The 108,842-nt window shown below is 45.5% G+C and overlaps 4 protein-coding genes, 1 non-coding gene and 1 pseudogene across 6 annotated transcripts; 2 read left to right on the top strand and 4 right to left on the bottom strand.

Moving 5' to 3' along the window:
- Positions 1 to 773: 773 nt before the first annotated feature.
- GATA1 (GATA binding protein 1) lies at positions 774 to 8,301 on the bottom strand. The gene is made up of 6 exons (XM_045538055.1): positions 8,212 to 8,301; positions 4,103 to 4,341; positions 3,210 to 3,587; positions 2,963 to 3,108; positions 1,903 to 2,028; positions 774 to 1,292 (listed from the first exon to the last, which is right to left on the bottom strand). The coding sequence occupies exons 2-6, from the start codon at positions 4,320 to 4,322 to the stop codon at positions 921 to 923; spliced, it is 1,242 nt and encodes a 413-aa protein (XP_045394011.1). The 5' UTR covers positions 4,323 to 4,341; positions 8,212 to 8,301; the 3' UTR covers positions 774 to 920.
- On the top strand, positions 6,898 to 51,707 carry BPIFA3 (BPI fold containing family A member 3). 2 transcript variants are annotated; one of them, XM_045538056.1, is made up of 8 exons: positions 6,898 to 6,970; positions 42,636 to 42,856; positions 47,273 to 47,423; positions 47,800 to 47,907; positions 48,918 to 49,064; positions 50,106 to 50,190; positions 50,620 to 50,739; positions 51,226 to 51,707. In XM_045538056.1, the coding sequence occupies exons 2-8, from the start codon at positions 42,733 to 42,735 to the stop codon at positions 51,289 to 51,291; spliced, it is 801 nt and encodes a 266-aa protein (XP_045394012.1). In that variant the 5' UTR covers positions 6,898 to 6,970; positions 42,636 to 42,732; the 3' UTR covers positions 51,292 to 51,707. The 2 variants fall into 2 exon arrangements, with proteins under 2 accessions (XP_045394012.1, XP_045394013.1); XM_045538057.1 differs by lacking the exon at positions 48,918 to 49,064.
- GLOD5 (glyoxalase domain containing 5) lies at positions 18,006 to 27,649 on the bottom strand. Its single transcript, XM_045538058.1, has 4 exons — positions 27,543 to 27,649; positions 23,731 to 23,868; positions 19,405 to 19,560; positions 18,006 to 18,346 (listed from the first exon to the last, which is right to left on the bottom strand). The coding sequence occupies exons 1-4, from the start codon at positions 27,603 to 27,605 to the stop codon at positions 18,221 to 18,223; spliced, it is 483 nt and encodes a 160-aa protein (XP_045394014.1). The 5' UTR covers positions 27,606 to 27,649; the 3' UTR covers positions 18,006 to 18,220.
- Positions 51,708 to 56,007: 4,300 nt separating the features above from the next.
- LOC123628256 lies at positions 56,008 to 59,508 on the top strand (annotated as a pseudogene).
- Positions 59,509 to 76,598: 17,090 nt separating this feature from the next.
- Positions 76,599 to 77,103, bottom strand: LOC123628363. The gene has a single exon (XM_045538054.1). It carries the CDS (start codon positions 77,046 to 77,048, stop codon positions 76,620 to 76,622), a length of 429 nt encoding a protein of 142 aa, XP_045394010.1. The 5' UTR covers positions 77,049 to 77,103; the 3' UTR covers positions 76,599 to 76,619.
- Positions 77,104 to 79,050: 1,947 nt separating this feature from the next.
- Positions 79,051 to 79,154, bottom strand: LOC123629006. The gene has a single exon (XR_006731877.1). It is a non-coding gene; the product is annotated as a small nucleolar RNA U13 (small nucleolar RNA).
- Positions 79,155 to 108,842: the final 29,688 nt, after the last annotated feature.

The raw sequence follows: 108,842 nt of genomic DNA, 5'->3' as shown, positions 1-108,842 counted from the left end.
CGTGGCGTCAGCCTAGCTCACAGCAACCTCAAACTCCTGGGCTTAAGCGATCCTTCTGCTTCAGCCTCCTGAGTAGCTGGGACTACAGGCATGTGCCACCATGCCCGGCTAATTTTTTTATATATATATATTTTTAGTTGTCCAGATAATTTCTTTCTATTTTTTCTTTTTTTTTAGTAGAGACAGGGTCTCGCTCTTGCTCAGGGTGGTCTCGAACTCCTGACCTCAAGCAATCCACCCACCTCAGCCTCCCAGAGTGCTAGGATTACAGGCATGAGCCACCACACCTGGCCCACACAGTCACACTGTTAACGCCTCCACACACCATCATACACAGTTCTTGTTCAACATTTCAAAAATATTTATTGGTCGGATCCTGTGCCTAGTGTATATTGCTGTCACACTGTCTCAAAGATCCCCAGAGTTGTGCCCAGTTGCATGACCACAACCCCACATGCTTCCATGTCACCTGCTCTGGCACATGTACTTCTAGGGTTCTCATACTTCCACCCAGCATCACCCCATAGTCAGCAGGCCTCATGCTGTCTCTTCCCATGACATATGGAACCACCCAGATGCTGTCACAAGAAATTTCAATATACTGTTGCAATTGTACATCATAACTCTCAATCATGAAGTATCATTCATGCCACCTCACCAGCCTCTCATGGTCGTACGTTGCAGCCATATTCTGTCATCAAAGAACCACAGATACTGCTACACTCCACCAAACTCTGCCATTTAGTCAGTCACACACAGACTCACACCTTCACTTTCAGGGCTTTGGTGGTTTTATTTTACAAAAGCTTTGAAGGTCCAGGCCAGGGGGTGTCTGGGGCCCAATGGGTTGGGTTGTCCAGACTGCTGGCTACAAGAAGAGGGGGACACCACCCCTGCCCTTGAGGCTGCACTCTGTGCCCTCATGAGCTGAGTGGAGCCACCACAGTGGTGCTGGTGGTGGGAGGCACAGAGCCTGTGGGGAAGGAACCTGTGGGTGAGCCCAGCAGCGGTCCAGGGAAAGGCATGAGGTGGCTGACAGGCCCTGACAGCACCACGGGGCCCAGGCCTTGGTAGAGATGGGCAGTGCCTGGGGGGCCCAGTGTCAAGCCTGAGGCCATCTCCCCACAATTCCCACTACCGCTGCCCCCAGCCACCACCATGAAGCCACTAGCTGGTCCTTCAGCTGCTCCTGTACCTCCCAGACTCGACCCCCGTTTCTTTTTTCCTTTTCCAGATGCTTTGCGGTTTCGAGTCTGAATACCATCCTTCCGCATGGTCAGTGGTCGGTTCACCTGCCAAAGGGGAGGCCATGGGTGTTTCCCAATTGCAGACCTTGACCTCCCTGTGTCTTGACCAGGGACACCCTTTCCACCCCACTTCTTTAAGAACACATAATTGGCTCAAGGACTACAGGAGTATGCCACGGTGAGGCATAGATGTTGTCCTAAGGAACCCGGAGGCTGTGAGGCCCTGAGCTTGGGAGAGCCTCCAAGGCTGATGGGAGCTGCCCAAGGTCTAGGTCAGGGGAATGGGAGTTAGCTGGTGACTGGAGGTGGGAAGGAGGGGAGGAGGAAGAAGATAGTGGGCGGAGGAGGGAGAAGGGAGCAGGGGGAGGGATAAGAACGAAAGAGTGGAAGGGAAAAAGGAGGAGGGGAGGGGAATGTGAAAGGAATGGAGAAGGGAAGACGGAGGAGAATAACAGGAGAAGAGAGAAAGTAGAGGAGGGAAGAGGAAGAAGGGGAGGCAAAGAGGCAGGAAGGAAGAGAGGGAAGGGGGAGGAAGGAGGAAGAGAAGGAAGGGAAAAGGGGGTAAGCTCAGGGTGTAACAGGAACAGAGCGGGGAGGGAGGCACGGTATGAGGACAGGGAAAGCAGAGGGGTGGCTCCGAGAGACAGGGCGTCACCTGGTGTAGCTTGTAGTAGAGGCCGCAGGCATTGCACACAGGGTCGCCACTGGCATTTCTCCGCCACAGTGTCGTGGTGGTTGTCTGGCAGTTGGTGCACTGAGTACCTGCCCGTTTGCTGACAATCTGTGGGGCAAGAGGATGTGAGATGAGTGCTCTGGGGGGTGGAAGTGGGGATTAGGGGCTCACAGGGCCTGCCAGGAGGACCCAAGAGGTGAGGTTCAGGTTGAAGGTAGGGGTTTCTATACAGGGCTAGGACAGGGGCACTTACACAGTGATGCTGGGGATAGTTTTTTGTTTGATTGTTCTTTTTTTTTTTTTTTCTTGAGAGATGAGAGGTCTTTCTCTGTCAACCAGGCTGGAGTGCATTAGTGCAGGGGTGTGATCATAACTCACTGCAACCTCAAACTCCTGGGCTCAAGTGATCCTCCCCACCCCACCCCCAGCCTTCTGAGTGGCTCATACTACAGACATGAGCTACCCCATCCATGATAGGGTTTTTGTTTTATATTCTACAGGGGACTACAACAGTGGTTCTCAACTTTGGCCAGATATCAGAATCGTTGGCAGCGTGGCAGTCCGATTAAGTCAGCACATTTGGGGGAAGGGACCCAGGATGATTCCAATGTGAAACCAAGGATGAAACACTGCTGTGTAGGGTGAGGACAAAGGTTGGTATGGTTTGAGGACAAGGGTTCCTGTTTGAAGCCTATAAGGGTAGGTTGAGGATAGGAGTTCCTGTACAGAGCTGGGTCCCTATATAGGACAGGGGCAGAAGTTCCTATATGGGGAAAGAGTAGGAGTTCCTTTACAGTGTCAGGCAGGGGTTCCTATGCAGGGTGAGTGTGGGGATGTCTATACAGGATGAGAAGAATTTCCTGTATAGGATGAAGGCAAGGGTTTCTATACAGTGTGAGGACAGGGGCTCCTATACAGGGAGGCAGGCAGTAGTTTCCTGTAAGTATGAGGACAAGGGTTCTGTGTGATGTGAGGATAGGCATTCCTGTACAGGGTGAGAACAGTAGATCCTGGATAAGGTGAGGCAGGCCCGTGGTCTTACCAGGCGCTTCTTGGGCCGGATGAGGGGCCTGTTCTGCCCATTCATCTTATGGTAGAGGCCACAGGCATTGCACAGGTAGTGGCCGGTCCTGTCCCTCCGCCACAGTGGAGTGGCTGTTGCTCCACAGTTCACACACTCCCTGGCCTCTGGTGGGATGAACAGAGGGGAAGAGGGGGCCAGGCTAAGCTCAACTTTTCCTTGGGTTGTGCCCAACCTCAACCTCCCTGTCCCTTTTTGAAACTCTCACCACAGGGGGGCAGGGGCAGTGTTCCACGAAGCTTGGGAGAGGAATAGGCTGCTGAATTGAGAGGGCTCCCAGTGGAAGAAAAGAAGGTACTGGAAAAATCAGGGCCCCCATAAGCACTGCTGGGAACGGGGAGTGATGGAGGCAGTGCAGGCCCCAGGGTCAAGAGGTCTGGACTCAGCCGCTCTGTCTTCAAGGTCTCCAGGAAGCTGGTGCTGCCTTTCCCATCCAGATCTTCCGGGGCCTGGGGAGGGGAGTCCTCGCGGGTGGGGCACACAGTTGAGGTAGGATAGAGCCCTGTCTTGCCGTAGGCCCAGCCAGCATATGGTGAGCCCCCTGGGATCCCCTCCATACAGTTGAGCAATGGGTACACCTGAAAGACTGTTAGGGGGCAGGTAGGGGAAGGAAGGAGGAAAGAAGAGAGATTAGCCTAGGGTCATCCTGCTTTCAGGGTGCAATGGTGCCTAATGGCCCCAACATGATGGCCAAGTTTCCAACTTTTCCATAGGTTATCATGACAGCTGCTGGCCACTGGGTGACTCCTGGATCCTGAGCCCCACTGGTCACTATGGCATCTGCAATAACCTCCAACCATTTCTAAGTGGGCTTTGAGGATGACTGTTGGGATTTGGAGCCCCACGGATCACTAGGGCAACTAGGGCAACCGCCACATACTTCCTATATTGCTTTTCAATATGGCTACTCGAATATGGCAGGTTGAGGAGCATTGGAATTCCCAGGTCTGCACTTAACTCGGGAAAGTGGTCAGCACATCCATATGAAAAGCTGACCATTTCCAAGAGGACCGCCTAGTGGGATTCTGACCTACCTAAGGATCTCCATGGCAACCCCAAAAGCATCCAGCCAGTGCCAAGACAGCCACCCAGTGGAGTTACCTGGGGAGTGTCTGTAGGTTTCAGCGTCCCTGTAGTAGGCCAGTGCAGCAGCTGTAGCAGTGGCTGTGCTCGGAGCGGTGGAAGAGGCTGCTGCATCCAAGCCCTCTGACCCAGAGGGGAAGAAGACCCCTGACTCTGGTGTCGAGGACACCAGGGCAGGATCCACAAACTGGGGCAGGGGCTCTGAGGTCCCCAGGGCCCCCAGGCCAGGGAACTCCATGGGGCCTCTGGGGTTTAGCCTGTGAGGACAGGAGGGGTCCTCAGCCACAGAGGCCCTCCTCCCCCCACCTCTTTTCACCTGCGCCTCTTCCTTCCTTCCCTCCTCTCCCCCTGTATCCCTCCAGTCTCCAGATTCCTCCTTTCCACCTCCCTATCCCTCCTCACCTTCTTACCTCCTGCTCTTCCTCCCTCTCCTCCCTTCTCTTTCCCGCATCTCCTCCTTGTCTTCCGCTCCATTCTCTCACTTCCCATCCTCCCGTCCTTTCATGTCTTCCCCATTTGGTTCCTCTTGCCCCATCTGTCTTTCCTCCCCTTCCTCTCCTCCCTCTTCATCTACTCTCTACTGCTCCCCTCTCTTCTTCCTCCTCTTCCCCTTCTCCTCCTCCCATCTCTTCTGTTCACTCCTTCTCTCACTCAACTCTTTTCTCCACCTCCTCGTCCCCCTCTTCCTTCTCTTTCCACTCCCACCTCATTCTCCTCTCCCTCCTCCTTTTCTCCCCCTCCCCTTTTCCCCTCTTCTGTGTTCCCCCTTCTCTCCCTCCTTCTCTTCGTCCTCCTTCTCCCCCTGCTCTTTCATCCACTTTATCTCCGTCTTCTGCTTTCTGCGTCTACTCCTGCACTCCTCTTTCCTCCTCATTCTCTCCTCCCCTCGTGCCCCTTCGCTTCTCTTTCTTCTCCTCCTCTCCTTTTTCTTTGTTTTCCTCCTATCCCTCCTCCTCCTCCAACCTCCTCCTGTCCATCTTCTGCAGCCCCTCCTGTGCCTCTTCCCTTTCTGCTCATCCCTTTCTCCCTTCCCTGGTGTCCTTCTCCCCTGCTTCCCCTTCCTCTCCTTATTCTCTCACTGACCCCATCCTCCCTCCTCCCTCCTAGAGGAGTCTAGTTGGGAGCAGGATGGGATGCAGAACCAGAGTCCCTTGAACCCCTTGATCCCTTCCACCAGGACCTTGGGGTTCACCCTCCTGTGTTCCCCAACTTCATCCCTATCGGTTGCATCTTGCCCTCCGACTTTCTCAGAAACCCCATGGTTTCCGGCTTGACTCCCTCCTCCCCCACCTCCGTTAGGTCTGCAAGCAGAGGGCCCCCTCAGTTCCTCCCTGCTCCATGGGGGGGTCACTGGCCCTTACTGCTTATCTCTACCATCCCCGCCCAACTTTTGAAATCACCCCAAGGCCACTGGCTTCCTCTGAGGAGGGTGACAGGTGGGAGGTGTTCCCTCTACCCATACCCTCTGCCCTGGGGAGGCCTGCAATAGTTCTGCTTTCAGGCCCCTTCAATTCCACCCATTCCCAGGCCTCAGTTTCCCCATCTGCTATATTGGAGGTGGTGATAGGGATGGCCCTTTGCTTCTGTCTTGCCTTGCATGTGTGTCTGTCTCTCTACCACTCTGTCTCCCCTGGTCTCTTTTCCCCTGACTCTATCTCTCCCCTATCTTTCTATGTGTCTTTGATATGTCTTGCCCTCTCTGTGCTTTTGTGGATGTCTCATGTTTTTCCCCTCTTCTTCTGTCTTTTCATCTTTATTTCTCTGTTTTTTCATCTCTGTTTTGCTCTCTCTTAGCTCTCTCTGTATCTTTCTGTTACTCTTGCTTTCCCAGTGGAGACTCACGTCTCTCTGAACATCTTTGCATCTCTTCAACTCTCTTTCTGCTTGTTTGTCTCTTCCCTCCATTCCCCTCTCTTCAGGCCCATCTGACCTTATTTCCATGCCCCTCATACTAGTCCCATGTCCTGACCATACTCTGCTGCACACAGCCCAGGACAAGGAGTTGGCAGCCCTGCCCCGGCCCTGACTGCCCAGCGTCCCTGTCTGGAGGTTGCAGTGATGGAGACGGAGTAGAAGGCCACCTTCAAACTGCCCCACACCCCTGCCTACATGATCCATTGTGTAGACAGGCTGAGGGGTGGGCCCAGGCTTGGGGTCGTGCTCGGGGAGAGGCGGGCACGTGTGCCCACCACCAACACCTCCTCAGCCCCAGGTTCCTGCTGTCTCTGCTTGGACAGAATACAGAATGTCTTGCTTGCCCATCATGGCCTCCATCTCATCCTCCACCTCTTTCCTTTCTGTCTCTAATTCTTTTTTAGTCTCTGTCTCTCCACATGTCTGTCTGTTGATCTCTCTCCCCCTGAACCCCATGTGCTGTTTCTGTCTTACCCTCCTTTTCTGCTCCCAGGCCTTCCTCTTGCTCTCCCTTTCCCACTCTTTCTATCTCTTATGCCTTCTTTGAGTCTCTGGTTTTCTCTCTTCATGTCTCGTTTGTCTCTTGCTCTTTTTCTCCATCTCTTTTTCTCCCCAACTCTCTGTTTCTCCCTCCCTTCTCTGTCTCACTGTGTGTCTCTTGCTCTCTTTCAATCACAAGGATCCCCTCCTCCTCACCTTAACCCCCATAATCTCCCTCCAGCCCCACTGCCCTCCACCCCTGCACCTCACACCTTGGCAGATCCAGGGCTGCCCACCCCTCCCGTGGCAGAGGCCCCCCCACCCCCAGTTATCACTCTCCGGACAGAGATAAAGTTTATCTCGAGGCTGGGGGATATGAAAGCTCCTTATCAGCTGCCCCACAAGAGTAAGTGCTGCCCCAACGGCAGTGGCAGGCAGCAGGCCGGCACCCGGCACCCTCCACTCTCCCTCGGCCCCAGCCCCTCACCCCAGGTAACATCCCTATCCCAACCCTCAAGGGAGGGTCTAATGGGGCTGTCTAGGGTACAGATATGGGGCTTGGGGACATAGAGGTAGAGTTTGAGGGTCAGTTATGAGGTTGAGGGGTCAGAGGTTTGGGGTGTAGCTGTGGAGTTTGGGGGAAGCAGAGACAAGCTTGGAAGTTCAGAGGCACATATTGGGCTTAGGAGTAGGTTGGGAAAACAGAGACAAGGTTGGGCAATCAGAAGTGAAGTTTGAGAGTAGGAGATCAAGTTGAGAAGTTAGAGATGTAGTTTGGGAACCAGAGATGGATTCTGAGGGTCACAGAAAAGTCTGGGGAATCGAAGGGTTTTGCTGGAGCAGACATGGAGTTTAGGAGTCAAAGATCAGTTTGGGTAGGCAGAAATGTGGCTGAGGATTAGAGATGGGTTGCGGGAGCATAGGAGGAGTTTGTGGAGCCAAGATAGAATTACGGTAGAGAAAGCTTTGGGGCCAGAGGGATTTGGGGAGACAGAGACATGTTTTGGGGGGGATAGGGTTTAGGGAAGGCAGACATGAGGGTTCACACTGCAGAATAGATTTTGGGGAGTAGACTTGGTATTTGGAGTGACAAAGACATTTTGGTGAGCAAGCAGAGAGTTGGGAGAGAGAAATGGTTTTGGGAGATCAGAGAGAAGTCACAGGGAACAAATACGGGGTTTGAGAGGCACAGATGGGGGTAACAGGATGGAGGTAGGGTTTGGTGTTAGAGACAGGTTTGGAGGGTCAGAGAGGGTTTGGGACAGAGACAAGAGTGTTGTAGAGCAGATAAGGGGTTTGGGAGCACAAATAGCCTTAGGGAGCAAAAGTGAGGTTTTGGGGAGAATCAGGAAGACAGACATGTTTGGGTGAATAGAAATCAGATTTGGGGAAAAGAAGGGATTTGGGGAGATGAAGACATGTTTGGGGGCAGAGTTAGTGTTTGGGGGAGACAGAACTGGGGGCTATGGGGAACGAAGTTAAAGGATCAGGGAATAGATATCTTGGAAGGAGTGCAGAGAGAGGTGGGTTTGGGTGGTAGATTTGGGGTGGAGGTGGGGGTTGACAAGGCAGAGGTGAGTCTGAGGAGCTGTGAAGGGGTTTAGGGGTGGCCGACACTTTGGGGATCAGCAGTAGGTTGGAGAACCTGGAGCAGCCTAGGGGAGTAGCTATGAGGTAGGGGCAACAGGCTCGAGGTTCGCCTTACTGGGGGCTCTTTGGGGGCTGAGACTAACCTGGGCTGGTTGGTGCGGAGGGTTCAGCCGCCTTGGGGATGTGGTGAGCTCAGTGTGATCCCAGGGGGTGTCCTGGCTGGCCTTGGCCTTTGAGGCTCTCTTCCTCCCTCCCTCTCTCCCTCCCCTCTCCCTCCACCCTCCTCCCCAGGGAGTGGCTGGTGCCCTGGTGGGTGGGGCAGTCCAGGGATGGGGTGGGCCCCTGTTCATGGGGCACCTCTTGGGCACTGGGGGCCCTCCTCCACCCCACCTGCCCACCCCATGGATTCTTGGACCCTGCTCGACTTGGGCTTCTGTGGACTTCAGCATCTAGCCAAGCGAAATGGGCTGAAACCAAGATAAATGAAAATAGCAGATATGGTTTCATCACTCCACTGGGCTTTTCAATGAGTGAAGCCCCTACTGTGTGCTGGGCCAGGTGTGGACTGGGCCCTTATGTAGTGAGTTGTCCTGGGTGCAAGGAGAGGAGGGATGTGGCTGTACCCATTTTGCAGGTGAGAAGAATGATGAGGCTCAGAGAGGTTTGGTGGGATCTGAACCAGAGCCTGTGGGATACCTTGACACTCCAAGCCCAGCCTGGGGGCCAGGCCAGTGCTGGCGAGAGGCAGGGGCACACTTACTCAGCATCCCACTGGGGCTTACGCCAGCTCCGGCCTGCCCTGGGGCAGCAGATAAGTCTTATCAGATGGAGGCGACTGTGGCTGTTGGCGCTGCTGCAGTAACAGGCTGTCTTGGGCTGGGGGGGGGGGCAGGGGGGGTGCACCCAGGGACAGTGGCCTCAACTTCTTGTCCGCCATGCTGCCTTGGAGGCGGGAATCTGAGATGGGACCTTGGATTGGTTCCTTTGTGGGTCTTGGAGAAGTGGGAAGGGCAGGGAAGGGAAGGGAGAGAGGGGGAGAGACAGAGAGGCAGAGACAGAAACAGAGACAGAAAGATAGACAGAGAGAGGTGGAAATAGACACAGAGTAACAGAGGTAAACAAAGAAAGCAGCAGAGAGGCGGAAGGAGGCAGAGAGAGAGCAAGACACCCAGAGAAAGCCAGCGACTACAAAAGACAGTTACGTAGAGAGAGGCAAAGAGAGAACGAGAGAACATAGAGATGGACACAATGTTACAGATAAGAACTGAAAGGGACAGAGCCAAGGACACAGGGGGAGAAACTGAGAAGCAAGACAAAGACGATGCTGTAGAGAGGGAGCGGAGACAGAGTCTCAGAGGAAGTCCCTGAGACCCCAGTTGGCAGACTGGGGTAAGCCCTGGGCAGGTGGTGCTGGGGCATGTGGGACAGGGGCATGTGGATTGATGTAGCCTGTAGCTCTACCCACAGACCACTGAGAGGGACCCCCAGGGGTCGCTGGGCCTCTGCACCCCAGTCCCCACACTCCTGAACTCCCCCCACCCCCGAACATTAATGACAACAACCTCAGTGTCTCACACTGACATAGACCTGTGCCTAACCTGTTCTAAATACTTTTTCTGCATGAAAGCATCTGACACACACAGTAGGTGTCCAACTGGGGTCCCCACAGGGCAGAGAATAAGACTCCCCAGTCATCATGGCCCCGGAACTCCATGGGACAGGGAGTTCTCCTGACTGCCCATTCCACAGATGGGGAGACTGAGACGTACAGGGGGCAGAGGGCAAGGATGGAGCCCTGGTCAGTGGGGTCTGCTCACCCACGGGCCCACCCCAGAGGGAGTTTACCATTCTTACCTCTCTGAGCCTCGGTGTCCTCATATGCAAAATGGGAGGTTTGGGGAGGAAAGAGAGCAAGCCCACGACTTTCCATTTATTGAGCGCCTGTTGTGTGCCACACCCGTGCTGAGCCCTCAACAGTTAGAACAACTGCACAGACACCTCTGACTTAAGTGGCAGTAGTTTCAGGACATGGACCTTGGAGCCAGCCCACCCTCATTCACAGACTGCCCTAACCACCAGCTAGTCAGGTTGGGGGACCTTGAGCGAGTTACTCTCCCCTCTGGACCTCAGCTCCTCATCTGTAAAAATGGGGTAATAATAGTAAGTACTCCTTAGGGTGACTGGGATACTAAAGAATTTTAACCCATGTTATGTGATTTTTAACTCACTTGAATCTGAAATCTCAACGAATATTAAGTATTCTTATTTAATTATTGAGTACCTACTGTATACAAGGGATAGTACTCAGCCCTTTCTAGCTAACCCTTCTACTACTTCTAGTGCTAATGCTAATAATATGCTGATGCCAAGAGTAATACCAATATTAATTCTAATATTGATAATAGCACTAATACTAATTTATTGTATTTCTTTAAATTTATGATAAACACATACTAATGGTACATATTTATGGGGTGCAACATGATATTTTGTTATATGTATACATTGTATAATGATCAAGTCAGGGTAATTAGCATATCTATCACCTTAAACATTTACCATTTCTTTGTGAGAACATCCAAAACCCTCTCTTCTAGCTATTTTGAAACACACAATACATTTTTGTTAACTCTAGTCATCCCATTATGCAAGAGAACACCAGAACTTATTCCTCCTATCTAGCTATAGCTTTGTACCCATTGACCAGCTTCTCCCCATTCTCCCCATTCTCTGGTGACCACTCTTCCAGTCTCTACTTCCATGAGAACATACTTATTTGAATAGTAATAGTAATACTAATCTAATGCTGATGCTAATTGTAATCTAACACTAACACTATTACTATGACTAATACTAATTCTAAAACTATTCATTCTAATTCTAACAACTACAATAAAGATAATATTAATAACACTAATACTAATTCTTTTTTTTTTTTTTTTTTGAGACAGAGTCTCACTCTGTTGCCTGGGCTAGCGTGAGTACCGTGGCGTCAGCCTAGCTCACAGTAACCTCAAACTCCTGGGCTTAAGCGATCCTACTGCCTCAGCCTCCAAAGTAACTGGGACTACAGGCATGCGCCACCATGCCCAGCTAATTTTTTCTATATATATTTTTGGTTTTCCAGATAATTTATTTCTATTTTTAGTAGAGATGGGGTCTCAGTCTTGCTCAGCCTGGGTCTCGAACTCCTGAGCTCAAATGATCCACCTGTCTCAGCCTCCCAGAGTGCTAGGATTATAGCTGTGAGCCACCACGCCCAGCCTACTAATTCTGATACTAATACTTTTACTAGCATTAATATACTGACAATAACAACAGCAGCAGCATTATTTGTCAAATGACCCCAGGGGCTGTGCTAAGTGCACTCCACGCATCATTTATCCTATTCTCACGAGGTCCTTGTGGCGTACATGTGTATAATTGCTCCCATCTTCCAGATTGGGAGTAGGTGCAGAGAAATGAAGATGTTCGTCCAAGGCCCCGGGTTCTTGACTCAACTCTAACACTGATTTGCTACGTGATTCCTGGGCAAGCCACCCTCTGAGCCTCAGTTTCTTCACCCTAAAATGGGTATAATCATAGACCCCTCCCCACATCAAAATGTAACCACTCAGCACGTGGCCTGCCTGGCACACCATAAATGGCATGCTCTGCAATTGGTAACTCTCATCATTGTTATTATTATTAGAAACAGCAGTTGCAATGTTGGGGGCGAGGTAGGGAAGGGCAGGCTGGAGGCATGTCTAAGACAAGGGTTTGGCTGCTGGACTCATACCTCATTTCTTCATTCCTGAGGGGACAAAGGGCTCAGGAAGGGAAGTCAAGGGTGGGGAATGGGGTGCCTCAGAGCCCTGCCTCCACCAAGAGCTAGAAACCCTGAGGCTCTGAGGCCAGGCCTCACCCCATTCCCTCCCCCATCCTTGTGGAGGGGACACAGACCCAGAAGTTTGCGGTGACAGTTCAGCGAGCAGGGAGGCAGCTGGGAGTGAGCAGATAAGGGAATCACCGGGGGCCAGGCCAGGCTTTGGGGGAGACGAAGCTGGGGGTGGAGGTGGGGGTGGGGTGTCTGGGCTGGCACATCCTCTCTGTCAGGCCTCTATTTGAGACTCAGCTTCAATGTCCTCTCTTCCTGGAAGCCTTCCCTGACTGGCTTCCTGCCTCCTGGCATCTCTGGGATTCTAGCGTCCCTGCTTGGTCCAACCCATAACATTTGGATTGTTTGTGCCTCTTTTGGACTGTGGAGTCCACCGGGGTGCGGATGGAGCCTGACTCACCTCAGTGTTGATAGCACCAAAACATCAACCAAAGCCTGGCTAGGGAGTCAAATGTTTGTCCTCAGAACCAAACTGTTGGTTGTTTTTTTGTTTGTTTGTTTGTTTTGTTTTGTTTAGAGACAAGGTCTCTGCTGCCCAGCCTAGGATGCAGTGGTGTCATCATAGCTCACTGCAGCTTCAAACTCCTGGCTCAAGTGATCCTGTTGCCTCAGCCTCCTGAGGAATAGCTAGGACTACAGGCACATGCCACTATGCCCGGCTAATTTTTTTTAAAAAGTTTTTGTAGAGACAGGGCCTCACTTTGTTGCCCAGGCTGGGGTCAGGCGATCCTCCCGCCTCTGAGACACTGTGCTCAGCTGTTTTTTTGTTGTTTTTTTTTTAACAGAAAGTATAAAGGATGCTATAACAAGCACCTGGTTTTGTCAAACATTAATATTTTGTCTTATTTACTTTAGGTCATTTTTTAAAAAGAAATACGATATTGCAGATGCAGCTGAAGTCTTGCGCTGATTCCATTTCCCTTCCCTCATCTACTGCCTTGAGCTTGGTGTTTATCTTCCTCATGAGTAATTTCACTCCATCACTCCATATGTAGGTACCCATAAACACCATATGTTACTGGGGGTTTTTGGCCTGTGTTTGCACTTCTTGTAAGTGGCATCACAGTATGTGCTGCTTTTGCTTAGCATAATGTCTGTAACATTCTTCCGGGTTGTTCTGTGTATCAATTGTTTATTCTTTTGTTTTCTTTTTATTGAGATGTAATTCACATACCATAAAAATTACTCTTTTAAAATGTACAATTCACTGGTTGCTATATTAACAAGGTTGTGCAACTATCCACTATCTACTTCCAGAATATTTTCATCACCCCACCCAGAAGAAAGCCTAAACCCATTAACATTCACTCCCATTCCATATCCTCCTCCCCCTAGGCTCTGGCAACCTCTAATCTACTCTCTGTTTCTATGGATTTGCCTGTTCTGAGCATTTCCTATAAACACAATCATACAATATGTGGTCTTTTGTAACTGCCTTCTTTCACTTCACAAAAAGTTTTTAAGGTTCATTCATGCTGTAGCATGTATCAGTACTTCATTCATTTTCATGGCTGAATAATATTCCGCTGTATGAAAATACCATATTATACTATGCATTCATCCATCTGTGGGCATTTTTAGCTATTATGAATAATGCTGCTATGAGTGTTCATGTAAAAGCTTTTATGTGAACATATGTTTTCAGTTCTCTTGGATATATAACTAGGAAGGGAATTGTGGGGTCATATGATAATTCCAAGTTTAACTTTTTGAGGACTGCAAAAGTGTTCTCCACAGTAGCTGTATGAAGGTTCCAATTTAGCCACATTCTCTCCAACACTTGTTACTGTCCCTCTTTTTGATTATAGCCATCCTAATGGGTATGAAGTGGTATCTCATTGTGGTTTTGATTTGCATTTCCCTATGACTAGCACTGATGTTGGGCATCTTTTCATATGCTTTTTGGCCATTTATCTTCTTTGGAGAAATGTCTATTCAAATCCTTTGCCTATTTTGAATTGGGTTATTTGTCTTGTTGAGTAGTAAGAGTTCTTCATATATTTTAGATACTAGACTTTTTATAGATATGTGATTTGAAATATTTTATTCTATTCTGTAGGTTGTCTTTTCAGTTTCTTAAGAGTGTCCTTTGAAGCACAAAAGCTCTTAGTTTTGATGAAGTCCAGTTTATCTATTTTTTCCTTAGCTGCTTACACTTTAGATGTCATTTATCTAAGAAATTGTTGCCTAATCCAAGGTCATGAAGACTTATGCCTGTGTTTTCTTCTAAAAGTTTTAACGTTTTAGCTCTTACATTTAGATCTTTGATTAATTTTGAGTTAATTCTTATATATAGTGTGAGGTAGGGGTCTGACTTCATTCTTTTGCATGTGGATATCCAGCTGTCCCAGCACCATTTGTTGAAAAGACTATTCTTTCCCTATTGAATGGTCTTGGCACACTTGTCAAAAATCAATTGTCTATAATGTATGAGTATTTCTGGACTCTGAATTCTATTTCTTTTTTTTTTTTTTTTTTTTTTGAGACAGAGTCTCGCTCTGTTGCCCGGGCTAGAGTGAGTGCCGTGGCGTCAGCCTAGCTCACAGCAACCTCAAACTCCTGGGCTCAAGCAATCCTTCTGCCTCAGCCTCCCAAGTAGCTGGGACTACAGGCATGTGCCACCATGCCCGGCTAATTTTTTCTATATATATTTTTAGTTGGCCAGATAATTTCTTTCTGTTTTTAGTAGAGATGGGGTCTCGCTCTTGCTCAGGCTGGTCTCGAACTCCTGACCTCAAGCGATCCACCCACCTCAGCCTCCCAGAGTGCTAGGATTACAGGCTTAAGCCACCACGCCCAGCTCAATTCTATTTCATTGATCCATATATCTATTTTTATGCCAGTACCACACAGTCTTGATTACTGTAGCTATGTAGTAAGTTTTTAAATTGTGAGGTGTGAGTCCTCCAAGTCTGTTTTTCTTTTTTAAGATTTTTGTAGCTGTTTTGGGTCCCTAGCACTTCCATGTGAATTTTAGGATCAGCTTGTTAATTTCTTTAAAGAGGCAAGCTGGGATTCTGATAGGGATTGCATTAAATCTGTAGATCAATTTGGGGAATATTGTCATCTTAACACTACAATGTTACATCCAGGCACAGTGGCTCGCCTGTAATCCTAGCACCCTGGAAGGCCAAGGTGGGAGGATCGCTTGAGCCTAGGAGTTTGAGGTTACAGTGAGCTATGATGATACCACTGCACTCTAGCTGGGGTGACAGAGTGAGAATCTGTCTCAAAACAAAAACAAATACAATAAACCACTATAAAGTCTTCCAATCTATGAACATAATATATATTTACATTTATTAAGGTCCTCTTTAAATTCTTTCAGTGACATTTTATAATTTTCAGTGTATAATATTATCCTTCCTTTGTTCATTTTATGGCTATGTATTTTATTCATTTTGATGCTGTAGTAAATGGAATAATTTTCTTAATTTCATTTTTGGATTGTTAATTGTTAGTGTACATGATGAAGTTTTATATGATCTTGTATCATACAAAATCTGGTGTCCTGCAACCTTGTCGAGATTAAGAATAGGAGTGTATATATTATAGTGCTTTAATTAATGGTTTTTCTATGGATTCCTTAAGATTTTCTATGTGTAAGATCATGTCGTCTGTAAACAGAGATAGTTTTACTTCTTCCTTTCCAATATGGATACCTTTTATTTCTTTTTCTTGCCTAATTGTCCTGGCTAGAACCTCCAGTACAATGTTGAACAGAATTGGCGAGACGGGACATCTTTGTGTTGTTCCTTTCAGACTTTCACCATTAAGTACGATGTGAGCTGTGGGTTTTTCATAGATGCCCTTTATCAGGCTGAGGAAGTTCTTTTCTATTTCTAGTTTCTTGAGTGTTTTTATCATGAAGGAATGTTGAATTTTGTCAAATGCTTTTTCTGCATCTACTAAGAATATCATGCAGTGTTTGTCCTTTATTGTACTAACATGATATATCACATCAATTGATTTTTGTGTGTTGAACAAACCTTGCATTTCTAGGATAAATCCCACTTGGTCATGGTGTGTAATCCTTTTCATATTTTGCTGGATTCTATTTCCTTGTATTTTGTTGAGGTTTTTTGCAACTATATTTATAAGAGATGTTGGTCTATAGTCTTATTTTCTTGTGATGTCTTTGTCTAGTTTTGTTATCAGAATAATGATAGCTTCATAAGTTCATTCCCTTTTATTGCTGAATAATATTCCATCGAATGGATATACCACATTGAGTTAACATTCATCTGGTGATGGACATTTTGGTTGTTTCTAATTTTTTTCCCCATTACAACAAATCTGCAATTTACAAACTCATATTGCACGCACATGTGAAGGAATTTCTTCAGAGGGCAGGAGTTATTAGTCCATCTACCCATTCATTCATTCATCCACCTATCTATCCATCTTCCCCTCCACCTACCCATTCATTCATTCACCTATCTGCTATTCCTCCCTCCCTCCGTCTGGCCTTCCCTCCCATCCTTCCTCCCTGCCTCCCTTCCTTCCATCCATAAATCATCTATCTCTATGCATATAATATGTAGAGTTATGCCTAGGGTCCATGGCAAGCTATCTTTTAAAATTAGGCAGAAAACCTGCTACAGCTTTTGGCAAAGCCTTTTACGTGCTGAAATCCACATCCTCACACTTCTTCTGTTCCCAGTATTTTTTGGGGATTTGCTCACAGGGTCTGACTGACTCTTTAGAGACCAGACTCCACAAGAGTAGGGGCTCCTTTACTTCAAGAGACTCTCATACATGCTCTTTCGTCCATCACTCATTCACTCAGAAATTTGTTCACTTCTCTTTCCTTCTTGCCTGACTCATTTGCTTGTGCCTTGTCTTGTTTCAAAACTCTAAATGTCCTTAGGCCTTTTCTCTAGCTGAAATTTTCTCTCTTAGTGAACTCATCCAGTCTTTATCTTCAAAACATCTCCAGAATCTAACCACTTTTTAAAATCACCTCCCCTGCCCCCACAGCCATGGTGCCTGGACCACTGACTGCAGTGGCCTCCTCCTCACAGGTCACCTGCTTCTGCCAAAGGGAGCCTATTAAATCCTGAGTCAGATCACGTCCCTCAGCTCACACCCTCCTATGGCTCCCCCTCACTCAGAGTAAAAGCCAAAGCCCTCAGCCTGGCCCACGAGGCCCCACCCAATCTGCACCCTTCACTTCCTCACTGGCCTCCTTGCTGTTCCTCACACACAACAGGCACATTTACGCCTCAGGGCCTTTGTACCTACTCATCTCTGCCTGGTGTGCTATTCCCCCAGCTAGCTCTGTGGCTCACTCCCTCACCTCTTCAGGTCTGGGCACTTTCTCAGACCATCTTATCAGACATCAGAAACTGCCCCAGCAATTTTTATCTGCATTCCCTCTTTTCCATGCTTGCTTTTTCTACAAAGCACTTCTCAGCCTCTAACATAGTTAATATTTTACTTACTTAATTTTATTGATTTTCAGTTTTCCACTAGAATGGTGGCTCCACAAATAGAGATGTGCTTATCTCTTTTGTTCAATGCTATCTCTCCAGTGCCAGGAACAGGGGCCTAGCTCATAGTAGGTGCTCAACATACATTTTCTAGCTGATCGAATGAGTGAATGGTGTGGTGGTGGTGGAAGGTGACAGAAACAGAGGAAACTTGACTTTGTTCTACCTACTCTTTCAGGAGCTGAGCCTCACTTGGGATGAGTCTAGACCTACTAGATCCAAAGGGAAAAAGTGCTAAATACCCTGGAAGTGAGACCAGAGAAGGCTCTCCAGGAGGAGGTAGTATCATCTGGGGCTGGTCCTGGAAGGTACAATGGGAGTCATAGAGATGCTGGGGTTCAATGAGGCCCATGGATGGAGGAAATAGCAGATAGAAGCTGGAGGAGTGAGGCAGGTTAGAAAAGGATGAAGAAGGATTGAGTTCACTGACAAGGAGAACCTTGAATCCCGAGGGGATGACACTGGATTTGGTCCTCACAGATGTCATACCCTGGCCATGGACCTCTAAACAGCTCAGAGAACTCACACCCATACATAGCACCAAGACAATAATAATGAAGCGCTCACATTCATTGAGGGGCTATTCATTTATTGGGGCAGCTGGGATAGAAGGCATGCAGACATATAGCTGTGGTCTCAAACCTGTCTTGGGTCCCCCCAGTAGGATGTGTGAAGTTCCTAAATCCTTAGTGTTCAGAGGTCTCTGGGCATGGGCAAGGGTTTGCAGGAAGGAAGGGAGAGGGCAACATCTTGGGGAACAGAATGGAGCAGGGCCAGCCTCGATCATGATGATATGTAGTTGGATACCTCAATCAGATTTCTGTCAGGGTCCCGGAAGTAGATGGACATAATAGGCCCTTTTGCCCCCGTTCTGGGGACTGGACCCTCCTCAATGGGGACATCACAAGCCTGAAGTGGGAGGAAAAGACAAAAGTCATTTGTCATAGTTCATGTGTGACACCGAAATTTAATTCCTTATAGTGGCCTAGAAGACCCTGTATCTTTCTGACCTCATCTCCTACCATCCTCTGCTCTTTCACTCTCTTTCAGCCACTTATCACCTGTGTGGCCTTGGGCAGAGTACCTAACTGCCCCATACCTCGGTTTCCTCATCTGTAAAATGGGGAGGATAATAATACCTAGTATTATTTATTAAATAGTAAGTGGCAGAGCCAGAATTTGAACCCAGGCAGTCTGGGCCAAAGTCCATACTCTTAATCCCTATACTTTACTCATTTTTTTTTTGTCAGAACTAGTCTTTTTCACTGTCATTTCCCAAAGAAAGAAACCAGGTTATTTGGATAAAATATATTTAAGATCTCTATCTGTGTTCTACAAAAGGGGAATCAATGCTCCCTTTAAGTGAGATCATTTTAAGTAATAAGAGCAAATCAGAAATTATTCCCTCTTCAATCCTTTTTCAATCCTTCTGATTAGACCAAGAAGAAAGTCTATGGTGGATGCCAAAACAAGTCTTTTTTGTTTTTGAGACATTGTCTCACTCTGTCACCCTGGCTAGAATGCAGTGGCATCATCATAGCTCACTGCAACCTCAAACTCCTGGGCTCAAGTAATCCTCCTCCCTCAGCCTCCCGAGTAGCTGGGACTACAGGCATGTACCACCACGCCTCGCTAATTTTTCTATTTTTAATAGAGATGGGGTCTCTCTCTTGCTCAGGCTGGTCTCGAACTCCTGACCTCAAGTGATCCTCCCACCTTGGCCTCCCAGAGTGCTAGGATTACAGGTGTGAGCCACCATGCCTGGCTGGTTTTTATAGTATAAACACGTTTGTTTACATGAAAAAATGATACCAATCAAAATAATGAGTAAATAATTGGGAATAGGCATTATCTGGATGTGATGAAACCTGTAATGTCTGAAGTTTGAGGAAGACCTCCCTGGATAGTGCTTCTGCTTTCACTGCATCTGCAGCAGCTTTCACAAAAAGAACAGAAGTCCCACTTACCTTAAGGTGCTGGATCATTTGCTCCAAAGGCACCTCTGTGATCAGACATATATCCAGGGAGCCAGGAACTGCATGAGCGGCTTTGGGTTCAAATTCCTTTCCCACCTCATGGAGGTTAAATTTCTGGTCTCCAAAACACAGTGCTTTTCGGTCTTCCTAGAAATAAACCTCCAAAGGAATGTGAGCTAAAGTCTCCCTACCTATCGCAACAAGGTTTTTAAAAAAGTAGAACAGGGCCACTAAACAACAGCCCTTTACCCCACCTAAGTCTCATTCAGTAGAGGCAACCACTTTTAACGTATGTGTGTATCTTTCTCCTCAAAATTATTTTTGTATCTCCAAATAATATGTTTATACCACCCCTGGAAGAGGAAGCAATTTACCCACCAAATACACATTTCTCCCTTTTTTCTTTTAAACACAACCCAAATTTCAATGGGGTCAACTGTGTGCCCAGCTTTATTTCTTTTTAATTTTTTTTTTTTTGAGACAGAGTCTCACTTTGTTGCCCTGGCTAGAGTGAGTGCCGTGACGTCAGCCTAGCTCACAGCAACCTCAAACTCCTGGGCTCAAGCAATCCTACTGCCTCAGCCTCCCGAGTAGCTGGGACTACAGGCATGTGCCACCATGCCCGGCTAATTTTTTTTCTATATATACTTTTAGTTGTCCAGATAATTTATTTCTATTTTTTTTTTAGTAGAGACGGGGTCTCACTCAGGCTGGTCTTGAACTCCTGACCTCGAGCGATCCACCCACCTCGGCCTCCCAGAGTGCTAGGATTACAGGCATGAGCCACTGCGCCCAGCCTAGCTTTAAAAACCTACATTTCCCAACATCCCTTGTTGGGTGGCCATGTAAGGGAGGCCGCGTTAGCTGGACTGGACAATGAGATGCAGGCAGAGGTGTGGGTGGGGCTTTGGGGACTCTCCCTGCCCCCTGAGTGGGCACTTTTTGCCCATTCACTTCCTCCTTCTTCCCAGCCATGCCCATACCCTGACTGCCTACCTCTGGACTGGGTGTTCAGTGAAAGAGAAAGAACACTTTGTCTTATTTAACCCACTGTACGTTGAGTTTTCTCCTATGTGCCTCCAAACACAACCCCTAACTAATGCACCACTATTTCTTGATTTAACAACTTTAGATATTTTCAGTCATCTCCCTGTTATAATAAATGAGAATTTAGCTCATCTATATTACTTCCTCTTCCAATAGAATTCTATCATCATTTTTAGTTTTTCTTTTGCCTCCTGTACAATTTTTTTTTTTTGAGACAGAGTATCTCTCTGTCACCCCGGGTAGAGTGCAGTGGCATCATCATAGCCCACAGCATCTCAAATTCGTGGGCTCAAGTGATCCTCCTGCCTCAGCCTCCCAAGTAGCTGGGACTACAGGCACTCGCCACCACACCCAGTTAATTTTTCTATTTTTGGTTGAGACAGGGTCTTGCTATTGCTCAGGCTGATCTTAAACTCCTGACCTCAGGCAATCCTCCCTCCTCGGCCTCACAGAGTGCTAGGATTACAGGCGTGAGCCACTGTGCCCAGCCCTTGTGCAATTTTTAAGTAACCCATTTGCCTGTTTGTTTTTTGATAGATCAACTACAAATTGTTATCTCACGGCCCTGCCATCCTCTTCCTGGAGCCTCCCTCTCCTGGACCTGTCAATGTTCGCCATTTCTTTTGTACTTGTTCTATCTCTTTCTTTTATATTGCCATGGTTGATACCACATCCATTCAATCAGAAAAATGACTTTATTTCACTTTACTCTTGAATGATAGTATGGCTTAGTATACTATTCTAGGTTGCTGGTTATCTTCTCGTAGCTTCATTGTCTTCCCTGAATCTGATGTTGCTGATAAAAAGTCTGATGTTAATCTGCTCTTCATTCTTTTGTCAATGATGCAGCCACCTTCCACTCCTGCAGCTTTAAGGATTTTTCTTGATCATACATTTTCTGAAATTTTGCTCCAGTGTGTCTAGGTGTGGGAAGTTGAGGCATTACATACCTCATTATTGTCATTGGCCCATGCAAGGCCTGTCATTGTCTTTTTTGTTTGTTTTGAGACAGAGTCTCACTCTGTTGCCCAGGCTAGAGTGAGTGCCGTGGCGTCAGCCTAGCTCACAGCAACCTCAAACTCCTGGGCTTAAGCGATCCTCCTGCCTCAGCCTCCCGAGTAGCTGGGACTACAGGCATGCGCCACCATGCCCGGCTAATTTTTTTCTCTATATATTTTTTTAGTTGGCCAGATAATTTCTTTCTATTTTTTTTTTTTTTAGTGGAGACAGGGTCTCACTCTTGCTGGTCTCGAACTCCTGACCTCGAGCGATCCACCCGCCTCGGCCTCCCAGAGTGCTAGGATTACAGGCGTGAACCACCGCGCCGGCCTGTCATTGTCTTTTTTATGTGTCTGTTCATTTCCTCTGCATTCTCATGTCTACCTTAGGCAACAATTACAATGTGGTTTTTTTTTATTTTTTTATTTTTACCTCTGTAAGGACTCAATGGTTTCCCAATCACAATGTGTTTTATGTGCATCCTTTGGCTTTCATAAATTATTGTAGATAGTGTGCTATTGTTTTATGTGAGTGTATTATTAATGGTACTATGCTGTAGTCCTGATTCTGTTTCTTCATTTTTCACTCAGCATGATTTTTTAAAGACCTGTCCACGTTGCTGTGTATACATCTAGTCTGATGTTGCACAATACTAATTTTCTGCATAGTATTCCATGTTAGTTTTAGAATTTTTACACTGTTTGCCATTCCACAGGCCCTTTCTCCCATCCAAGTACTAACCAGGCCCCACCCTGCTTAGCTTCCAAGATCAGATGAGATCGTGCATGTTCAGGGTGGTATGACTATAGACTATAGGCCCTTTCTATTTAAGTTATGTGTGTTTGTGTGTGTGTGTGTGTCTACACTTAATTTTTAAAGAGCAGTTTTAGGTTCACAACAAAATTAGCAAAAGGTACAGAGATTTCCCATATACCTCCTGTCCCCACACATGTACAACCTCCTCCACTTTCAACATCCCTCACTAGAGTGTACACTTATTACAATTGATGAGCCTACATTGACACATCATTATCACCCAAAATCCATAGTTTACCTTAGGATTCACTCTTGGTGTTGTACACTCTATGGGATTTGGACAAATGTATAATGACATATCCCCACCATTATAGTATCACATAGAGTAGTTTCGCTGCCTTGAAACTTCTGTGCTCCACCTATTGATCACTTCCTCCCCTAAACCCCTGGCAAACACTGATCTTTTTACTGCCTCCATAGTTTTGCCTTTTCCAGAATGTCACATAGTTGGAATCATACAGTATGTAGCCTTTTCAGATTGGCTGCTTTCACTTAGTACTATGCATTTATGTTTTCTCCATGTCTTTTCATAGCTTGATAGCTCATTTGTTTTTATCACCAAATAATATTCCATTGTATGGTTGTCCCACAGTTTATCTGTTCACCTACTGAAGGATATCTTGGCAAGACACATATTTTTTGTTTTCTCTTTAGTTAACACTTTTGAAGTTGTACCAGATTCTCAAGGATAGTATTCATTCTCTGGAAACCTCCTTTTTCCCTTAGATCTGTCTTTCCTGGGACCTTTCTTTCTCCTATTCCAAACTGGACTGATTATCCTCTAGGTACCTTTCTGGGGTTTTCCTCTTGGGATCCACTTTATCCTGACTTCCATGTCTTCCTTATTCTCTGATTAATCACTCATTTTGATGTAGAATACCCTCAAGTAATTTTTGAAGCAAGTGGGCAAATTTTCTGAGACTTTTTATGTCTGAGAATGCTTTATTCTACACTTACCTTTGATTGATAGTTTGGTTAGACATAGAATTCTATATTGAAAAATTTCCCCTCAGAATTTTGGAGGTTTTCTTCTATTGTCTTTTGGCCTCTGGTGTGACTCTTGGGAAATCTGATATTTGCATGGTTTTTTTTTCCTTTGTAGGTGAACTACTTTTTAATCTCTATGAAAGCTCTTAGGATCTAGTTTTTCAGTTTGACATCCTATAATTTCATAAGGATATATCTAAGTGTCAATGTGCTGGATACTCAGTTAACCCTTTCCATATAAAGACTGCAAAGTTCTCTTGCATTATTTCTATGGTAATTTTCTCCCTTCCTTTTTCTCCATTCTGTCTCTGCAAGTCCCACTATTCAGAGTTTGGAATCTCCTTCATTGATCCTTTCATCTTTTCTTTCAGATTTCCTGTGTTTTTGTTTTTGGAGTTAAATTATATTTTAAAGTGTTATATTCAAGTTTTAGGCCACCTGCAATTTGGCATTTGGGGAAGTGGTTACCTTGAAAGTTGTGACCTCCATGCCCAGGATCTTGGAATAAAACATGGTGGTGTCTTTAATGCTCTTTACTGTCATCACGATGTGGTCAAGTCTATGGATGAGACAGCGGGGAGGTGTCTGACTGCTGTACCTCCATGACTTAAAAAAAAAAAAAAAGGTTAGAACAGACCACATTGCCACTGGTCACTCATATGTTTCCTTCTCCTCCCCCATCCTGCCCTCCCCAATTACTATACTTCCTCCTCACCCTCATTTCAAGGGCAGATCCTGAGAGAAACTTTGGTAGAGCTTTATTGCCTATGCGTGGATTCACAAGAGTCCACATGTCTGCCATGACCACTCTCTACTGTTCTCTTGTTCCCTTTCTCCTTCCAGAGGGATGGGGTGAAGATTAGGGGAATGGAGACCAAGACCAAACCCTCCCTTGTTTTCCCCAGACTGGAATTCATCTCTTTTCCAAGAAATGAAAAGACTCAGAGGAGGCCCAACCCTTTGAGTACAAGCCCTGCAGCTTTGGACACAGAGGACAGGACAAGAAGGGAGCATCTCAGATGAAATAAATGTTTCTGGGCCTGTGTGTTTACAAATCCATCTTGACACTCAGTGGGAGGATGCAATTCCCCGGCTCTTCCACCCTCCTCGCCCGCCAGCACACTTCCCACCAGATCTTTCTTCCCACCAGATCTTTGACTTGCGTTCTGTAGTAATTTGTACATTAAATTACATCTGCTACAGGATTATAAGGTGCTGTGGTCTGGCACTATAGGTAATAAAGTATAGTGGTTAAAAGAATAGATTCTAGAGCCAGATTGACATTTAATTAATATCTCTGTGCCTTGGTTTCCCCTTCTGTAAAATGGGCATGATTTTATACATATCTTATAGGACTGTTGTGAAGAGTTAAAAACACAGTTGTATTTTATGTCTTAGAACATATCGAGTGCTATAAAAGGGATGATGCCACTGCTGATGCTGTAGTCATCTTGTCAAAATTCACACTCCTTATCATGACCCCCAATCTCTACAGCCTCATCCATTTGCTCTTGAACTCCAAGATACACTGTCCTTTTGCCTGTTCTTCATAGGGCCATCCCTGTACCTTTAGTGTCAGGGCCTTTGCAGATGCTAATACCTGTCTCCCTGACTAGAATGTAAGATTCATAAGAGTAGGGACTTCTCTCTGTTTTGTTCCCCACTGTTTCCCAAACAACTAGTTCAATAATATCTGTTCAATAAATGAATATCTACTACAACAGTTAGGTACAGCGCTTGGCACAAAGTCTGACTGATGTTCTATTTGATTTGATTTGCTTCAATTCGATTGGATTCCATTCCATTCTATTCTACCTTATGCTATTTTATTCTTTTCTATTCCACCACATTTAATTCCATTCAAACTAGTACATGTTGAACAATTGATTCCACTGAGCCCCAGCTAAAAAATACTGTGCAGTTCTATTTTCATGAGTGGAAGAGGCATTAACAAAGTTGCTGACTTCTGCTGTCCTCATGGATACACAGGATCCACATGGACACAGAAGCAGTAAAATGAGAAAATGGCTGACATTTGGGCTCCATTAAAAATAAAGTCGTATGTTAAAAAAGTCTTATTAGCTTTCTAATGTCTGTAGAATCTGTAATAGCATTCTTGGTATCAATAAATTATTTTTTCTCTTAATTTCTTGAGAGAAAACAGACATTGCTAATATTTTATGAATCTGTTCAAAGAACTAGCTTTTGACATTGTTGACTTTCTCTAGTGTATGTTTGCTTTCTAGTTCACTGGTTTCTGCTCTTATAATTTCCTTCCTTCTATTTACTTAGGGTTCAATTTGCTGTTCTTTTTCCAGCTTCCTGATAGGGAAGCTTAGGTCATTGATTTTCAACTTTTGTGATGTATGCATTTAGAGCTATAGATTTCCTCTAAGCACTGCTTTGGCCACATCCCCCCAATTTTTATAGTCTATTGGAAATAAATTCAACCTATTCCTCCTATTATCCAGTGCCCTTCCAGCTAAAATTCATTTTCTAGATCTTGCTTTGCTGACTCAGAGCTCCATCCTTGCAAATTCAAGGATGAGCAGGGATGGGTCTGTTAAGGAACAGGAAGAAGACCAGTCCAAGATTGAGTGAGGGAAGAGAGGGAGGGGAAGGCAGGGGCCAGATCCTGCAGGGCCTTGGAGGTGAGGTTAAGGAGCCTGCTTTATGGCCGGGCGCGGTGGCTCACGCCTGTAATCCTAGCACTCTGGGAGACCGAGGCGGGTGGATCGCTCGAGGTCAGGAGTTCGAGACCAGCCTGAGCAAGAGCGAGACCCTGTCTCTACTAAAAATAGAAAGAAATTATTTGGCCAACTAAAATATATATAGAAAAAAAATCAGCCGGTTATGGTGGCACATGCCTGTAGTCCCAGCTACTCGGGAGGCTAAGGCAGTAGGATTGCTTAAGCCCAGGAGTTTGAGGTTGCTGTGAGCTAGGCTGATGCCACAGCACTCACTCTAGCCAGGGCAACAAAGCGACACTCTGTCTCAAAAAAAAAAAAGGAGCCTGCTTTATAAAACAATGATCAAGACACAGTAATTGGCCAGGCGCGATGGCTCACGCCTGTAGTCTTAGCACTCTGGGAGGCCGAGGTGAGAGGATCACTCGAGGTCAGGAGTTCGAGACCAGCCTGAGCAAGAGTGAGACCTCCGTCTGTAATAAAGATAGAAAGAAATTAGCCAGACAACTAAAAATATATAGAAAAAATTAGCCGGGCATGGTGGCGCATGCTTGTAGTCCCAGCTCCTCGGGAGGCTGAGGCAGGAGGATCGCTTAAGCCCAGGAGTTTGAGGTTGCTGTGAGCTAGGCTGATGCCACGGCACTCTAGCCTGGGCAACAGAGCGAGACTCTGTCTCAAAAAAAAGAAAAAAAAAGACACAGTAATCATGTAAGGCTTACTGTGCGTCAAGCCCTGTTTTAAGTACTATACAAAATATAATCCATTTTGGCCAGGCATGATGGCTCACACCTCTAATTCCAGTAATTTGGGAGGCTGAAGTGAGGGGGTATCACTTGAGGCCAGGATTTCAAGACCAGCCTGGGCAACATAGCCAGACCCTGTGTCTACAAAAAAATTAAAAAAATTAGCTCATGGCGTGCACCTGTAGCCCCGGCTACTTGGGAGGCTGAGGTGGGAGCATCACTTGAGCCTAGTAGTTCAAGGTTGCAGTGAGCTATGATTGCACCACTACACTCCAGCCTGGGCAACAGAGCAAGACCCTATCCATTTTATTTCTCGCAGCAGCCCTATAAAATCAATATATTCAGAGTGCCCCAGAACATGACGTCTCTCTCCTTAGGGAAATATTCTTTTTTCCTACAGAGTCTTCTTCAATGTTCCCTTCAGGCTGCCGGGGGCCCCTGAATTCTGGCAAACCTCAAGGTCAACGCTGTGTTTCCTGGCCCTTCCCCACAAGGCCCTATCATGACAGCCTTGGGGACACCGTCTGTGAGCCACTGATGTATCTGTCCACCTGTCCCTGGCTGAACTGGCTTCCCCTGAGCCACCCAGAGGGAGTAGCCAACCCTCGGCCCAGGCTCACCCCTACAGACATGTTGGCTGGGCCCTCCATGGGTTAGAGCAGGCCCTTTCCGTGTGCCTCTGCTGCCCTCTGCTTGTCTTTGAAAGAGGAAGAGAGAGGAAGACAAGGAAATGGAGGTCAGCGCACCAGGGGAGCCCACAGAGAAGGGAAACAGGTTACCAGGCTCTGGTGGGAGGATTCCCAGTCTTGGTGCCAACACCAGTGCTCCAAGCCCCCAGGGGTTACTTCACCTGTTTCTCCGAAGTCCTGCCCCACATCCTGACTAGCAGCCTGGAGGACAGAAGGCACAGCATGGCAGGGAAGGTGTCCTTGTCCTGGGGCCTCCAGACAAGCCTCTGGCTCAGTGCCCGGATATCAAGGGGCAGGAATGGGAGGGCACGAGCTAAGGACTGTGGGTGATGACAGAGGTAGGTGATGCAAGTACAAGGACTCTGACGTGAAACTCAAGGTCTTGAAAGTAAAAGTTTGGGGTGGATGTGTGTGAGGCGGTTACTTCTTCATCTTTTTTTTTTTTTCCGAGACAGAGTCTTGCTCTGTTGCCCTGGCTAGAGTGCAGTGGCATCATCATAGCTCACTGCAACCTTAGACTCCTGGGCTCAACTCCTGCCTCAGCCTTCTGAGTAGCTAGGACTATAGCCATGCACCACCACACCTGGCTAAGTTTTCTATTAATATTTTTTGTAGAGATGGAGTCTTGCTCTTGTTCAGGCTGGTCTCTAACTCCTGAGCTCAAGTGATCCTCCCACCCATATGCCAGCTCCAATCACGAGTCTCTCTTCATGTCTGCCTGGTATTTGAATCCTCTGGCTTCAATACCTACTCTAGGCTGAATTTTTGACTTGGTGACCCGGGCACCCTCTTCTCTGGCTTACTGTTTGCCAGTCAGCGGGCAGGTTCCCTGATTTCACCTGCAGACACAGCTCTGAAGAAGTGAGAGTTTTGTTGCCTGCCCCAGGCCCACAGCTCTTCTATTCCGTCACTAGATTAGATTTTCAGGGGTTTGTGGGGGCAATCAGGAAGTGCATTCTAGAGCCAAGTGGCTGGGCCACTTAGGGGCCAGGTTCTTTTGCTTCTTAAATTTAGCTGGATTGTGGAAACAAAGTTATCTGGACAATTGTATAATTGTGGCTCGTTTTCAGAATGTAAACATACACATATTTGCTTGAACAATATAAGTCTCCTTAGAACTTCAAAGGTATGTGTGCAAATTGATTTATGTGTATGTGCACAATTTTTGATGTTATTATTCTTTAATAAGTAATGATTCCAAAGGATAAACAATTACTTGATGCTCTGGTTGTTGGTGTGGAGTTTGGAAAGGAATAGATTCTATAACTTGTGCTCCAACTGTTGGACTAATATGTCCAGTTAACTCACTGAAATGGGTAGGGGCAGGGTTGCTTGAAGATCAACCCCAGGCCTGCAGTGGTGGAGGGGCACCCAGGGATGCGGTTCTTTATCTTTAAGCTAAACTTAAACCCTATGACCATGCCTGCTTGCTCAGCCCAGATCTTGCTGTGGATAATCAATAAAAGAAACCATGGCACTCAGGGTCTTTCTGTGGCAAAATTTCCCAGAATGCCTTGCTTCACTTTTTTCCTGGTCTTTTCCTGCATGTCCCATTTTGGGCTGGCCTGCCTTCGGCCTCTGCCCTTTCCTTGTGCTTTCTGCCCAGGTCTTGCCCATAGACTGGATGATGGCACTCAGGAGCTGATCTCTTGGCATCTGTAACACGACACATCTGAGGAGTGGTAGAGAGCTGGTGAGGGCCCTGAGAACCAGAGAACAGGGAAGGGCACCAAGGGGGCCGACAGAAAGGGAGGCTGGGATCCTTTGAAGTCATGTTTCATTTTCTTCCCCATTTTTTCCCATGTATAGGTAAAAATCATGCTATGCAGCATAATTCTTTTGTCAGATGGAATCAGGATAAATGGATTTAATTTCTATTTTTGGATGCTGCCCTGCCTTTGTATTCCTTTTATCTGAACCCCTTGATGATCTTGGATAGTTTGGCAGAGCTGCATATCAGAGCAAAGTGAGGAACAGATAAATAAATCACAAATAATAGGATTCTAACCTGAAGGAAACAGGTAGCTAGTTTTCAGCTCTAAGTAGAGAGGAGGGCTGCAGCAAAATATGAACATTTTGTGTCCCAAATGTGAGGAGTTGTTTCCATCCCAGGCTTTCTCCTCAAGGCCCTGTCAGTAATGCATGAAAGGACCACAGAGCGGACCAGCTTGGGACTGATGAGTCTTTCTTGAGTTGATGCAAAAGCAAAAAAATCATGTAAAAAAATAAAAGGTTTGAACAACACATCAGTACGTGGACTATACAGGTCATCCTCTCCCCTACTCCCCCAAAATCACCCCTGGGGTCAGTTTCTGGTGTTTCTTTCGACTTTCCTCTGTGTTTATGTAGAGAGAGAGAGTGTGTGTGTGTGTGTGTGTGTATACACACACACACACACACACACACGTGCAGTAGGTCACCATAACCGACCCCCACTTATTTTTCCCTGCCTACAGCTGTCCTGCAGAGGGCACCCCCTACCCCCACAGGTACATGCAGGTCCCACCCATTCTATATCACGTCCAGCAGGTGCTCTGGACGCCACAGCACTCTAGCCGGGGCAACAGAGTGAGACTGTGTCTCAAAAAAAAAAAAAAGGCAACGTATCTCTCATGTCTCGTGTTACATGGTAAGAGAGGAAAGGAAACAAAGATATTTGCTACATATAACACACACAAATAAATGTATTCACAATAAAATAACACAGACCCCCTCATTCATTTCACTCTGCAACAGTCATTGGCTATAAATGGACATTTACAAGATTTTCCCGGTTGTTTGCTCCTGCCAGCCTTGTGCACACAGCTCTGTGCACACGTATGAGTGTGGAGTTAGAAGTGGAATTGCTGAGTGTATTAGTCAGGGTTCTCCAGAGAAACAGAACCAATATATGATTTATTATAAGGAATTGGCTCATGCAATTATGGAGACTGAGAGTCCCATGATCTGCCATCTGCAAGCTGGACACCTAGGAGAGCCAGTGGTATAGTTCTGAGAACAAAAGGGCTGATAGTGTAAATCCCAGTTGAGGACAGAGGACTGATGTCTCAGCTCAAGCAGTCAGGCAGAGAGCAAATTCCACCTTCCTCCATCTTTCTGTTCTATTCAGACCCTCAATGGATTGGGTGATGCCCACTGACACTGGGGAGAGCAATCTGCCTTACTCAGGCCACCGCTGTCAAATGCTAACCTCATCTGGAAACATCCTCACAGATACACCCAGAAATAATCTTTAATCAGGGCAACCTGTGTCCCAGTCCAGTGGACACATAAAATTAACCATCACAAGTCCACCCCTTATCAAGCTGGCACTCATACACGTATCATTAAACCATATTTAATCTCCAAATGAAGACAATAAAAAGGTCATAATTCCACCTAACTATCCTGTGTACAACTCAGCATGCACTAACCCGTTCCCCAGAAGAGGAGGTAAAGTCCTTGAGTGATGTTTGCTTTTCTCCTGATATCCTGTAACTCGAATACTATGATGTAAAATTAACAATACTTAAATACTATGATATGAAGTCAATATAGGCTGGGTGCAGTGGCTTATGCTTGTAATCCCAACACTTTGGGAGGCTGAGGCAGGAGGATAGCTTGAGGCCAGGAGTTCGAGACCAGCCTGAGCAAGAGTGAGAACCCATCTCTACCAAAAATAGAAAATATTAGTAGGGCATGGTGGCTGTAGTCCCAGCTACTCGGGAGGCTGAGGCAGGAGGATCGCTTGAGCCTAGGAGTTTGAGGTTGCCGTGAGCTATGACGACGCCACAACACTCTAGCCTGGGTGACAGAGTGAGACTCTGTCTCAAAAAAAAAAAAAAAAAAAAGGCAACGTATCTCCTGTTACATGGTAAGAGAGGAAAGGAAACAAAGATATTTGCTACATATAACACACACAAATAAATGTATTCACAACAAAATAAGGAGGGAATACTCATGATAATGATGGTTCTTGTTTCTGTAACTGGTCACGTGGTCATAGCTGGAATTTACAACTACCTTCTGTCACTACCCATTCTGTCTGTACTCCCTTTGCCTTCAGCAAGCACCTCAGCTGCTCATGGTTTTCTGCCTACTGGGGTGATCCAAACCTTTATTCCCGAAGAGTCTGGGCCATTCATAGTCCTGTCTGGATTGGGTTGCTGTAATTTCCCATTGACCTTAATCACAGGGCATGGGAATACTAAGAGAGACCCCAAGGGATCTCCTGTGTTCCAGACATACTCTTCCTTACCTCCGTCATGGAGTAGCTGTACAGTTTCCCCTAGGTAGTCAGGATGAATCATTGTAGCCAACATTGTAACTCCCGTTGTGGCCTATTGATTCAGAGGCACGAGCAAACCAAAGCGGCTGGGTGGGAGTCTAAACTTCTAGTTCAGTGGAATCATTGTTGTGGCTCCTGGTGGCAGCACTCCTCCCTCTAGAACTAACCCCTCTAGGCCAGCAGAGTATAAAGTAGCAGGGGCCGGGCGCGGTGGCTCACGCCTGTAATCCCAGCTCTGGGAGGCCGAGGCGGGTGGATTGCTCAAGGTCAGGAGTTCGAGACCAGCCTGAGCAAGAGTGAGACCCCGTCTCTACTAAAGATAGAAAGAAATTATCTGGCCAACTAAAAAAATATATATATACAAAAAATTAGCCGGGCATGGTGGCTCATGCCTGTAGTCCCAGCTACTCGGGAGGCTGAGGCAGTAGGATCGCTTAAGCCCAGGAGTCTGAGGTTGCTGTGAGCCAGGCTGATGCCACGGCACTCACTCTAGCCCGGGCAACAGAGCGAGACTCTGTCTCAAAAAAAAAAATAAATAAAAAAATAAAGTAGCAGGAACAGGAAGCAAACATTTTGCTAATGGGTCACTAGGGGTAATGGAGAGAGGTATCACTCCCATTTCCACCTCAGGAATCCTGGCTATGGGAGAAAGGGCATCATATGTTAGATGCTGATTCAGAGCATATACGGCTTTCTGGAGAACCTTGCTCTAACCCTATCACCTAGCTAGCATTTTAATGGGCTTCCAAAATGCCATTCCACCATTCTATCAAGCCGGCTGTTTCGGGATGGTGAGACCAGTGAATTCCATGAGCATGGGCCCCATTGCTGCAGTTAACTTGCTCTGAAGTGAGTTCCTTGACCATAAGCAATGCTGCATGGACTACCATGACGGTGGATAAGGCATTCTGTTAGTCCATGGATGGTAGATTTGGCAGCAGCTTTGTGTGCAGAGAAGGCAAACCCATATCCAGAGTGTCTATTCCAGTAAGAACAAAACACTGTCCCTTCCATGATGGAAGGGGTCCAATATAATCAACCTGCCACCAGGTAGCTGAACCCCCAGGGAGTGGTGCCATATCGGAGACTCAGTGTTGGTCTCTGCTGCTGGCAGGCTGGGCATTCATTGGTGGCTGTAGCCAGGTCAGCCTTGGTGAGTAGAAGTTCATGTTGCTAAGCTCAAGCATGACCTCCAGCCCTGCCACCAGGGCCACTTCGTTCATGAGCCCATTGGGCGATGACAGGGGTGTCTGGGGAAAGAGACTGACTGGTCTCCAAGAATAGGCCATCCTACCCACTTGATTATGAAAACCCTCCCCTGCTGAGTTCACCCTTTGGTGAGCATTCACATGGGACACAAATACATTCATGTTTTTTTGACCATTCAGAAGTCTGTCCATATACCTCTTCCCCATATGTCTTTTCTTTTTTTCTTTCTTTTTTTTTCTTTTTTTGAGACACGGTTTCACTCTGTTCCCCGGGCTACAGTGCCATGGCATCAGCCTAACTCACAGCAACCTCAAACTCCTGGGCTCAAGCAATCCTTCTGCCTCAGCCTCCCAAGTAGCTGGGACTACAGGCATGTGCCACCATGCCTGGCTAATATTTCTATATATACTTTTAGCTGTCCATATAATTTCTTTCTATTTTTAGTAGAGACGGGGTCTCGCTCTTGCTCAGGCTGGTCTCGAACTCCTGAGCTCAAACAATCCACCGGCCTCGGCCTCCCAGAGTGCTAGGATTACAGGCGTGAGCCACCATGCCCGGCCCCCATATGTCTTTTCAAAGCATGTTCCTACCCAGTCCCTGACCATCCAATGAAGCCACTGGCTACAGCCTACGAGCTGGCATAGAATTACACATCTGACCATCTCTCCGTCTGAGCAAAATGCATGCACAGCCAGACACACTGCTTGAAGTTCTGCCCACTGGGAAGATTTCCCTTCAACATTGTCCTTCAGGGATGTCCCAGAAAGGGGCTGTAGTGCTGTAGCTGTCCACTTCCAGGCAGTGCCTGCATATAGCACAGAACCATCTGTGAACCAGGCCCGAGTCTTCTCTTCCTCTGTCAACTGATCATAGCAAACTTCTTACGAGGCTGCAGGCGCAGGCTGGGAGGGAGGAGGCAGTATAGCAGGAATGGGCACCATGGGCATTTGGGCCACTTCTTCATGTAACTTGTGTCTTCAGGGCCTGCTCAGGCCTGATCACATACTTACTACTTCCTTTTGATGACTGAATGCTGCTGTACATGCCCAACTTTATGGCTTGGTGGGTCAGATGACACCCAGTTCATGATGGGCAGCTCAGGTCACACGGTAACTTTGTGGCCCGTGGTCAAGCTACTAAGGCCCAATACAGGCCAGGAGCTGTCTCTCAAAAGGAGAGTAGTTATGTGCAGAGCATGGCAGGGCTTTGCTCCAAAATCCTAAGGGCCTGCTCTGTGATTGACCTATGAGGGCCTGGTAGAGGCTCCAAACAGCAACCCTGTCTGCCACTGACACTTCAGGCACCCTCGGATCTTCTGAATCAGATGGCCCAAGTGGCAGAGCAGCGTGCACAGCAGCCTACACCTGTCACAGAGCCTTCTGTTCTGGGCCCCACTCAAAACTAGCAGCTTTTCAGGTAATTCAGTAAATGGGTCAGAGTATGGTATGAAAAGAGCCTTTGGCAGTTAGGCATTCCTCCCCCTTCAAGGAATAGAAACCTCTGCTATGACACTTTCAAGTGAGAGGGGTTGGCTGGGCGCGGTGGCTCACGCCTACAATCCTAGCACTCTGGGAGGCCGAGGCTGGCGGATCGTTTGAGCTCAGGAGTTTGAGACCAGCCTGAGCAAGAGTGAGACCCCCTCTCTACTAAAAATAGAAAAATTAGCTGGACAACTAAAAATATATAGAAAAAATTAGCTGGGCATGGTGGCACATGCCTGTAGTCCCAGCTACTCAGTAGGCTGAGGCAGGAGGATTGCTTGAGCCCAGGAGTTTGAGGTTGCTGTGAGCTAGGCTGATGCCATGGCACTCTAGCCAGGGTGACAGAGCAGGACTCTGCCTTAAAAAAAAAAAAAAAAAAAAACAAGTGAGAGGGGTTTATTTCTTCCCATTACCAGAAAATTTGAGGTTGGCAGTCTAAGGCTCAATGATGTTGTGAGCAGGGTCGAAGTTTCCTTCCCTCTTTCATTTCAACCATCTGTAAGCATGCTGACTTTTGTCTTCATGCTTATTGCCAGATAGCTCCAAGATGGCTGCTGCACTTCCAGACCTCACATCTTTATCCAATGCAGGAAGAAGGGATCAGGATGAAGTCTTTCTCCAAATAAGACATTGTCTTTTGTTGGGGGTGGGGGATGGACAGCTCTGCCTATAGAAAAGTGCATCAAATGCTACCCTCTCCTCCAGATCAATCACTGTCCAAAGGAAATGAAATTGCTGCAACTGGTTAAGAGCAATCATATTGCCTCCCCTTGGTCTGGGGGAGGAATTTGTCCTCCATAAGAACAGGGCTCAGGCTGGATGTGGTGGCTCATGCCGGTAATCCTAGCACTCTGGGAGGCTGAGGCGGGAAGATCGTATGAGGTTAGGAGTTTGAGACCAGCTTGAGCAAGAGCGAGACCCCCCTCTCTACTAAAAATAGAAAAAAATAGCTGGATGTGGTGGTGCACACCTGCAGTCCCAGCTACTCGGGAGGCTGAGGCAGAAGGATCGCTTGAGCCCAGGAGTTTGAGGTTGCTGTGAGCCATGAGGACATCACTGTACTCTATCCAGAGTGAGACTCTGTCTTAAAAAAAAAAAAAAGGAACAGGGGCTCTCTACCCTGCATCTGAAGAGAGTGTGGATGGGGTAGTGGAAAGGAAGGGAGTGGGGATGAAGGTGTAGGGGAAGCAGTGGAAAGTATCTGTCATAGAACTGCACACTCAGAGGCAAGGTAAGCCGAGTTCTAGCCCTAGTTGTGCATTGAAGATTCTGGGTGTCTTGAGTTCTGTTCCTTGCCCTCTCTGGGCCTTGGTTTCCTCTTCTGTACTGGGAAGAGTCGAGCTCAGTGGTCTCAAAGGACACTCCATGCTTTGGTAGCCCTGTGGCTTTGACTTGGCCCTGGGGGCTAGGGCTGTGGAATCTACTACACGGCAGAGAAGGCCCACTGTGTCTTGAATGGGGAAGGTCCAGAGGCTACTTGGCTTGTGTTTCCTACCACCTAGTGGGGGCAAGGATTTAACCTCCTTCTGGGATCAAGGTCATTTGGTTGTCCTTTTAAGAGGTCACTCTGTGTATGAGGGACACCTGGGGCAGAGCAGGGCCCATTTTGGGGCCTCATGATGAGCGCCAGTTTCCAGCCTCAGCCCTGCTGCTGCTGTCGTGCTGAGTGACCTTGAATAGGTCCCAGGCCCCTTTTGTGTCTCAGTTTCCCCATTTGCTCAGGGGGTTAGACAAGGTGGTCTCTGCTGGACTTTATGGCCCTAAACTGCTGAGGCTGAGTGGCTTCAAGGAAGACAGAAGAGAAAGGTGAAGTCTGATTCCTGGTACCGTGGGAGGCCCTTGGAGTCAGGTGACGGAGTGGAGAGGGGGTCGGGGAGTCAGGAGCTTCCAGAGAAAGACACAGCGAGCTCCAAGCCAATCGCAGCTGAGGCCTTGAGGCTGCCGCCACTCAGAGCCCCTGCCCTTGCCTTGGATCTTCTGGTGGCCTTCCGGGCTTCCTCTGTCCTCTGTCTCACTGCCACCTACAAGTGCAGCTCAGAGTCAACCGCACTCTTCCAGTCTTGGGGCCACAGGCTTTGTTTCTGCCCCTTCTCTCCAAGAAAAACCAAAACTTTTGTGGATGGCTATCTTCTTGTATCCCTTCCTCCCTCTCTTCCTTCCTTCCCTTTTTAGTATTTACTGAGCACTTACTGTGTGCCCAGCTTGGTGCCGGGTGCTGGGCTGAGGGTGTAACAGGGAACACAGCAGAGCGAGTCTGCAATTAAACAAGCATTAAGCTTCCTCCTCAGGAGTGTCAGCACAGAGGAAGCAGAGGGCCTTGGGGACACAGCTGAGGACCAGCTGACAGAGCCAAATGTGGGTATGTTAGCTTCCTGGGGCTGTTGTCACAAATTACCCCAAACTGGGTGGCTCAAGCATAAGAAATGCATTCAATCACAGTTCCGGAAGCCAGAAGTCCAAAATCAAGGTGTCAGCAGGGCCGCACTCCCTCCAGAGGCTCCAGGGGAGAATCCCTTCCTTGCCTCTTCCGGCCACTGGTGGCTGCTGGCTTTCCTTGGCTTGTGGCCACATCACTCCAGCCTCTGCATCCCCGGTCACATCGCCTCCTCCTCTGTGTGTGTGTGTTCTCCTCTTCCGTCTATCTCAAATCTCCCCTGCCTCCCTCTTATAAGGTCACTGTGAACACAGTTGAGGCCCCTCTGAATGATCTCCCCATCTCCAGATCCTTAACTTAATCCCATCTGCAAAGTCCTTTTATGTCATGTAAGGTCACATCCACAGGTTCCAGGGATTAGGATGGACATGTCTTGGAATGCCTTTATTCAGATTACCACAGTGAGAGGTGCCAGAAAGATGTCCTTGGGGAGGTGACATTTGAGTTAAAACCTGAAAGATAAGGAGTTAGCCAGGGAGAAGAAACAAAGACAGAATGTTCCAGCTGAAGGAACAAATGTGTCAAGTTCTTGGACAGGAGGAAAAACAAGGGTAGTTTGGGTAAGCTGAGTGGTCCAGGACAGCTGGACCTTAGGGTACTGGGCAGGTGGCTGGGTGCTGGGCCTTCTCCTCCCAGCCCCTCTCAGGACCCCAGGCCTGCTGAGGTTCCAGCTGAAGCCTGCTCACTCCGCCAGCGCCACCCTGGCCTTTAGAGGCCCTGGCTAGCCCAGCCTGGCGGAGTGAAGATAAAAAAAAGGCATTACACCTTGTGTGCCTATACTGAACATCACATGTATCTTATAAATATATGCAGCTATTCTATGCCCATAATAATTAAAAAATAAAAAGTTTAGAAAAAGGCAGCCTGACAATGTGTTGGGTGCTTTGCAGGCTATGGGGCTCAAAAGTCGTGCCTAATGGCCAAGCTGAGTGCTGGCCTGTGCCAGGAGATGCAGCCCTGTACCAGGCCCGGAGACCTTGGCGGCCAGCAACCCCACCCCTCTCCGCACTCCCCCTTCTGCCCACCAGGAAGGAAAGCGGCCTCTGCCACCTGCTGGCTGTGTGGCCTCGGGAAAGTTGCTCAGCCTCTCTGGAGAGCCCTGTGTCCTCTGCACAAGGTAGTAGATGCTTTGCAAATGTTAGTCATTGTGAGCACCCAGAAATCCCGCCAGCCTCAGGATAGAGACAGGACAGAGGCTGGAGGAATCTGGGGCTTCCAGGCCAGCGCAGAGCCAGCCCGAAGCCCACGTCTTCTTTTGAGAGCTCATCTATTCTCTCGGTCAAGCTGGCTCAAGTTGGTTTGTTGCTTGCAGACAAAAACATCTTATCTGATGTTTCTCATAATCTTTTTTTGAAAAATTAAGGTGTTATGAAATATTTAAACATGGACGATGTTGTGATAAAAAATTGAGGTAAGATTCAGCAGTTTCTGACATTTTGCATCTGTGGTAGGTATTAAGAGAACAACGCTCCCACCCCAAAACCTGGGGACACATTATGTTAGAGGGCACCAGGGAGCTAAGGTTGCAGATGGAGTTAAGGTTGCTAATCTGTTGATTTTAAGATAGTGGGGAGGTGCGGTGGCTCACACCTGTAGTCCCAGCACTTTGGGAGGCTGAGGCAGGAGGATCACTTGAGGCCAAGAGTTTGAGACCAGACTGGGCAACATAGTGAGACCCCATCTCTACAAAAAATAAAAAATTAGACAGACATGGTGGCACGATGCACCTGTAGTCCCAGCTACTCGGGAGGCTGAGGCAGGAGGATAGCTTGAGCCCAGGAGTTGGAGGTTGCAGGGAGCTATGATGGCACCCCTGCACTCCAGCTTGGGTGGCAGAGCAAGACCCCATCTCTTTAAAAAAGAAAAAAGGACAGAGAGATTATCCTGGATTATCCTGTGGACCTGATGTCATCACAGGGGTCCTTAAAAATAGAGAAGGGGGAAGAAGTGATGCCTTTTGAGAAGAACACAACAGCAGTCGCTGGCTTTGAATATGGAGGAAGAAGGCCACTCGCCAAGGGATGCGGGGCCTCCTGAAGCTGGAAAAGGCAGGAAAACAGATTGTTCCCTGGAGCCTGTGAAAGGCAACACAGCCATGCTGCCACCTTGATGTTAGCCATGTGAGACCCATGTCAGACTTCTGACCTCCAGAACTATTAATATACGATAACAAATTCATACTGTTTTGAGCCACAAAGTCTGTGCTGATTTGTTACAGCGTCAATAGGAAACTAATACAGCATCTATTTTGCTTCTGTTAATTCAGCTGAGGGAAAACAACACCTTTTACTCTAACATGTCTTAGTATGAGCCCATTTGTAGGGACTTCTTTTGTTTCTTTCGGTTTCCATCCCTTCATCCAGCTGTCTCGCCTTCTACCCGTGTACATGTAGAGCATGGTGATAATGAGGGCTATTTCTTGGTAGTGGGTTTAGAGTTTTGTTTTTTTTGAAGTTTTTATCTTTGTGCTTTTTTGTGTTTAGGTTTTTTTTTTTTAATTTTTTATAAACAGTAGGCATTACTATTTTTTTTTTAACCAAAACAATACGGTCATGATTATGTATTTTCATTGCCAAGGCCTGTCCTGATGCCCATGGCCACCATTTCTTGAGCAGCCTGTCCATCTCTGGTGCGATCTCCCCAGAGCAAACCACCACAGTGCAGCCTACTGCCGTGTCCTCCTCTCCCATCTTAGATGAATAGACAAGGAGATAAAATTCACCTCTGGCTATTAGGGACTGAATTTCATCCCCTTCCAGTTCATGTATTAAAGCCCCCAGTCCCTCAGAATGTGACCGTATTTGGACGTAGGGCCTTTAAAGAGGTGATTATGTTAAACGAGGCTGGTAGTCTGTCTGGTGTCCTTATAAGCAGAAGAGATTAGGACACAGACGTGCACACACATGGCAGAAAGACCGTGTGAAGACATGGGGAAATGGTGGCCATCTGCAAACCAAGGAGAGAGGTCCCAGGAGAAACTAACCATCATGGCTTCCAGCCTCCAGAATTGTGAGAAAATAAACTTCTGTTGTGTAAGCCACCCAGTCTAGGCTATTCTGTTATCGCAGCCCTAGTGAACTGGTGCACTGGCATTATCACCTACTTTGCTCCAAACGACTTCGTGTGATGATAATTTTAAAATGCATTATGTTCTGAGAGAGCAGATTTAGTTCCTCAAAGATACTTAATTTTCACTGTCTTGTGAAAACTCCTGACGAACCTATGACCCTGTGACAAGTCGGAATGGTGCTTCTGACTCCCCACAGGACAGAAGGAGCACTGAGGCCCTTGGGGGACACATGACTCGGTCAAAGCCACATAGCCAGAATGTGGGTCTTCAGATCCAGCCCTGAGCATGGCATAGAAATACTGAGATCAGGAAGATGTAGGAAGGGGGCCAGGAATTCCATCTTCCCATCTGGGACATAGTCTATCAAATCACAGTCTTCTTCTGGAAGAATCACATTTGTGTTTGGTCCTGATCTGATAATGGCCCCATCCTATCATTCAGAGAGGCTTTTAAGAGTTAACAAAAAGCATCGAAAACATTTGTTTAAAAGTTGCTAATGTTCACTCTGGGAGGCCGAAGTGGGTGGATCGCTCGAGGTCAGGAGTTCGAGACCAGCCTGAGCAAGAGCAAGACCCTGTCTCTACTAAAAATAGAAACAAATTATCTGGCCAACTAAAAATATATATAGAAAAAATTAGCCGGGCATGGTGGCACATGCCTGTAGTCCCAGCTACTGGGGAGGCTGAGGCAGTAGGATCACTTAAGTCCGGGAGTTTGAGGTTGCTGTGAGCTAGGCTGACGCCACGGCACTCACTCTAGCTGGGCAACAGAGCGAGACTCTGTCTCAAAAAAAAAAAAAGTTGCTAATGTTAATTTTATAGATACAAAACCACACTGAACACTTCCTGTCTCTCCCCTTTAACTGAAGGTTAATGGGTGTTTTATTTAGGACTAACAGCTCCCCTGCGCCGTACTAAGCTGTCCAAAGAGTCAAGGACAACAGATTTGTTCCTCCCAAAGGTGCCCACTCTTCTCCAATTTTCTAACAAAATTCCAGTTGGTTACACAAGACCAGGAAGGCTAGAAAAACACATTTCAAACATCCCCAAAGGGAGCATGAAGTCTGAGAAAGGACGTCACATGGGAATAGCCAACACCCTGAACCAAGGCCTTTCAGTACAATCTCTTACAAAACCAGAGTGAATTGCCCAAGAATGGTCCAAAGGTTTCTGTGAAATTTGCAAAGGATGTTCCCATCCCCCATCAGAGTGGGACCCTGCACATCCCCTGCAACACGGGGGGAGAGCACAGGGATGGTGGCAAATGCCTTTGTCTTGGCTCACAGCAGCAGGACCGTGGGGCCCAGGCCCCAGAGGCCTGTGTGCCTACAGTGGAGTGGGCAAGGGAGAGTGGTAGGAGGCGATGTCCGAGAGGGTGAGGGGGACCTGCGGGGCCTGGGAGGCATCTCGCAGGGTGTGGTTTTTGCTTTGTGTGTGGGCTTTTGAGCAGAGGAGTAGCCTGGTCTGACTTATGTCTTGGGCTGCTATGTGGAAGAGATTGCAGGTGGGCAGAGTCAGAAGTGGGAAACTGACGAAGACCCCTTTGTGATAATTCAGGCCAAGCTGATGGTGGCTGAGGGGGAGTCGTAAGACGTGGTTACATTCTGGAAGTGGGAGTTATGCGAGATGAGAGAAGTCAAGAACAACTCCAAGGGCTGGGGCTGGAACATCTGGATGGATGTGATGCCATTCCCCGAGATAGTGAGGACAGGGGGTTTGAAGTGAATTTTCTCTGACCCCCAACCCCAGGGTACAAGATAAACCTGATGCTTCAGCTTCAAGCCTCTCTGTTCCCCTCCTGTGAATCTTATCTAGAAAGATAAGATCTGTCCATCCATCCATCCAATCATTCATTCAATCATTTGTATCATTTAACAAACTGATATCTACCGTGTGGCAAACATGACAGGCATTGTAGACATGAGGATGCATTAGACTCACATCCTGCACTCAAGAAACTCATACTTTGAAAAAAAATAATAAAAAAATAAAGAGGCCCAGCGCGGTGGCTCACACTTGTAATCCTAGCACTCTGGGAGGCCAAGGCGGGTGGATTGTTTGAGCTCAGGAGTTCGAGACCACCTTGAGCAAGAGCGAGACCCCGTCTCTACTAAAAATAGAAATTATATGGACAACTAAAAATATATACAGAAAATATTAGCTGGGCATGGTGGCGCATGCCTATAGTCCCAGCTACTCGGGAGGCTGAGACAGGAGGATTGCTTGAGCCCAGGAGTTTGAAGTTGCTGATGCCATGGCACTTAGCCCGGGCAACAGAGTAAGACTCTGTCTCAAAAAAAAAAAAAAAAAGAAAAGAAAGAAAAATAAATAAATAAATGAAAGAAACATACTTTGGTGAGGATTCAGAGATCAGCCATCCTCACACATCTATTCAGTCATTTAGTCACTCAACAAACATTCATTAGTACTTAATTTCTGGCAAGCAAGCATCGTGGTAGGAATAGAGGTGGTTGATTTTGCCCTTAAGAAAGTCCTAGGCCAATAGGAGAGCCTGTGGTTAGCCATCCTCACTCATTTGTTCATTCATTGGTTCACTGAAGAGTCATCAATACCAGCCTGTGCCAGGGTCTGTGAGAGGACACCTGTTGGATGATCCAATAATGGGCTCTGGTGAGCATCTCCAAGCAACAAAGCCTCCCTCAGGAAGCCTGGCCTCCTCCCACGACCCCCAGGTCCCATCTACCGCTCTCATCATATGAGCAAGTTGCCAAAGTTCATTGCACCACCTCCCCACAGCGTGCTGGGGACTAACTCTGGTTTTATCTTCCTGCAGAAAACCATGAGCCCATCTATCCAGGTGGCCACCCTCACAGTCATCTGCCTAGGCCCCGTCTGATCCTTCTTGACACCTGCAGGTCCCAGACCCCAAGATGCACCCACTCCGAACGCTCCTCATCCTCCTCGGATTGCTGGCCTTGCCCTCAACACTGAACAAGCAGCCACAGGCTGTCCTGGCCAAGGCCCGCAAAGACAGCAAACCTACCCTTGCAAAAGGTAAGCTAAGCCCCCAGCCCGGCCTGCTGTGCACAGGATAGGTGGGAAGGCATTGTCTGGCCCCTCCCCCGACCTGCTGGGTGACTGTCATTTAGCCTCTTTCTTCCTTTTCTTCTTAGACCTTAAGTACAGAAAATTGAGGTTGAGTTGATTGTATGCCAATTATATTAGATCATCATTAGATGGCCCATCTTTTGTTTGATTTTATGTTATTTTCCCCCTTTGTCTCTTATCTTCATTCCCACGTCCCTGCTGCCTTGGCAGGCACTGCGGTGTGTTTAATGTATGTATTTAAATATGCCTATATCCTTGCACATGTGGTGTTTTGATTTACATGATTGTATTGCCATATATATCTGATTCTGTTTTTCACTATTTTCACTCGACACTGTGCTGTTGACATCCACGTTGTTTTAGCCAGTACAGAGAGGTCCATACATTCACCCATCTCAGTTTATTTGACTGCACCCCTAGGGATAGACACTCAGGTTGTCTTTAAGTCCTCAGTATTATAAACTACGCTGAGATGAACATCCTTGTATGTGTCCCTGTCAGAACCTGTGGGAGAATGTCTCTGGGATATACCCAGAAGGAGGATGTAAACTCAGCTAGGGCAGATATAAACTCAATTTCACTAAAACTGCTAGAATCCTCCCTAGAATGGCTGTGCCAGGCTATACTTGCTCCAGTAATGAATGAGTCTCTCCATGGTTCCCAATACTGGAAAGTATTCATCTGTATCAGTCTGGTAGGGCTGTCATAACATGATACCACAGATTGGGTGGCTTAAGCAACAGACATTTATTTCTCACAGTTGTGGAGGCTGGAAGTCCAAGATGAAGGTGCCAGTAGGGTTGGTTTCTGGTGAGGCCTCTCTTGCTGGCTTGCGGATGGCCACCTTCTCAATATATCCTCACATGGACTTTTCTCTGTGCATCCAGAGAAAGAGATCTCTGCCATCTTTTCTTCTTATAAGGACATCAGTCCTATCAGTTTAGGGCCCCATCCTTATGACCTCATTCAACCTTCATTACCTCCTAAAGGCCCTATCTCCAAATACAGTCACATTGAGGGAGGGGAGGACACAACTCCATCTATTAATACAACACCATCTTTAAGATTTTTTATCAGTTTGATGTGTAGTTGAGTGATATCTAATTGTTTTAGCTTGATTTTATCTGATTAGCAGGAGGGTTGAACATCTCACCATAATTTTATTAACCATTTTGACTTCCTTGAATTCCCTGGTCTTTTGTCCATTTTTCTATTGGCTTTCCTTTTTTTTCTTTTTAATCCTCTTTGGTTTGAGGAGCCATTGATTTATTTTTGACATTAGTCCCTTGTCATATTTAAGCATTGCTAGTCATTGCTAATGTCATCTATTAACTTTGTACATTCTTCATTGAACAGGAATATTTTCAAACCCATCAATATTTTATCTTATGTTTGTGTTTGGAGAGTCTTAAGACCTCGCCCCTACCCCAAATATATTCTACTTTGTTTTTTCTTTCTAATAGTTTTATAGTTTTACCTTTCACATTTGGGATTTTAACCCATCTGGAGGCTATCTTTATGTATGTCTATGTATGTAACACAGAGATTCAGCTTCACTTTTCTGCATATAATGAGTCAGTTTTTTCAACCCATCTACTAAATAATCAAATTCCTAAACATGAGGATTCACTTCTAAGCTTTTTGTGCTGTCTCTATATATCTGTTTGTACATCAATAACATGATATTTTAAATGCTACGTCTTTGTAGAATGCTCTTTTATCTTACAGACCTTTAATCTTCCAAATGAATTTAGAGTGTGCTGAGTTCCTTAAAAAAATTATCTGGAAAGTTGATCGGGGTTCCATTGAATTTGTCTGTTAATTTAGAGGGAGTTGATATTTTTGCAGTGTTAGACCACCCAATCATAAACGTAGTATAACTTTCAATTTATTCAGATTTTACTATGTATCCCATAATAGAATTTTAAAGTCCTATCAATGTCCTGAGCATAATGTGTTACATTGATTTCTAGAGAATCTATAGTTTTTGTTGCCACAGTAAATGCTACATAATTTTCTATTATATTTTCTTTAAAAAAATTTTTTTTTAGCATATGCCACACTTGGGAATCTATTATATTTTCTATTTGGTATTGCTGGTACAAGATGAGAGGAAAGCTATTAACTATTGAAAATTAATCTGATATTCAGACGTCTTTCTGACATCTTATAGTTCTAATAGTTTGTTTTATTTGTTCTGTAGGATTTTCCATGTAGAGGATTATATCATGTGTAAATAATAACAATTTTATTTTTTCTCTTCTGAGCCTTATATTTCCTGTGCCTTTTTCTTATATTGTATTGTAGCCAGGGCCTTCTATAGGGAAGGAATGTATCTAGAATTCTCCACTAAGTATCTTTTCTGTAGGTTTTTGGATTATAGCTTTTATTGGATTAAGGCAATTCCTTATGTTCCTAGTTTCATGAATTTTTCTTAACCATAAGTCAGTATTGGCCTTTAACAAACGTTTTTCTGCATCTAAAAGTTAATCAATTTTTTCCTCTAATCTATTAAATGATAAATTGTAATAGTGGATTTTCTGCTGTTGAATCATCCTGGCACTTCTCAAATAAACATATTTTATAACATACTATTAGATTTTATCTGCTAATAATTTATTTAGAATTTTTAAACCTTTTTTTTTTTTTTTTTTGAGACAGAGTCTCACTCTGTTGCCCTGGGTAGAGTGCCATTGCATCAGCCTAGCTCACAGCAACCTCAAACTCCTGGGCTCAAGTGATCCTCCTGCCTCAGCCTCCCGAGTAGCTGGGATTACAGGCATGCGCTACCATGCCCGGCTAATTTTTCTATATATATATTTTAGCTGTCCATATAATTTCTTTCTATTTTTAGTAGAGACGGAGTCTCACTCTTGCTCAGGCTGGTCTTGAACTCCTGAGCTCAAACAATCCACCCGCCTCAGCCTCCCAGAGTATATTTAGGATTTTTTATACTTAAAGCAAATATGGTTAACTTTCTTTTCTTGTACTGTCCTTGAGGCTAAGGCAAGTTATACTAGCCTCATAGAATGAATTTGATATCTTTCTCTTTTTCTACTTTTGTTCACAGTTTTCTTTTTATAAGAGTTTGATAAAACTCTCCATAAAACTGTCTAGGTCAGAAGCTTTTGGGGAATGAGATCTTCAATCACTGTTTCTATTTAAGAAATTTCTTAGAATTTTTAAATTTCTTTGATTATGGATGTTTTCCATTTTCTCTCATCAAAACTCAGCATTTTATGGTTTGCCATAAATGTATGCATTTTGTTTAGGTTATCAAACATATCAGTGTGTAGTTGTGGGCCAAGGTAACCTCATCTGTACAATGTGTGCAGTTACACTGTTAGTTCATGAAGCCGCTTTTGAGATTTAACTGAAGGAAAGTATGTGCAAAGTCCTTCTTCAAGGATGAATACATTTATTGCTATGACTGGTAGCAGCTGCTCTAGAATAACCCAGAGTTCTCAGCATGGGACCTGATCTCAGGGCAGGTCAAGTCAGTGAAATTGTAGTATCAGTTAGAGTTCTTTAGCTGCAGGTAACAGAAAGCCCAGCTCAACCTGACTTACACAATAAAGAAGTTATCATTTCACATAACTGAAAGTCATAGGTAGGACAAACTCCAGGTTTGGCCATTGGAGCTACAGGTTGTCTTGCTCCTTTCTGATAGGGGAAAGAGAAAGAAACCTTCCCCTCGAATGCGGAACATAAGATCTGTTTAGTCTGATAGGACCACATTGCCAACTTTGAACCTGAAAGAGTCACTGAGGGTAAGCCACACAATGATGGTTCAGATAATCAACAGCCTCATCTGGACCAGGAATTGGAGAGAGTACCTGAATCAAATCAGGGATCGGATGGGAAAGACAGGATGGATGAATGGATGGATGGGTGGGTGGGTGGGTGGATGGATAGACAGATGGGAAGGTGAGTAGATGGGTGGGTAGATGAATGGGAGGATGGAAGGGAGGATGGATGGATGGATAATTTACATTTATTCTCTCCATATTTACCTGCCTATATTTCCCTTCAACCAGCATTTACTCTGACCTACATCCTGTATGTAGCTTTGTGCTCCAGACTCAGAGATACGGTGTTAAGTGGACTTCCAACCAGAATATCCCCCTTTGAGCAGCTATTGCCTGCCAGACCCTCTGCAGGTGTTTTTCTTTATTTCTTACATCAATCTTGCAAAGCACAATTTCACAGACGAAGAATGTGGATCTGCAGGGGAAGCGGTCACATGCACCCATCACTCAGCAAGAAGAGGGTGCATCAGCCTGAAACCCAGGTCTCCTAACTCCAATCTCCAACCTTTTCCCTGAGACTGTGCAATGTCACTGATCCTTTACCCATTTCCAGTTATTGTCCAGGGCCTCATAAAGTACAACATAGAAAGTCGAATCCAGAGCATCCACCTTTTGGACAGTCTAAATGCCCCAGAGGAGGTGGCCCCGGGGATCCTGGGCTGGCTATTCGGTGGCAGGAACCTCCCGCAGCAGCAATATATCAGGTGAGACCCCAAACCTCATCCCTGGCCTTGAGGCTCGTTATAGAGCTCTGGGTCAGAGGGCAGAGCTGGGAGGATAGAGGTGTGAGGCCTGTGAAGAGGGAAGGAAGGAAGATTGAAAGAAGAGAAGGCAGAAGGCCCAGTACAAGGGTGAGTGAGGGCCCAGTTGTACGAATCATAATTGTGTGCAACTGTTAGGGACACTCTGGGATGGCTGCCAGCCCAGGGCTCCTGCACCTGGCTCTTGCCCTCAGAGCATCTGAAAAAGGATCTCACTCCATATCCCATTGCCAGGATCTCTTTATAGACTGGCCAGTCTTGTTTCTCAGCATGAGGCCTCACCGCACCCATTTGGGGCCTCTGCTCTTTCCTTGTACAGCATCAACATCACCCACAGTCACCTGGACTATGGTGGGATCCAGATGTCTTTCCATAACGAGCAGTTCTCTGCAAACATCTCACTTGAATTCGACATTGACTTGAGACCGTGAGTTACAGAGACGCAGCATCTAAGAGGTGCTGGTCCTCCTCGCCTGGAACCTGGGAGCTGGGGGGAAGCTTGGCAGCCTGGGAAGCCCCGATCTTTCTGATCCCAATCTGAATTCAAATCCTTGCTTCCCAACTCACTCTCTGCATGACCTGGGGCAAGTCATTTCACCTCTCTGAGCCTTGTTTTCTTCAGCTGAAACGTGGATGACAATCCCTAGTCAGTGGAAGCAAGCCATTCGCTCATTTAAACCTATGTGCGTTCACTACATCAGGCTTGATTAAAGAAAGGGAGAACCACTGCAACCTTCTCATCAGCCTCTGCTCTCTAGCCTCTCATTCAAATTATCTTTTCAAATCCACCGTCCCTAAGGAAAGGGAGGCTGCAGCTCAATGGGAAAGTTGTTTTTTTTTTTTTTTTTTTTGAGACAGAGTTTCACTCTATCATCCTGGCTAGAGTGCCGTGGCATCATCATAGCTCACTGCAACCTCCAACTCCTGGGCTCAAACCATCCTCCTGCCTCAGCCTCTGGAGTAGCTGGGACTACAGGTGCTTGCCACCACGTCCGGCTAATTTTTCTATTTTTAGTAGAGATGGGGTCTCGCTGTTGCTCAGGCTGGTCTTGAACTCCTGAACTGAAGCGATCCTCCCACCTCGGCCGCCCAGAGTGCTAGAACTACAGGCGTGAGCCACTGTGCCCAGCTAAACCAAGATTTTTGAAATACAGATTGACTCTCAACGTTTGCATTTCCAAAGGCCCCTAATCTGGTCTATTTAAGGGATTTTCAAAAGTCACCCTAACTAATTAGCAGTTTTCTCCTTAACCACTGACTTGAGGATTTCACTGGGCCTGGTTTGAGGAAAGGACTCCGAGTACCAGGGGAAGCCCTGACGGTGGGCAGTGCCCGTCTTTGCCCACACGGAGAGCCGCTCCTTGCGTTGGCTGCTTCCACCTCCTTCTGCTCTCTCTGTCTCATGCCCTTCCCCCGGCTCCTCTCTCTCATCTGCAGGGCCTTCAGTAACATCATACAGATACGTATACACATGAACCTCATCGTGGTGTTCTGGCTGGAGACAGACGAGTTTGGCCAAAGAGATCTGGTGATAGACAAATGCCACACAGAGCCCAGCAGTGTCCTCGTGACCATCCCCCCTGAGTAAGACCTTGGCTGCCTCGTCCCCCCCCCAGGGCTGGGGCCCTTTCCTGACAGGCCCTACCTGCAGCCTCACTTCTCCACCACTTCCTAGATGAGTCCCAAACAGATCTCATCCTTCCCCCAGGATCTGCTCCTTCTCCTGTGTCCCCATCCACAGATGGCCCTGCCACCTTCCCAGAAGCCACACTCTTCCTTCTCACTTCCCACAGCCTGTCTTCACCGGTTTCCATCAATGACCTCCTAGTCACCCTTGGTTTCTCCCTTTCTCTCATCCCCACGGCCACTGCTTCAGTTCCTAATCCACTACCTAGACCATTACAGATGCCTCCTCTCAGCTTTCCCTGGCTCAGACCTCACCTCCTGCCCTCTATCCCCAACCCTGCAGCAGGAATAACTTTCTAACACAGAAATCTGGCCATGCCCAAGCCCCTGTTCCAAAGTCTCCAGTGGTTCCCAACACCCTCTGGATGAAGAGCAAACTCTCGAATGTCACTCCAGGCCCTGCTTGTCCTCCCTCCTGCCCAGCTCTGCAGCCTTCTGCCCTCCAGCCTCTCAGAAGGACCCACCCCTCCATGGCACGCCATACATTTGCACATCACTGCGCCTTTGCACATGCTTATCCCCTTGCCTGAAATCTTCCTCCTGCCTTCTCTGAAGTTCCAACTCCTCATCACTCATTCATATGTTTCCCAAGAATCAACTGTGTGCCAGGCACCATATCTGCTGCTAGGGATACAGTGGTGAACAAGACAAAAACTTGAGCTTTCATAAAGCGCCATAGACTGGCTGACCAAGTCTGTCAACCTTGACAGTGAGTCCCTTGAGGGCAAAATTTCTGCCTGATTTATCTCTGTATTTCCAGAATGCTCAAAGCAATTAAGACCTCAATGGATGTCTGTTCATTTATTCATCATATATATCTCTTGTATAGGGCTGGGTGAGTATTCAAAGACTGTGTAAGGTGCACTGAGCATATGCCCTCTGGCATTAAGAGTGCCTGGATTTATCCATTTTGTTCTGTACGTCCACCTCTCTGCCTAGGGCCTTTCCACCAAAGATGAACCACATGCTCTTCAACTTAAAAGAGAACCTGGGAGAAAATTTCCCACACCTGGTAGAAGGTCAGGTAAGTTTGAGAAAAATGTTTGCGCCTTGGGCATCCTTGAGTCTGAGGTTTGAGGCACATATATTGGCAATTTAGCAAAGGATTTCAAACCTTGGGCTTTAGAACCTAAAAAAATCTCAATTAAAAATTTTAGTTTTGCCATCGGTTTTGCCAGTGTATCCCTTGGGCAAGAGACTTAGCCTCTCTGAGCCTCAATGTCAACATCTGTAGCCTGGGAACCATGACAGTTCCCATCTCACTGCGTTGTCACGAGGATTCAGGGAAGTGCTACGCATGGCATTTAGCAGGGAGTTGGTAAACTCAATACAAGGGAGCTCCGGCCATGATTCCTGTGGGAAATCCAGTGGAGTAGAAGCTTCCAGGCACAGGCACTCCAGTTTTTCTTTCCCAGCCCCTGGCCTAACCCTTTTCTCTGTGCTGGTGGCTCAGGTATGTCCTCTGATCTATGAAATCCTCGGGCGGTTGGATGTGAAACTGTTGAAAAGCCTCATGGATGAGTGTCTGGTCCATCCATGGAGGACTCTTCAGCATTGGAAAGTGGCTAAAAAGGTACCTCCACCCCTGGAGCTCCCCGGGAGGCCTGCTGGGGGGGTGTCTGCACGTGCTGTGGAGAATGCTTTAGAGATGACTTTATAATGATGACCATTACTATCTCCCAGGAGATCTGGGACAGCAGAGGGGGCCCCTACCAAGCAGGCTGTGCCTGCCAAGTCACCCAAATCTTCAGGTTACCAGAGATTCTAGCTTTTTCTAAGATCTCCACCAATCCAGTAGGGAGCATGACCCTACCCCTGACCCGAGACCATCCCCACTCCATTAGCAGATAAAGTGTTACAGTCCCTGCCCTCTTGGAGCTCACAGTCTGGTGAATGGAAGACGTCAAGAAGTGAATAATTAAATACAAAGATCTTTCATGTGAAGGCTCCCAGCACTAGCCCTTGGTGGGCATGGATGGATAAGAGTTACCCTTCAGTGTGGACCTGGGGTTGGAAGGGGGGACACATTGGTGACTGATGCTGTCTCTTCTCCTTACAGAATAGGTTGCTGCCCATGAACTCAGCCAACCACGAATCTAGCCAACCCTTCACTTGCCAGGCTTGAGGGTCCTCTAGCTGCCTACTGTTGATCAAAGGGAGATTCTGTATCTTGGGACCTTGAGCCTCCTTCAGATTGGGGCTTCTGCTGCCCTGAAAACCTTTTTCCCAGGCCCTGTGGACATGCTGTACTCACCCACAATAAAGTCTAGCTCTGAAAGGTGTAGAAGTGCCCCCTGCCTGGGCCCTGAGTTTTAGGTCCAGAAGTCAGACCCGATGAAGTGTCCGTCCTGAGAACAAACATCGCTAGGTTTGTTCATCAGCCCAGAAATACCAGACAAAACACTCTTGGCCTGTGTTTTGCAGGCGAAAGCCCAGCCATGGCTTTGCTCTCAAGGCAGGGAGGGGCCTGTTGAGGAAGCCCCTTGCCTCCACTGTAGGAAGTGAAGGGCACCACCTACAGTTTCTGAGAAACATTTGGAGACAGCAGTGACATCCCCAGTGTGGGAACACAGTCTTCAAATGATAGCAGTGTGTCCTTCCACTTGTTTCCTGATGCCCCGGGCTCCTCCCCTGTCAGGGCACAGATCATTCAGCCCCCACAGCCTCAAGGAAAGGCATTTGCAGTGGAAGCAGAAAAAGGCTTTTGAGTTTCAAAATCTTGAGTTTTTGACAAAACTGTAGTGACAGGGAACAAATGGGTGGTTGCCAGTGGGTGGGGGAGGGTATGACTATAAAAGGGCCCGCATGAGGGTGCTTCACGGGAGGGTGGGGCTATTCTGTATCCTGATTCTTATGGCGGCTATGAAAAACTGTACGTGTTAAATTCATAGAACCAAAAGAAAAAATCAATTTACTGTATTTTTTTTTTCTGTTTTTAAAGTCGGGATTTTTGAATTTTAAAACTCAGGGCACAGGAAACTTTGAGAATAGCACATATGTAATGAGGCTTCCTGTCCTCAAGGTTAGAAAATTCCCCATGTTGGGTTGGTGGAATGTGAGAGTCCAAGAAAAATTGAAGAGAGCATAGTTCTGGTGGGTTCTGAGAGTGTCTCAGGCCCTGGCCATCCCCAAGACAAAACTAGGCATGTGAGGGGCAGCAAAAGTTGCCCCAAGCAGGTGTGTGGGTTTCAAGAAGAGAGGGCAAGGGCCGGGCGCAGTGGCTCACGCCTGTAATCCTAGCACTCTGGGAGGCCGAGGTGGGAGGATCACTTGAGCTCGGGAGTTTAAGGCCAGCCTGAGCCAAGAGCGAGACCGCATCTCTACTAAAAATAGAAAAATTAGCCAGGCATGGTGGTGGGCACCTGTAGTCTCAGCTACTTGGGGGGCTGAGGCAGGAGGATGGCTTGAGCCCAGGAGTTTGAGGTTGCAGTGAGCTATGATGATGACACTGCACTCTAGCCCGAGCGACAGAGTGAAACCCTGTCTCAAAAATAAATAAATAAATAAATAATAAATAAATAAAAAGAACAGAGGTTGTCTGTGCCCATGTTCTCTCCCAAAGCTGAGATAGATGACAAGACCCCAGGGAGAGAGGGTTAATGGGAGGGTCTAGGTGGGTCCAGGCAGACGGGCTTGGGCAGCCCCCCTGCACAGTCTTGTCTGAGGCCCCGGGAATTCATGAACAGCAGAACAATTCTGTGTATCTAACGAGAGAATTAAAAGTAAATGCTAAAGCCAAGTGGCCTTTCAGACAGGAGGGAAGTACAGTGTTTTGACAATCTGGGAGCCAGATGGCATGTGGACGTCTCTGTATTGCCAGTCAAAAACAGGGACAGAAAATTAACTGTGGGAGGTGGCATGTGCCTGTAGTGCCAGCTACTTGGGAGGCTGAGGCAGGAGGATAACATGAGCCCAGGAGTTTGAGTCTGCAGTGACCTCTGATTGTGCCACTGCATTCCAGCCTGGGTGACAGAGCAAGAGCCTGTCTTAAAACAAACAAACAAAACACAGGCTGGGCACGGTGGCTCACACCTGTAATCCTGGCACTCTGGGAGACCGAGGCAGAAGGATTGCTTGAGGCCAGGAGTTTGAGACCAGCCTGAACAAGAGGAAGACCTTCTTTCTACCAAAAATAAAAAAAACTAACAAGGCATGGTGGCATGCACCTGTAGTCCCAGCTACTTAGGAGATTGAGGCAGGAGGATCACTTGAGCCCAGGAACCTGAGGTTGCAGTGAGCTATGACAATGCCACTGCACACTAGCCTGGGCGACAAAGCAAGACTCTGCTTCAAAACAAACAAGACAGGTCGGGCGTGGTGGCTCACGCCTGTAATCCTAACACTCTGGGAGGCTGAGGCGGGCGGATCGCTCGAGGTCAGGAGTTCGAGACCAGCCTGAGCAAGAGCGAAACCCCCGTCTCTACTAAAAATAGAAACAAATTAGCTGGCCAACTGAAATATATATAGAAAAAATTAGCCGGGCATGGTGGCGCATGCCTGTAGTCCCAGCTACTTGGGAGGCTGAGGCAGAAGGATCGCTTAAGCCCGGGAGTTTGAGGTTGCTGTGAGCTAGGCTGACGCCACAGCACTCACTCTAGGCAGGGCAACAAAGTGACACTCTGTGTCAAAAAAAAACAACAAAACAAACAAGACAAAACCCCCAAAACCCCAAAACAGGGACAGGGCAGCCTCCTTGGCACAAATGAAGCCCCTGGAACAGAATTGAAACCCCAAGGGGCAATGGGGAAAGTCCCTGTTACTGAGCAAAATGGCATTAGAAAATGGTAATTAAGTTATAATAAATCAGAAAGACAGATGTGTGGACACCTGAGTTTATGAACTGAGATTCCCAAACATCATCTCCCCATGGACCTGTGAGGTAGATATTATCCTCCTCATTTTACAGATGCAGAAACTGAAGTTCAGGGGACATGGAGTGACTTGCCCAGGGCCACAGGATTTGAACCAGGGCACTCTGAGCCCAAATCCACCTGCTTTCTACCATAACACAGATGCAGCATCCTGGCTTCAAAGAACAGGATGTAAGCTTTGCATTAACTGCCTGCACAAACTTGACTCAATTTCATGCCTTATCTGCCTCAGTTTTTCCACAAGGATAGTAGCAACCTGACCCAACCCACAAGAGTTATACAGAGATAACAAAAAAATGGGACCACTTTGGAAATGACTGTTACATACAAGATGTGGGAAGAGTCCAGTGAATGCCTTGAATGGATAATTGAGTTCAAAGCCACTCCCCCAGCCCCCTGGACTCTCATGGGCAGTGGAGCAGGCCCAGGGAAGATCTGGTGTGAGAGGATGGCGGCGTGGCTCACTGATTACCAGGGAGTCAGACAGACACAGGGGCTGGGGGTGAATTGACTCCAACACTCACTCACTGTGTATTCCTGGGAAGTGGTCACCCTTCCCGATCCTCAGTCTCGGGATCTGGCATAGGAGGGACAACAATACCAAACACTACTGATGAACATGAAGTTCAAATATGGAGAACACCTGGCATGTGGCAGGTGCTTAATAAAGGTGCGTTTCTTCCTCCTCTCTCTACTGTTGTTCAAAAGGTATTAGGTTTTGTAGGACAAGAGCTACTCTCACTGCTCCAAGACCTTGGCCTTTCTGTGCCACGGTTTTTTCACCTGTTCAAAGGCCCAAGTGGTGGAGCCAAATGCCTTATTGCTTCATTTGGGGAAGGGGAGAAGGAAGGGTGACGGTGGAGACCAGGATGCCACAGGATCTGTCAGACCTGGGAACTTGGAAAGACTTTTCTAGGGTATAAAAGTGGGAAGCACAAGAGCCAGAAATTTACAGCTGTGGGAGCACACAGTGGCCAGCAAGCGTGGTCTGGCGTCATCATCTCTCTGCACAGGGACCAACAGAAAGGACCGCTATGTGGCTGTCTCGTCCAAGGTGTAGGTACTAGTTCTGGCTTTGGACAACTTTACTGGCTGCCAAATAGACCTGTGGGAGGATTAGTGGTATCCAGGAGGCATCTGGTTCAAAAGGCAGCCAAACCTCAGGGGTTGCCCCAGAATTTTATCCAGGGCAGCTTGAGGGAGAAGAGAAAGGTGTAGAAAAGATAGAGTGTATATTCATGTATTGGGTGAAGGGAGGGTTTGGAGACCAGCCTCCAATCACAGATCTGCCACTGATTTGTTGTGTGACCTTGGGAAAGTCACTATCCCTCTCTGGTCCCCTGATTTTCTGTGTGCAATGAGCACTACGGATGGCCCCAGGATTTCCCCAACCAACACAGATCTGCCTGAGATGGTGGCTGAGGCCTTGAGACCTGATACTGTGTGACTTGCAAGGGCGTCCACAAACCATCATGGCCTGAACCCAGGTCAAAGGACTTAACTGAGGTGGTGGCCAAGAAGTTCAGTTTCTCAGCCACTTGCACGTTTAGGCCTTTTCATTTGCTTTGTCTGAAGATCCAAGCCATCGGGTGCAAGCCCTGCTGGAGAGTAAATCTGATGGTCATTTAACAGAGGCCTGCTCTGGCTTCTGATCCTCTCTGCACTGTGCACATGTGACCTTGGGGGAAGTTACCTACACTCACTGGCTCTCCGTTTCCCCACTTGCATGGTGCAGGTCATAAGTGGCCATGTCTTAGGGTCCTGGTGAAGATGGAATCAGTTGCCCAGTGTAAAGCAGGGACCCCATTGCCTGGCGCAGGTTCATTCCTTAGCAGCATCAGCTGTTACTTGTCACCCCGGTGTTCTGGGGAGCATACAAATGAGAACCCCATCCCCCGGGGGCTCAGGGGAAGGTGATAGATAAATTCCTGTCTGATATCTGTGCCATCTGTCCACAAATACCAAGAGAGATGTTTCAAATTGGGGGCTTCGTTGTCTTCTAATGAGCTGTTGGCCCAGACTATGGGCCAGCTTGGAGGCCTGCCCTTGCCCCTGAATCAGGCTGTGCCCTTGACTGTGACTCTAGTCCTGCCCTCGAGTCCTACAGATCTCGCTGGAAACTGGACAAATGGTAAGTGAGTATGTAATAATCTCGTGTGTGTGTGTGTGTGTGTGTGTGTGTGTGTGTCCTGTGTCCAACTGTCCAGTGCGAGGAGGGACAGGCATGATTGGGGAGAGGGTCTGAGGATCTAGAATTGTCATATGTAACCCGCAGAGACCCTTACACCTATTTCCAGCCCTCAGCAATGGCCTGCTCTTTGCGGGGGGTGGGGGGTGTCTGTTGGGCATTCTGGAAAGCCTGCTCTTGGACATCCCGAAGGCTGGAGGAGGTACTTCTGGTGGCCTGCTTGGAGGTCTACTTAGAAAAGTGACTTCAGTGATCCCTGGCCTGAACAACATCATTTAGTTACCCTAAAATAGGGCCTTGGTCCCCACCAGGGAATCCCAGTTAAAGATCTGCCAGCCAGAGGCAGCAGCCCTGAAGGAGGGAGAGGGATGGCCTGAAGGTGGAGTCAGGATTCAGTCCTGAGACCCATCTCCAGCCTGGCAGGGGACACCAGCTCTCTCGTACCAGTAAGTGCCCCAGTTCTGAGTACGTCCTGGGGCCCCAGCATCATCTGTAATCCTCACCACAGACCTCTGAGGTCAATTTATTTATTTATTTATTTTGAGACAGAGTCTCACTCGGTTGCCTGGGCTAGAGTGCCATGGCATCAGCCTAGCTCACAGCAACCTCAAACTCCTGGGCTCACGCTATTCTCTTGCCTCAGCCTCCTGAGTAGCTGAGACTACAGGCATGCACCACCATGCCCAGTGAGTTTTTCCTATATACATTTTTAGTTGTCCGGCTAATTTCTTTCTATTTTTTTAGTAGAGACAGGGGTCTCGGTCTTGCTCAGGCTGGTCTTGAACTCCTGAGCTCAAACGATCTGGCCGCCTCAGTCTCCCAGAGAGGTCAATTTAATAATCCCCAGTTTACAAACGGGAAAACCAAAGCACAGAGAAGCACCTGTGTTCATGTAGCCAGAGTGATGCAGAGTGAGAAATCCAACTTGAACTCACCTAAGTCCAAAGCCAAGGCTTTTCCAACTACAGCACTGCCATTTTTTTCTCCCTATCTATGGGATTCCTCAGAACACAGATGGCCTTTGATGTGAGCAAGACAGAATAAGCTGCCCTCCTCAATTATACCATTGATGTCATTAATAACAATGTGATGTCCATGGGAAGATCTAGCATGGGGTTTCCCATGAGACACCTGAGAGCTCTCCAAGCAAGAAGCAATAATGGAAAGCTTGACGCCCATGAGCTGACAGAGCCTGGGTCCCTGAGAGGGCTGGAGCAAAGCCATTTCCAAGATTCCTCCCCACTCAGGTGGTTGCTCCCTGACTTGGAGACAGACAGACACAATTCCTGAGTTTGGTTTCCAAATGTACCATGCACTTGCTGGATGACCTGGGCCAAGACACTGTCTCTCTGTGATGGTTTTTCCATGTGTAAAATGGAGATTATAGTCCCCACAGAGAAAGACTACTGGGAGGACTAGAAAAGGTGTAAATCCCTTGGCACCGTGGCTGGCTCAGAGAAGACGCTTCCACCCTTTCTGTGTTCTCCCTGACTTCATGCTCCTTCATTCCCATGATAAACATTGGTGATTGACCTGCCGTTGAATCTCATGGCAGGAAGTGTGATTCTTACCCAAAAATATTTGTGCAGGACTTTCTCCAGTTGCCCGAACATCATCCATTCATCCACCCTTTCTTCCATCTAACCACTCACTCTTCCATCCATCCACTCACATATCCATTTACCCACCTCCCATCAATCCACAAAGTCAACCAATATAGAGTAGCCACTTTCTCTGTAAGGCTGCGAGCTGACATATAGGATGCAAATATAATCCAGATGTGGGCTCTGTCCTGGAATACCTCGCAGAATGGAAATGAGGAAAGGGCCATGTGTGTGTCAGATCTGGTCCAGGGCAGAGGTTGGGAGAGACTGGAGTGTGACTCAGAACCCACGTGGCTTTGGCTGCAAGACTCCCCTCCTGTCTTTGTCATCTCAGGTGAGGGGCTCTAGCTCTGGGATGGGTAAGGTTGGGTTAAAGATGGTTTCTGGGTTTGGGGCTAGAGGAGTTAATGTTTCTCCCTCAGTGTTGCTCCCTGTACAGTATAAAGGTCACTGTTCCTCAGCTGCTGGAATGAAGCCTTGTGCAGAGCCCTGAAGGCCATCGTCTCTATGTCACCATCCCTCTTGGCATGAACATCCACGTGAATACATGCGTGGGTCTTGAGGGGGGATGGGAGGATGGCTCACCAAGGGACACCCTGATGACCATGGCAGCCAAACCGGGGGTATTGGAGTCTAACAGATATGAGCCTCCAACTTCAGCTCATTTGCTGCCATGCTAAGTGACCTTGGGTCAGTTGGAGAACTCACTTGACCTCTATGAGTTACACAGTGATGCCGGGCCACACTTCATAATCACATGCTCAGTCACAGAAATTGCTGAAGAATGTCAGTCTCCCCGCAGGTATGTGAGCTCCAAGAGGACAAGGACGGTGCCTGGCCTCTCTCCATGGGGTCCCCAAATCCCACAGCACCTGGCACTTAGTTCACAATGATTTCAGTGGCTTTATTTGTTGAATGAATGACAGAAAAGCCCATCATCTGGGCAGCCATGCACAAGCTCCCTCCTGGACCATTGCACCTCTGCTGCCTTCTCAGCCTCCCTGTTGTAATTCCTGCCTGCTGGAGTTGCCGTTCTCATTTGTGAAAGAGCTCAACAGAGGTGGCTCCTTTATTCCTTGTGTACCCCCCATGTCCTAAGCACCATCTCGGGACTCTCGTACTTTGTGTCATTTACTCCCCAGCTTCCCTGGTCTATGATGAGGAAGCTGGGGCTCAGAGAGATGAGGACGAGGATGAGGGCCATGGTATTATAATACTATGGTTTGTGAACACTGGCTCAAGCTTGGTTCCCTTTAATCCTTACTACGGCTCTGAGATCTGCACTACGCTTCTTTTATGGACCTGGGAACTGAGTCTTCAAGAGGCAGAGCCAAGAGTTGAACCCTGGTCTGTGCGACCCTAAAGTACATGCTCTTTTTTTTCTTCATTTGCAATCTTTTCCTTTTATTTATTTCCAATGACTTATTACAAAGGACCTCCAGTATAATGTTGAATAGAAGTGGTGAGAGCAGGCATCTTCACTTTGTTCCTGATCTTAAATGGAAAATGTTCACTCTTTTGCCATTATATTAGCTGTAGCTTTTGAATTTTTTTTTATTTTTTTATTTCAGCATATTACTGGGGTACAAATGTTTAGGTTATGTATATTGCCTTTGCTCCACCCAAATCAGTGCTACAAGCATATCCATCTCCCAGACAGTGCGCACCACACCCATTAGGCATGAAGATACCCATCCCCTCCTCCCCCCTCCCCCCTGCCCAATGCCCGATGAATGTTACTTCCATATGTGCACATAAGTGTTGATCAATTAGTACCGATTTGATGGTGAGTACATGTGGTGCTTGTTTTTCCATTCTTGTTTCACTTAGTAGTTCTTAACTACACGTGATTCTACAGCAAGCTGGCTCCAAATCCAGCAACCACCCCCTGAGCAGGGTGTGTTTTTTCCTCTAAATCTGTTCCCCGTTGTCATGCATCAAGCTCTGAAACTCTACACCCTCCACTGTCATTTCACTGGACTCTGTGACCTTGAGAACCATAGCCTGCGAAGAGGCATTTCCTGTTAATGGGAATATAGCTCAATTTTTAAATGAGGCTCTAAGCTGCCAATATTGCTGTTAGGACTTTTACTTAAGTTGAGAAAATATTCACCAATCATACCTGGGCTGTACAGCTGGGTGAGGTCAGGGGGCAGGCAGGGCCATGGGGCACCAAGAGAGGTACAAGGGTCTGGGGTAGGGGCAGGCCACATGGAGAAGGGATCCAGGACTTGCCTGAGAGCCATCGCTCCTGTAGGGCATGAAGAATGTGGGAGCTGGTGCCAACCCCCTAGCTGGCATGTGGGAAACACTTGCCCAGATTTCTCCCTGACTTGTAGGTTTTCACAGAGCCCAGTTGGCAGGTAAAGGTGAAGAAAGAGGTGGAGATGGAGTCAGAGGTGGTGGCCCTAGCATGTCTCAAACTCAAATGCCTGGAGGGCCTGGCCTTCTTATGAATGAAACCGACCTGGCAGTGGGCATAGATAGCATTAGGGACCCCATGACCTACCCAAGAGGGGAGTCATACCCACTTCAGTCTACTGTTGCTGCACAGATGGTCAGATCTACCAATGTCTCAACAAAAGCCAGATACTGCAATTTAGTAGGGAATCTTTTACTTTTTAAAGGTTGGCCACTAATTAAATATTTTTTAAAAAAATCTCTTGTTGCCAATAGACAAGTGGGCAAAAGATTTGAACAGTCACATTACAGAAGAGGCTCTCCAAATGTCCAATAAATATGCAAAAGATGTTCAACCTCATTACTCATCAGAGAAAGGAAAAATAAAATCATAAGAGGAACATTGCATCATATCAGACTGGTAAGTTTTTAAAAAGTGATTGTTTATACACCGTTGATGGGAGTGTGAAAGCATGCGACCACTTTGGAAAACCATTTGGAATTATTTAAGAAAGTTTAAAGATATGCATCCCCGGTGACCCAGAAATTCCACTCTAGAGATAAACAAATTGTATAATATATACCCAGTGGAATACTCCATAGCCATGAGAATGCATAGATCACAGCTACACACAAAAACATAGATGCATCTCACTGAAGTAATGTTGAGTAAAAAGAGCAAGACACAAAAAATACATCACATATGAGTTCACTTATATACTGTTGAAAACAGGTAAAACTAAACCCTGTTGTTCAGGTTCACAGATGTAGGTGGCAAAGAAAAAGGAAATCATGACCAAATAAGTCAGGAAGGTGGTTTTCTCTGGGGGCAGAGAGGACGATGTGCTCCGAGAAGGGGCCCACTCAGGGTTCTGCTGTCCTGTTGATGCCGCAGTCTTTCAGGGACCAGCAAACTACATCCAGGGGGCCAAATCTAGCCTGCTGCCTATTTATGTATGGATGTGATACTAAGATTGGATTTTACTTTTTTAAATGATTAAAAAAGAATAAAAATAGAATGTTCTGTGACATGTGAAAATGATATGAAATTCAAATTTCAGTGTCCATAAATAAAGTTTTATTGGAACACAGTCACCCTCATTCATCTACCTATTGTCTATGGCTACTTTCTGCACAATGACAGAGTTGACTAGTTGTGATAGAGACAATATGGTGGCTTGCAAAGCCTAAAATATTTACTATTTGGCCCTTTGCAGACATCCCCCTGTTCTATTTCTTGACCTGGCAGGCAGTTTTGTTGGTGTTCACTTTATACTGTAGTGCATCAATTCTATGAGACACACTTTTCTGTGTATGGTGGCTGGGTCCAAGCTAGGATTGCAGGTGTCCTGTATTGACTTTGTCAGGATGCCTCCAAAATTCTGTGTTTATCTTTTTTCAATAAATCACAAAAATTCGGCAGTTGGAGCTATTTTCCAGCCACAGTAATTGGCTCTTAAATCACTTAAATGGCAACACTACTGAAAATCCTACCTCCCCAAATAAAGATCTGGACAATTCCTTATGGTTTCTCCCACAGATTTGGCTAAGGGAAGACCAAAAGGGGTGACCGAGGAATAAAATTACTTATTTTTCATATTGAAGAAAGGAAAAGACTGTTTGTGGCCCAAGTCCCAATTTGTGAACAAGTAACCACTGTTAATAAGAGATAGCTCTGGGTCCGTGCTCTGAAAATCAGCCAATAAGTGATAGCCAATAAGTGACCACACTTCTGAGAGTTAGCAAATTAATGACAGCTCCAAGCGTCCAAAAGTCAATAGACAAATGGGCAAAAGATTTAAATACACACATTAGAGAAGAGGATGCCCAAATGTCCAATAAACGTGAAAGATGTTCGACCTCAGTATTCATGGGGAAAAGCGAATTAAAATCACAATAAGGACCATCACAATAATGGTTAATTTTATGTAGCAACTTGACTGGGCTAAAGGATACCTAGACAGCAGGTAAAGCATTGTTTCAAGGAGGGTCTGTGAGGGGGGTTTCTGGAAGAGATTATTAGCATTTGAATCAGTAGACTGAGTAAAGAAGATCCTCCCTCACCAATGTGGGCAGGTATCATCCTGTCCACTAGGGGCCCCTTCAAATAGAACAAAAAGGCTAAGGAGGCCGGGCACGGTGGCTCACACCTGTAATCCTAGCACTCTGGGAGGCCAAGGTGGGTGGATTGCTCGAGGTCAGGAGTTCAAGACCAGCCTCAGCAAGAGCGAGACCCCTGTCTCTACTAAAAATAGAAACAAATTAGCTGGCCAACTAAAATATATATATAGAAAAAATTAGCCGGGCATGGTGGTGCATGCCTGTAGTCCCAGCTACCCGGGAGGCTGAGGCAGTAGGATTGCTTAAGCCCAGGAGTTTGAGGTTGCTGTGAGCTAGGCTGACGCCACGGCACTCACTCTAGCCTGGGCAACACAGTGAGACTCTGTCTCAAAAAAAAAAAAAAAAAGGTTAAGGAAGGGCAAATTTTTTCCTCTCTTCTGGAGCTGAGACATCCATCTTCTCCTGCTCCTGATTCTTGGGCCTTGGGACTCAGGGACCTACACCAACCCCCACCCAGTTCTCAGGCCTTTGGCCTCTGAGAGTTACACCATTGGCTTCCCTGGTTCTTAGGACTTCAGACTGGGACTGAATTACACCACCAGCTTTCCTGCCTGGTTCTCCAGCTTGCAGAAGGCAGATCGTGGGACTTTTCATCCTCCACAATCGGTTGAGCCACTTTCCCTAATAAATCTCCTTTTACCTATTTAAATCTCTATCTATCTATCTTGCTGCTTCTGTTTCTCTGGAGAACCCCGATTAATACAATCACATAACATCAGATTGGTATTTTTTTTAAAATGTAATTCTTTATACACTGCTGACGGGAATGTAAAATGATGCAACCACTTTGGAAAACCATTAGGAATTATTTAGGAAAGTTTAAAGATAGTCATCTTCTGTGACCCAGAAATTCTAGCCCTCCATGCACACTAAGAGAAAGGATAGCAAATCATGGAATATACTCACTTATCACTGGATGTTACATGCCCAGTCCTGAAACTCAGCCAATCAACAGTGCCCACCCCCTAAAACTCAGCCAATCAGTGATCAAATCTTCCCTCTGAAAAGTAAGCCAGGCCCGCCCATGGCTCATGCCTGTAATCCTAGCACTGTGGGAGGCCGAGGTGGGAGAATCGCTTGAGCTCAGGAGTCAGAGACCAGCAGCAGCAAGAGCAAGACCTCGTCTCTACTAAAAATAGAAAAAATTAGCCAGGTGTGGTGGTGCGTGCCTGTAGTCCCAGCTACTCGGGAGGCTGAGGCAGGAAGATAGCTTGGGCCCAAGAGTTTGAGGTTGCTATGAGCTAGGCTGACACCAGGGCACTCTAACAAAAAACCAAAACAACAGCAACATAACATGACCCCGGTCTCTAAAAAAAAAAAAAGAATTAGCTGTGAGTGGCGGGGCTGCAGTCCCAGCTACTGGGGAGGCTGAGGCAGGAGGATTGCTTGAGCCCAGGAGTTTGAGGTTGCTGTGAACTATGATCGCGCCACTGCACTCTAGACTCGGCAACAGAGAGCCAGAGAGCGGGCAACAGAGCCATACTGTCTCCAAAAACAATAATAAAAAAAAAAGGCCAGCCAATCAGTGAGAGCCCCGCCCTTCCTGAAAGCAGCCAATGAACGAGCACTCCTTCCAGACCCTACCATTTGAAAGTTGCCCAGAGCACTTGAGCACGCTGCAAGTCTCGCCAGCGCTCGCTCGATACTCCCGCTTCTTAACGTCCGCCAATCCCTGAAGGCCAGGTTTCCCAACACCTTACTAAAGCTCTGGCTTTGTTCTGGAAGATCGTGTCTTACAGGTACAGCTCTCTCTCACAGGTAAATGTGAAGTTCCCCTTATTTACATTGGATGTCCAGTATAATTTATTGCAAGTTCGTGAGCTCTCACTATTTGATTATGCATTCCGACATGAAACAGATGCACTGTGAGATCATAAAATTCAATCTTTTCAAGTCTTGTAGTGGTTGCTAAGTATCTGTTTTTTATTTGTGTATATTTAGCTCCCCAAATGCTAACACGTAGGTATAAATTTTGTGATAAACTTTCTGAACAGTAGACGTTTATTAAGTGAGGAAAAAGTCCTTCTGAAGCTCTTTGAGCACTACCCAATGGTTCATTCAATATCAAAAATGGTAGAAAGTCAGATATAAACCAACGTAGTATATAGCTAAACATGAGACATGATTTCCTCAACTCGCACCAAAGAAACTGATAAAATAATAAATTTTTGGCTAAGGTATTCAGATGAAGATGAATTAAACACAGCAAAAGTTGTTATGGCTTTCCACCTCATATTATCATTAATCATTGTCTCAAATGACTGTTTGAACTTACTGCTACCAGAAGTATTTTCTGATTCCAAAACTGCAAGCTAATTTTCAAGTGCCAGGATGAAATCTACTGCAATAATAAAAAATGTGATAGCTCTTTGTAATATAGATATTATCAAAGATCTAATAAATATCTCACTTTTTTCTTTTCTTTTTTTAAAATTTTTAATTTTTTTTTGAGACAGAGTCTCACTGTTGCCCAGGATAGAGTGCCGTGGCGTCAGCCCAGCTCACAGCAACCTCAAACTCCTGGGCTCAAGCAATCCTCCTGCCTCAGCCTCCCAAGTAGCTGGGAGTACAGGCATGTGCCACCATGCCCGGCTAATTTTTTCTATTTTTAGTTGTTTGGCTAATTTCTTTCTATTCTTAGTAGAGGCGGGGTCTCGCTCGTGCTCAGGCTGGGCTCGAACTCCTGAGCTCAAGCAATCCTCCCCCCTCGCCCTCCCAGAGGGCTAGGATAAAAGGCATGAGCCACTGCGCCTGGCCACTTTTTTTCTTGAGACAGGGTCTCCCTCTGTCGCCCTGGCTAGAGTGCAGTGGCATCATCATAGCTCACTGCAACTTCCAACTCCTGGGCTCAAGGGATCCTCCCGCCTTAGCCGCCCAAGTAGCTGGGACTAGGGGCGCGAGCCACCAAGCCCAGTGCTTCTGAACTCAAGCAATCCGCCTGCTTCGGCCTCCCAAAGTGCTACGATTACAGGGGTAAGCCACCGCGCCGGGCCTAAATGCCTCACTTTTTAAAGATATAACAATAGATGCAAATAATTGTAATGCAGAGGAAAGATTTCCTTTTGCTTGTGCAATATTTTTCTCATGAAAAGGGCTTTCTTATTAGGCTATTTTGAGTAAAATCCCTTCCAGTTGAGACTTCAGAAACACTAGAAAATTTTTGCAGAGACTTGCTTATTGAGAATCTTATTCTTATTAGGAGCTAATGAACTTTTTGTGCTAGAGACTTTGAATTTTATTGTTGTTTTCCAAGAACTGGCATTTGGTTCCACTGATTTTCTCTATTGTTTTCCTGTTTTCAATTTCATTGATTTGTGCTCTTATCTTTATTTTTCCTCCCTTCCGGTGTGATTTTTCTACTTTCCCAAGTTGGAAATTCAGATAATTGATTTGAGATCTTTCTTCTTTTCTCACGTAAGCATTTTAATACTATAAATTTTTCTCTCATCACTACTTTAGGTTCGCCCCATAAATTTTGATTTGTTGTGTTTTCATTTTTATTCAGTTCATAATAGTTTGTAGTTTCCCTTGTGATTTCCTCTTTGGCTCATGGGTTAATTAGAATTGTGTTGTTTAATTTCCAAATATTTGGGGATTTTTCAGATATACTTCTGTTATTAATTTATGGTTTAATTCCATAACATAACAGAGAACATATTTCTGTGATTTTCAATTCTTTTCAAGTTGTCAAGGTATGTTTCATGGCTTAGAGTATGGTCTATTTTGGTGAATGTTTCATGTGCACTTACAAAAAATTTGTATTCTGCTCCTGTTGGTTGGGGTACTTACTCTTCCTGAGTCCGTTAATTTGTGTCACCCAAGTTTGGGGAGTTTTGGGCCATTACTTCCTTCAATTTTTATTCCATACCAATTTCTTTCTTTTTATTTTTTTTTTAAGACAGAGTCTCACTCTGTTGCCCAGGCTAGAGTGCCGTGGCATCAGCCCAGCTCACAGCAACCTCAAACTCCTGGGCTCAAGCAATCCTCCTGCCTCAGCCTCCCGAGTAGCTGGGACCACAGGCATGCGCCACCATGCCCAGCTAATTTTTTCTATATATTTTTAGTTGTCCATATAATTTCTTTATATTTTTTAATAGAGAGGGGGTCTCGCTCTTGCTCAGGCTGGTCTCGAACTCCTGAGCTCAAACGATCCGCCAGCCTCGGCCTCCCAGAGTGCTAGGATTACAGGCGTGAGCCACCGCGCCTGGCCTTCCATACCAATTTCATTCTCCTTCTGAGACTCTAATGGCATGAATATTAGACCTTTTGATATTTTCCTACAAGTCCCTGAGGTTCTGCTCATATTTTTCTCTTTATTCTTCAAATTAGGTAATTTTTATTAATCTATCTTCAAGTTCACTGATCCCTTCCTCTGACATTGTCTATCCATTTTGCTATATTGATCCCATCCAGATAAATTTTTAATTTCAAATGTTATATTTTTCCATTCTACAATTTCTAATTTTTTCTTTTTCATAGTTTTTATATTTTCTATAGAGTACTTAAAACTCTATGGGTTTTTATATATTTCTCTGCTGAGAAGGTCTGTCTTACCATGCATTTTGAGCATGTTTGTTTAGCTTTACTTCATGGAATATGGTTGGCATAGCTTTTTAAAAAGTCTTTGAAAATTCTAACATTTGAGTCATTTCATGTTTTGGTATCTGTTGTCTCTTCTCTTGAAAATTGGTTGTGTTTCCTTGGTTCTTTGAATGTATGATAACTTTAGATTAGATCTTGGACAATTTGAATATATGTTGTTTAGACTGTGAGAGACTTAAGTCCTCTGAAAATAATGATTTATTTGTTTTACAAGCAATCATCTTGTATAGGTTCCAACTACAAGTGTTGTCTCACCTTCTGTGGACAGTAGTTCCCATGTCAGTTCTATTTTCAAAGCTGATGTTATGCTTTTTTGCGTCTGCCGATGCGTGCACGGCTCAGGATTGTGTGAGACTTGTATCAGTTCACATGTGGAATTAGGATATCCCTTTCGCCAGCTCTCTCTTCTGTGGAATTCCCTTCCCCATTCTCCAGCCTTCATGGGACTGTTTTCCTGGTTCTCTGGCCAGAATGATGTCATTTCATGATTTAGCTACCCACACTGCTGCCGTACCGTTTTGAACTGGGGCCACTACTGGGGCAAGGCCAGGAAAGAAAAAAAATAAATAAAATCCCTAAAGGTCCCACCCCACACTTCTCATAATTGTAGGAGCCCCTTTTCCAAGTTTCTCTGGCCAGAAGTTTCTACCAAAGTTTTTGCCTCCCACACTGCTGTTGTGTGGCATCACAGCTATGGCCCATCCTTGTCTAAGCTGTGAGAGAAAAGCGAAAACAAAACAGAGAGATTCACCCCCATGCAGGTTTCGTCCTCAAGTTTTAATACCTCTTCCCTACCCACTTGCTTTTGTTACATTTTCAGATTCCTCAGGTAGTTACTTTTCTAAAAAAAATCAATTGTTTATTTCAGAACAGCTTTAGATCAACAGAAAAGTTGCAGAGATAGTATAGAGAGTTCCCAGAAGTAGTTGCTTTTATAATTTTCTTTTTTTTTTTTTTTTGAGACAGAGTCTTGCTCTGTTGCCCGAGCTAGAGTGCCGTGGTGTCAGCCCAGCTCACAGCAACCTCAAACTCCTGGGCTCAAGCAATCCTACTGCCTCAGCCTCCCGAGTAGCTGGGATTACGGGCATGCACCACCATGCCTAGCTAATTTTTTCTATATATTTTTAGTTGTCCGGTTAATTTCTTTCTATTTTTAGTAGAGACGGGGTCTGGCTCTTGCTCAGGCTGGGCTTGAACTCCTGACCTCGAGCAATCCTCCCACTTCGGCCTCCCAGAGTGCTAGGATTACAGGCGTGAGCCACCGTGCCGGCCAGTTGCTTTTATAATTTTTGTCCAGAGTTTTTAGTTGTAATAAAGAGAACAGATAGACTCAAGTGGGATTATTCCACCCTGTCTGGCACTTGGAGATATTTAGGTATTTGGCAGTTTGGTATTTGGGGCAGAGCATGGTATGAATTCTTTACAGTTTGGGGTCTTGTGCTCTTTGGAGTGAGTTCTCTGAGCTGATTTGGGAAAGATGCTGGTGTATGTTTCATATTGCCATGTCTCTGCTGTGTTGGGTGTTGTGGTTCTAGGTGGGAGATCCTTATGCTATTTGAAGACCATTCTCAGAAAATGTGGTCTCTAAGTTCTTTGGGGGGGTTGTATCTGAATTAGAACTTCTTTTAGATATTTGGGCACCTGTGACAAAGAGTTTGAGAACCCTGAACTACGTGTGTGTTTATGTGTCTGTCCGGCGGGTGGCTTTCTGTGTCCCATAACATGAGGTCTTTGGGATGTTTGGGGTGTATTTCCAGGTGAGACGTCTCTGCTCTTTTTGGGGGTCTCAGTCCCAGGGTGTGATGTTTCTGACTTATTAAAGCTGTTTCCGGTGACTGGAGTCTCTGTGTAAAAGGAATGAGATCTCTAAGGTGTTTGTTGTTTGTGTACTTGATTGTGAGGTCCCTGAGATGTTTTGGTGTTTGGATCTTAGGATGTAAATTCCCAGAACTCTTTTGGCATCTGTCTTGCAAGGTGTGAGGCCCCTGAACCATTTCGGGTATGTTTGTAGGCATGATGTCTCTATTCTTTTTGAAAGGTCTCAATTCCAGGGCTGATGTCTCTGATAATTAGGGGCTGTGTCCAGGCTGTGAGTTTTCTGGCCTGTTTGTCAGTGTGTGTCATAGGATTTGAGGTCTCTGGACTATTTGGGGGTCTGTGTATCAGGGTGTGAAGTCCTTGGGATATTTGTGGGTCTATGTGCCACAGTGTAAGGTTTCTGAGCTCTTTGAGAATCAGTTTCTGGGGTGTGATGTCTCTGAACCGTGGAAGTCTGTGACCAGGATATGAAGTCTCTGAGATGTCTTGTGGTTTCTGTCCCAGGGAATGAGATCACTGAAGTGTCTGGAGTCTGTTTCCCAGGGCTGGAATCTCTGACGTTTTGGGGAGTGTGTGTACCAGGCTGTGAGGCCACAGAACACTCACCAGCTCTGTGCCTCATGGTGCGTAGTGTCTGAACTCTTTTGGGATGCATGTCCGTGGTATGATCTCTGGAATTTTTTGCATTCTTTTCCAAGAGTTTGAGGTCTTTGAACCATTTTTGTCCCAGAGTGTGAGGTCTCTGTTCAGTTTGGGGGTCTGTGTCCAGTGTGAGGTTTCTGAGGTGTTTGGATGGGGAGGTGTCTCTGAGGCAAGGTGTGTTTTGTGAATTACTATGTCCCTGGGTGCAAGAAGTCAGAACACCCCTGGGGTCTGTGTTCCACAGTGTAATGTCTCCGAGGTGGTTCTGCGTCTGTCCTAACACGTGAAGTCTCTGAGTTTCTCTGTGTTATGTTTGTTCCTGGTGTGATGATTATTGTTTTTGAATCTGTGTGCAGGGAGTGAGGTCTCTTAGCTGTCTGGGAATCTGAGCTGTCTGAGGGTATGAATTGTCTGAGTTTTCTCAGGTTCTGTGTTCCATGCCGTGAAATTCTTGCGCCATTTGAGGTATGTTCCAAGGTGTGAGGTCTTATATTTTTTATGGTTTCTCATATTTTTGGCATGCTGCCTCTGACCTATTAGTGGTCTTTTCCTCGGGCGTCAAGTCTCAGAGTTTGGTTGAGTTTGTGTCTCAAATTGGGGTTTTCTTTTGCTAATTGGTTTCTCTGAAGTTTTTGAGCCATTTAAGAACCTGTTAGGAGGTTTCTGAATGGTTTGTGATATGTGTCCAAGGTGTGAAGGTGTCTGAACTCTTTGGGTAACTGGTGACTGTGTCCAGGCTGTGAGGACTCTTTCTGGGGTCTGTACCCCATAATGTGATAGCTCCTAGGTTTTTGAGCATCCAAACCTCAGCACATAAATTCTCTGAGCTCATGGGCATCTGTGTTCATGACATGAGGTCTCTGAATTGTTTTACGGCCTGTGTTCAAGGATGTAAGTTCTCTGAGCTGTTCTGGGGCCTGGGTAACAGGATATGAGCTTTCTGAGATTTGGAAATCTATGTCCAGGGCGTGAAGTCTCTGAGCTCTTTTGGGTTCTGTGTCGTAGGATGGGAATTCTAAGCCGTTTGGGATATGTTTCCAGATGTGAGGTCTTTGACAACTGTTCTGTTTCCAAAGGCCTCTGAGCTATTTAGTCATCCAGGTGACAGCATGTGAGATTGCTGTATGTTTATAGATTTGAGTTCCAGAGCGTGAGGTCTCTGAGCTGTTTGGGGTCTTGTCCCCAGAATGTCATGCTACTCAGCTGTTTTGGTTGGCTGAATCTCAGGACACAAGATTGCTGACAGCTGGCATCCCAGCTATTTGGGAGGCTAAAGTAGGAGGATCTTTTGAGTCCAGTTCAAGACCAGCCTGGGAGCCGGGCACCGTGGCTCACACCTGTAATCCTAGCACTCTGGGAGGCCAAGGCGGGAGGATTGCTCGAGGTCAGGAGTTCGAGACCAGCCTGAGCAAAAGCGAGACCCCATCTCTACTAAAAATAGAAAGAAATTACCTGGCCAACTAAAAATATATATAGAAAAAATTAGCCGGGCATGGTGGCACATGCCTGTAGTCCCAGCTACTTGGGAGGCTGAGGCAGAAGGATTGCTTAAGCCCAGGAGTTTGAGGTTGCTGTGAGCCAGGCTGACGCCACGGCACTCTAGCCTGGGCAGAGCAAGACTCTGTCTCAAAAAAAAATAAATAAATAAATAAAAATTAAAAAAAAGACCAGCCTGGGCAACATAGTGAGGAGACCTTGTCTCCAGAAAAATAATAATAACTGAGGTACTTGCTGCCTGTGCCCTAGGGGGAATTGTTGGGGTGTGCATACCAGGGTAAGAGTTGTCTGAGCTGCTTGGGGTGTGTCAGGGTCTGAAGTTCTCTGAGGTAATAGGGGTTTGTGTGAAGGATATAAGATCTCTGGATTTTGGGGTTCCTCTGTCCTCATGACGTATGTGAGGCTGGGTTGGGGCAGGGGGAGAGGTCTGTGTACAAATTTTAAGGCCTCAGTATTGTTTTGTGCTGTGTACAAAGTGTGAGATCTCTGAGCTCTTTGGGACAGTGTGTGTCAGGGTGGAAATTCCCTGCCGTGTTGCTGGGTCAGTGTCCCAGCTACGATGGCTGTGTCCAGTGCAGGAGGCCTCAAAATTGTTTTATGTTCTGTCCCAGAGTGTGAGGCCTTTGTGGTTTTGGAGTCTGGTACCACGGAATGATACTGATGAGGTGTTTGTGTTTCTTTTTGTCTCAGTGCAAGTTTTCTGGGCTGCTAGGATGTCTTTGCCCTCAACATGTGAGGTTTTGGAACTCTTTTGGGATATGGTTCCAGGCTTGAAGGTTTCTGAACTTTGTAGGAGTCTCTGTCAAGGGTGTGAGATGTCACAGCTATTGTGGGTCTAAGTGCCATCACATGAGATCTTTGAGCTGTTTGGCATATGTTCCCATATATGAGATCTCTGACGTTTATGTGGGTCTCAGTCACAGGCCTGAGGTCTTTGATTTATTTCAGGGTGTATTTCCAGAGTCTGAGGTCTCTGAGGTATTTTCATGAGTGGTATGCCATGGTGTGACACCTCTGAAGTGTTTCAGGGTCTGTGTCCTGACTTATGAGGTCTCTGAGCTGTTTGGGGTCTGTGTCCAGGATGTGAGTCCCCAGAGATGTTTTAGACTTTGTGCTCCAGGGTATGAGTTGTCCAAGCTCTTTGGATTCTGAGTTCCACAAGGTGATATCTTGAACCATTTGGGATGTGAAATCTCTTTTCCTTTCAGAGGTGTCAGACCCAGATTGTGATGTCTCTGTCCTAGTAGGGATTACTTTTTGATGGTGATGTCCCTGCCTTATTTGGGGTTTGTTTCCAGAGTTACTTGTAATATGTCACAAGGTATGAGTCTTTGTTTTCCTGGTGGATCTGTATCCTCAAGTGTGTGATCTCTGAAATGTTCTAGAGATCTGTGTTTAGAGGTGTGTGTCTCTGAGTCTATGAGGTGTTGGGTACCTGTGTCCGGAGAATGAGCTCTGTGAGTGGTTTTGGATTTTCAGTCTTAGTGTGCAAGCTGTCTGAGCTCATGTGGATTCTGAGTTCCATGATGTGGAGTTTTTGAATAATTCTGGTTCTGCTTCCAGGCATGAGTTTTCTGATCTTTTTAGTGGTCTCAGTTCCAGAAAGTGAGGTACCTCTATTAGGGGTCTGTTTCCAGGCATTGAGGTCAAGGAGCTGTATCAGTGTCTTTTTCCCAAGGTGTGAGGTGTCTGCGTTTTTGAGTGTCTGCATTCCTGAGTATGGAGTCTCATAGGCTATGTGGGTTTTGTTTCTAGTGTCTGAAGTCTTTGATCTATTTATGGGTCTTTGTGCCAGCTTGTGAGGTGCCTGAAATGTTTTGAGGTCTGTATGTGGTCTCCATGTTGTTGTGAACACTGTCACAGGTTTTCGGGTGTCTGAGATGTTTGGAGACCTTTGTTAGCAGAGTGCTAAGTCTCTGAGCTGTTCTGGAATCTTTCTTCTAGGATGTAAGGTCTCTGAGTTTTTGAATGGCTGTGTTCTTGAGGGTGTTGTAGAAGTGTTTATGATTTGTGTCAAAAAGTTTGGGCTCTCTGTTTGGGTGCAAGTTCTCAACACTTCGCAGGGCTGGTTCTCACGTTATGAGGTCTTTGAGCATTTTTTCCCCACTTGCTTTTCCTCCATTAACAGCGTGTCCTTTAGGTGGTACTTCTAGCCAGTACAGGTGCATCACCTTCATTCTGTTTGTGTCCAGGCCTCTGAATTGTTTCGTGGTCTCTGTCAAGAACATGTGGTCTTTGCCCAGATTATTTATCTATATCCCAGGTGGCAAGGTTTCTGAGCTGTTTTGGAGTCTGTGTCCAGGGTGTGAGGTATGTGAGCTGTTTGGGATTTATGTCCCAGTGTGGAAGGTCCCTGAGGTGTTTTGGCCTCTGTCCCAGAGTATGAAAGATCTCTGAGATGTCAGTAGGAGTTTGTGACCAGAAGATGAGGTCTGTGAGATGACTGGGAATCTATGTTCCATTATGTGAGTTCTCTGAGCTTTCTGCCAGTCTTCATTTAGCCAGAGTGAGAGGTCTCTAGGCTTTTTTTTTTTTGGTCTGTGTTCACAATGTGAGCTCCCTGAACTGTTTTGGACTCTGTGTCCCATGGTGTGATATCTCTGAGCTCTTTTTTGCTGTGCCCAATGATGTGAAGTCCCTGAGCCATCTGGAGTATGTTCCCAGTGATGAGGTCTCACTCTGTTTCACAGCCAACCGGTACTCTATGGTTTACCTTTATTCATTTGCCCTTTCCCCCCCTAGTTGTTTGTTCCTCCCATTCTCGTGCCCGCAAACCTGTGCACGTGTGTGTGACTATTTCTTTAGAACAAATACTTAGAAGTGGAATTGCCAGGCCAAAGGAGTCGTATTCAACAAATCCCCTTTTGAGCACCTACTGCGTGCAGGGCAGTTTTAGGCACCGGGGAGACACCAGGGAACTGGAAATTCACATATCCCTACCCTAGTGGTGCTGACATTCCAGTAGGGAGGGGTGTTAGTTTTCTATTTTGACAAATGCACACTTCCATCAGTGGCCTCAGGGGACTGAATGCCTGTTTACGGGCCGGCGCTTGACAGCAAAGGGTTAAACGCTCGGCTCTTTGCTCTCAAGATCATCAGGTTATGGGGCTAGGACGGCCCATTGCGGGATGTGCGGGGCGGCGCGGGGGGGATACAGAGATGGAACGTGAGCGGGAAGACATGAAAGAGTCTATTCAGTTGTTTTGGGGTGAACAGAAGATTGATTTACGCGACATTGACATGAAAAGTCCTTCGTAGGTCGCACACACAAGAGCGTGATGGGTGGGAATGAAGAGTTAATGACAAGACAGTGCAGCTCTGGCACAGACTTGCGTGATGCGGAGATGGAACAGTCCACTCCGGAAGGTACCACAGGGGAGGGGTCATGTATTTTGGAGAACACCATTGTGTCTGTGGAAACACGAAAGGTCTTCTCATTCCGCGAGTCAGTCTGCCTTCACCCTAGACAGAGGAGAGAATGGCGCTGCCTTGACCAACGCCAGCCCCAAGCGGACCCCCGCTTCAGCCTAAAGCCTCCACCTATCTGTAGCCGCCACCGCCATGATCTTATGGTCCCGCCCGCGTTGGCGCTAAGATTCGAATCAACTGCGGGAATAGGGTAGGGGTGGAAGGCCGCGGAAAGGTGATTGGCTCAAGGATGAGTTAAATAGGGCGGGATCAAGTCCCTCCCTGAGCTCTGATTGGTCACTGCAAGCTTGCCTACACAAGCTCTTCCAGGGTACAGAGGTTTTTTTTCCGGAATCACGTGGAGGTTACGAGCCGGGTCCTCTGGCTGTGTGCTCCCATTGGCTGCTCGTTCAGCGCAGGTGCTGTGGCTCCTGGGTTGGCGTTCAGGGTTGTCGAGGCAGGGCTTCGGCTCCTGGAGACCGCAGGTTCGAATCCCGTTTAGGAACTTCAACTTGTGCACCTCTAAAAGAAGCTGGCATTATTGGCTTGTACTCAAGGGCTAGCACAGAGTGTGTCGGGTAATCATTTCCATTCTATTTTACTTATTCTTTTTTAAAAAATAATACTGCATCCCATTATATTGATTTCAGGACTCACTCACCGTTCACAACAGCACTGAGAAAAACTCTCTCCAGGATCCCTGGCAGCTGTCTTTAAGGCTACCTGTAGGTCTGTGTCCAGCAGATAAGGTTCAAGGCAATCTCATAATCCTCCTCCTGGCCAGCCCCCCTCCCCGCACCCCCCCCAGAGAGGATAACTTGGAGGCTTCGTGTGTGTGTGTGTGTGTGTGTGTGTGTGTGTGTGTGTGTGTGTGTGTGTAAGTAGGGTGAGGGGGTGGACCATAAACGACTAAAGAGAGGCATGGGGCCGGCCTTGGTGGCTCACGCCTGTAATCCTAGCAGTCTGGGATGCCGAGGTGGGAGGATTGCTTGAGATCAGGAGTTTGAGACCAGCCTGGGCAACATAGTAAGACCCCGTCTCTACAAAAAAATTAAAAAATTAGCCAGACGCAGTGGCTCATGCCTGTTATCCTAAGCAGTCTGAGAAACTGAGGCAAGAGGATGGCTTGAGCCTAGGAGTTTGAGGTTGCAGTGAACTATAATGATGCCACTGCACTCTACCCAGGGTGACAGAGCCAGACTCTGTCACAAAAAAAAAAAAAAAAAAGAGAGAAAGGTATGGTTTCATGCTCTGGGATGGTGAGGGGCCTGTGGCAATTAAAAGGAGAATTTTTGAGGAGGGCAAGACAATTCTAAAGAGTACACTTTTAATGATGGGATTTTATTTTGTTATATTTATATTTCTTTAAAAATTACATTTCTTTTATTTACTTTTGTTGTTGTTAGAGTCTCACTCTGTCACCTTTGGGTAGAGTGCCGTGGCATCAGCCTAGCTCACAGCAGCCTCAAACTCCTGGGCTCAAGCAATCCTCCTGCCTCAGCCTCCTGAGTAGCTGGGACTATAGGCGTGCACTGCCATGGGTATAACATCTATGAACAGAATGTAAAGTCTCTCTGCTGTTTGAAAATCTGTGCCTTAGGGGTTTAGATCTTTGAGATGTTTGTGGGTTTCTGTGCTAGAGTGTGAAGTGTCTAAGCTGTTCATGGATCTTTGTCTTTGAATGTGTAGAGTTTTTTTTTCCCCCTCTTAAAACTGAATTTCATTTTTCTTTTATTGGCATTTTTCTGACTGCTGGAGGAGCTTAACATTGTTTTCCATGCTAAGTTTTATAAACTCTCTTTTATGTCTTCTGATCATTTTTCCTTTTTAAATTTTTTAAAATTTAAAATAATTTTTAAAATGATTACAAAAATAGTACAGAGTTATTGTATACCCTTCACCCAGCTTCCCCTGATGTTAACAAATTACATGACCAGAGTATAGTTTTTTTTTTTTTTTTTTTTTTTTTAGGCAGAGTCCCACTCTGTCACCCTGGCTAGAGTGCCGTGGCTGTCAGCCTAGCTCACAGCAACCTTCAACTCCTGGGCTCAAGCGATCCTCCTGCCTCAGCCTCCCGAGTAGCTGGGACTACAGGCATGCGCCACCATGCCTGGCTAATTTTTTCTATATATATTTTTAGCTGTCCATATAATTTCTTTCTATTTTTAGTAGAGATGGGGTCTCGCTCTTGCTCAGGCTGGTCTCGAACTCCTGAGCTCAAACAATCCGCCCACCTCGGCTTACCAGAGTGCTAGGATTATAGGTGTGAGCCACTGTGCCCTTTTTTTTTACAAAGCTACTTTTAATACTTTGAGGTGAGCCTCATAGGAATAAAAAACACTGGGAAGGGGTAACCCCCTCGCCCCCAGGAGTGGCCCAGGGGGAGAGAGGCTACCTGAGGGGAAGGAAGCACAAAAGGGACCCGCTGCAGACTCAGGACAAAGGGAATGCCATCGGTGCTGGGACCTGTGAGCACTACAAGAGGAAACGCGAGCGTGGTGGGACTGGCTCCAGGCACACAGGCAAGAGGGTTGGACACGAAGCCACAAAGCCACTTGGGTTCCTCCTTCTTCTCGTTTGCCTTTTTCTGCTTCTGCTGCATGATCTCTGAGTCCCTCTGCTTGCGTGAGGCAGCAGAAAGCCCATCATCTCGGCATTTTCCCTTAACCGAGTCGCTCTGCTTTTTCATATTCTTTTGGCGGGCTAGCTCACGCTGGTTACCGTGGGTCATGGCGACGGCAGCGGCTCTGGCCTGCCTCCGTTGTGTTCCCTTGTTCTGTCTGACGTTCCAGAGTACAGTTTTTAAAACCAGGAAATGAACGATGCTGTTGTTCATGAGCTGTTGTTCAACTGCTTGGTATCTTTGTCCAGGGTGCGAAATATCTTAGCTCTTTGGACTCAGAGCTCACTTGGGTTTTGTGTCCCATGATGTGACCTCTCTGTTTGTTGTATGATTTTAGATGCTAACTAGGTCTTTCATTTTCTTTGTGATCTTTGTCCCAGAGTGTGATGTCTTTGACCTATATTAGAGGTCTATTCGGTGATTGTCTTCTCCGGCTTATATGGGCTTCTGTGTTGAGGATGTGAGGTATCTTGAGCACTTTGGGAGGACTGTATTCAAAGCTGGGTGCACTCTCAGCTAGTGTTTATTGGCCTCTATCAGAAATTATGAGGTCAGTAAATACTTTAAGGTTCTGTATCTAGAGCAGGGTTATTGAACCTTGGGACCATTGACATTTTGGACCAGAAAATTCTTTGTCATGGAGGGCTGTTCTGTGCATTGTAGGATATGGTATTAGTTTACTAGGGCTGCTGTCATAACAAAGTACCACAATCTGGGTAAACAACAGAAATGTATTGTCTCACAGTTCTGGACTCTGGAAGTCTGAGAGGTGTTGGCAGTGTTGGTTCCTTCAGCAGGCTGAGAAGGAGAATCTGTTCCATGCCTCTTTCCTAGCTTCTGGTGGTTTACTGGCCATCTTTGGTGTCCTTTGGCTTTTGCTGCATTACTCAGATCTCTGCCTTCATCTTTCTTTTCTTTTCTTTTCTTTTTTTTTTTTTGAGACAGAGTCTCACATTGTTCCCAGGGCTAGAGTGCCTGCCGTGGCATCAGCCTAGCTCACAGCAACCTCAAACTCCTGGGCTCAAGCCATCCTCCTGCCTCAGCCTCCCGAGTAGCTGGGACTACAGGCACGCACCACCACACCCACGCCCACGCCCAGCTAATTTTTTCTATTTTTAGTTGCCTGGCTAACTTTTTCTACTTTTTAGTAGAGATGGGGTCTTGCTTTTGCTCAGGCTGGTCCGAACCCCTGACCTCTAGCAATCCTCCCACCTCAGCCTCCCAGAGTGCTAGGATTACAGGTGTGAGACACCTTGCCTGGCCTTCTGCCTTCATCTTTACATGGCATTTTCCTGTGTGCGTGTGTGTGTGTGCGTGTGTGTGTGTATGTGTGTGTGTGTGTGTCCGTCCATCCAAATGTCCCCTTTTCATAAAGACACCAGCCATAATTGGATTAGGGGCCACCCTACTTCAGCATGACCTCATTCTAACTTAACTAGTTACATCTGCAACAACCCTATTTCCAAGTAAGGTCACATTCTGAGGTACTGGAGGTTAAGACTTCAACATATGAATTTGGGGAGAGGTCGCAATTCCACCCGTAACAGATGTTTAGCAAGAGAGAAAAAGGAAGGAGGAAGAAGAGAGCAGCCCCTGACATCCAGAAGTGGGCCTGGCACTCATAGACAGCTAGGCCGTGTTATTCTCCTATCAGATATAATCTCACAGAATACCAGCCACAGATAAAGTTAGTCTGAGGCCGTGATAAAATGAGACAAAGCAAAGCCACTTTATTTTTAAATTTATTTTTTTATTTTTTTTTTTGAGACAGAGTCTCGCTGTTTCCCAGGCTAGAGTGAGTGCCGTGGCATCAGCCTAGCTCACAGCAACCTCAAACTCCTGGGCTTAAGCAATCCTACTGCCTCAGCCTCCCGGGTAGCTGGGACTACAGGCATGCGCCACCATGCCCGGCTAATTTTTTCTATATATATTTTTAGTTGGCCAGATAATTTCTTTCTATTTTTAGTAGAGATGGGGTCTCGCTCTTGCTCAGGCTGGTCTCGAACTCCTGACCTCGAGCGATCCACCCGCCTCGGCCTCCCAGAGTGCTAGGATTACAAGCATGAGCCACCGTGCCTGGCCTATTTTTAAATTAAAAAAAAATTTTTCATGGCAGGCAGGTAATGTGCCAGTGTCGTATCCAGGTTTGAGGGAGGCACATCTCACATGTGAATGTGAAAACCCAATTGCCATGCTCATGAACTACAAAAGGATCGCAAAGCTACTTTATAATGTTACCTAAACACAGCCAAAAATAAGGTCACTGTATTAACCATAAGATACCAAACATCCCCCTCCTCTTGGTTAAAATGAGTGCCTGCTACTTCTTTATCAGTTATAGCTTCAGCCTCACTCTAGCCTGCCCTCCCCATAGATGAGATTTATGGAGATACCCAATCTAGAATGAGCCCCCACTTCCTTAGATCCTCTCCCAAACCACTCAACCAAAGCCCAGATGCTATCCTTGTTTCTTCCTAACACTCCCTTACTGAGATGTCCCAGGGTTCCCCATGGAGTGCGTTCTTCACTGCAATGAGTAATAATCCCAAATTGTTCAACCACAGGTATGTTCCTGGTAGAGAGTCTGTGGCTAAAGGGCACTGGCAAACAGCATCCATGGCTTCAACCCACTGGATGCCGGTAGCACTTCCTCACACACTGTTGTGACAGCCAAAATGTCCCCAAATATTGCCAGATGTTCCTTAGGGGGGGGCAAAATTGCCCCTGGTTCAGAACCACTGGTCTAGAATATGATGTGTTTAAGCAATTTGGGGGTTTTTGCCTGAGGGTTGTGTTCTCCGAAAGGTGTCTGGGTCTGGGTCTCAAGAGTGTGAGGTCTCCGGGCTGTCTTAGGGTTTCTGTTCCAAGGTTTGAAAGCTTTGCACTCTTTGGGGTTTCTGTATCAGGAAGGAGTGACATCATGAACCAAAATCCAGACATGAGGTACATGTGACATTCCCTTGCCATGCCTCACCCCACCTGGGACATACGTCAGTTCAGAAAGGCAGTGAGAAGTGGGAGTCACATGGCTGGTTGTGAACACCTTCATTTTAGGATTGGGGTTCACAGCATTCCCGGCTTCTTTGTGTAGACTATGAAGTACAAGTGACCTGCTTCCTTCACAACCTCTGTCTCGCCCTCTGTTCTGGAGGTCACAGTCTCCGTTGACACTGTTTTTGCAGATTGTGTTGTAGGGAGATGTTTGTTCTGTGTCTCCCAATACCAGCCACAGAGTGGGGACTCCTGTCTCTCAGGATGGACGTTGCTCAGATGGATGTTGGAGTCCATCTCCCTGCAGGCCTACAATAACCCAGCACAAGTGAGTTTTGGAGGCTGGTAGACCCTCTTTCAAAGCCTGAAATGCACAAGTGTTGGTTGAATGGTAGGAGAATTTAGCTTTTTGGATCATCCCTCTAAACCTTAACTTGACCTGCTGAGGTTTTTACAAGACTGGTCAGAATCAGGACAGTGTACAGTCCACTCACCTATGCCCTGATTTCAGCCCTTCCCCCTAGTCACACACCCTTTCTGAAAGCAGAATTCAGGACTGGGGGAAGGGAAGTGAGCGACCCAGGTAATTGCCATTGCTGACCAGGGGCCAGTATGGGCCTGAGACTGTCTCAGTTGGAATGTAGTAGTAATCTGCACGTGTCATTTAATATAAATGTATGTTGGGTTCAAGAAAGAGTAAACACTCCCCAGAAATGTGTCTCCATCTCTAGGAAACCCACAGTTTTACTTCAGCTGTTCTCTTGAGAACATATATAACATGAGGCAAGGATACACAATGAGAAAAAACATTGTTCCCCTTCTGAAAATTATAAAACTGGTTATAAGAGCGACAGGTTTATACATTAATGTGAGAACTAATATATAGTTCCCAGAATAAGAGCTTTCTTATTTTTTTGTGGGTATATATGTGAGAGGTAGGGTATGAGCTCCAGAGAAAGGCTTTGGGGGAGGGTATAGGGCCTCAGTAGCTTGAAGTCACAAGAGAAATAAAACAATTTGGACTAAATGAAAATGAAAATAAACCTTACCAAATTTGTGGGGTACAGCAAAGCAGTGCTTATTTAGAGGGAAATTTAAAAGGCACTGTGGCTTCTGCTGTGCTTTTTCTTGGATCTCTTACTCTAGTGGAAGCCAGTCACCATGTCGTGGGGACACTCAAGCAGCCTCGTGGAGAGATGCACATACTGCAGAATTGCGGCACCCCAGCCAAAAGCCAGCACTACCGTGCCAGTTGTGGGAGTGATCCAGCTTGGAAGTGGAGCATCTGGCCCCTGTCAAGCCTTCAGATGATGGTAGCCTGAGAAACCCAAAGCCAGAGCCACCCAACTAAGTTGTTCCTGAATTCCTGGCTCACAGAAACTGTGTGAGATAATTAATGTTTACTATTGTGTTAAGCCAGTAAATTTGGGGGTAATTTGTTACACAGCAATAGATAACTCATAAGTGGTATTTCTGAGCAATTTGAGGATCTGTCCAGGGTTCAAGACTTCTGAGCTTTTTCATGGCCTATATCCATGCTGTGATGTCTGGATTTTTGGGAGCATTCTGTGTTTCGTATTTTTAGGTCTCTGATCTGTTTTGTTTCTCTCTCCAGGTTTTTAGATTTCTGAACTACTTGGAGATCCATGTCCCATAGTGTGGGGATTCTGGGCTGTTTTTCTGTGCATGTCCAGAATGTGATTGTAACTGTTTGGGATCATTAATCCCAGGGTATGATGTCTCTAAGATACTTTCTACTTGGCTCCAGGATTTGAATTCTCTGAGCTCTCTGACAGTCTGTATTCTGGGTGTGAGGTCACTGGGGTGTTTGGGAGTCCATGTCTTAAGTTTCACATCCATGAATTCTTTGGAGGACTGTATACTGGTTTTGTTCATTCTTTGAGGTGTATGGATTTTTAGATCCCAGGAGGAGACATCACCAAGGTGACTGGAGTCTGCATCCAAGACACTAGGTGTCAGAGCTGTTTGGGCCACTGAGTCCCTGGATATGAAGTCTCTAATGTGTTTGAGAGTCTGTGTCCAGATATTGATATTTCTGAGTTTGAGGGCAGAGGGAATCAGTTCTCTGAACTATTTATATGTCCCAGGATGTAAGGTCCCTGAGCTGTTTGTGGTTGTGCCTGACATGTTTATAGCTGTATGTCACAGTGTATGAGGTCTCTGTTCATGGGTATATATGTACCAGGGTGTAAGATATGTGAGTTCTTTGAGTGTGTGTGTCTAAGGTTATGAAGTCTCTGATCTATTTGGGTCTATAGTTCCCAGAATAAGAGCTTTCTTATTTCTTTGTGGGTATATATTCCAAGATGTGAGTTCTATGATCTATTTGGGTATGTATGTGAGGTTTCTGCTCTCTTTGTGGGCACATGTCCAATGTTGTAAGGTTTCTGATCTGCTTGCAAGAATATGTCCCAGGGTATAAGGTCTCTGATCTGTTTTTAGTTTTACATCCCTGGATATTAGATCTCTGATCTCTTCATGGGTATAGTACCAATGGTGGGAGGTCTCTGAATTCTTTGAGGGTATATTTCCCTGAATGTTATATTTCTGAGTGTTTTTCATTGTATTTTCTAGGGATGTGAGTACTCTGATCTGTTGGTTGTGTGTGTATTGCAGAATACAAGGACTATTCTTTCTGAGGGCATATGTCCCAAGGTGTGAGATCTCTGTTATTGCTGTGGGTGTATGTCTCTGGATGTGAGGTCTCTAAAATGTTTGTGGGTATATTTCCCAGGATGTGAGTTCCCTGAGCTCTTAGTGGGTGTATGTCCCAGAATATACAATCTATGATCTATTTGTGAATATATGTCCCAGAATGTGAGGTCTCAAATCTGTCTATCCCTATATATGTTCCAGTATGTGAGGTGTCTCTTCATGGGTATATGTCAAGGGTATGATGAGGTCTCTAATATTTTTGTGGTTATATGTCCCAGGATATGAGGTCTCTGATGTTTTTGTGGTTGTATGTCCCAGGGTATGAGGTCTCTGATCTGTATGGGGGTGAATTTCTCAGAGTGAGTTCTCAAGTCCATTTGTGGCTATATGAACTAGGATGTCGGTCTCTGATCTCTTTGGGTGTGTTTGTCCCATGGTGTGAAGCCTGTGGGCTCCTTGTTGGTATATATCCAGACGTGTGATGTGTCTGATCTCTTTGGTGGTATATTTCCCAGGATGTGAAGTCTCTGGTCCATTTGTTCCTGTATACTAATATGAGTCTATCTTCATTGGTGTATGTCAAAGTGAATTTGTGGGTGTATTTCCCAGAGTATGAGGTCTCTGATCTATTTCTGGGTATATGTCCCCAAGTAAGAAGTCTCTGATCTGTTTGTCTACATATGTCTCTGTGTGTAAGATCTCTAATCTGTCCATGAATATACTGAGAGTTGAGGTCTTTCATCTCTTTATGGTTATAATCCCCAGATGTGGTGACTGTGTTATGTTTGTGGCTGTATGTCCTAGAATTTTAGGTATCTGTAAGTGTGTCCCAGGACATAAGATCTCTGATCTGTTCATGGCTATATGTCTCAGGATTCTTTCTTTTTTTTTAATTTGCCACCTTTTTTTTTTACTATTTTATTTGTTTATTTATTTATTTTAATTTCAGAGTATTACAGGGGTACAAATGCTTTGGTTCATAAATAGCCTTTGTACTGCCCGAGACAGAACTACAAGCGTGCCCCTTCCCCAGATAGCACGCACCTGCCTTAGGTGTGAATTTACCCATCCCCTCTTTCCCCCTCGCCTGACACCCGATGAATGTTACTTGAGTGCCTCTTCTATGCCAGTGCCACTCAAAACGATGTCAATATATTATTAGGTGATTTAATTCTAAAAATTTTCTGAAGTAGGTACTGTTATTACTCTCATTTTATAGATAAGGAAATTGAGGCTCAGAGAGGTCAAGATCACTCACCTAATAAATGACCCAAGACTCTCTTGCTCCAGAGCTTGTTTTCTTAACTCAGTTAGAGGTTAATAGGTTCTTGCCTTTTTTCCCAAAAGCTACTAAGAATGATCATTTGAAACATGTCTTCATACACATTACAGCAGAAATAAAATTAGCCAAAGCTTCTATGCTAACGCCCAACACAGTTTATTCCTCACATTTAATCCTCACAAACAAGAAGAAACCAAAGCTCTGAGGGGCTGACTTTGCCTACGGGCACTGCTCATAACAGGTGGAGGCAGCACTCCCACCTCTCAGTGCAACTCCAAACTCCAAAGTATGTCTCAGGATTCAACGTTGGGGTCTCTGATCTGTTTGTGGATGTATTTACCAGAATGGGAGATCTCTGACATGTTTGTGGATGTATGTTCCACAGTGTGAGGTCACTGATATGTTTGTGCCTATACGTCCCAGGATTTGAGGTCTGTGATGTGCTTGTCACTGTAATTACCAGTATGTGGGGTATCTTTGATGGGTATATGCCAAGAATGGAAGTCCTCTGATAGGCTTGTGATTGTATGAACCTGGGTATGAGGTCTCTTTATTTGTTTGTGGGTGTGTATCTCCATGTGTGAGGTCTATGGGGTCTTTGTGGATGTGTGTCTCCCAGTGTAAGGTCCCTGATCTGTCTGGGGGTTTATTTACCAGGATAGAAGGTTTATGATCTTTTTCTCATCCAGGATATGAGATCTGTGGCTGTCATTGTGTGTCCTGTTATGTGAGGTCTTTTTCATCAGTGCATGTGAAAAATGTAAGGTCTCTGATCTATCTGTGGTGTTATGTCCCTGCATTTGAGGTCTCTGATCAGTTTGTGGATTTAATTCCTAGAGTTTGACATTATCTATCTGTTTGCAGGTATATGTCCCATGATATGGTGTCTCTGATCTATTCCTCGCTGCGTTTCCAAATGTGAGGTCTCACACCTGTGTGAGGGTGTATGTTCCATGATGTGAGGCCCCTATTTTTTGGCAGGTCTATTCCAACGGATATGTGCTCTCTCATCTCTTTTGCGTGGTATGTCGTAATTTGAGAAGGCTCTGCTTCATTTCTGAGTTTATTTCCAAGTATGTGAGGTCTCTGATCTGTTTGTGGTATATTCTGCAAGATCTGAGTTCTTCATGGATATACATACCAAGCTTTGAGGGTTCTCACATGTTTATGTATATGTACTGAGTGTATATAACCTAAACTGTTTAGTTGTGAATGTCCAGGGTGTGGGGTTTCAAAGAGTTCATTGTGAGCGTATGCCCCTTGGTCTAAATCCTCTGATCTCTTTGTAGGTACATGTCCCGGGATATGAGCTCTATTATCTCTTTGTGGGTGTATCTCACAAGATATTAGGTCTGTGATCTATTTATGGCTCCTTTATGTGTCTGGTTTCTCGTGTGCTTGTGCATATATGTTGCTGCATTTGAGATCTCTGATTGTAGATGGTCTCTGATGTGTTTTGGGGTATATCCCATAATGTGAGCTCCCTGATCTGTTCGTTGGCGTATGTCTCAGAGTGTGAGGTCTCTGATCTCTTTGTGGGTGTATGTTGCAGGGTTTGAGGTCTGTGGTCTCTTTGTGGCTACATTCTAGGTTGCAAGGTCTCTAATCTCTTTGTCGAGGTGTATCTCAACATGGGAGCTCCCTGAGCTTTTCTGTGGGTATATGCCTAATGATGTGAAGATTCTGATCTGTTTTCTGATAAATGAACCAGGTTGAGAGGACACTGACATGTTTGAGGGTGTTTTCTCAGGATGTGAGTTCTATGATCTATTTCTGAATACATGTTCTAGGATGTGATGTCTCAGAGCTATTTGTGGATGTACATGCCAGGCATGAGTTTTCTGAGCTGTTTATGGATGTATGTCCCAGGTTGTTAGATCTGTGATACTTTTGGCATTACTTGCAAGAATATGAGATTTCTACATTGTATGCTTGTATATATAACAGGTTGCAAGGTTTATTATTTGTTAAGGTGTGTATATCCAGGGTATGAGGTATCTAAGCTGTTTGTGGGTGTACATCTCAGGGTCAAGGCCTATGATCTGTTTGCAGGTATACGTCCTAGGACCTCTCTCATCTTCTTGTGGATGTATATCCCAAGATGTCAAGTATCTTTAATTATTCTGAATGTATTCTGCAGGATGTGAGATCTCTAACATGTTGTGGGTTCTTGTTGTAGGATTTGAGGTCTCTAATCCATTTTGGTTGTATTTCTCAGATGATGTCTCTGATCTGTTTGTGTACATATATCACAATATGTGAGGGTTTTTTTTTTTTGTTTGTTTGTTTTTGAGACAGAGTCTCGCTTTGTTGCCCAGGCTAGAGTAAGTGCCGTGGCGTCAGCCTAGCTCACAGCAACCTCAAACTCCTGGGCTTCAGTGATCCTACTGCCTCAGCCTCCCGGGTAGCTGGGACTACAGGCATGCGCCACCATGCCCGGCTAATTTTTGCTATATAGATTTTAGTTGGCCAGATAATTTCTTTCTATTTTTTTTTTTTTTTAGTAGAGAAGGGGTCTCACTCTTGCTCAGGCTGGTCTCGAACCCCTGATCTTGAGCGATCCACCTGCCTCAGCCTCCCAGAGTGCTGGGAATTATGTGAATTTTTAAAAACATCTCTTTTGCTTGCTTGTCAAGGATGCAAGGTCTGTTCTGTTTGTGGGATCTCCTAATATGTTAGATCCCAGACCTGTTTGTGGGTGTATGTCCAAGAACATGTGTGTGTCTGCTCTCCTAAGATGTATGCCTAAGGATGGGAAGTCTCTGATCACTTTCTAGATGTGTAACTCAGGATGAGGGATGTGAGCTGTTTGTGCTGTATGTGCCAGGACTTTAGGTCTCTGAGCTTTGTGGAGGTGTGTGTTTTGTGATGTGAAGTCTCTGATTGTGCATGTCTGTCTCTGTTGTGCTGACTTAAGGCTCCTCAAGATGCCCATGTTCTAATCTTTGGAAACTGTGATATGACCTTACATGTTAAAAGATTCTTTGCAGATGTGATTAAATTAAGCATCTTGAGATGGGGAGATTTTCCTGGATTTTCTAGGTGGGTCCAATGTAATCACAAGAGTCCTTAAATGAGAGGGACAGGATAGTAATTGTCACTGAATACAATATAATGACACAAGCCGAGTCAGAGACAGCAGTATGATGACGCAAGTGTTTGTGGGTATGTGTCCCAGCTTGTGAAGTCCTGGCACTGTTCTTGGGAATATATCCTAGGACGTGAAATCTCTAATTGTTTGTGCACATTTGTCTGTGGTCAGCTGAATAAAACATCCCCCAAAGATGTCCATCGAAAGAGATGGGACCAGGGACCCCTGAATGAGAGAAGGAGATAGGATGATGGAAACAGAGTCAGAGGAGATGTGTCAACAGAGGCAGAGATCAGAGAGAGATTTGAAGATGAAACTCTATCTGCTTTGAAGGTAAAGGAAGGAGTAAGGGATGAAGGGCTGCAGGCAGCTCTAGAACCTGGAAAAGGCAAGGGAACACGTTCTTCCCTAGAGTCTCCAGAAGGAAGACAGCTCTGTTGACACCTGACTTTAGTACTGTAAGACCCATTTTCAGGTTTCTACCCTACACAAATGTAATATAATAAATAAATTTGTGTTTATCATAACACTAAGATTGTGGTGATTTGCTAAAACAATGATAAGAAATGAACATGGTGTCCCAGGTCATGATGTCTCTATTTGGTGAACATCCCAAGATGTGAACCCCTGATCTGTTTGTGAGCGTGTTTCTAATGTGAGGTCTCTATCTGCGTGTGTGTGTATGAACCAGGGTGGAGGTCTCTGACTTGTTTAAGAGTGTGTCCCTAAATTTGTTGTCTCTGAGTTTTTTGTGGGTGTACATCTCAGGATATGATCTGTTTGTGTGTACATGTCCTAGGATGTAAGGTCTCTTGGCTGATTTGGGGTGTATGTTCCAGTATGTGAGGTCTCTGAGGTATTTGTGAGTTCTGTTTAGGTCATTAGGTCTCTGATGTTTCATGGGTATTTCTGAAATATGAGATCTATGATTCATCTTGGAATTCATATATAAGTTAAGCATCCCAAATCTGAAAGTCCAAAATCTAAAATGCTTCAAAATCCAAAACTTTTTGAGTGCCAGCAAAATACTGAAAGGAAATGCTCATTGGAGCTTTTCAGATTTCAGATTTGGGATGTTCAACCAGAATGCAAATATTCCAAAATCCCCCAAAAAAACAACCCAAATTCAAAACAATTCTGGTCTCAAGTATTTCAGATAAGGGATACTCAACCTTGTACCAAGATGAGATGCCTCTGATGTGTTTAGGTGTATATATCCAAGTGTGAGGTTTGCAGCTCACTGTGTATATATTATGCATAGCTTGGTGTCTCTGATATTTCTGTGGGTCCATATCCCCAGATATGAACTCTCTGAACTCTTTGTGGATATATTCCAAAGATGTCAGTCTCTAACTTTTTCCTGGAATGTGAGGTCACTTATTTGATTGTGGATGTAGGTGGCAGGACTTGAGATCTCTGTTTTGTGAGTGTCTTGGGGCTTGAGGTCTCTCAAACATCTGTTTGTATGTATTGCAGGAATTGCAGTCTCTCATCTGTTCGTGGGGGAATTTCTTTCTTTCTTTCTTTTTTTTTTTTTTGAAAGGGTGGGGGTTGTGAGAAGAGGTGTTCAGTTGCGGTTTTTTTTGTTTGTTTGTTTATTTTTTTTATTTTTTTTTTTTTTGTTGTTGTTATTGAGACAGAGTCTCACTCTGTCGCCCTGGGTAGAGTGCAGTGGTGTCATTGTTGCTCACTACAACCTCCAACTCCTGGGCTCTAAGCGATCCTTCTGCCTCAGCCTCCCAGGTAGCTGGGACTACAGGCTCATGGTAGAGATGGGGTCTCGCTCTTGCTCAGGCTGGTCTCGAACTCCAGCTCAAGTGATCCTCCCTCCTCGGCCTCCCAGAGTGCTAGGATTATATGCATGAGCCACTACGCCCAGCCTGTAGGGAAATTTCTTAGATGAGTTCTCCATTCTGCTTTTGTCTTTATTTCACAGTATTTAAGTTTCTCTTCATGTGTGTTTGTCAAGGACATGAGGTGTCTTCTGTTTGTGATTATATGTCCCAGTGTGTGAGGTCCCTGCGCTATTTGTGGGCATTTGACATAGAACGTGTGCCTCACTCCTTTTCTGAATGTATGTGTGAGGGTGGGAAGTCTCTGATCTCTTTGGAATTGTATGACACAGGATGTGGGGTCTTTGAGCTGCTTATATGTGGATACCTCAAGAAGTGATATTTTTAACTGCTTAGTGGATGTATATCTTGGGTTGGTGGAATGAAGGTCCCTGAAAGATAGATGTCCATGTCCCAATCCCTGGAATGTGTGAATATGTGACCTTACATGTTAAAAAGTCCTTTGCAGATGTGATTAAGCAATAATCTTGCAATGGGGGAGATGATCCAGAAGCAGACATCAGAGAGAGAGAGATTTGAAGCTGAAATGCCGCTGGCTTTGAAGATGGAGGAAGGGACCACAAGCAGCTCTAGAACCCGGAAAAGGCAAGGGAACGGATTCTCCCTGAGGACCTCCAGGAACAACGTAGCTCTGCCGACAGGTTGATTTTAGCCCTTTGAAACCCATTTTTGGCTTCTGACCTGCAGAAAGGTGAGCTATTACATTTCTGTTCTTTTATAACACTAAGATTATGATTTGTTACAGCGTCAATCTCTATCTGTTGGTGCGCATTCAAAGGTGTGAACTCCATGTCTGTTTGTGAGTCCAGTGGTGGAAGTCTCTGATCTGTGTACAGGCGTATGAACCATATTGAGAGTTCTCTGAATGTTTGAGGGTGTGTGTCCCAGAATCTGTGGTCCCTTAGCTGTTTGTGTGTATATGTCCTAGGACGTGACACCCTTGAGATGATTTTTGGTTGTACATTCCAGTATGTGAGGTCTTTGAGATATTTGTGATTATGTTCCAGGTTGTTAGGTCTCTCATCTGTTTGGGATTATTTCCTATGATATGAGGTTTCTGATTTGTTTGTTTACATATGTACCAGGATGTTAGGTGTCTGATCTGTTTAGGTTTGTATCTCCAGTCTGTGAGGTTTCTGAGCTATTTGTGGGGGTGTGTCTCAAGGTTGAGGCCTCTGATCTGTTTGCTGGTAAATGTCCTAGCATATGAGCTCTCTGATCCGTTTGCGGGTCTGTTATCAGATATCAAGTGTATGATCTGTTTCTGGTGTTTTCGTAGCCTGTGAGGTTTCTGACTTGATTGTGGCTGTACATTGCAGGATTCAGATCTGTGATCTGTGTATGTTTCAGGTGTGTATGGTCTCTATAGTGTTTGTGGAATATAACGCAGGATATGAACTTCTGATCAGTTTGTTATGTATTAGGTTTCTGATCTGTTTTTTCATATGTGTTGCAGTTTGAAGTCTATGGTCTCTTTGGGTTCACGTGCAGGTTGTGAGGCCTCTAATTGTTATAGCAAGTGTTATAGCGAGTGGTCTCGAGGATAAACCGAGCGGCACATGGAGAGTCTGAGAATTAAGGTTTATTTGCTGGCGGGCTCAGAGGGGTCTCGACATTAAATTTTTTTTTTTTTTGAGACAGTGTCACTCTGTTGTCCCGGCTAGAGTGCCATGGTGCCAGCCTAGCTCACAGCAACCTCAAACTCCTGGGCTCAAGTGATCCTCCTGCCTCAGCCTCCTGAGTAGCTAGGACTATAGACATGCGCCACCATGCCTGGCTAATTTTTTCTATATATATTTTTAGTTGTCCATATAATTTCTTTATATTTTTAGTAGAAACGGGGTCTCACTCTTGCTCAGGCTGGTCTCGAACTCCTGAGCTCAAACGATCCGCCTGCCTCGGCCTCCCAGAATGCTAGGATTACAGGCATGAGCCACTGCACCCAGCCTCGTCATTAAATTTTGAGCCCCATCTATCTAATTTTTTTCATTTTTATTAAGTTGGGGTGATTCAAGGGGAGGGGTATCAGGTGACTAATGTCCGGCCACGTAATGGGTTAGGTTAGTTGTTGTACCAGATAATAGGTTTAGTGTTATGTTGATGTGCCAGGTAATAGGTTAGTATTATGTTGATGTGTCAGGTGTTAGGTTAGTATTATGTTAATGCGGGCCTTCCGTGAGGGGTGGGGGTCTCAGGTGGCTGTTGTGTTAAGTAATAGATGGGGGTTTTCCTTATCATTTTTTTTGATGTCTTTATATGTTTATTATAGGGCATCATTTTCTAGTGGGTGATAGTCTCGTAAGGTCATTATGTGAGTTGTTCTCCGGGTTATAGTTGTTTTTATAAATTTTATAACCGTGTTGAGTATGTAGGGGCCTATAGTGACAGAATAGTTATTAGTGGCCCAGTCAAAGGTAGTAGCCATGAAGTTTATTGTTTTAGGTCAACATTTTAGGTTTGTTTCAATTTTCTGTGGTTGTTTTTTTTTTTAGTTTTTTGACTTTTGTGGTTATTATTTTTGTCTGGTTTATATAGTAGTAGTATTTTTTCAGGAAAATATAGGTCCCCCCCTTTTTAGTAGTGAGTAGGTCTAAGGCCCGTCTGTTTTGTAAGGTTATTGTTGTTAGTGAATTTAGTTGACTTTGGAGGGACAGTAGGGAATCTGTTATTTGTTTTATGTCTTTATTTAGTTTTGGGGATAATTTGTGGTAGATGTTTAGGGATGTTTTTATGTCTTTTATTTTTGTTTTTATCTCAGTAGTAATTTTTTTTGTTATGAGGACTGATGTTAGTAAGGCCTGCCTTTTTTGGGTGTTTGGGTGGGGGCTTAGTGTAGTTTTTAGTTGTTGGGTTTTTTTTTTTTTTTTTTTTTGAGACAGAGTCTCACTTTGTTGCCCGGGCTAGAGTGAGTGCCTTGGCATCAGCCTAACTCACAGCAACCTCAAACTCCTGGGCTTAAGTGATCCTCCTGCCTCAGCCTCCCGAGTAGCTGGGACTACAGGCATGCGTCACTATGCCTGGCTAATTTTTTCTATATATATTTTTAGTTGTCCAGATAATTTTTTATTTCTATTTTTAGTAGAGACGGGGTCTCGCTCAGGCTGGTCTCGAACTCGTGACCTCGAGTGATCCACCTGCCTTGGCCTCCCAGAGTGCTAGGATTACAGGCGTGAGCCACCATACCCGGCCTTAGTTGTTGGATTTTTTTTTTTTTTTGAGACAGAGTCTCGCTGTGTTGCCCGGCTAGAGTGAGTGCCGTGGCGTTAGCCTAGCTCACAGCAACCTCAAACTCCTGCGCTTAAGTGATCCTACTGCCTCAGCCTCCCCAAGTAGCTGGGACTACAGGCATGCGCCACCATACCCGGCTAATTTTTTCTATATATATATTTTAGTTGACCAGCTAATTTGTTTCTATTTTTAGTAGAGATGGGGTCTTGCTCTTGCTGAGGCTGGTCTTGAACTCCTGACCTCGAGCAATCCACCCGCCTCGGCCTCCCAGAGTGCTAGGATTACAGGCGTGAGCCACCGCGCCCGGCCAAGTTGTTGGGTTTTAAAGATAGAAATATCTGGGGTGAGGAAGACCTGGGTGTAGGTCTCTGTCTAGTTTTTTGGGAGGCAGAGGTAGGCAGTGTCTCTACAAAGAAAGAATATGTCATTTTGGGAGTAGGTGGCAGTGGCATTATTGGGTAAGGTTTGGTTATTTGTGTAGAGTTTACCCGGTATGAATTTTAATATTTTATTTTTTTGTGTGTTAGTAATGTAAGTGATATGTATGTGGGAAGTTATGGCTAAATGGACATTGTATGTTATTGGGCCCAACAGGGATGTTTTGTTTGGGCCTGGGTTTAAGATATTGGAGTTCCAGCCTGGAGGCCCAGGGACTCCAATATAGACTTGTTTTTGGAGGGGTAAATAGACCCAATATGAAGTATGGTTGGGTAGGGCCTGGAGGATCATATTGAGGAACTAAGTTATTAGAGGAGAGGTTTTTAGGGGTTTAGTGATTTTTTTATATGTCAGTAAGATTTGGTTTTTTATAAGTTGACTCTGTTATTGAGGCTATTTTAATTAGTTGAGTCTTTGTGTCTTTGACCTGTTGGATTTTAGTTTAGTCTTGGACTTTTTTCTTACTAGATACTTTTTAGTGGGTGTAGTAAGTCTAATAAGTTGGTTTGTCCCTTGGGGCTATATAGGTTTGAGTATTATTTGTAATGGTGTCAGTTTAATATTGTTTTTTCTATTGTGACACATCTGAGTCTCATTATAACATGTCTTTGGCATGTAGGTGTTGACTGTGAAATTTTTCGTGGTCTAGAAGTCTTCAGTAATCCCGTTAGTGGAGGGAATTTAAGTCTTAGTATAACAAGTCTTAGGGCAGGGTTTTTTGTCATAGTTGTTAGGGTGAGTGTCTTAATCAGGAGAAGGATAGCGATTGAAGTAGGAGTAGACATTTTATAATGAGTCAAAATATTATAGTTAGAGATGTCTTTTGTAGTATAGTTTAATTTTTTGGAGTTATTGAGAAGAGTTTAATCTCCAGTAAAGTCATTATAATTTTAATGAGGGCCAGGGCCAGTAGTTTTATTTATTTTTTTTAGTCTTAGGTGTGGCTGTCTTTGTTGGTAGATGGTTGAGTCGGATTTTTAGTGGGTTTTGCTTGTCTTGTGTAGTCTAGAGATCAGTTTTGTTGTCTGGTTTGGCCTTTTTTACCCGGGAGTGGTGTATTCATGGAGTGATATCTGTAATTTTAATAGTAGTGGGAGTAATTAGTATCATGGTATGGGACCTTTTTAGGTGGGCTCTAGGGGTATTTATTTTTTTAGTCTTTTATTTAGACTAGATTTTCAGGTTGGTGGACAGGGAGACCTAGGGTGATAGGGTTTTTTTTTTAGGACGGTGTGGTGGGTATGGCATATAGTTTTGGCTAAGGTTTGGAGGTGTGTGTTTATATTTAATTTTCCTAGTTGTCTTATGTCTTTCTTTAATTGTTTGATGAGTGGGGGGGGGTCTACTGAACAGGATTTTAAAGGGTGACTATTTTGTGGGCCCCGGTGTGTACCTGACTCTGAACGGGGCTAGGCTTAGTATGTCTATCCAGGGTAATTGTGTTTTTTGACATAGTTTTGTTAGAGTGGTCTTGAGGGTCTGGTTTATGTGTTTTATTTTTTCTGAGTTCTGTGGCTTGTAGGCTGTATGTAGTTTTTATTTGATTTTTAGTGTCTTGGTGAGGGTTTGTATGACCTCTGCAGTGAAGTTTGGACCGTTGTCACTGTCAGATGACAGTGGTAGACCATATCAGGGGATGATTTTTTTTAATAGAAATTTTGTCATTTTTTTAGTCTTTTCGGTCTGGGTAGGGACTGTCTCGACCTAGCCTGAGAAAGTTTATATTATTATTAGTAGGTATTTATCGTCCTGACATGGTTTTATTTTTGTGAAATTAATTTTTATATTTTTGAATGGAGAGGTTCTGGTGTATTGAATTTTGGGGGCGGGTCTCGGCCTGACCGTTGTATTGTTTTTAGTGTAGGTCTGGCAGTGGGTGTTGACTGTTGTCGCAATGGATGGAAGTTTGGCGATGTAGTAGTACCAGGTGAGTAGTTGTATGAGGGCTGTTTTTCTTAAGTGAGTTAGATTGTGATATTGGGAGACAATAGAGTATGTTAATTTACTGGGGATAAAGATGTTATGGTTTTGTAGGTGTCACTACCCGTCTGTGTCTTTTTTGGCCTTTTCCTGCTCTGCCTATTGGGTTTTTTTTTGGAGTATATTTTGATTTTTTAGGCCACTCGGTGTCAACAAGATTTGGCATTGGGTTGTATTGTTGTCTTCTGGACGTTCTCTGGTGGCTGTATTTTTGGTTGTTTGGTCTGTCAGGTGATTGTCGGTGGCAACTGGATTTGTGTCTTTTTGGTGTCTTCGACAGTGGATGACTGTATTTTTTTTTTTGGCTTTTAAATTGTCTTTAGTAGTTGGAGGATTTTATTTTGATTTTTGATTTTTTTTTTATTTGTAGTCAGTAGTCTTCTCTCTTTGTATATTGTCCTGTGGATATGTATTGTGGCAAAGGCATATTTAGAGTCTGTGTATATGTTTGTCTTTTTATTTCAGGCATGTCTGAGGGCTTGGATGAGGGCCTATAGTTTTGCCCTTTGTGTTGGCCATTTTTGGGGCAAAGGGGCTGACATGATGACTTTATTTATCGTAGTGACAGTGAAGTCCGCCAGTCATTTTTCATTTTGGATAAAATTATTGTCATCTGTGTGGAGTTTTAAGTCTGGTGTGGGAAGAGGACTATCTTTTAGATCTGGCCGGCTGACATAGACCTCTTTTAACGCCTTCGTGTAGTCATGGTCTGGGGCCCCTGGTTTAGTGGGTAGGAGGGTGGAGGGATTTAGGGTCTGCCTAGTTTTTAAAGGGTGACCCGTGGATTTTTGTAGTTTTTGATATTGTGTTAATTGGTTGTTTGAGAGTTATCGGTGTTTTGAGGTGTTTATTAGAGATATCACTGTATGAGGGACTCGCACACGGAGGTTTTGTCTCAGTGTGAGTTTGTCTGCTTTTTTGACTAGTAGGACTGTGGCCATTAGTGTGTGGAGACAAGGTGGCCATCTTGCCGCTACCGGATTTAATTGTTTTGACAAGTAAGTCACTGGTCTCTATCACGGGCCCACAGTTTGAGTTAAAAACCCTAGAGTCATTTGGTTTTTTTCGTGTATAAACAGGTTAAAGTCTTTGGTGAGGTCTGGTAGTCTTAGTGTGGGGGCTCTTTATAGTAAGTTTTTTATTTTTTGGAAAGTCTTTTTCTGACTTTTGGCCTATTTTATTTTTTTGTTTTTAGGCCCACGTAGGGCCTCATATAGAGGCTTGGCCTTTAGAGAGAAACCTGGGATCTAGATGTGGCAGAATCTGGCCGCGCCAAGGAATTTCTTGAGTTGTCTCTGTCTGGTCGGCCTGGGAATTGTATACATGGTGTGTTTATGTTTATGTTTCAGTGTCTGGTGTCTTTAAGTGATATGGAAATTGAGGTATTTTACCTTTTGTCTGTAGATCTGTGTCTTTTTTTCAGGAGACTGTGTATCTTTTGTCAGTGAGCAGTTGGAGTAAGCACTGGGTTTTTTGTTGACAGTCTTCCCTGGTTGGGCTTGCTAGAAGGAGGTCATCGACATACTGTAGAAGTGTGTAGCTGTTTTTTCTTGAGGAAAGGAGATGAGGTCAGTGGCTAGAGCCTCCCCGAACAGAGTTGGTGAATTTTTAAATTTCTGTGGTAGTCGCATCTAGGTGAGCTGGGTTTTTCTTCTAGTCTGAGGATTTTTTTATTTAAAGGCGAATAGGGGTTGACTCTTTGGGCTTTTAGTTTGTTTAGGAGATTTCAACTTAGGAGGGGCACAGGGCAGTCTGGTATGTATAGGAATTTATGTCTTATCTGGTGGCCCCCCATCTGGCATATTTGGGATTGGCAGAAGGGTCGAGCTATTTGAGTTTTAGTGGCTCCCACAATGATGGTGTTTCGTTTTGTAAGTAGAGCTACGGGGATTGTTATTACCAAATGTTCTGCCCCAGTGCCCACCATGAACGTTATTGGTCAGCCCCCCACTTTTATTATGGCCGTAGGTTCCCAGGGGCTGAGAGTCAGGGAACCCAGTCGGTCTTATTTTGAATCGACTTCAGTGAGACCGATGAGGTCCTGGGTCTCCGGCTCCTGCTGGAAGTCTCTGGGCAGGTTCTTGTTTGGCGGTGGGTGGTTTTTTTTTGTTGGGGCATTTATGTTTTTAGTGACCAAACTTTTTACAGTAGGCGCACTGGTCAGGCTTTAGGGTCTCTCGTCTCCTGGGTCCTCCTTCCCATGGTGGGCTAGGTTTTTTGGCTGGGTCAGTTCTTTTGAGGGCAGCGGCCAGGAGAGTGGCTTTCTGTTTTATTTTTTGGTCTTTTTCCCTCTGGGCGGTCCGGTCTCGATTAATGTAGACCTTTTGGGCCACTTTTGTTAGCTGTGTGATGTTCATTCTGCAAACCTGTCAAGTTTTTGGAGTTTCTGTCGGATGTCAGCATAGGACTGTCTAATAAATGTAGCATTTATTATCTGTTGATTTTTGGCCGCCTCTGGGTCGAAGGGTGTATAGACTCGGTAGGCCTTACAAAGGCACTCGTAGAATTTGTTCGGTGATTCCTCCGGCTTCTGGGTGATTAGAGCGACTTTGTTCATGTTGGTTGGTTTTTTGGCTCCCTCCTGGACCCTATGGAGGAGAGCTTTTCGATATCTTCTGAGTGTCTCTTGTCCACTTGGGGAGTTGAAATTTTAATCCGGGTTGGTCTCGGGTGTTGCTCTCTGTGTCCACTGTTTTATGTCTAAGGTCCCTGCTGGAGTCTGGTCCTGGAGCCACCTCCGGGTCCCAGCTATAATCCGGCGTCGTTCTTCCATGTTAAAAAGGGTCAGAAGGAGCTGGTGGTAGTCTTTTCAAGTGGGACGATGGGTCTGAAAGATGGATTTTAGGAGGTCAATGAGGGCCTGAGGTTTTTCGGAGTAAGGCAGGGTGTGGTGCTTCCAGTTCAGAAGGTCAGTGGTGGAGAAGGGCTGGTAGTACAGGAATGGCTGCCCTGGCTGAATGGACCCATCGTCTGTAACCTGCATCGGACTTCGCACCTCACGCAGTGGCATCTGGAGGGCTGAAGTTGGGGCCTGAGCTGACCGTAGCCGGCGGGTGATGGGAGTGTTGGCACGTGGTTGGTCTGGAACTGGCGGCGGGGAGACTGATGGTGACGGGGTGTCTGGTGGATTTGGGCGTACTTTAGGAGGTGTCACGGTAGGGTTGTAGGGCGGTGGTGGCGGCTCCTCTTTAGGAGCTTTTTGATGGATGGGTTTGTACAGTTTAGAGTCTCTGGTCTTTTGGGCCACAAAAATCCTGCTTTGTCTCTTATTAGCATAGAACCGGACCCAAGGGGGCATGGTCTGAGTAATTTTTAGCCGTGAATGTATGTAAGGGAATTGGTCGGCGTGGCCGGGAGTCCTGGTCACAATTTTTCAAACTGTTCGCCCGGTGGGGAGGTTTAGGGGTCACAATTTTTCAAACTGTTTGCATGGGGGGGAGGATTAGGGTTTCTGTTGTAGGCCAGTCAACCCTAAATGTAGGCCATTTGTGTTTATAGAGGGCCCTAAGTCTGTTGGGACTTAGTGTGATGCCGTAATTACCTGTGAAAATTTTTTTTAAAGTTGTTTAACATGTATTTAAGGGCTGTAGGCTTAGATTTTATACTATCTATTTTAGACCCTTGAATGGTGTCGCAGCTTAACAGACAAAGGGAAGGGGGGTTTCCTCTCAGGTGTCCGCCTGGCTGTGTCCCTGGCAGGAACTTAGGCGCGTCTTGGCTAAGGTGTGTCCGTATAAATCCCGGGCCTGGTCACTCCTTTTAGGGGAGTGAATTATCTTTATGTCGTATGATGCCGCCACAGAACCACAGGTGAGGACCCACTCAGATTCCGTAGCCGTAGTCGTGGAACCACAGTCATTTTTTACTTACTCACTTAGACAGGCAGAGGTTATATATTTTTACCCTGGGAATTTTTTGTACTTAGGAGGTGATCAAGTTTTTCTTCCATCGTCGGACGGGCCTCACTCGGACAGGTCCCGGGACCTTATGTCTTTAGACCTGATTTGACTTGTCTTTTTTTCTGGCATGTCCGGGCGAGTTCGGGACCTCGCGGCCGGCGGGAGCTCCCAAGGAGCAAAGATATTTCGCAAAAAGGCGATTGGTGCCGGTTTGCTTTTGTCGTTGAGGTCCCGCCGGTCACTGCGCCCGTCTCCGAACCGGTGACTTCAAGGGGCCAGAGTGGTCGGTTTCCCGGTCAGAAAACCAAAATGTTACAGCAAGTGTTATAGCGAGTGGTCTCAAGGACAAACCGAGCGGCACACGGAGAGTCGGAGAATTGTTTATTTGACGGCGGGCTCAGAGGGGTCTCATCATTAAATTTTGAGCGCCGTCTATCTAATTTTTTTCAATTTTATTAAGTTGGGGTGATTCAAGGGGAGGGGTCTCAGGTGACTAAAGTCCACCAGGTAATAGGTTAAGTTAGTTGTTGTACCAGGTAATAGGTTTAGTGTTATGTTGATGTGCCAGGTAATAGGTTAGTATTATGCTGATGTGTCAGGTGTTAGGTTAGTATTATGTTAATGCAGGTCTTCCATGAGGGGTGGGGGGCTGTCTCAGGTGGCTATTGTGTTAAGTAATAGATGGGGGTTTTCCAGGTAATAGGTTAGTATTATGTTGATGTGTCAGGTGTTAGGTTAGTATTATGTTAATTCGGGTCTTCCGTGAGGGGTGGGGATCTCAGGTGGCTGTTGTGTTAAGTAATAGATGGGGGTTTTCCTTATCATAATCTGTTTGTCGGTGCATACTCCATGATTTCAGCTCCCTGATCTGTTTGATGCTTTATAGCACATAGTATGAAGTACCTGATCTATTTGTGGTTACATGTCCAGGTTGTGAGGTCTGTTATCTCTTTGTTGGTATATGTCCCAGGATGTGAATGCCCTGATATACTTGTAGGGGTGTATCTGATGTTGTGAATTCTCTGATCTGTTTTTGGGTCCACACCCTAAGATGTGTGGCCTCTGATCTAGTTGGGTATGTATGTCCAGGTAGGAAGTTTGTAAACTCTTTGTGGTTTTAGGTCCCATGGCCTGAAGCCTCTGATGTTTGTGGGTACATGTCCAGGTTGTGATGTCTCTGGTCTGATTTGAATTCCCTGATCTGTTTGTTCGGTGGCGTCTGATGGTGTGAAATGTCTAGTGTGTTCACTGGTGAATGAACCAGAGCATGAAGTCTTTGACCTCTGTTGAAGGTGTTCTCCCAGGATCTGGGTTTTCTGATCTTTTTATGAAAGGATGCCCTAGGAAATGTTTGGTCTCTGAGCTGTTTATGGATATACATCCCAAGATGTGGGTTCTCTTACCTGTCGGGGCATGCATTGTTCTAGGTTGTCAAATCTCTGAGGTTTTTGGGGTATATATCCAAGCATATGTGATTTGTTTTCTGATATATATATTTTATATATGTATATTTATTATGTTACATATATATTTTATATATGTATGTATATATATTATACAGTCATCCTTTAGTATCTGTGGGGGATTGGTTCCAAGACCCTGCAGATACCAAAATCCACGGATACTCAAGTCCCTTATATAAAATGCTGTCATATTTGCATATATCCTACACACATTCTCCTGTATACTTGAAATCACTTCTAAGTTCATATATATATATATGATCTGTTGAGGTGTGTGTGTGTCCACGCTGTGAAGTTATTGAGCTCTTCTTGGGTTACTTCCCTTGGTTTGAAAGCCTCTGACCTGTTCAGGAATATGTCTCAGAATATAAGCTCTCTGATCTCTTTATGGGTGTATGTTGCAAGATCTCAGATCTATAATCTGTTTCTGGATCTTTTTCCTAGCATGTAAGGTTTCCGGCTTGATTGTGGGTATATATTGCATGATTTTAAATCTCTTATTTGTTTGTGGGTATCTGTTTCAGGTTGTGAGGTGTCTGATCTGTTTGTGAGTGTATGTTCCAAGATGTCAGGTCTCTGTACTTATTATGGGCATATGTCCTGCGCGTAAGGTCTCTAACCTGTTTGTAGTTTCATATTGCAGGATTTGAAGTCTCTGATCTCTTTTTGGTTATATTTCGTACATGAGGTCTGTGATCTCTTTGCTAGTGTACATCACACTATGTGAGTATATGATCTCTTTGTGTGTGTTTGTCAAGGGTGTGAGGTCTATTCTGTTTTTTGTTACATCACATCCCAGTTTGTGAGGTACCTAGCCTGTTTTTGTGTTTATGTCTAAGAATGTGTTTCTCTCTGCAATTTGTTTGTGTATGTCCCAGGTTTGGAGGTTTGATCTGTTTGGGGGCATATTTCATGGGATGTGGGGCTCTTGATCTCTTTGTGGGTATATATCCTATAATGTCAGGTCCCTGTTCTCTCTGAGTGTGTATGTCCCAGATGGTGAGTTCTCTTATGTGTTTCTGAGTTTAATTCCAAGTGATTGAGGACTCTGAGCATTCTTTGGTATGTGTCCCAGAATGTGTATCTCTCTGCTCTTTTTGGATATATGTCAGAGGTGTCTGAGCTATTTGGAAGTGTATGACTCGGGATGTAAGGTCTGTGAGCTATTTGTGTGTGTGTGTCTCTCATGGCTGGATAATGGCACCCCAAAGATGTTCACTTCCTAATCCCTGGAACCTATGATTATGCTGATTTATGTGGAAATGGGGCTTTGCAGATGTGATTAAGTTAAGCATCCTGAGACAGAGAAATTGTCCTAGATTATCTGGGTAGGCCCAGTGTAATCACAGGTGTCTTATATGAAGGAGGCATGAAGACAACAGAGAAGGTGATGTAGTGGTGGAAGCAAAGTGAGAGAAGATGGTATGAAAACATAAACAGAGAGTGAGAGATAGCAGATATATATATATATATATAGAGAGAGAGAGAGAGAGAGAGAGAGAGAGGGAGAAAGAGAGAGAGAGAGAGAGAGAGAGAGAGAGAGAGAGAGAGAGAGAGAGAGGCGGAGAGATGGATCTAAAGAGTGAGACAGACGGGGAAGGGAGAAAGGGAGATTTGAAGGTGAAACACTGCTGACTTGCAGGGTGGAGGAAGGGGCCGTGAGCTCAGGAATGCAGGCAGCCCACAGGAACTGGATTCTCCCCAAGGAACTCCAGAAGGAAGTCAGCTCTGCCAACACCTTGACCTATAAATCCTGTAAGTCTCCTCGTCAGTCCTCTGATCTGCAGAAATGGAAGATAAATTTACGTTGTTTTACAGCAAAAAGCTTATAGTGATTTGTTTCAGCAGCAATAGAAAACCAATAGTGTCCCATGTTGTGGTGTCTCTATCTGATTGTCGGTGCATATCGCAGAATGTGAATTCCATGACCCGTTTGTGAGTGTGTGTGTCTGATAGCAGAGGTCTCTGGTCTCTGTGCAGATGTATGAACCAGGGTATTAAGTCTCTGATCTGTTTGATATATTTGTTTTTTTTTTTGGAGACAGAGTCTCGCTCTGTTGCCCGGGCTAGAGTGCCATGGCGTCAGCCTAGCTCACAGCAACCTGCAACTCCTGGGCTTAAGCGATCCTCCTGCCTCAGCCTCCCGAGTAGCTGGGACTACAGGCATGCGCCACCATGCCCGGCTAATTTTTCCTAGATATATTTTCAGTTGTCCAGGTAATTTCTTTCTATTTTTAGTAGAGACAGGGTCTCACTCTTGCTCAGGCTGGTCTTGAACTCCTGACCTGGAGCGATCCTCCCGCCTCGGCCTCCCAGAGTGCTTGTTTGATCTATTTCGTGGTGTGTGTCCCAGAATTTGCGCTCTCAGCTTTTTTGGGGGCGGGGTGTGTGTCCTAGGATGGGAGGTCTTCAGTCTGAGTTTTGTAAATGTCCCAGCATGTGAGCCCTTTAGTCTGTTGAGGTGAGTAAGTCCAGAGTGTAAGGATTCTGAGCTCTTGGTGGGTACATATTCCTTTTGCTTGAAACCCCTGATCTGTTTCTGGGTTTATGTCCCAGGATGTGAGACTCCCTGCTCTATTTGTTTGTCTCTGTCTCATGGTGTGAAGCCTCTGGTGTGTTTGCTGGTGAATGAAGCAGAGAGTGAGGTCTCTCACCTCTCTGAGGGGGTTCTCTCAGGAAGTGAGTTCTGTGATCTGATTCTGAATGCATGTCCTAGGATGTGAGGTCTCTGCTCTGTGGATCTACATCCCTGGAGTGAGTTTTCTGAGCTGTTCACAGGTATAAGTTCCAGGTTGTCAGATGTCTGATATTTTGGGGGTACTTATAAACATAAAAGATTTCTGATTTGTGTTTATAGCAGATGTCAGATTTCTTATCCATTGTGGCATATGTATCTACAATGTGAGGTTTCTGAACACTTTGTGGGTTTATGTCTCATGGCATGAGATCTCTGATCTCCTTGCAGGTGTATACCCAAAGGCGGCAGGTCCCTGTACTTCTTCAGGGAGTGTTTTCTGCATGTGAGGTCTGTGACCTGTTTGATGGCTCACGTTGCTGGATCAGAAGTCTCTGGTATGGTTTATAGGTGTGTTTCTCAAGTTAGGTCTCTGATCTGTTTGGGTGTGTGTGTCATAGTATGTGAGTGTATCCTCTCCTCAGGGTGTTTGCAAAGGGAGTGAGGCCCATTCTTTTTGTGGTTATATGTCCAGTCTGTGAGGTACCTGACCTGTTTGTGGGTGTATATCAGTGAATGTGTTTTTTTCTGGTCTTTGTGTTTATGTGTGTGTGTGTGTGTATCCCAGAGTTGGAGGTGTGGTCTGTTTGGGGGTGTTTGTCCCAGCATGTGGGGTCCCCGATCTCTGTATATCCTAGCATGCCAGGTCCCTCTTCTCTTTGGATTTGTACCTCCCAGAAAGTGAGTTCTCTTATGTATTTGTGGGTTTAATTTCCAGGGTGCAAGGACTGTAAGCTTCAGCTGATGTATGTCCAGAGTGTGTAGCTCTCTGATGCTTTTCAATATATTTTCCAGAGTGAGAGTTCTCTGATCCCTTTGGAGGTATATGACTCCAGATGTGAGATCTGTTAGCAGTGCATGGGTAAAAGTCCCAGGACGTGAGATTTCTCTTTGTTTGATCATATATGTTCTGTTCCGTCAAATAATGGATCCCCAAATATGTTCTCACCTCACTCCTAGAACTTGTTAATATGTTGTATTATCTGGAAAAGGGATTTGGCAGATATATTATTACGTAAGCATCCTGAGATGGACAACCCAGGTGGGCTCGCTCTAATCATAAGTCTTTTTTTTTTTTTTTTTTTTTTTTTTTTGAGACAGAGTCTCACTCTATTGCCCTGGCTAGAGTGCCATGGTGTCAGCCTAGCTCACAGCAACCTCAAACTCCTGGGCTCAAGCAATCCTTCTGCCTCAGCCTCCCGAGTAGCTGGGACTACAGGCACGCGCCACCATCCCTGGCTAATTTTTTCTATATATATTTTTAGTTGTCCATATAATTTCTTTCTATTTTTTAGTAGAGACGGGATCTTGCTCTTGCTCAGGCTGGTCTCGAACTCCTGAGCTCAAACAATCCACCCGCCTTGGCCTCCCAGAGTGCTAAGATTACAGGCGTGAGCCACTGCACCTGGCCTAATCATAAGTCTTTATATGAGGAAGGTAGGACCTTCAGGATCAGAGAAGACTAAGTGACTATGTACATTGAGTCAGAGAGGGCCATGTGATGATGGAAATAGAGTCACAAAAGGTGAAGAAGTAATGATGGAAGCAGAGGTCACAGAGAGAGAGATTTGAAGCCAAAATGCTTGCATCATCTGATCTCTTTGGGAGTTATGCTGCAAGGTGTCATGTCTACCATCTGTTTCTGGGTGCATTTTTCAGCGTGTGAAGTATGACTTGATTATGGCTGTATGTGGCAGGATTTGAAGTCTCTGATTTGTTTGTTTTTTTGTGCTCCAGGATGTGAGGTCTCTGAGCTGCTTGACCATGCATATTGCTGGATTGGAGGTCTCTGATCTATGTGTGGGTGCGTGTCCAGGTTGTGAGGTCTTTAATCTTTTTGTCAGTGTATATCCCAGGATGTGAGCTCTCTGATCTGTTTGCAGCTGTATTCCTAGGATTTCAGTCACTGATATGTTTCTGGGTATGTGTCTCAAGATCTGTTATCTGTATTCTCTTTGTAGGTATAGTCCTCAGATGTGAGGTCTCTGTGATTTGTTTGTCATTGTAGTTCCAGGCTACAAGGTTTGTGAATGGTTTGCAAGTGTGTTTTGCAGGATTTTATGTCTGTGATCTGTTTGAGGTTGTGTGTCCTAGGATATGAGGTTTCTGATCTGTTTTGGGGTATATTTCCTAGCATGTGAAGTCTGTGAACATTTTCAGTGTCCCAGGCAATGATATTGCTGATCTCTGCATGTGTATTGTCAAACATTTAAGGACTCTGATTTGTTTCTTGCTGTTTGTTTCAGGATGTGAGATCCCAAACTATTTATGGATATATGTCTTAGGGTATGTTGTCTCTGATCTGTTTGTGGGCTTATGTATTCCAGTGTTTGATTGTCTTTACTTTCTTTGTGGATTTATTCCCTAGGATTTTTAAGTGCATTTCCTAGGATGTGCATTTCCCTGGTCTTTTTTCAATGTATGTCCCAGTGTTGGCAGTATCTGATCTCTCTGTGGATATATGTCCCTTGGCATATGATCTCTGATCGTTTGTGAGTCACATCTTAGGTTGTGAGGTCTTTGTTGTGATTGAGAGTGTACGTCTTAAGACAGTGGTCCCCAACCTTTTTGGCACCAGAGACAGGTTTCATGGAAGACAATTTTTTCATGTACCCCAGGGGGTGAGGGGTATGGTTTTGGGATGATTCAAATGCATTACATTTATTGTGTACTTTATTTCTATTATTATTACATTGTAATATATAATGAAATAATTATACAACTCACCGTAATGCAGAATCATTCGGAGCCCTGAGCTTGTTTTCCTGCAACTAGACATTCCCATCTGAGGGTGTGGGAGACAAGAGACAGTGACACCCAAAGTGTGCTGCTTATATGTCCAGACTACTCTGTAATCTTGTTTTGGTTGCTGTCACTGCAGAAAACCCCGCTTCACAAAGATAAGATGTTGGAAATGGAAGCAGGCTTTTCAGTGCTTTTGTGGCAATCTCAGGATATTCTGCCTTGACTTTCATCTAACATGTATGGAGATTTGACATTGTCTCAAACATACTTTTAAGGCATATGTTTTGATGCTGTAATATAAAAGAACAAAAAATTAAAAAATAATAAAAAATACTTTTAAGGCCACCGTCATTTGCAATCTCAAGCAGTTGATCTTCTAGCACGGAAAAAGTGCGTTCACCTGGCTTATTCACAAGTGGGTCGCGGATCCAGTCATTCCCAGTTCAGGGGTCTTTTGTGGTTGGGAAATAGTGCTCAAACCCTTTTGAAAGCTGAGATAGGTGATCATGCACCAGCTGGGAGAAAGAAGGCCCTGGCTCAGTCTGTTTCAAAACCTCTGCTAATGTTTGAAACATGTCAAAAATCCCAATGTTCACTTGTCACCCCCATAATTCCAGTTTGGCTTTGAATGCAGCCACTTTATCTGCCGACTTGAACACAGTTGTCATTCTCCCCTAAAGTGACAGATTGAGTCCGTTGAGCAGGTTGAATATGTCACACAAGTAAGCAAGTTTTGCCCCTCATTCTATGTCACTGAAATGTGCTGCCAGTGGTGACCGTTTTTCTAAAAGAAATCTCTGGAATGCCTCTCATGAGTCAAAAACTCTGGCCAGTGATCTACCTTTAGAAAGCCATCTCACTTCTGTGTGTAAGAGAAGACGTGTGTGCTCTGTGTTCATCTCCTCACCAGAGCTGCGTGAACAGACGTGAGTTAAGGGAACGTACTTTGCTTGATAATTTTAATCACATCCTGCAAAACGTTTAGTTCAGGTGACATTTTTCAGCTAGGCAGCTTTTCTCTCTGGATGACACAGTGCATAGACTCACATTCAGAAGTGACCTCCTTGACCCTGGTAGTGAAACCAGAAAGCTGTCTGGTCATGGCAGCTGCTCTCTAACAATTGTGCCTCAGTATCCTCTGCTATTTTGTCAATGTGTCTAGTTATGGTGCTAGCCGAAAGAGGAACACGTGCCACCTTTTGAACTGCATTCTCTCCTAAAAGTTCACGGCAAATGTCCTTAGAAGTAGGATTGACTGTTCACCAATAGTAAGGGGCTTCTTAGCTTTAGCAATGTGGTTAGCCACTAAGAATGACGCTCTCAGTGCAGACACATTTGACGAAGTGGTGGCCTTCAATAATTGCTTCTGTTCTTCGTGTTCACGTTTCTTTCTTTTGAAAAACTCCAAAGCCTTGTCTTCTAATGCAGGGTGCTTGGTCTCCATGTGGCGAAGCAGTTTTGAAGGTTTCACGGCTTCGTTGGACAGCTGGTCGCCACATATTATACGAAGCAGGCTTGGAGAATGTGAATCACCTGTTGCAATGAACCCATAATTTAGGTAGGACTCTCAGTATTTTCTTTTAAATGCAGCTTTCATTTTGAACTGCTGCTTAAAGTATTCTGCTGTCTCATCATTGTGTCTTTCCCCCTTTTCAAAGCTCTCCAGTGACATTTGTTTTTTACGCATTTTTGCTAGAGTTAGCTTGTAGGCTTACCAAAACCGTAACAGAGACAAGTGTGCAGTGCAGGAAAGAGGCACAGATGAAAGTGGTAAATAAAACAGTGGGCAGGCCACGTGTGGACTAAGTGTCAGATTCTGACTTAAAGCCTGCCACCAGACGCAGCTTTACAATTGAAGTACATCAACTCCCTTGCCACTATAAAGCCTGCCACCAGATGCAGCTTAATTGTCACTTGGCACTCACGGATAGGGCTTTGATATGAGTCTGCAAGCAATTGATTTATTATGGTCTCTGTACAGTCAAATCTCTCTGCTAATGATAATCTGTATTTGCAGCCACTCCCGAGCATCACTGCCTCATCTCCTCCTCAGATTATCAGGCATCAGATTCTCATAAGGAGCATGCAATCTAGATGCCTCACATGTGCAGTTTACAGTAGGGTTCATGCTCCTATGGGAATCTTATGCCACTGCTGATCTGACAGGAGGTGGAGCTCAGACAGTGATGCGAGTAACGAGGAGCGGCTGTAAATACAGATGAAACTTCGCTAGCTCACCACTCAACCTCCTGCTGTGTGGCCCAGTTCCTAACAGGCCACAGACCAGTACCAATCCACAGCCTGGGGCTTGGGGACTGCAGTCCTAAGACATGAGTTCTCTGGCCTCTTTTTGGGTTTATGTCCCAGAATGAAAGGTCCTTCATCTAGTTCTGTGTGTATTTCCAGCTTGCAAGGTCTGTTACCTGTTTGTGGGTGTATGTCCAAGGGTGTGAAGTCTCTGATCTCTTTGAGGGTCTGTGTCCCAGGATGTCGAGTCTCTGATTTGGTTGTGGCTGTATGTCAAGACATGAGGTCTCTGAGCCCCTTGTGGTTCTGTGTCTCAGGATGTCAAGGTTCCAGTCAGTTCGTGTATGTTTGTCAGCAGTGTATGGTCTCTGATCTGTTCGTGGCTCTATGTCCCAGGTTATGAGGTTTTGACCTTCGTTGTTTGTCCCAGCATGTGAGGTTTCTAAGGTGTTTTGGCTTTATGCCCCAGGATTTGAGTCTCTGGTCTCTTTGTTGATGTATATGCCAATATGTGCAGTCCCTGATCTAGTCTTTGGTTTATTTCCCAGGGTGTGAGTGCTCTGATCTGTTCTTGGGTATATGTCCTGACATGTGAAGTATCTGATATTTTTATTTGCATATGTCCCAGGGATTGAGGTCTGTGATCTGTTTGTGGGTATATGGCCCAGATGTTATTTCTCTGAAATATTTGTTGGTGTATGTCTCAGCTTGTGTGGTTTTTTAATCTTTCTGAGAGTTTGTCACAGGATATGAGGTCTCTGTTCTTTTTGGGTACGTGTTTCCTAGAATTTTAATTTTCTGAGCTGTGTGTGTGTGTGTGTGTGTGTGTGTGTGTGTGTGTGTGTCATAGGGTGTGAGGTCCCAGATCTGTTAGTTGGTGTATGTCCAGGATGTGAAGTCTCTGATCGCTTTGGGTGTGTATGTCCCACATGAGGATTTGATGTTCTGCATCCAGCATATTAATTCTCTGAATTATATTTTGGGGTCTGTACCCTAAGTTTCAGAAGGACTTCTGAATCTTGAATTTGAGGGTTCTGCGCTTTTTCTGATCTGCATTCCAGGGGGGTGAGTTCACTGGGCTGTTCGGGTAACTGTGTTTACATTGTGAGGGCTCTGAGCTGTTTAGCTGCTTGTGTCCTAGGAGATGTGGTCCCTGAGCTCTTTTGGTTTCAAAGTTCCTTGACCTGTTTGGGACATATTTTCAGGTGTAAAGTTTCTGTTCCTTTTGGGAGGTCTCAGTCCTACGGTGTGATATATCTGACTTGTTAGGGGTTT

This window comes from Lemur catta, chromosome X (assembly GCF_020740605.2).
Source record: "Lemur catta isolate mLemCat1 chromosome X, mLemCat1.pri, whole genome shotgun sequence".
NCBI lineage: Eukaryota > Metazoa > Chordata > Mammalia > Primates > Lemuridae > Lemur > Lemur catta.
This window is presented reverse-complemented; position numbering and strand designations above follow the sequence as displayed.

Excerpts from the sequence above, each read along its gene's own strand:
- GATA1 (XM_045538055.1), bottom strand. The coding sequence starts at position 4,322 with ATGGAGTTCCCTGGCCTGGGGGCCCTGGGGACCTCAGAGCCCCTGCCC. Across the intron at positions 3,588-4,102 it reads AACCTACAGACACTCCCCAG|TCTTTCAGGTGTACCCATTG; the intron begins GTAACTCCACTG and ends GCCCCCTAACAG. Across the intron at positions 1,293-1,902 it reads TCTACTACAAGCTACACCAG|GTGAACCGACCACTGACCAT; the intron begins GTGACGCCCTGT and ends CCCCTTTGGCAG.
- GLOD5 (XM_045538058.1), bottom strand. The coding sequence starts at position 27,605 with ATGCTGTGCCTTCTGTCCTCCAGGCTGCTAGTCAGGATGTGGGGCAGG. Across the intron at positions 23,869-27,542 it reads GCAGGACTTCGGAGAAACAG|TCATGGAGGTACAGCAGTCA; the intron begins GTGAAGTAACCC and ends TTTTTTTTTAAG. Across the intron at positions 18,347-19,404 it reads AAATGATCCAGCACCTTAAG|GCTTGTGATGTCCCCATTGA; the intron begins GTAAGTGGGACT and ends CTCCCACTTCAG.
- BPIFA3 (XM_045538056.1), top strand. The coding sequence starts at position 42,733 with ATGCACCCACTCCGAACGCTCCTCATCCTCCTCGGATTGCTGGCCTTG. Across the intron at positions 47,908-48,917 it reads TTCGACATTGACTTGAGACC|GGCCTTCAGTAACATCATAC; the intron begins GTGAGTTACAGA and ends TCTCATCTGCAG. Across the intron at positions 50,191-50,619 it reads CACACCTGGTAGAAGGTCAG|GTATGTCCTCTGATCTATGA; the intron begins GTAAGTTTGAGA and ends CTGGTGGCTCAG.
- LOC123628363 (XM_045538054.1), bottom strand. The coding sequence starts at position 77,048 with ATGACCCACGGTAACCAGCGTGAGCTAGCCCGCCAAAAGAATATGAAA.